Source organism: Epinephelus lanceolatus, chromosome 21 (assembly GCF_041903045.1).
Source record: "Epinephelus lanceolatus isolate andai-2023 chromosome 21, ASM4190304v1, whole genome shotgun sequence".
NCBI classification, from domain to species: domain Eukaryota; kingdom Metazoa; phylum Chordata; class Actinopteri; order Perciformes; family Serranidae; genus Epinephelus; species Epinephelus lanceolatus.
The window spans coordinates 27,820,544-27,950,548 of record NC_135754.1 but is presented as its reverse complement, the minus strand read 5'-3'; the positions used below and the strand labels follow the sequence as shown (position 1 = coordinate 27,950,548).

Below are 130,005 nucleotides of genomic sequence, written 5' to 3'. Positions count from 1 at the left end.
AAGAGGGTCTTAGTCCGGTTGTTTTGGTGCACACCTGAGTGTGATTGCTGTGTTCACACCTGCCCAAACGAACCGCACTTATGGGGCAAACGAACTATGAAAGGTTGTCTGTCTCTTTTAGGCTGATTGTGTGGCGACCTGTCCAGGGTGTACCCTGCCTCTCGCCCAATGTCAACTGGGATAGGCTCCAGCCCCCCCGTGACCCTCAAGAGGATAAGCGGTTAGAAAATGGATGGATGGATCGATTACTCTGACCAGTCTCTTATAATGAGGGGCCTGGGAACATAGGGATGACGAATGACCCCAAAGAAATCAACTGAACTTAAAACCTAAAATTTCACACCATGTAGCCTCATGAATGTTCTGAAAAAAGTCCAGACAATAAGAAAAAAGGGACTTTCAGTCTTTTTGGACTAGTCTCGACTGGAATTGCAATTAGAGGTAATAACCGTCTGCAAGCAGTGGTGAAGGAAAAGATAAAGGCAATATGAGGCCTGAAAGCTTGTGTTGAAATGAAGTGGGTCAACAGAAGAAACGCACATCAAACTATAACAACACAGATGATTCTCTGTCTGTAAACAAGGATGCCTTTCAAGGCCTAAGGTTGCCTGGAGGGAAAACAAACTGGAGGAAACTGCAGTGCCAAGAGTTAACACTGACAAACTGACAAGATTGGAGTTGTTATGGAGAAAGATGAGCCCTTGTATGTAAAAAGGAAAGCCAAAAGGAAGTCTCAGAATTTGTTTTGAGCCACAAAAGCTAAATTAAGCAATAAAACGAGAACAGGAAATCAGATTTTATTAGCACATGATAATTATCTGTCAGTGATAAAAGCTCTCAACTGTGCACAGTCAACGCCCCATTTGGACACTGCTGGTTTTCAAGGCTTCTAAATGGGATAGAGGCTTGGATGGCATACACTGATGATGTCTTGGAAAATGTTTATAAAACTGGAGGAAATTTGTCAAAAGAAAAACCAGAGAGGTACTTTATGATTGAAACTTTATTCCCATCCTATCTGAACACACAGCACGGCGCCAAGAGCTCAGGAAGGTGTGATGTGGCGCTGTGAGAATGAGCGTGAGATGAAAACTGTTAGTCACTGTAACACCTGTCGTGAAATACGATGACGTCGACCTACCTGTGAAATTGTCAGTGGATGCTTCAAAGGGTGGATTAGGAGCAGTATGCCAACAGGAAGGAGAATATCAGAGCAGTGGGTAAAGCAGCAAAACGAAGATTTAAGCACTTTTTCATTGGAGAAGATTTTGAATCAGGTCATTGACTATTGATTAGGACTATGTGGTATAACGACTACATACTTATATCAGTGTATTTTCAAGCAAGATATGAAGACAACACAGTTTATATCGATATAGTGTCAAGTTGTGTTACATGACTCATACCAGTGTGCACCTCTCCTTTTTCACACTCTCCACACAGCTCCGCCCCATTCACTCACTCACACATTCTCCAGCAACACTCTTTAGAGCCGTAGCCTGACATGCACCTCCCCAGACATGTAACTGAACGTTGCAACACAGACCTCCTGTCTATTGTTGTAAGCTGAAACTATTTCCCTCAGTGGAAACAAAGCTTTTATTTACTTTAACTTCACGGATAAGAAACAATAAATTGTGAAGACAATAAAGCCTCCACAAAAATAGCATTTTAAGTCCTGTGTGTGATTTATCCTGGCTTCATATGAGCAGAGGAAATCTTCGCTCGTCGCTAGGCTAATTTATACAATGTAAAATTCCATAGGCTTGTGCTAATAACGTTAGCATGTTATGTTTGTTTGGAAAATGTGTTCACTATAAGACAGGTGTCCATATCACCCAGCCCTACTATTGATTATATTCTGAAAAAGACACTGACTAAAATTCACTACTAAGCAATTTTAGGATGTCTCAGTCTTGGTCAAGCCTCCATGAACGTTGGGCTTTGGAACAATCTTAGATAGTGGCCAAAGGTTGAATTACAACATACAAGTCCATAACTTGATGCTGTTGTGCTTAAAAATACTTGTTCCCATAAACTTATATCGTGAAATAGACGTCTGTAAATCACTGGATACATTTTGAGCACCGTGCTAAATGACTCGCTTCCCTATCAGGATTTGATTCATTTGGTCCAATAACATTTCTAAAGTCTATAAAAGCCGCACAACAAAATCATTTTATGCCCATTCAAGTTAGCGGAGCACTAAACAGGACGGAAGGAAGATGTTTTTTGTTGTTATGTTTATTATTGTTGTTATTTGTTCCCCTTTTGGGCCAGGAAAACAAAGAAACAGTTTACTGTGTCCTTTCGTCCCGACAGCGTCCCAGGACAGATCTCAAACACATTTTCTGTTGTTCCTAGGATGATGGTATGCTGTTAGTGTGGAGCTCTGCTTTTTAGCCTGCACAAAATTCATGGAACACAGCAGATAAACATCGGCCACTGCCTCGATGAACGGCATCTTATATGCCGATGGGCCGATGACAGTCAACAAGGTAAATATCGGCTGATACCGATTAATCAACAGATGTGATGTGGTTGGCGCCTGCTGGATTAGGGGGTAGAGCAGGCGTCCACACGCATTGTTCTGGCCGCAGCGGCCACAGGCTCAATTTTCACCCCATCACATCCTTGTACTAACCTTCCCATGTAATCAATCTAACATTTTTTCCCCCACAGTAATCAGTATGTAGCTCCTGACATGTTGAGGCAGAGGGTACTTGCTGTAGCTCTGGTTGAGGGTGAGAGGCTGTCAGTAAATAGTTTGTTGGGCACAGGGAAACAGAGATCTGTGTGGGTACATGAGACCCTAAAAAAGAGGGTGGATCATGGGGAATACCACCAGTTGGTCCAGGAGCTTCTCCTCCATGATGGATGTTTCCAGGCATATTTTAGGATGACTCAGGGGCAGTTTGACAACCTGCTGTGTATCATCAGGGCGTATAGCTCTGGGTATCCAGCAGCTGCTACCACCAGTTTCTCCTCCATTGTTTACCAACTGTAAACTTGACAATAAAAGAGATGGCGTGGGATGCTTTTCAACTGGAGGAGTTCAGGGCGCTCCTCCAAAAACACCAGGCGCTTAGAACACAGAAACACAAGATGCGTAGCAACGCAAAAATTGTGAGCAAAAAGCTCCATTTTCATTAAAAACAATAACAAATAGGCGCCTCCAGCTGTTAAAACACTTTCTGTGTGATCAGGGCCTTTGACTGTCCTATTTAGTAAAGGCAAAAAGCCAAAAAAAAAAACAAAAAACAGATCAATCTTCTCATGTAACTACACCAAAAAAAACAAACAAATATTTCTACTGCTTGGTAAAGGTTAGGGGACAGTTGTGGTCTTGGTTGAAAGTAGGGCCTTGAAAGTCAGAGAGGAGAACGTTCTGGTCCCCAGATTTTGCTGCGGAGCGAGCGCTCTTTACTTTGCTGTCACTTTTTGGTACAGACAGCTGTAAACATGACGCAGCGGCACAGAGGAGGAGAAACTTTCCACCATTAGGCTCCGAAATAACATAATCTTCTCTCTTCTGCATGAAGGTGGTGATTTACAGCTCACAGCATTGGTTTTCTCCTGGTACTCCAGCTTCCTCCCACAGTCCAAAGACATGCAGGTTAATTGGTGACTCTAAATTGTCTGTAGGTGTGAATGTGAGTGTGAATGGTTGTCTGTCTCTATGTGTCAGCCCTGTGATAGTCTGGTGACCTGTCCAGGGTGAGCCCTGCCTCTCGCCCAGTGTCAGCTGGGATAGGCTCCAGCACTAAAGCACTCTGCATTCTTAAGCATAGAGTGACAAGCTGTGTCTTCAGTATGCTAAAACGTCCACTTTACAAGAGACTCTGGAATACCAACCTAGTAAGAAGTGAATATTATTCTTGGTTTAGCGAGAGCATAAAAACCAGGCAGACACAGAATCTAAAGGCACGTAGTGTACTCATAATACAAGAATAAAAATACCTGCATAAAGAAACACCTCATACAATTAAGACAGATGGTGCAGAGAAGAGCAGCCAGGCTCCTATAGGAACACTCAGGACTGGATTTATAAAGAAGAAATTATGAGCTGTGATGGGTTTCTCTTCAAAGGAGACACAATCATTGCACCACCATCATTGAGACAGGAAGTGCTTGACTGCATTCACTGCTGTCAGCTTGGGACTTACAACTGTGGAAGAAGACAGCTTCTTTTAGGTGATGTTCCTGAGGAATAAGACCAAGAGTGAGCAGAAAGGGACAGTTCACAAAGACTTCAAAGCTCATGTGATATGTAGTAGTGAAGTCTAAGCTTTCTTTTAGTTTAGATTTTTACCCGTGCAGTAAATGACCCCTGCAGGGTCTAATGAAGCATCTACGTTAATTAGACCCTTCAGAATTCCCTTGTCTGATGTTCTAGTGATGCACAAAGAGAGAAGTGTGTTTGTTGCTGATGAATAATGTCACTATTCTACATGTGTCTCTTGATCTCTAAGCACCAGGTGACGCTCACTTGTTTGTTGTTCCAGTAGTGCAACAGACTGCGGTTTCAATTTCTGCCCCTCTAAATTTCAAGTTATCACAAAGAGCTTAAAAGTGAATAACAACTCTTTGTATTAAAAAGTCTCTGGAAGAGGGATTTCTGAGAAATGACGCTGATAGCTCAACAGTGATTATACATCTGAAATCATGATTTGCTAGACGTGGCGAAAAAGATTAGAGGATCGCAGGCAGTGCCCCTCACTTCAGCTTCAATACAGGTTCAAGCAAGGCAAAGAGTCTGCGGCCATGTGAGGCTGTACTTATGCATAGCGATGCTTTGAGTTGGCAGTTATAATGATGACCATGTTCATCTTAGTTTAAAGGGACAGTTCAGCCCCAAATCAAAAATACCTGTTTTTCTCTTACCTTTAGTGCTGTTTATCAGTCTAGATTGTTTTGTTGTAAGTTGCTGAGGGTTGGCGATATCGGCCGTAGAGATGTCTGGCTTATCTCCAATATAATGGAACTAGATGGCACTCGACTTGTGGTGCTCAAAGTGCCAAAAATACATATGAAACTCAACAGCAATGTCTCCTCCCAGTAATCATGAACAGGTAACTCAGATAGGCCCTGATCACACTGAAAGCGTTTTAGCAGCTGGAGGCACCTTTTTGTAATTATATTTAATGAGAACGAAGCTTTTTGCCGGCCGTTTTTGCCTCATGATTGCTGGAGACTGGACATCAGACATCAGGCTGGGCTTTTTTTGGAGGGGCTTTAAAGAGACAAATGCTAAAATGGAGCATTTCAGACATGAATACAAGTGTTCAAGCAAGGAAAGTTAAGTGTTTTTTTCTAACCATTATAGCATTTAAACATGTTCTAGTAGAAACCTATGAACCTCAAAATGGGCACAATAGGTCCCCTAAGCATACAGGTAGCAAGTCAGTAGGGCTGTAGTCAACCAAAGAAAATCTTGGTCGACTTAAGTTGTACATAATCTTCAACTAATTGATTAGTCGTGGATGAAAAAATCTGCACGTTATTTTCACTTCTGCGGTGGTGTGTCTGTGTCACTCTGCAGTCACACCTCCAAAACACTAGTCGGCGGTGGAGGACTGTGTGAAGTGCTGTAATGTTTACTTGATTCAAAACACACATTAAACACACATTAAACATGGCTTAATAGAGACAATTTCAAACACAAGTACACAAATCAGCTTCACTATAACTTGCAGCATTCACAGACAAACACTTGTCTTTATCTGGACACATTTTCCCCACAAATACAACATGCTAACGTTATTAGCACAAGCCTATGGCATTTTACATTGTAGGAATTAGCCTAGCAGCTAGCAATCTTTCACTCTTCTCATATAAAACCAGGGACAACAGCAACATTTAACAAAGGTAATGGCACATTATTTGGTTTTCCAACCAAATATAACATGCTAACGTTATTAGCACAAGCCTATGGCATTTTACATTGTATAAATTAGCCTAGCGACAAGCAGAGATTTCCTCTGCTCATATGAGGCCAGGATAAATCCCGAAGTATAAATCCCTAAAGGATAAATCACACACAAGACTTAAAATGCTGGAGGCTTTATTGTCTTCACAATTTATTGTTTCTTATCTGTGAAATACAAGTAAATACAAGCTTCGTTTCCACTGAGGGAAATGATGTCAGAAACAGGTCCATGTCATTGGTCCGACATCCCATTAGTCCGACGGTCCGCGGTGCTGAATGGCTCCCGGCGGGCGTATTTCTGCCTTGATGGTGCGCCACGACCGGCTCTGGGTCAGCTGGGAAAGGCCTGAGGTGAAGCAGGCTCACGGCTTATGTGTTTGTCACTTTCTTTTTCATTTTAACCCACACCATGATCTTTTCCTAACCCTAACCAATGGTTTTTGTGCCTAAACCTAACCAGAACCTAACCACAGGGCATCATGATGATTTCGGAACAGACTTCGGAACAATGGGTTTAATATGGTCGGACCAATGGGCAGTTCCCTCAGAAACAGACAGGAGGTCTGCGTCACCGCGATGCTGAGTGTTAAGGTGGTCAAGCGCAACGTTGTGTAAACAAAGGGGATGTTTTGAAAACATTTTCACAGGTAACTTAGCCTGTCCCCCGCCGCAGGAAATAATTGATTAATCCTGTAAAGCTATTGATGTAGCACTTTTCTCCTTATGAAAGTAACACGGCGATTATTCGACCAATGAGATTTTGGTCGGACGAGAGAATATCGACCAAATAATCGACCAGGAGACTACAGCCCTACAAGTCAGATTACACTCATTATGCGTTGACTTGCTATTGTGTACTCACACACTCACAGAGCATCTCCAGGAGTGCTTATGCCGAGGAGAAAGGAGACTTCAGCCAACCATTTGTTTCAGAACAGCTTTGCAGATTGTGTCCTGGTCACAGGACAGCAGAACAGCTTTTTATTTTATCTTCTCACAGATGGCTCCAGAGGAAGTCAGATTGCCTCAAGCTGTTGTGGTGAAATTGCTTCACGTGAAGAAACATAGGTATATTTGGCTTTTATTCACATAAAAACCAACTAAACCTGGTCGCAATTACTTTCTTTTATTTTATTACATTGAGACTGATTTTATTAAACTGAGAACAGGATAAGCAGGCTGTGATCACACAGAAAGCATTTTAGAAGCTAGGGGCGGCTTTTTGTAATTGTTTTTAATGAGAATTTTATGAGAAGTTTTTGTGTTGCAATGCACCTCACGTTTCTGCGCTCTAAGCGCCTGGCGTTTTTACGGGAGCGTTCTGAACTCCTTGAGTTGAAAAACCTTCAACTCAGAGCAGAAAAACACCCCACGTCATCTTTTGTTCATCATTTTTTTCCCATTGTCCAATTGGATGATTTGAGAGGCAGGCCCAGAGCTATACGCCCTGATGGTAGACAGCAGGTTGTCAAACTGCCCCTGAGTCATCCTAAAATATGCCTGGAAACAGCCAGGCAGGTTTACATACATCAGTCAACTATAACCTTAAAATGAAAGGAAATTTTGCTGCCTTTTCATCTTTCCGGTTTAACAGTTAGCTATATAACTATACAGACTGACAAAAACAATTAAATTCACTGTGCTAACTGTCAGCAGCATCTTTTAAGGTGGAATGTTTTCTTGACTGTTACATGGAATAAGTTGACGTCTTGAATCCATCAACACAACTTAAATGTCAATATGACAGCTTTGACAATGCCAGTTGTTGGTTTTTTTGGTCTCTTTTGCATGACGTGCTATAGTGATGAGTGGATCTTAAAGCACTTAACACTTTACCCGCCAGAGTATTATTTTTTATTTGCTGCCATCGCCAGCATTTTTGATCATATTCACTCATCTTTCAAGACCCACAGAATAAAGAAAGAATGGGATCATGGATACAAGCAGCTGAAATGAGTTTCCTCCGTGGGGTGTCTGGGCTCAGCCTTGGAGATAGGGTAAGGAGCTCTGACATCTGGAGGGAGCTCGGAGTAGAGCCGCTGCTCCTTCATGGTGAATGGGGTCCGTTGAGGTGGTTCGGGCATCTGATCAGGATGCCTCCTGGGCGCCTCCTGTTAGAGGTGTTTCAGGCATGTCCCACTGGTAGGAGGCCCTAGCAGACCCAGGACACACTGGAGGGATTACATATCTCATTTGGCCTGGGAACGCCTTGGGGTCCCCCAGGAGGAGCTGGAAAGCGTTGCTTTGGGGTGAGCTTTGACCTTTAACATTTGTTAATTAGCACTAACATTCAGCTGAGGCTGATGGGAATGTCATTAGTTTTGCAGGAATTTGGTCACAAATCAAAGTATTGGGCAAAATGAAACTTTGACCTCATGGTGCTAGAACAGGAGTCAGGGTATTACTAGCATTACATCGTGAGTGTTTGTACATCCTGCTGGTGGAACTAGAGGAAAAGTCAAAGAATCACCAAAGTCATTGTCATTCATCCTCTAGAGACGATCCATGTCTGCGCAAAATTGCTTGGCAGTCCACCCAAAGTTTTTGAGATATTTCAATCTGGACCAAATTAGTGGACTCACATTAAGCAACACTTCCTGCAGTCAAACCAAATATAAGATGTCTCATTCATGCTCAAGAAAACACGTGCAGATGGTAATGACCCTCCTACTTCCTTTTTTTTTTTCAACCTGTAAAATAAAAGTCCTTTTTGGGAAGGTGCCTGTGAACAGATTCCACAGATCAAAAGCACATGACACCACATCCAAAAACCAAATCAAATTGTTCATATCTATCTAAATTATTGTCAGTCTACCCACCGTCTTTCTTTTCTCTCTCCTCCCCTCCCTCCTCACTTCCACTGCTGTTGGCACCAGCGGCGGCAGGGCTGGTGTGCGTCGTGTATGACGCCTGAGCTTCCTCTCATGGACAGCAGTGCACGTGCAAAGGACTCACGTGCGGTGTGGTGGCAGACAGTCGCTCACGCTCTCTGTAGGAGAGTCATCGTGGGCTAAAAATAGTGCAGCAGCGGAGGAGGGAGACGAGCTGGAGAAGACAACAGTAGAGGGAAATAGAAACTTCAGGGTTATTTTTACCCCATGTGTCCCTGTGCTGCATCCCAGGCGTGACTTCCTCTCTGTGAAAAACCCTTCTGCCTTTTTTATTTATTGGTTACCTTTGTCTGTGTGTGCCCTCCCTGGCATCTCAACTCTTTGTTCAGTTGAGTATGATGCAGAGTTTATAAAGTAGAAGCTGGCATGCAGCTTCCCCCTTAACACACCCACACACTAACAATTTCACACAGTTGCTGCACAAGTTCAACTTTGTTTTTTTCTTTTTTGGACAAATCAGTGCACTTTACCCAAAAACATGCAGAGCTGGTAGTTAGTTAGTGAACGTTTTGCAAGGAACAAAATATGTAGCAACACTGTGTACATCCCAGACACACTGCACTGTTACCATAGCAACCATGACTTACCCATTAGCGTATAACGGCGCACGTGCATATGACTGGGTCATTCATTCTCGCCACCATTCATCCATTCACTAATCAGTTCATTCATCCGGTCACTCATTGACATATTCAGTGTTCCACTGTGTCTCTCTGCCTCACACACTGGTGGGTGTGGTATACTTGAAAGGACACTGCACTGACAGAAGAACAGAAAGCATTTTGCACCATAATGAAATCAAATCAGTCCTGTTTCTGTTAGTGTTGACTCCACTCTATGGCAATTTTAGCAGTCCAGGTTGTTGATTTTATTTATTTTTATTAACCCTTTATTTAACCAGGAAGTCCAATTGAGGTAGCAGCCAATCAGAACACATTTAAAATGCAACAAATACAATATATAATGCAAAATTCCACAATAAAACAACAACTATTCAAACATAGTGGCCTCTCAAGAAATACAAGCACATGTCTATGTCACCACATTCTTCATGATGCTCTTAAATTCATCGATGGATTTAAGTGTTTCTAATTCTAAATCTAAATCTAAAATCCAGGTTACATTAAAAAGCAACCACCTGCAGGAGTGTAGCTGGTAACTACCAGAACTGACACACAGAAGGGAGCAAAGGTCGGCTGGAAGTTTGACCAATATTGCTTTATAGATGAAAATATACCAGTGCTGTTGTCTGTGAATGGTCAATTACGTCTAACCCACCAAATCATAAAGAATGCAGTGATGAGTAAGTGACTTTTCATTTGTAATAAAACGTAGAGATGCATGGTACACTGAATCAAGGCTACGTAAAATGGAGGAGGTTGCATGCGTATACAAGACTTATTTCTAAAATAAAAGCCAATCTTCACTTTAAGCTTCCTAACTAGAGCAGCAATACATTAAATGAAAAGCTTGTCAACTATCCATGTACCCAAGAACTTGTATGAGGACACTCTTTCAATGGATTTACCGTCAGAAGTGAAGATGCTAAAATCATCACGCAACTGTGAGCAAGCTTTTGAGAAGACCATAAACTTCGTTTTCTGAGCATTTGAAATCAATTTTAAAGTCAGCAGAGTGGTTTGTAATGACTGAAATGCAGTCTGAAGCTTTTCCACCGCCTACATTATGGAGGGTGGATGTGTGTAAATGACACTGCATATAAATGTATTTTTGCTGGAATGTCTTTACCCAAATCATTTATAAGAATAGAAAACAAAATAGGCCCCAAGATGGAACCCTGGGGGACACCTTTAGTTATCTCAAGAAATTCAGATTGATGCATGGGATGACAGTATACCAGTACTGTAAGACGTTACTGCAACGTTTTACTTTAAGTATCTCTATTTAAAGTTCCAGTGGATAATATTTCAGGGGTTATATTGGCGGACATGGAATACATATAAGCAGTGGGGATGTCATTTACGGTTAAGTTTGTTTTTCATAGCCCAACATAAGGGTGGGAGATATGGCACTAAAATAATATCATAATATTTCAGGGTATTTTGGCAATAACAATATTTTGACAATATGACAAATTAGTAAAAATATATATATATATTTCATTATTAATTTAAGAAAATAGAACTGCAACAACATAAGTGGCATAGTTTTACAGTTTGCCTTCGAATATTCAGTAAAAAGTAAACAAAAATTATCTCTCATTTCTTTAGTCTCAGAGTGGAACGTTTTCACAAGAAAGTGAAAGCAGAAACAGCCACAGTGAGATGTTGATGAAGAGCTGCAGACAACAGGCTCTTACTGCATCTCTGCAAACAGCTCACCTCAAACAGGTAAACTTCTTTTACCTGCCCTGCTGTGGAAAAACACATGCAACAAAAATAAAAGGGGACTTTTCAAGAGGGTAGCCCTGTTGTAATGGAAATGCAAATCCCTGCTGTGCTGGGCTGACGACCCAAACCAAACCAAGCCAAGCCAGCACAGGACTGTCGAAAAGGGGTATTTGTTTTGGCACCTGTCTGTTTAAGCCCCCCACCCAAAACGCCCAGTCTGCTCTGACTGGTAAGGGTTTTAGGGTCTAGTGGCAGTAAAGTGGCACTTTCAACTATGAAAAATCACCAATAAAAGCTTCTAAACACAACTGGACATGCTGCAGCAGGAATGCCATCTGAAATTGTGGGGAAATTAACAACATTGGCAATCAAGTTTGAATGTTTCCTTGGCGTTAGCATGTAGCTTCATGTACCTTAGCAGTGAACTCGCAGCTGGGGAATGACTGTTACGGAGAATAGCGACACTTTCTACCAGGAAAAATCACCAAACAACAGCTTCTTAACACAACCAGACATGTTGCAGCAGGAATATGATCCGAAATCAGTGCAAAATTAACATCTGTAACCAAGACGTTTCCCTGGCGTTAGCATGTAGCTACATGTTACAGCATAGGCTATGTTATGTAAACACCTGCAGTGAGGTGCCAGGAGCAGATGATCATGATGTCATACTGTAGCCATATTTTTGGAAACAGAGCGTTTTAGGTCCTATTTATATGGCAACGATTTCAACCGAAAACGGTAAACTTTAGTTCGTTTTGGCTGATTGTTTACATGGCAGCAGCGTTTTGGGTGCCTGAAAACAGCACAGTCTCCGTTGTCATGTAAACTTGCAATGTGCAGTTCCTCTGAAAACTGAGACTTTTCACACATGTGCATTACGGTTCCAGTCACTAGGCATGTGCGAGAAAGTCGACCATCACAACAACAATGGCGGACTCCCAAGCTCTGTTTGTGCTGCTCACCCTATTGAATTTTTCATGCTTCTCCAGTAAAGTGTAGATTTATTGTAGCAACTCCACCTCATCGGCCGTCGTTTGTGCGGTTGCCATTTTGTTTGTTTATACATCACTGCTCTGTAGAAGGAAGCGCATGTGTGCAGGTGTGTGTTGTTTCATTACAAAGTCACACCGCCAACTACTGGCCTGGCATGTATACTGTAGCATTTTTCATTGTTGCGGATCCCTGTGCACGGCGATTGTTATCAAAACGTTGTCGTCTGAGTGTGGAACTTTTTTCAAAACAAAAATGAGAAATGATTATTTTTTCAGCAGATCGTTTTCGTATAAACATGGCCTTCAGTGGTATGACATCTGAGGTGTTTGCTCACAGGGATTACTTCTACGTGCATTTACCTCATAATTTGAAACTTAAGCCATGTTTAATATGAACATCACAAATTGTAACACTGTAATAAGAAAAAGACATTGAAAGCATCACAGGCCACCGTTAAGCAGCGGCCATATTGCCAGTGGTGCAACTGAAACAGGTAAATTCCCTGCATTGAATGCTGTATAGGCACTGCAGAAGTATATGTGTGGAAAACTAATGTGATTTGGATTGTAATGAGGTCATAAGTCCACTTATAAATGATCTTTTTCTCCTGTGATAATCTGTAAAAATATCTTTACAGCAACAACAGTGTTCTGCCAATTCTCACAGTAGGGTTAAACACACACGCCCACAAACCCATCAACCTGCCATTATTTTCTACAGAATAAAAGTCAGAACTCCCTTTCAGGGGTTTTGATGACATTTTCTGCGGCAGTCTGCATCTGTGATTCCAGAGCAAGAGGATGTGTTTTTTTCTTTGTGAAATCTCCTCCCCAGCTGTGCCCGCTGACAGAGGATGAGGAGTTTTATTGCAGGCTACGCAGTTGAGTAGATAAAGAAAAAACAAAACACAGGAGTAATGGCTGGGAGATACGCGAACAAGCAGTAATCACTGCAATTACAGTATTATTATCAGAATCACCGCTTTTGATTTCAGCCCGCGGCAGCACACATTTAGCAGCACATTTCCATCTTTGTGCGTATGTGTGTGTGATGGAAGTATTCCACTCTTCTATTAAAGGCCTTCACTTGGACATTAACCCTTAATCTGTCACAGAAATGCTTGATGCCAGGGCCATCAACTCGCTTCAACCATATGGACCTACTCCTTTGTCTATCTCTATTTTACTTATTTTCCACTCTGCCTCTCTGGTCTTCCTTTCTCTCATCCTCTTTGACTCTGAGGATCTTTTTTTGTGTGCATTTACAATCCTCCCTATTTGTCTTCATGTTCTGTTCTCTTCCAATCACCCTCTCCATCTCTCCCCTCCAAAGTCTCATATCTCCCCACTTCATCCCTCCAGATCAGGTGGCTTAACTGTTCCCTGTTACTCATGTAGCAGCTCCAGCCAGAGGACACATTAATAATAATATACTGAAAACGATCGATTGAAACGTTACCTGAAGGGGGAAAAATTATATTGCGTTTTTAATGTCAGAGAAAATGAGCAAAGTGGTCCAATGAGACCCAGACTGACTTTCCAGATTGATGTTCAGTGCCTGTATTTGTAATTTATTATTCCCGCTATAGCCATACAGTAAATGGCGACTACAGTATAGCTAAAATTAGGCAACATGGTTAATCATTGTTTTTACTGTTGGTCTGAGATGTGACACAGACTCCAGTTTCTTTCACTGGTCTCAGTGTATTTGTGGATTCATTTTCAATTTAAAGGAATATTTCACCCCCCAAATGTCCATTTATACACTCACCCGCCACTTTATTAGGTACACCTTGCTAGTACCAGGTTGGAACCTTTATGCCTTCAGAACTGTCTTAATTCTTGGTGGCACAGATTCAACAAGGTGCTGAAACATTCCTCAGAGATTTTGCTCCATATTGACATGATGACATCACACAGTTGCTGCAGATTTGTCGGCTGCACATCCATGATGTGAATCTCCCGTTCCACCACATCCCAAAGGTGCTCCATTGGACTGAGATCTGGTGACTGTGGAGGCCATTGGAGTACAGTGAAGTCATTGTCATGTTCAAGAAACCAGTTTGAGATGATTTGAGCTTTGTGACATGGTGCGTTATCCTGCTGGAAGTAGCCATCAGAAGATGGGTACACTGTGGTCATAAAGGGATGGACACGGTCAGCAACAATACTCAGGTAGGCTGTGGTGTTTAAACCATGCTCAGTTGGTACTAAGGGGCCCAAAGTGTGCCAAGACCCTACCATCTGAATGTGGCAGCAGAAATCCAGACTCATCAGACCAGGCAACGTTTCTCCAATCTTCTATTGTCCAGTTTTGGTGAGCCTGTGTGAACTGTAGCCTCAGTTTCCTGTTGTTGGCTGACAGGAGTGGCACCTGCTGTGGTCTTCTGCTGCTGTAGCCCATCTGCTTCAAGGTTGGACGTGTTGTTGGTTCAGAGATGGTCTTCTGCAGACCCTGGTTGTAACCAGTGGTTATTTGACTTCCTGTTGCCTTTCTATCATCTTGAATCAGTCTGGCCATTCTCCTCTGACCTCTGGCATCAACAAGGCATTTTCGTCACTGGATATTTTCTCTTTTTGGGACCATCCTCTGTAAACACTGGAGATGGTTGTGTGTGAAAATCCCAGTAAATCAGCAGTTTCTTAGATACTCAGACCAGTCCATCTGGTCACTTAAATCACCTTTCTTCCTCATTCTGATGCTCGGTTTGAACTTCAGCAGGTTGTCTTGACCATGTCTACATGTCTAAATGCATTGAGTTGCTGCCACATGATTGGCTGATCAACTATTTGCGTTAACAAGCAGTTGAACAGGTGTACCCCCGTGTTACGCTGTTTTCGTGAAGAAAACCTTGTTTTTCTCACATGCTACCACTGTGAACAAAGAATCCAAAAATGTAGAAAATTCTTGATGAATTAAAGCAACACAGTTTGATATATAGTTTTGTCAAAAATTTGGTTGTACTTTTCCAATCCGTTGTAAGCGGTTAGCTTGTTAACTATATTACGTGATTGCCACTGTCACACGGATGTGCCCCTAAGTCCCGTTCAAACTTTGAATGGAAAAAAGCCCTTAAACTAATTGATGGAGACAGTGGTAGACCTGCAGCTCCCATGTTCAGCAAGGTAAAATTACTGTTTTTTTGATGGAGTCTGCCTTTGAAGAGAGCATAAATAAGTTTCACTATAGCCCTGTTTCCACCAAACACTTTTAGTATGGTGCATTTGGAACCAACAGTAACCCTTCAGACATGGTATCTAGACCCTAGTGTTTCCATCACAAACAGTACTCTTAAATGTGGGCGGGGTTGTTGTCACTCACTGCTCCGTCCAGCACTCACTGTATTTCCTCATTACCGGTGACACAGATGGAAGTCTGCACCTCGTTTATCGTCCACAGAACGAGGCTGCACGCCGACATTTTCAGAACAAAATAAAACAGGCTGCAGTGAGAGTCTCTCTCCATGGGATATTTAAAAATGGCAGGTTTGTGCATTTAGTCCTTCTCAGGCAAGCTCAGGGGTTTAGTGTTGCTGGAGCCCACAGGAACAACGCTCTACGATGCTTTATTTTTTATCTGAGTGAGGATTAGAATATATGCAGTTCACATAACTCAGCCAAAACTAAAGTGATGGTCATCTAAAAACTAAAGTGATGGTCAAATTTGTCACAGTGAAATTTAAGGTGTGTTGATGGATTCATGTCGTCACCTCATGCATTGAGTAACATTACAAGTTAACGTTCCACCTTAAAAGTCACCAGCAGTCGGCCCAGTGAATTAAGTTATTTTTTTCTCAGACTCCAGCTGCTGTGAGAGGCAGCAAAACATCCTTTCATTTTATAGTTACAGTTTACTAATAAAACTCTCCACAGTATGAACAGTGGTTACATGAGCCTCAAAACCAGACACAACTCAGCCCTTAGCAGAGTGACCGTCCTCTACTGACCAATCAGACTGCAGTGTTCACAGCTCCACCTTTTAGTACCAGATCTGTGTGCTAGGTACCCCAACAGAGGGGGGACCAAAAATGGGGATGGTACAGAACAGTTCCATTGGTACCATCCACAACTTTTCACAGTGGAAACATGTCTGTCTGTTAGGGAAGTAATGAGGATACAACTGGATAAATCGAATTTGGATTATACTGCATGAGTTGTTTGAAAGTTTGTTATCAGTTGATTTGATAAAGGATTTTCTCCATTTTCGGATTCTTTGCTCACCAGAGTCATGCGTGAAAAATAACATTTTCTTCACAAGATCAACGTAAGACACAGTGAGTAATTGATTTACAAATGGTTATTTGGGGGGTGAAATATAAACCATACAAATTGTAGAATTTAGTGCCATGTTTCTTGGGAATGTTTATTTTCTTCTCAGAGCAAATAAAAGGAATATGGCTATTTTGTGTAACTTGTTGCATTTGGTCTGGCTATATCCAAATTACACTAGCACCGAACGTTGGCACAAGTTGTCAGCTGTGTCCAGCGGAATCATTTTCATCATCTGCAGTGCTGCTTCTCTTTTGTCAAGTTGTGTCGCAAGTTTTGGGACTTACATTTTGGTGCTCTGTGACAATACTGCCTACATCTGAGTACCTCCTCATCGCTTGGTTGGCATTTAATATTCCTCAAAGGAGATTTATCACTCCTCCTTAGCGCCTCCATCTGCCATTCATCTTTGCTGACCAGCTGAATCACCCTCATCCCAATCCCCCATGGCACAGTCGTAATTGGTTGAGCAGCAGGACACTATACAGATTGTGTGTGCATGCAGCATGCATGCCACATATCCTGGGCCAATTTAATGTGGATTTAGTTTGCTTAAAGGATGTCTGTTTACATGTACAGCGCAGCCTCCTGTGAACCAGGTTTAACAGGCTCAGTGTGGCATGTTTACAGACCTGATCTCCATACAGATGGGCCACTGTCTCACCAATCTTCCCTTTCTCCCTTTTTGGCCCGTGAGCCAAACCCCATGTTATCTTTGGCCTTTTTAGCTGACTTGTCGATTTAACCGAGTCAATTTAGCTATCTGATTGGCCCACAGGGAGACACTGTGATCCTGCAGCGGCACAGAAGGCTTTGCATGCCACATGCCTCTCAGTGCTAGAGGTAGTGCTGAAACAATTACCGTATTAAATGAATAATTCAACATTTTGGAGAAATACACATCTTTGCTTTCTTGCCTAGAAGACTTTTACCACGACTGGAAACAGATACGTCTAAAGATTGACAAATCTGGCTATCAGCACCTCTAAAGCTCACTAATTAACAGAATATATCTCATTTGTTGAATCTGTACAACAAACAGTGTGTAGAAGCAACAAGTTGCGGTTTTACAGGGGTTAGGCGTTGGACTGTTTTTTCTCCAGGCAATTTAACCCCCCATAATACATTTATCATTGTCATACTGCACATTATACAAACAAAATATGTTGATGTTAGTGAGTTTCAGAGGTGCTTGTAAGTGGGTTTTCTTTGCCTTCGGACAGAGCCAGATGACCTGTTTCCTTCTATTTCTGGTCTTTATGCTAAGCTAAGCTAACCATCTGCTTCTGATATTTAATGGTGGGGTGTCTGGGCTCAGCCTTAGAGATAGGGGAAGGAGCTCGGATATTCGGAGGGAGCTCGGAGTAGAGCCGCTGCTCCTTCCCGCCAAACAGGGTCAGTTGAGGTGGTTCAGGCATCTGATCAGGATGCCTCCTGGGAGCCTCCCGTTAGAGGTGTTTCAGGCCCCGTTTAGACGACAACAATTTCAACTGAAAACGGTAAACTTTAGTTGCGTTTTGGCCGATCGTTTACACGACAGCGGCGTTTTGGGTGCCTGAAAACGCAACGATTTGAAAACAGGTTCCAGAGTGCAACGTTTTGGAAATGGCAGCGTCTCCATTGTCATGTAAACGTGCAATACGCAGTTCCTCTGAAAACGGAGACTTTTCGCACATGCGCATTGCGGTTCCAGTCACTAGGCATGCCGACCGTCACAACAACAATGCTGAGCTCTGTTTGCGCTGCTCACCCTGTTGATTTGAAGTGAAGTGTAGATCTGTTACTGTAGCAACTCCACCTCGTCGTCCATCCAGACAAAGTTATCTGTGCATGCTTTCGCCAGTGTCTTCTTTGTTTTGGTTTTTAATCATGGCGTTGGAGAGGAAGGCGCTTCAGCGCAGGTGCATGCCGTCATGCCGTCATGCTGTGGTGTTGCGTTGCAAATTTACACTGCCACCCATTGACCTGGCGTGCATACTACAGTGTTTCCAGTAGATGCGGCTCCGTGTGAACGGGGATCGTTTCAATAAAGTCATCATATAAACTCAGAAGTTTTTTAAAACGCAAAGGACAGACTTTTCCGTTTTTACTGAAATCGTTGTCGTATAAACGGCCCCTCAGGCACATCCCACTGGTAGGAGGCCCCAGGGCAGACCCAGAACATGCTGGAGGGATTACATATCTCATCTGGCCTGGGAACACCTTGGGGTCCCCCAGGAGGAGCTGGAAAGTGTTGTTGGGAGAAGGATGTCTGGGGTGCTTTGCTCAGCCTGCTGCCTCCCGTGGCCCAGCTTCAGATAAGAGGTTGAAAATGGATGGATGTCAGCTACCGCCACACATAGACTGTAATTCTGTGTGAAAAAACTGATCCAAAACTCACTTCTTCTTTTTTTGCAATTCCAAACGTCTGCTACATCTGCAACAAAATTGAAAACGCCACAGTGAGTTGAAGCATCAGACCAAAAAAGGAAAGGGATGAAGGGAAACTTTTTTTGGGGGGGACTGTGAACTTAATTCAAAATTCAAAACTTTGAGTTAATGCTTGTAATGTGGCCACGGCTGTGTTTTAGGGTTCATTAAGGAGCAAAGAGTCTTATCTGGCACAGCCTCTTTTACCAAAATCTGTGTACCCTTTGACACAACATCATTTTTTCTTTTTAATTTTTAAAGTCACTTCTAACTGCTCTGTTTTATTTTTTATTCCACATTTAAAATCTGCTCCCTCCCACCCCTGCACACATCTCTCTCTCCATCCCTGTATAAACTTTACAAAACCTGATGATTAATATTTTTCCCTCCCTCACCTAATCTCTTCTGTTTATACACTCACATACACGCAGGGAAAGAGCCCAACTGGCTGTTTGTCAGTTTGGACATGCCCTTGCTGATCTCGTCTGCCAGCTGTATGAAATCTCTTGGCCCGCCGTGCCATTTTAATCTCTTGTATGCCATTTTAATCTAATCTGTTTGCCTTTTATGTGAGGAGTGCACGGGGCAGCCAAATGCTTTTTTGTAGTAACTCCATCAAACTTAGACACCACAGCTGTCATGTTGTGATTAAGTGATGTCGTCTGTTTCGTTCTCTGCCGTCCTCCAAGCCAGTATGCCTCGCACCACTGGTGTGTCGGCATGAACACAAACACACGAATGACATAATGCTGTGCGATCTTCCACGCTCTCTGTCAGTGTAAAAAATGACTTGATGAGCATCCAGATATTCTCTGCTCTGCCCATCGAGTTGTGTTTATTAAGTTTTTCCCTGCTGAATCCAAAGTCAAAGGGGTCCATCTCTTCTTGTTAGGGTCTGCTCTCCGGTTGCAGCGTGACATCACTCCTCCCCTCTCATGTGAATGAATGTTTCCAATGGAGCAAATCAATCATCTACCAAACTCCAATTTGCTCTGCAGCAATAATTTATTTGTTCAAACGCAGCTTTGACAGAGCTTATTTTGTCTTCAATCACATTGCTAAGATTTATTCAAGAATAATATATTAGACTTCCACAAACCTCAAGCAAACAAACCGACCTCACCACGACAGTATTTCGCTGCTGTCAAATGAAAACTCTGAACCTTACAATCGTTGATATTTGTTGGTCTTTTCCTAAATCTAATCAAGTCATCTAAGCAGGCAGCACAATAGCTGACCAGCTGGTAAACATAGTAGAGCAACTAACAAGACAGATATTTTCCTCAGGGGTTGATGGAGACAAAATCAAAGCTTTGCTCAGGCCCAAAAAATCAGGCCTGACTGAGGGCTGGGCGACATCACCTCAAATCAATATCACAATTAAAGCTACTCTTACCTTTCTTGCATTTCACACAGCACTTAGAAAAAATTTGAACATCCACAACTCCTGCCTCCCTCCAAAGTCCCATCCCCCTCCTCCTGCAACTCCACCTCCCTCTAAAGGCCTACTCGTCCCTCCTCCATTACGTCCTCATTACATCTATGATAGATGTAGGCGGTAGCAAGGTAACATTAGATACACAGAAGAGGAGAGCGAGTGTAACGTTACAACCAAGACAGTTAAACGCAACCCCGGAGTTTTAAAACTCAACCGGAGTCAATGATGACTAATAACTTTTAGAATATGGTTACAGTGCTAATGTTAGATAGTAGTGTTAACGTTACTAGTAAGTGGAAACGCACAAGGAAGATAACGTTAATGTTTCAGAGGCTACGCTACAGTAGGCTAACATTAGCCATTAGCAGCTGGATGCTGTGTTGTCATATATAACATTATATGTTATATTAGAAGCAAACTAAACATAACGTTACCTGTCCTGCACAGTCAAACGCAACCCCTGAGTTTTAAAGCTCAACCGGAGTCAGTGATGACTGATGAGTTTTTGAATAAGGTTACAGTGCTAACGTTAGATAGTAGCGTTAACGTTAGTAGTAAGTGGAAATGCACAAGGAAGATAACGTCAATGTTTCAGAGGCTACAGTACAGTAGGCTAACATTAGCCATTAGCAACTGGATTATTATCATTACATCTATGATAGACGTAGGCGTTAGCAAGGTAACGTTAGATACACAGGAGAGTAGAGCGAGTGTAATGTTACAACCAAGACAGTCAAACTAACATTAGCCATTAGCAACTGGATGCTGTGTTGTCATATAGCGTTATATGTTATATTAGAAGCAAACTAAACATAACGTTACCTGTCCTGCACAGTCAAACGCAACCCTGGACTATCCGAGGTCAGTGATGACGGATGAGTTTTATAATATAACATAAACGCTAACGTTAGATAGTACTGGTGACTGGCAACAAACAAGACCGCAGGCTAACCATTAGCAACTGGATGCTGTGTTGTCATACTGTATTTAACATTATAGTCTATGTTTATTTATTTATTGAATATTTTGAGATTGAAATCAAAGCACACATCGCTGGAAATGAACGTCTTACGTAAAGGTCCGATTAGTGGACGACCCGCTCTACCTCTGAGCCGCCGTGATGTCCCTCCCCCGCTTCTCTACTACATTGCTCCATTGTTCTGTCACTTGCCCTGTGTCTCCCCGTCTCCTTGCCCTCTCTTTCCCTTCTCATTCACCCCAAAGCAACTCTTGCCATTACGCACAGGAACCTCCGGTTTCATTAAAAAAAAAAAAGCAGGAAATTGGCTAGAACACAACCTGACTTAAGTCCAGGAGAAAAACTGGGAAGTTACGGCCTGGCCCGACCTGAACCAGACAGGTCATATGGCCAAAAAAGTAATTTAATGCGGGTTTGTATTCAGCCAACCATGCTTCAAGGTGGACCTATTATGTTTTTCATAATTTTCTGGGGTCCAAACCCTTCTAGGGGGGTCCGGGGGCATTGTCCCCCGGGAAAAATTTTTGTATTTGATTTAAAGGCATCAATCTGGTGAATTCTGAGAGCCAAGCTATGATGGCAACATATGCCTAGATTTCAATATCTTTGTGCTTTTTATGTGTGAAAATTGTCCAGCCAAGCCAAAGAATTCTCAGTAGGTGAAAATATGACATATACGACATCCCTCTGTCCTTTGGACCCTCACAGCGGATAAGGAAAAACTCCCCAAAAAAAAACCCTTTAACGGGGGAAAAAAAACAGTAGAAACCTCAGGAAGAGCAACTGAGGAGGGATCCCTCTTCCAGGACGGACAGACGTGCAATAGATGTCGTACAGAACAGATCAACATAATAAATTAACAGTAATCTGTATGACACAATGAGAAAGAGAGAGAGAGAGAGAGATGCAGGACAGACGGTAATGACAGTAGCTTACAACAACATTAATGAAAGTAATAATATTATAATTATAGTTCTGGTTACTGTGGTACAATATGTTGAACGTATATATTAATATCTGATAGTTTATGTGACAATAATCATATGTGTATAATAACAGTAGAAGTATGACTAATGACTAATGATAACAGCAGCAGCAGGAGGCATCTGGCAGGACCACGGCAGCAGCACAACCACACACGTCACGCTGTCCAGGCACCACTGCGATATGAGTTAACCTGAGAGACAGTGGAGCACAAAGGCTCCGGAGAAGAAGCTGAGTTAGTGACATCCAGAATGGCCGAGTTAGCAAGATGCAGAGAGAGAGAGAGAGAGAGAGAGAGAGAGAGAGAGAGAGAGATGTGTGCCCGGTGTATTATTACAAATTTATAATATAAGACTTTATCTGGACACATTTTCCCCACAAATACAACATGCTAACGTTATTAGCACAAGCCTATGGCATTTTACATTGTATAAATTAGTCTAGCAGCTAGCGTGTTTTTATTTTATTTTATATACTTTATTAATCCGTTGTCATTAACACACAGGTCCGAAAGACACACACATGCACAAACAGGACCTATACATGCACAAAGTGGAGAGATGTCAGAGTGAGGGGGCTACCTCTCCAGCCACCAGTCCACGCTCCATATTTGGTCCGGACGGGGACTCAAACAGGCAACCCTCCGGTTCCCAACCCAAGTCCCTATGGACTGAGCTACTGCCGTTTTCCTGTACTCATATATAACCAGGCACAACAGCAACATTTAACAAAGGTAATGTTACACATTTTGCTCCATTACAACTCACAAGGTTCACTGACAAAACAACTGTCTTATACTAAACACGTTTTAGCACAAGCCTATGGCATTTTACATTGTATAAATTAGCCTGTGGAGACTTTATTGTCTTCACAATTTATTGTTTCTTATCTGTGCTGAAGTATCTGAAGCTTTGTTTCCACTGAGGGAAATGGTTTCAGCTTACAAAAACAGACAGTTTCTGGGGAGGTGAACGTCAGGATACGGCTCTAAAAAGTGTTGCTGGAGAACTTGTGAGTGAGTGAGTGAGCGGAGCTGTGCGGAGAGTGTGAGAGAGGAGATATGCACACTGGTATATGTCATGTAACGCAACTTGACCCTATATTAATATAAACAGTGTTGTCTAAATTCATATCTTGCTTGGAATTATATTGATATATCTTACATGGTCGTTTTATCGCCCAGCCCTTTTTACTACTGCAGGTGTTTATATTATACACTGCTACATTTAGCTACATGCTAACATCAGGGAAACCTGTAATCTTGGTTGCAGAAGTTGTTATTCTTTCCCAGATTTCAGATCATATTGCTGATGGAACATGTCCGATTGTGTTTAGAAGCTTATTTTTGTTAGAGAGGCTAAACTGATTTTTGAGTTAAACACAAACCTTTTTCCATTTTTTCCAGTTTTTCCTCTGGCTGAAAGAATGGGGTTACACCAGAGTGGGCAGGGTCGACGGGAGAGCCCTTCAATGCTAAGTCTTCTGTGCAGCTGCTTTACAACAGAGCATGAACAACTAATGATAACATTATCTTGTAGCAGTGGTGGTTTTTGAGAGTACCACAATGACACCAAGGATACGTTCTTATTACAGATATAATACTTCTCTCCAACCAGCTGCCCACTGCAGCTTCAGATTTATAGGCCCAAGTCAATGGATATTTTGCATTGTATGAACGATAATGCTGACATATATCTGGTATCCTGAAATATAGTAGAAACCTTAGATACAAGTATGAATCTGACAATGGGCACAATAGGTCCACTAAGTGTGAGCATACTGGCAGCAAGTCAGATTACACTCATTATGCGTTGACTTGCTATTGTGTACTCACACACTCACAGAGCATCTCCAGCAGTGCTTATGCCGAGGAGAAAGGAGACTTCAGCCAACCATTTGTTTCAGAACAGCTTTGCAGATTGTGTCCTGGTCACAGGACAGCAGAAGAGCTTTTTATTTTATCTTCTCACAGATGGCTCCAGAGGAAGTCAGATTGCCTCAAGCTGTTGTGGTGAAATTAATTCACGTGAAGAAACGTAGGTATATTTGGCTTTTATTCACATAAAAAACAAAATTACCTGGTTGCAATTACTTTCTTTTTTAGTTTAGTATGTATAAGAAGCTGAAGGGACAGTGCAAGTTAATAAATACACATGGTATATAATTACCTTGAGACTGATCTTATCTTACTATATACTGACGAAAACTCTGTGTGTCTGTTCCACGTTTTTCTCGTCACTGACTTGGTCAATCCATGTGAAATTTGGCACAGTGGTAGAGGGTCATGGGAGGATGCGAATGAAGCAATATTACATCAATTGGCCAAAGGGGGGCGCTATAGCAACAGATTGAAATTGCAGACTTTGAATGGGCATATCTCATGCCCCGTATGTCGTAGAGACATGAAACTTTGCACAGAGATGCCTCTCCTCATGAGGAACAAATTTGCCTCAAGAACCCATAACTTCCGGTTATATAGATTTTCCGCCATTTTGAATTTTTTGAAAAACACTAGGAAGTTTGACCGATCTGCATGAAACTCGGAGAACATAATCTAGGGACCAATATCCAAAGTTCCCTCTTGGCAAAAGTTGGAAAACTTACTAAACCTGAGCTTCTATAAGGCAATGAATATTGCGGAGGGCGTGGCTCATCACATAAAGGTGTATAACATCTCAAGGGTTTCACCCATCACCACGCAACTTTGTAGGCATATGACCACACATAATCTGAGGGGACCCCTCCATTATTGACCCCATCAAACAAAATGGGGGCGCTAGAGAACTAATTTCTTACCTAGGCCAAACCGCCATATTGATTTTTACTAAACTTGGTAGATATGTAGAACAGGACGCCTCAAGGTGACTGGAGAAATGTAACTCTAATTGGCATCTGGGTGGTGCTATAACAACAGAAAAATGCTTAAAAATGGCTAAAATGCGATCGATCGCTGTGGCTCCCCCTGTGGACCAATGTTTGGGTTTTTTTTCTAATTTTTGGTGTGACTAAGTCATGGTATGGTATGCTGTACTCAATGGGTATGGACTAGTTTTGTTTATCAGAGAACAGGATAATCAGGCCCTGATCACACAGAGTGTTTTAGCAGCTGGAGGTGCCTTTTTATGATTGTTTTGAATGAGAATGAAGCTTTTTGCTCGCATGCTCTGTGCGCTTGGCATTATTGCTGGAGCGCTCTGAACTCCTCAAGTTGAAAAATCTTCAACTCAGAGCAGAACAGTGCCTCTTTTCTCATCATGTTCATCTTTCGTCATTGTCCAATGGGATGATATGAGAGGCGGGCCTTCTGTGGTGGTCACGACAACAAGTTTACAGTTGGTAAACAATGGAGGAGAAACTGGTGGTAGCGGTTGCTGGATACCCAGAGCTATACTCCCTGATGATAGACAGCAGGTTGTCAAACTACCCCTGAGTCATCCTAAAATATGCCTGGAAACATCCATCATGGAGGAGAAGCTCCTGGACCAACTGGTGGTACTCCCCATGATCCACCCTCTTTTTTAGGGTCTCATGTACCCACACAGATCTCTGTTTCCCTGTGCCCAACAAACTATTTACTGACAGCCTCTCACCCTCAACCTGAGCTACAGCAAGTACCCTCTGCCTCAGCATGTCAGGAACTAGATACAGTACAAGATATAAAGATAACTAGTTAAATGAATAATAGATTAAGATATTATCAAGAAAAAAACACTTTGTTATCCTGAGATATCGAGATGATAACTTGTGGCAGGACTAAAGAAAATAATTGGAACAACAGCTGCTCTCATCTTCTGTAACAACTCTGTTTTTATGTTGTTTTTTTTAACACCATTTTGTAATTTACAGCCCCTGTTGAACTGAATCTCTCCTTGACCTTCCTTTCCTAAAGAAAGCTTGTCTCCGGGTCATTGCTGTTGTGGACCTGTAAATCCCTTTGAGACATTATCTACGGTATCTGGGCTTTAATGATAAACCTGACTCAACTCGACCTGTGGTCACAAGCTTTGGGTAGTGACCAGAAGGAAGGAAGACAGACGGACTCTCCAGGAAGAGGAAACACTGCTCTCTGTCTTTTTATTATCTGACTGAGCACAAAGGGGACTCTTCTTTCTCTCTGTCCGCCTTTCCATCATCTCCTCACCTGCACACACGCTCTGTCTCGTGGGAAAACACAAACATGTCAGTTTGTTTCTTGTTGCATTCAGAACACGAGGAAATTAAGTGAGATAGTAGAGAAAAACATGGATTATGGAGACATATAAATGTATGCACACCTCTACAACAACTCAATCATTTAGGATTTTGCTAAAAGAAGGAAATCACCTGTTGATTTATATATATAGATCCTAGGGGACATTTTTTGTATTTAGGAGCTGTTAAATGTATTAATATTGTATACAGAAGCTGAATCTTGCTCTGAGTTACTGTTGTTGTTCACAACTAAAGAAATGAGAGATCATTTATGTTAAGTTTTCACCGAATATTTGAAGGAAAACTGTAAAACACTTATTTTGTTGCAATTCTGTTATCTTAAATTCATTTTTTTTTTACTAATTTGTTATATCGTCAAGAATATCGTTATCACAAAAATACCCTTAAATATTGTGATATTATTTTAGGGCCATATCGCCCACCCCTAGGCTACGTGTACTGTAATCCAAGCTTCTCTGTGGTTTGTCGTGGTAAACTGGTCTGGCTGCGTGTGTATTTTATTACATGTGTGTATCCCACTGGCGAGCTCATCACCGACACTTTGCACTGTGCTTATATAGCGGTTAACACTGGTATCAGGACGGCATTGTCGCCAAAGCGTTGTGCCCACCCTCCAGTTCCCCCCTGGTTAACACCATTAGCTCTGTCACTACTGTTGCCACTGTTGGCCACGGTTCATAGAGTTAGCACTTTTAGCTGCTAGCTGCCAGCTCAACCACCTCCATGTTGGCCGTGTGCGGACAACACATAAGCCCCTTTTACACTGCCAGATTTTCCATGAATGTTGGGCTGTTTTGCCGGAGTTTAGACGCACAGAGCCGGACTGGCGAGTTGATCCATAGGGTAGACTTACTGGCGAAACCCTTTTAGTTTAAAAAGAACGAGGCAGCCTGCCGCCAAGGGTGGGGAGGCCTGTTGATGACTTGTGGGAGGAGCTGTTGATGATGCCACACGTGCGACCCACTGCTGGTGGATAAACAGGAAACAGCTGATAGCAGGAATTAGCGAGCAGCTAGTAGCAAGAGGGAAACGCAAACCTGACAGACACTGTAAAGATGAGCAACTGAGGAGACAAGGAATTGCGTATCGTCCTTGTCCTCGCAAACGAAGAGGCCATTAACCGTCAGATGACTTTTTTTTTTGTATGCACTTCTTTTCTTTGTTTTAAATGTAAAGCGTCTTTGAGAGCTGTAAAAGCCCTGTATAAATAAAATGTATTATTATTATTATTATTATTGTTAACTTACGAGAGAATCGCTGAAGGACTGACCAGCTGTGGCTTCCCTCCCACGTCACTGTTTACGTCACGTGCTGAGCTACACATTTTGTTACTTGCCCCCCATTGCCCCGAAAAAGGTGCATTCTATATAAACAAAAGTACGTAGGTGGCATTTTGCTGCACTCCCAGATTTTGTTTTTTTACTGCCAATGCTGAAAAAAGACTTATTGGGCTTTCCTGCAAATTTGCACAACTCCTGTTTAAAAAGGGCCATAGAGTGTTTCTCAAAGTCAAGGAAGGATCCTCAAATGGCTAATTTTGAAGGATGCTACGTCATCGACCCCCGCCGAAGGACTGTTTCAATGTCAAGGATCCTTCCTGATTTTACAGGACTGAGTCCTTCTTTCAGAGAAATTCCAAGGATGCATATGTGTATCCTCCACGGAAGAAAGAAATCCCCACAATGCGTTGCACACGATTTGCTGGAAGTGAAGGCGGGGCCTCTTCAATGAAACCTGCGGCAGCGGAGCTCGGCAGGATTTAGATAAATATGTCATTTAGTTGGATGAATGTCTCCACGAAGTTTTGCCTTAAAAGCGTGATTTTTTTTTTTTTTTTTTTTTACAGAAACCTCATAATTTACACTTTCCAATGCGTCCGCTGCCAAATAATGAGATTTTTTTTAAATAACATGATTTAGATAAAACATAAAAGTTTATAAATGAATCATTTACAGCAGAGATGGAGCGCTAAGTGTCCTCCTCCCATCCTCCCCCCATGGTTCACATGATAACGACATGATAACTGCTCTAATTCTGTCCGTTTCAATAGGTGTATTTATGCACCAAGTTTTGCCTTTTCTGCATCAATATATGGTGTAAAGTGTCTTTAATTTGTCTCATAACAGACATATTGAGGGGAACATGTCCCCTGCATACTCCCTAAAATCTAAACCTGCATTCGATGGTGTTTTTGCAGTCCATGTGTTTTTTTTGTCCGGTGTGGCTATGAGCTTGTAGAGGGTGACGTGTTCCCTAGCATTATGTTTATATACCACTAATTAAATAAAGTCCCAAAATGTTTCTAATAATCATATCTGCAAAATGTCCACTATCTATCTCATCTGTTTTCCCTGCAATACCTGTACAATATCCACTTGAGGCAACTAACACATGATTTCACTTCTTCACGGTTGTGTTCAGGCGCTCACAGCACTTTGTTATGGTTTGGGAGATTTTGTGGTTTAACATTGAGAAAGTCAACAGTGACTTTTACAAGACTGCACCAGACCACAGAGTCGTGTTTACTTCATTAACATTCAACAGAAACCACAATCTTTTCCTAGTTATAACATTAATATGGCTATTGAGGATAACCCAGCAATTATGCTTTCCATAAAAACAAACTAGTGTTACATATACATCATATAGAGACGGGTTGCTGTGTGTTGAACTGATGTATGAATCATAGGTGGAATTCCACTCATCTCTGCTATTTGGCTTTTCTGTTTTCCTTATTTTCATCTCACCTTTGTACCATCATGAAGTGTCAAGTTGAAATTTTCAGCTCTCATAGATGCCTCAGAAAAAAGTGAGCTATAGCGTGTGTAGGGAAAAGTAATTAAAAAGTTTCTGTCAGTAAGAGGAGTCAAGGGCCACAGCAAACAAAGAAAAGCCTTCTTCAGCCTCATCTTGGCAAATTTGCTGGAACGCGTAGGTGCTGTGCAATATTAAAGACTTTTTATTAGGTGCTGTAGAACTCACTTTTCTCACACAGTTGTGACGTTCTGCAAACATTTGGTCTAAGGAACAAAAGCACATCTAAAGCTGTATGTAGACCTGTGTCCTTCTCTTTTTCTTTTTTACCTTTACCTTCATCTTTTATCCTTCCACCTCCTCTTTCTTTCTCTTTTTTGAAACCCACCTGTTGGTGTTTTGTGTGAGGAATGCGTAAAGGCTCTGTATGTAACTTTCTGAAAATCCTTGTTGTTAGTGAGACCTCTCTCTGAGGCCATTTAAGCCCCGTTTCCATCGAGCAGTATGATTCGGTTCAGTTCAGTACGCTTTTTTTCTGTTTCCACTGTGAAAAGTTGTGGATGGTACCAATAGAACCGTTCTGTACCGTCCCCATGTTTGGTCCCCCCTCTGTTGGGGTACCTAGCACACAGATCTGGTACTAAAAGGTGGAGCTGTGAACACTGCAGTCTGTTGATTGGTCAGTAGAGGACGGTCACTCTGCTCAGGGCTGAGTTGTGGCTGGTTTTGAGGCTCATGTAACCACTGTTCATACTGTGGAGAGTTTTATTAGTAAACTGTAGCTATAAAATGAAAGGATGTTTTGCTGCCTCTCACAGCAGCTGGAGTCTGAGAAAAAATAACTTAATTCACTGGGTCGACTGCTGGTGACTTTTAAGGTGGAACGATAACTTGTAATGTCACTCAGTGCATGAGGTGACGACGTGAATCCATCAACACACCTTAAATTTCACTGTGACAACTCTGACCATCACTCTAGTTTTTATATGACATACACTTTGAGTAATAAGTGGATCTACAAGTGTTTAAAAATATACATAATTTTGACCTGGTTATGCGAACTGCATATATTCTAATCCTCTCTTAAAAAAACAAAAAAAAACAAAAAAAAAACGTTGCAGAGCGTTGTTCCTGTGGGCTCCAGCAACACTAAACCCCTGAGCTTGCCTGAGAAGGACTAAATGCACAAACCTGCTATTTTTAAATATCCCATGGAGAGAGACTCTCACTGCAGCCTGTTTTATTTTGTTCTGAAAATGTCGGCGTGCAGCCTCGTTCTGTGGACGATAAACGAGGTGCAGACTTCCATCTGTGTCACCGGTAATGAGGAAATACAATGAATGCTGGACGGAGCAGTGAGTGACAACAACCCCGCCCACATAGAAGAGTGCTGTTTGCAGTGGAAACACTAGGGTCTAGGTACCATGTCTGAAGGGTTACTGTTGGTTCCAAAGGTACCATACTGAAAGTGTTTGGTGGAAATGGGGCTTAAGTGAACTGCTGTCAGCATCCTCCATAGCTGCAAGCGACCACCTGCGGAGCCACAACAAGAGACTGACAAGCATCTGTTGCTACAACACTGGAAAATAAGTTACAGTCATATTTAGAATAATGTTTCTACCTGTATGTTCCCACATTTCATTTAGACCATTGGCTCCATAATGCTTAGTAGCTCGCCAAAAAAATAGCAAAAACAAATGTGTTGTGGTTGAATTTTTGTTCAGTATATTCTACATGTCAGTGTTTCTTCTGGGATTTTTTTCAGCACCCGGGGGCCATAGGTTTATGATATGGGGCACTGGATTTGATTAATTTGCTATTTATCGGACCACAAATGAGACAAGAATGAACTAGCACACTAAATCTGAAGCATGCATCTTAGTTAGTGGTTTCAAATGGATGTCACTGACACTGAATCACTGCTGGGAGTGTGTGTGTGTGTGTGTCTGTGTGTGTTATTATATGGATATCTGTCTCCGTGTATCTACAGAGATTTACAGGGTTTAACTCTGGATTAATGTTCATTGTGATAAAACAGAGATCTCGTCTTGCCGTTATGCTGGTAATCCGCGGTCCCCCTGATCCCCTCTGACGGTCCTGCTGATGAGCCCAGGGGCCTCAGCAGGATTGAAGAACACATTCCCACTCTTCATCTGATGCTCCTTCACACATTGCTGCCATATCTGACCTTTCTGTCTACGGTATCTCATCCTTGTTACCCCTCTCCCTCTTTTCATGTCTAATGTCCACTACACAGAATTGTTTGATCTTCTGCTTTTCATGATATTGTCCTAACAGTTTTAATTTACCAAAGTGGTTGTATGGGGGGTTGTTAGCATGCAGTGGCTGGGAAAGGAAGTAATCTATCACACGAACACCTCCTGCAGCGATAGGGTGATAGCGATAGGGTGGGACAGACCCAGTCCTAAGTTCAAAATAGCTGCCAAAAATGGCAGCAGCACTGTTGTTAAATCTGTGTGACAATAACATTTAAGACTGGAGAACATGAACACTGTAATATAATGATCAGTCTCACTCCAGGCCACTTCAGCACGTGATCGAGCTAATCGGATCCCAATGCCAGCGAGATCTGACAAAGATCAAGAACCATAGCCTTAGATACAGGTATGACTGGACGAGGGCTGATTAAAAAATCTAATTTGCAGTCATAGTTAGTTAAGATAGGAGGTCCGAGATGGGATAGGACACAGCCATGAGTTCAGAAAATGTTTCTGTAATAGAAAAATTGGATTTTTCCTTCTCTGAAATTTAAGACAGGACGAGCAGTAAGGATATTTTTCTGTATGAGGCCCCAAAAGTGTTGTTCTTGGACATTTGAGCCTCGTCTCCACCAAACACTTTCAGTATGGTACCTTTGGAACCAACAGTAACCCTTCAGACATGGTACCTAGACCCTAGTGTTTCCACTGCAAACAGTCCTCTTAAATGTGGGCGGGGTTGTTGTCACTCACTGCTCCGTCCAGCACTCACTGTATTTCCTCATTACCGGTGACACAGATGGAAGTCTGCACCTTGTTTATCGTCCACAGAACGAGGCTGCACGCCGACATTTTCAGAACATAGAATAGAATAGAATAGGCTGCAGTGAGAGTCTCTCTTCATGGGTTATTTAAAAATAGCAGGTTTGTACATTTAGTCCTTCTCAGGCAAGCTCAGGGGTTTAGTGTTACTGGAGCCCACAGGAACAATGCTCTGTGATGCTTTTTTTTTCTGAGTGAGGGTTAGAATATATGCAGTTCACATAACCCAACCGAAACTAATATATATAAACACTTGAAGATCCACTCATTACTAAAAGTGTATGTCATATAAAAACTAAAGTGATGGTCAAAGTTGTCACAGTGAAATTTAAGGTGTGCTGATGGAGTCACGTCGTCACCTCATGCACTGAGTAACATTACAAGTTAACGTTCCACCTTAAAAGTCACCAGCAGTCGACCCAGTGAATTATTTTTTCTCAGACTCCAGCTGCTGTGAGAGTCAGCAAAACATCCTTTCATTTTATAGTTACAGTTTACTAATAAAACTCTCCACAGTATGAACAGTGGTTACATGAGCCTCAAAACCAGCCACAACTCAGCCCTGAGCAGAGTGACCGTCCTCTATTGACCAATCAGCAGACTGCAGTGTTCACAGCTCCACCTTTTAGTACCAGATCTGTGTGCTAGGTACCCCAACAGAGGGGGTGCCAAAAATCGGGACGGTACAGAACGGTTCCTTTGGTACCATCCACAACTTTTCACAGTGGAAACAGAAAAAAGCGCACTGAACCGAACCGTACTGCTGTGTGGAAACGGGGCTTTAGGGTTTAGGTTCGCACCTAACCTGCTTGGTTTGCTTTAAACAATTCATTTGGTTTGTTTGTTCTGGTTAAAATGTCGTTACTCAGAGGGTGGACGGGAATGTGTTGGTGGTGTGAAAGCAAAACAAACCAACCACAGGATCTTATGATAGTGGGTCTGTTATTTAGCAGCTGTTAAACTCATCCTCTGGCTGTCAGCTGTCAAAGAAAAAATCTTGCAATCAGTAACTTATAAAGGTTGCATTCATGGAAATGATTTGGTAACCATGGCAATATTCATGTTCGAAACCTTGTGAGTGCGGGGATTTTTTCTGATCAATCAGAAGGGTGTGTTGTGTTTGAGTCCTGAAAATTAAACAAAGTAAATATGCCACTGTAATATACGGCAAAAGATCCCACTTTTTGTTCCTATTTCTTCCTGGTCGTTATAACTAATAAAATGAGGTTTGTGACATCAGAGAAGAGTCATAAAGACATAAAAAGACCTGCTGTCATCCTCAAGAGCCTAGCCCTGATGATGCAGGATGACAGTCACCGATGGTCCATGTGACTTCACCTTACAGCTAACCTTACCAGACCAGAACTGCATAGCAACAACATATAATTTTTTTCCTTGGTTTGGACCACGTTCACAATCAGAGAATGGCTTTTATATTAATAGTCGAGTACCTGCCACAGCATGCAGTCAGATGCCTACCAGCCACTTGATGGCCTGCCTGCTGAGCTGCTGACAGATTTTGCACTCAGCTTCATTCACAGTGATTGTAAAATGCTCTAAAATGGACTCTGCAATGCTGCAGTTCTATCCTGAAAAGTAATTTAAAAAAAACCCAAAATAAACACCGCACCTGAAAGCTTGATCCAGTGTTAATACTCTAATAACAACATTTCAAGGTTGGGCTTTATTATTTAGCGGTGACATTTACGTGGTAGCTTTAATAGAGACCGGAGGGACAACTTTTTTTCAGCACAACATGGCACTACCACACTAAAACTCACGGGTTCCTGTAGGTGTATTTCTTGGGGAAATGGAGCACATCTCACTTCCCAGCATTCAGCCTACCCCTCAGATCATACACTGCCTTCGACATCTCAACAGGCAACCTTACAGCAAAGATTAAAAAGATAATATGCAAATAGTTGGTTTAAAAAAAGCTCAAAAAATGATGAGAATGAGCAAACAGCTCCTGCACAAACCAGTTAGTCATGTTCCGTTTATCTAAACCTCAGAGCTTTGCAGTATTTTGAATTAGTTTGATGTCCATGACTGAGAGAATTTTATTTCTTGAAACTTTCCAAGACTGAGTGAAGAGAGTGTTTTTTAATCTTCTTATCATCTTTGAAGCTTTTCCTCAGTGCCTGCACTGCACTGTCTCGGTAACCATTCAGCAAAATGCTGCCTTTACACTGTCATAAAATGAACAAGAGATACAACGCTTGAACTTCTTTATTGTCATTGTTACTCGCTCATTCAGAGCCCCATTATGTTCCAAAACAAACCAAGTGAAATACTTTATTCTGTGTCTGTTATTTATTTCTGTTCATACCATTCTACCATATTTTGGTGAGCCTGTGTGAACTGTAGCCTCAGTTTCCTGTTGTTAGCTGACAGGAGTGCCACCTGCTGTGGTCTTCTGCTGCTGTAGCCCATCTGCTTCAAGGTTGGACGTGTTGTTGGTTCAGAGATGGTCTTCTGCAGACCTTGGTTGTAACCAGTGGTTATTTGACTTCCTGTTGCCTTTCTATCATCTTGAACCAGTCTGGCCATTCTCCTCTGACCTCTGGCATCAACAAGGGATTTTCAGGTGTGCTCTCTCTGCCAAAGCTTTTTTTGTGTAGGCGCGTGGAAGGGCAGAGAGGCCTTAAGGCAGGGAAAGCCCTGCCCCTCCAGTTCTTACTGTTGTTTACATCCACGGTGCAACCAAAATGGCACGTGGGGGCATGTCAGCTAGTGCAGACACATGACTTACAAAGGCAGACTATCAAACATACACAGCTGACCTGTCAGGATGTTTTGCAGCTTCTGCCTTTGTTGTTGTGACTGCAGATGCAGCTCTTCAGCTTTTTCATCCTCTCCCTTCCTCCCTGACTTGACACTTTGTGTCAGCGTGCCGTCTGCTTCGTAACATTTTTTCTGCCAACATGGTGTAATTTTTAGTCTTATTGTCTGCATGATATCTGTTACCAAAGGCCTTTAGATGCGACTGGAGTGGCACTCCGTCCCTCCCAGTGTAATCCTCAGTGCTTCTGTGACCTAACTGGCCCCTGTGGCTGAAGACCACGATCGTGTGATCCCAAACCTTGACACCAAATAAGTGCTGCAAGTGCTCCTTTGTTGCCTCCTTGCACTTGGTTTCAAATGGTAGTTCAGCTTCAGTCACCAGGATAAAACCGTGCAGCAGCGTAGGTGGACACAGAGTGACGCTGAGAATCGCTTCTGTCTTGAAAAGTTCGGATGTGTTACAGAGGGTATATCCTCGCAGCCACCGGGGGGTTTTGACCAACGTGACTGCTCGCCCGCATACTCTCTCCCCTCTCTCCTCTCTCAACAGGATGTGAATCTCTTGGATCAAACGCCTGTCTTCACAGGGTGATGTTTCCAGCGAGAGCTTTTTGATCCCACAAGCTCTGCATTCAGCTCTGACAGAAAGACAGACAGAAACATGAAAAATACTGTTGATACATCTTTCATTCACAGTATCAGAGTTCACGTTCTGACCTTTGGCAGATTCCTTCATGTTTTCTGAACATGCATGAAAAGCTTCTAATGGGTTTCATTTCCTTTATGTCTTGTTGCTGACTGTGTAAATCACTGAATGTAGCTCACACTGATGTTGTTTTTTTTGAAGCAGCAACAAGCTATTTCATCATCTGCCAGCAAGACCAACAGCATATTTTGATGTAGAAAAGATAAGATGAGTGGAACGACCTGTTCTGAGCCACATTTAGATTTCTGGACTCCCCCCCTGCCAGTAAATTACACCTGTTGGCTTTTTTCACAGAGGCTTTGTGTTGCTTGTTTGATCCCTCCGTTTGCCTTTCTTTTCTGTCAAATTTTGATATTATAAATTATTTATATCTACTTTGGCGATATGTGGCTCGTATCAGGGGTACGGAGCACCATACTGAACTTCTTAGATGTCACAAATGTATCATAAAAACAATATATAATTGGACAAATGCCTGAATACTTAGAGTTAGCCTGCTTAACAAGCAGCATTTTATTTTGTGAAAATCTGATGATTGAAAAAGACCTCAATGAGACACTTTGTGTTGTTGTTTTTTCCCTTTAATTTATCACCCACATCATCACCATCTCATCACCCACTCCTCATTTACAAGACACTTCAGCTCGCTCTCCAGAAACAAAGGAAACAGCCTCTCTGGTCCTTCACTGATATGGGGTCTTATTTTTTCACTGTTGTCGTTTGTATGCTGTTACTGCTTTTACTGTTTGTTTTCAATGACATGGAAAGTGCCTTTGAGTACTTTTTAAAATGCTATGTAAATAAAATGTGCTATTACTATTATTATGTTCAATAAGGAAAAAAAGACTTGTCAGTCATTGAGGCAACTGCACGAACTCTAACTTTATCCTGTATGCTGACATTGTTCGATTTCTAATATTACAAATCATGAGACAATCGACAGTTGGTAAGAGACTGTGGCGCGCTCAGTTTTTTAAGTTGGCAAAAAGGTAGTTGTATCTTGTAGCGATGTGTGGGTCAGGGTTTCTTTAAAACCCCGCACTACTACTCCATTTCCATTGGCCGCACCGAGTAAAGTCATGCTGCGCCGATTTTTGATGCCATTGTCAGTTTAGATGCACCGTGCTACGCTAAGCTGCACCAGAGATGGACCCTCTAAGCAAGTAGGTCCAAAAGCCGAGCCACCCCCCTCAAGCGAGTAGCAGTGACGCCTCACCGACTACAGCAAACCCCCAGACAACCCCCTTTCTGCCCCCCGAACAAGCCGTGTGTGTTGCGAGACTAGAGAGAAAGTGTGTTTTTTTCTGTGTTCAGCTCTCAGTACTTTTGTAGCTTCTAGATTTCAGTTTCTCTCCTGTGTCCTGTTTTTACTTTAGATATTTGCTTTATTTTACTGTTTCATGTTCGCTGTCAGCCGTATTAGAAGTTGTGTGAAGTTGCTGCTCGAAAACTAAAATTTCCTTATTTTGCCACTTCACAATAAAGGTTATAAACAAAATAACAGGGGACTTTTTTGTGAAGAATCTACAGGAAATTAAATGTGTTTATCTCTGAATTAGCAGAACTTTGTCAGCGGCTTTTCCTTAAAAAAGGCAAGTCTAATGCTGCAGCAGTGCGGAAAGTGAAATCAGAAGCAGCCACAGTGAGGTGTTAATGAAGAGCTGCAGACAACAGGCTCTTACTGCACCTCTGCAAACAGCTCACCTCCAACAGGTAAACTTCTTTTACCTGCCCTGCTGTGTGATGGAAAAACACACAGCAGCAAAAATAACAGGAGACTTGAGCCATGGATCAGCACTCTGCTTTTAAACATCATCACTCAAGCCATCGACAGTTAAAAGCCTAGTTCACATTACACGATTTTTACCACGATTTTGACGTCGCAGAGGCTCTTGAGAGCCACCTTGGGTCGGAGGTGAGTCGGCAGATAGTCTGCCACGACAAGTCTTCGTGTGAACAAGCCTTTGGCATGCTAGAAAACTGGAGAAGGCTGACACGACTGACAAAGAGCATCAGCCAATGAGAGGCGGGATACGTCCCATGTCAGTACGCAGGAGGACGGAAGAAATATGAGGAGGACAAGCCGCAGGGTTGCCAGGTCTGCTTATTAGCTGCGACTTTGGGCTTGTTTCTGTAGTGGAGTTGCTTATTTGGGCTTGCTCTCTAAACGTCACCTTCCTCTCTCTATAGATTTAAATATGTTGCACTTCAACAGATTTTTCTGGTCATTAACCAGTTAAAGGAATCCCGGAGTGCAGCAGCGCTGATGGTAAAGCTGCTGTGTGTGTTTGAGAGAGAGAGAGTGTGAGACATCAAGAAGGTGGAAGGTGGACTATCGCACAATGTTTCTTTAAGAAGATAACTTAAATCAGCATGCTTCTTTGTCAATTAATGACCCGCACGCAGTATTTTTCAACAAGCTTAACTGATCTGCCCGACTGACAACAATATCTTCAGACACTAGACGGTCTAAGGCCCTGATCACACAGAAAGCCTTTGAGCAGCTGGAGGCGGCTTTTTGTAATTGTTTTTAATGAGAATGAAGCTTTTTCTTGCAGTTTTTGCGTTGTGACACACCTTGTGTTTCTGCCCTCTAGGAGCATTCCGAACTCTTCAAGTCGAAAAAACAGTGCCCCGTGTCATCTCTTTTTCATCATGTTGGTATTTTGTCATTATCCAATCGTATGATTTTAGAGGTAGGCCTTCTGTGGTGGTCACGACAACAAGTTTACAGTTAGTAAACAATGGAGGAGAAACTGGTGGTAGCGGTTGCTGGATACCCAGAGCTATACGGCCTGACGATAGACAGCAGGTTGTCAAACTGCCCCTGAGTCATCCTAAAATATGCCTGGAAACAGCCATCATGGAGGAGAAGCTCCTGGACCAACTGGTGGTACTCCCCATGATCCACCTTCTTTTTTAGGGTCTCATGTACCCACACAGATCTCTGTTTCCCTGTGCCCAACAAACTATTTACTGACAGCCTCTCACCCTCAACCAGAGCTACAGCAAGTACTCTCTGCCTCAACATTTTAGGAACTACATACTGATTACTGTCAAATAAAAAATGTAATAAATTCACTGTAGATTGATTGATTTTTTTTGTAAACTAGCTGCATTCAATTTAAAAAAAACAAACAAAAAAAGGCAGAGCAATGGGCCTCACACTTGTGTGCCTCTGTGATCAAGGCCTAAAGCATCCATGGGTACCAACAATGTTGGCATAGCGTGTTGATAAGGAGAGTAATATTGGACAAAATTTTGGTGAGGGAACAACTGGCATGACCATTTTCAAAGGGGTCCTTTGAACTCTAGCCTCAAGATACCTGAAGGAAAATGGGTTCTATTGGTACCCACGAGTCTCCTTGACAAATTAAAGCTGTATATTTGTAATTTAAAGGAAAAGGACAACCAGCATATTTTGAGAACAATGAATCACCTAACATGTACATGTCCATACAGGAATGGTAACTGCACTGGTTTAGGCCTATGCACATCTGATCATTTGTAAAATTAACTCTCAAATAAAAAACCAAAATGCATCAGTATGTGATCTCTTAACTCTCCGTATTGGCATAGTTTTCAAGCAGCCTACATACTTTAACATCATAATACATGTCCTGAAGTTAAGTTATAGTTTTGGTTTTGATGTGCCACCTCAAGATTTTCAGTGGCCCTGTCTGGCCACCTCTGTGAAAAATTTCTTGGGACCCAACTGAATATCAGGATGCTTTGAGAAAGAAAAAAAATCGGTCTGCCATCTGTAGAGAAAGTTAAATATAATATTTACAGATGACTTAAATAAAAGGAAAAGTTTCAGACTCCATGAGGACAATCTGGCTCAAGGGGTTGGCTGGTGCAGTAAACATGGCCGCCCAGAGCACAGAATGTTCAGTTTGCAAACGTTGCCAATTAGGGCAGTGTCAGAAATTAGCAAGGGCCACGGGCCATTTGGCCCGTAATTTATCCAAGAATGCCCCCAAAAACCATGTTCCGGGGGACAAAATTGCCCCCAAGTTTTCGAAACAACTATATGTATTTATATTTTTAACAGTATTACAATCTGACATTAAAGTATAATTTTATTTTCATTAAATTAATTTACCGTCACGTCTACAACTCATTTTCCAGACATAATCAACGAGATTGCACTGATTTCTTGGGTGATCTGTGTCTACACAATGACAAATTAATGAAGAATTAAGGTAGAATGAATGCTAAATTTTAAATTAACTTACTTCCAGGATTGCATCTAAGGAATTTATAGTAATTTGGCCTTTTTAACAGTAAAAGTAACTGTAATGTGGTGAAACATTAGTACTGCTATCAGAAGATTAATGGTTAAATCATCACGTTTAAACTGGTTGAATTATAGGAAATCTGAGTGATATTTTGCAACCATAACTTTATGTAACCCATTATTTATTTCATGTAGTGGTTTCTACTGAAGAGCGAAGACACTATCTTAGTTGGTTTTGCTTTTCATGTGCTTATTGTCAGAACATAATTACAATTTTTTGATGGCCCCCAAACATTTTGAAAATGCCCCCATTTTTTAGACCGTGGGGACCAAAATTGCCCCCAAAATATTTTGTTAATTTCATACCCTGAATTAGGGCACATAGAGGAAGAGCATCAGTGTTTACATGCCTGCTCAAATTATCAGTTTTGGATAAATATTTTCAGATTTTGGCTTTTATTTAAATCCTGAAGGACACGAATCTGGGTCAATTGATATATGAATATGTAAATTGTCATACATATATTCATTTGTGCACGAACTGTATGTTATATTTTCCATTCGGTATCCTACTTGTTATTCTTGTATCACCACCTTTGTGTCATTAGATTATTCAGTGTTATGTTTTTGTTTACCTTTTCATGCACATTCCTCTTGCAACAACGGTTTATTTCCATGAATGCTTCATGTTCGACATCGGGATCAAGAGATCATGTGGACAGATAGTGATTCTGTCGTTGTCAGCTGTCGCATCCCAGAAACTCTGACAAGTGCTGGTGTGTTGTTGAACTGGTTTTTCTGGAGTGATTCCAGGTCCTAGGGCAACTTACCAGTGTCAGCTTCTACATGTGGCCTCTGCCACCCTCCTTACATAATCAAATTAAGGGACACACTCATACAGATGCTGGTTAAAGAATTATTAATATGAGTTGGTTACTGCTTAATTTGACTCAGTCAGCAGTGTGTGGATAGGATACACAGTTTTTTTAATAGGTGGTACATCTAATAGCAGTATGTCGGGCACAGAGAGCTTGCCAGCAGGACCAGTAAGGCCCTAGTAATACCATTTCATCTGTCCTAATAATTATTCATGTTAATCCAGCTTCCTGGAGTCAAACTGTGCCATGCTTACTTTGGACACAATGGTTGCTTTATAAAAATCCTCTCTAATGCTGTGTTGCAAATGCGCACAATTAGCATAATTTGTACAATACTTTAATCTGATCGCTCTAGTTATAACTTAAAGGACGGACAGCTCAGGGAATTAAATGTTGACAAATACAGCACAGTACACGCAATCAGGGGGCATTACGTTTCATTTTATGCATTCTTATCTGCAATATTTTTCAGGAAATGGGTAATATATAGATAGACATGCACTTTATTGATCCCAAGGGAAATTTAGGAATCCAGCAGCTGCAGACACATTAAAAAACACCAATGCACATAGTACTAAATAGTAGAAACATGGGAATAAAAAGCACAGCAGTGAAATTATAGTCTAGGACAACTACTGATGGTAAGACATGAGTCCAAGTCTCAAGTCCAAAGTCAAGACAGGCAAGTCCCAAGTTGAATGCCAAGTCCTAAACTTTGAGTTTCAAGTCCTAAACAAGTCATAATGCACTCTATGCACCATATGTAACGCCATTTTAACATCAAAATAATACGTTAGATTTACAGAAATCATTAATGTACTTTGAAATTTGGATTTATTTGTTAAAACAAAGTGTTAAAACCTTTTAAAAAGTTTCTTAGCTATTGAGGTAACCATGTTAATGTCAGTATTACACAGTTTTTTGTGAAACTTCAAATGTCTAATGACATCTAAAGTCACTGCGTCTCCTTCAGTAATTCTCGACCTGCACGTTTTGCATACTGCAGTTTGTTTTTTTATGGGCCACTGCATAGTTTTTGTTAAGGCCCTGACACACCAAGCCGACGGCCGGCCATCGACCAAAGGGGAACTGCCCATTGGTCCGACCATATTAAACCCATTGTTCCGAAGTATGACCGGAGGGAAGCACAGCCAGTTAGCCTCGGCTAGCTTCCCAGCTAGCCCCGGCTCTCCATTTGGATTCAAACGGAAAGCCGGGGCTAGCTGGGAGCGGCTAGCGGAGCGTTAGCCGCAGCATGACTGGAGGGAAGCACAGCCAGTTAGCCTCCTCTAGCCTCTCAGCTAGCCCTGGCTCTCTATTTGGATCCAACCGGAGCACCGAGCCCTGGTTTGTTATTCAGGTTAAAGTGGGAAGAAGCAGCAGGTTTATCGGGCAGCTGAGTGAAGTGGAGCCTGCGGAGGAAACACCGGGACCATCTGGATGTAATAGTCCGTGGAAGTGCTGCGGTGCTCGGCTGCACAGATAGGAAACCCCTCGACTGACAGGATGTACCACTCTCTCACTCCACTCTCTCTCACGCAGGCGCAGAACATACGTGCCACTTGGCCATCGTATGTCGTCCGTGTAGTGTGTTCAAATGCAACTGACACAGGGCGACGTGAGGCGACGTGAGGCGACGTAGATGACGCAACAGTTGGCTTTTGTCGCCGCTAGTTCTTTGATGTCGGTTTGGTGTGTCCGCACTTTTAAAAAGCCCACCCTGGATCCAGAGGTGTTAGCCAACTATAGACCAATATCTAATCTTCCCTTTATGTCAAAGATCCTTGAGAAAGTAGTCGCAGGCCAGCTGTGTGATTTTCTCCAGGATAATAATTTATTTGAGGAATTTCAGTCAGGATTTAGAGTGCATCATAGCACTGAGACAGCACTAGTTAAAATTACAAATGACCTTCTGATTGCTTCAGACAAAGGACTCGTCTCTGTTCTTGTTTTATTAGATCTTAGTGCGGCGTTTGACACAATTGACCATCAAATTCTACTGCAGAGACTGGATCACTTAATTGGCCTAAAAGGTTCAGCACTAAGCTGGTTTAAATCTTATTTATCTGATCGTTTTCAATTTGTTGACGTTCGTAATGAATCATCCTTACGTACCAAAGTTTGTTTTGGAGTTCCGCAAGGTTCTGTGCTCGGACCAATCCTATTTACTCTATATATGCTTCCTTTAGGTAACATCATTAGAAATCACTCTATAAATTTCCATTGTTATGCAGATGATACACAGTTGTATTTATCGATGAAGCCAGAAGAAAGTAATCAATTAACTAAACTCCATAACTGCCTTAAAGACATAAAAAATTGGATGAGCACCAATTTCCTGATGTTAAATTTAGACAAAACTGAAGTTATTGTTCTTGGCCCCAAACAACTCAGAGACTCTTTATCTGATGACATAGTTTCTCTAGATGGCATTGCTCTGGCCTCTAGCACTACCGTAAGAAACCTCGGAGTAATATTTGATCAAGATTTGTCTTTTAATTCTCATTTAAAGCAAACCTCACGGACTGCATTTTTTCATCTGCGTAATATTGCGAAAATTAGGCCTATCCTGACCCGAAAAGATGCAGAAAAATTGGTCCACGCTTTTGTTACCTCAAGGCTGGATTACTGTAACTCTCTATTATCAGGTAGCTCTAGTAAGTCCTTAAAAACTCTCCAGCTAATTCAGAATGCAGCAGCACGTGTACTAACAGGAACTAAGAAACGAGATCATATTTCTCCTGTTTTAGCTTCTCTGCACTGGCTCCCTGTAAAATCCAGAATTGAATTTAAAATCCTACTGTTAACTTATAAAGCTCTAAATGGTCAAGCTCCGTCATATCTTAGAGAGCTCATAGTGCCATATTATCCCACCAGAACACTGCGCTCTGAGAACGCAGGGTTACTCGTGGTCCCTAAAGTCTCCAAAAGCAGATCAGGAGCCAGAGCCTTCAGCTATCAGGCTCCTCTCCTGTGGAATCATCTTCCTGTTACGGTCCGGGAGGCAGACACCGTCTCCACATTTAAGACTAGACTTAAGACTTTCCTCTTTGATAAAGCTTATAGTTAGGGCTGGCTCAGGCTTGCCCTGTACCAGCCCCTAGTTAGGCTGACTTAGGCCTAGTCTGCCGGAGGACCCCCTATAATACACCGGGTTCCCTCTCCCTCTCTCTCTCTCTCTCTCTCTCTCTCTCTCTCTCTCTCTCTCTCTCTCTCTCTCTCTCTCTCTCATCCTATTACTGCATCTTGCTAACTCGGCCATTCTGGATGTCACTAACTCGGCTTCTTCTCCGGAGCCTTTGTGCTCCACTGTCTCTCAGAATAACTCATACCGCAGCGGTGCCTGGACAGCGTGACGTGTGTGGTTGTGCTGCTGCCGTGGTCCTGCCAGATGCCTCCTGCTGCTGCTGCCATCATTAGTCATTAGTCATACTTCTACTGTTATTATACACATATGACTATTGTCACACAAGTATACTGTCAGATATTAATACATACTTTCAACATATTGTACCACAGTAGCCAGAACTATAATTATAGTATTATTACTTTCATTAATGTTGTTGTAAGCTACTGTCATTACCTGCATCTCTCTCTCTCTCTCTCTCTCTCTCTCTCTCTCTCTCTCTCTCTCTCTCTCTCTCTCTGTCTCATTGTGTCACATGGATTACTGTTAATTTATTATGCTGATCTGTTCTGTACGACATCTATTGCACGTCTGTCCGTCCTGGAAGAGGGATCCCTCCTCAGTTGCTCTTCCTGAGGTTTCTACCGTTTTTTTTCCCCGTTAAAGGGGTTTTTTTTTGGGGAGTTTTTCCTTATCCGCTGTGAGGGTCTTAAGGACAGAGGGATGTCGTATGCTGTAAAGCCCTGTGAGGCAAATTGTGATTTGTGATATTGGGCTTTATAAATAAAATTGATTGATTGATTGATTGATTAACAAACTAACAAACTTATCTTTGGCCGCATTTTTATCAACTGGCGCCTTGTAACATTAACATTAGTTCTTCATGGTTCTCTGCTGTAACTTAATTGGATGCCATCTGATTGGTTCAACAAAGTAGATCTGGGGAATTAAGTGTCGATGTGGCGCAAGTGAAAACTGATGATTCAGAAAATGAATCTTTGGGCTTGGGAGAAAGTATCTTGTAGTTTCAAGTCAAAAGGCTCAAGTCGGAGTGATGTGACAAGTCACTGGTGTTAAAGTCGAGAGTAAGTTGAGATGTAAGTCTTTGTGCGAGTCTGAATTCATCAAATTGGTGACTCAAGTCTGACTGGAGTCCCAAGTCATGTGGCTTGAGTCCACACCTCTGCAGATGTCACAGTGGGCACTTTTCATTCTCCATACATGCCATCTCCTTTGTCCATTCAGTAATTTTTCATTCATTCCACCTACCACACCTACCTGCCAGCCTATCGCCTAATTTCCTGCTACTGCCAGTCCTCTACACCGGCCTCATCAGGCTAACGCTGCTCATCTATGGATCATTACCACCTGTCACTACAAAGATCCCGCTTCACAGACACTCCTTGCCAGATTGTTCTTCACCTCATGCAAGACTTTCCAGCGTTTGTTTCCAGCCTGCTTCCTTGGTATTGACCCTGCCCCTCCCTGACTCACCTGCTTCGTCTGCTCCCCAGTAAACCACTCTGCCTTCCGTCTTCGACCACGAGCTGTGTTTCCGGCCCTCCTGGTTCCCATTCACCTGTTTCCTGCGGCTTTCTGGAAAGAACGCCACCCAGCTGTCCAAAGTGAGTTCACCAGTCTAGTCACCTGTGATCTTCTGAGCTGTGGATTGCTTCGTTGTGCGGCAGTACGTCTCACCTTTTAGTGCGCGCTTTTAGTGTCAAGCTCTCCTCTGTCCACAAATGGCTTTGCACTGGAGAGACTGCTTTCTCATCGAGTACTCCTGGTGTTGGAATCAACTTTTCTGACATCGCTCTCTGCCTGCCCCCTCTCGTTACCATGGCACACCACTGAACTGTCACCTGTGTGCTCCTACAGCGCTCCACGTGGAGAGTTGCGGATTGGGGACTCCGAAACTGATCATTGACTCTCTTTGTTGCCTCACCCGTCTGCATTCCATTCCCTGTATTTATTGAAGTGATGCATTAGAGTTCAGTATAGACTGTTTGGCCTGTCCTTGGTGTTACTTTGGATCCAAACTCCACCTTTTACAGCAGAGCGCTATCACGAAATAGGAGGTAGCGCAAATGCGAGGTGGTTAAAAGTATTTAAAATTGCAAGAATAATGATTACCATGGATAGTGTAAAATACAAATTAAAGAAAGATAAATGAACAAAAACAACAGAAGGTTAACACAGCCTGATTAAAAAGTATAAACAATGCAAAGTAATGATTACTGAGGAACATACAAATAGAAGCTAAAATATAAACAAATATAAATGAAAAACTGTGCAAAAAAAGGTTAAAGGAGGAGTCACTTTAAACCTGTTGTTGCTCCTTCTGGGGTTGCTAATGCAGCTTTTAAACAATTACATTGGTATAACTGAAAATCCATTAAATTACTTTATTATTAAATCTTTATTCTCCAGCTCAGCCTCTTTGTCTGACTGCTGCAAATTTTAAAACGAGCAGTCGGGTGCAATTGATGTGATAACAGTGTGTAGCTGATGAATTGACACAGTTTCAAAATGGGTAATAATGGGGTATTGCACTTAACCTATGTTGGCTAATGAGTGACTGACACCGTGAAATGTATTTTGCCCTGTGAGGAGGAGAATGAAAGGTCCACAGCTGAGAACAAATTGCATTTTGCATCGTAAACTCAACAGTATATCTCCTGAGGGAAATTCCTTTGTACTCTCTGAACATTAAGGGGAAGTTGGTATTGTTTCCCTTCTGAAACAGAAGTTATTCTGCTGGAAATATTATACATGTAAACTGCATGTGTGTGTGCCTTTTTATGTTACATCATTTGCGCATATGTGTGTGTGTTTGTCAGCTCTGTTTATCCCTATATTGTCTGACACCTGCACAGCCTCCCCCAGCCCTCTCACAGGTGTATTATGACCCTAGGTGGAGGAGAGGTGGTGACACACACTGAGAAAACAAGGGAGGTGAAGTAAAAACAACGATGATCCAAACACTAACTGGCATGACACCTTTAGTATCTGCTGCACCCGATGTCCTTAAGTGTCTTTGGCTGTATGCCTGCGACTGGGTTAGTGTGTACACTAGTACTGTCACTGCATATGTGAATTCCTGCAGCTGCCTTACAGCATATTTTGGGGTTCAGGGGTTTGACACAGTACCTGGTGGTCTTACTGGAGATCCTTAGCTCTTAAAGGTATCCTATGCAGGATTGTTGGTTGCCGTTTGTGTACATGCTCGCCAGCGAAAGTGAAAGTAAAAACCAACCCTAGATTCCCTCTTGTCAGCGTTTACGCCTCGTTATATTTACATTTTTCTGTGCTGACCTTTGTACTCTCTGAGTAGGGCTGCCCCCTTATAGCTGACCAAATGTTAGTAGACTAGAACGGTCAGTAGTCGGCAAGATTTCATTGGTCGCTAAGTCACAGAAAATCTAAACAAAACATGAAACTCTATTAGGAGCTTTCCAGGCGGTTAAAGACGCAGCATGTGTACGGCCCCTAATTTCCAGGGCTGGTACCTGCGGTTATTCCACAGGCTAGTTAATAACATGTTGGGCAGGAAATCCAAAGTGTGGGATCATTTTGAGAAGCTGAAGGACCAACCCAAGGTGATATGTAAACTCATCTTCATTGGTCGACTACAAACATGACGTATCATCTGAAACATAGAAGTAGCTACATGCCCATTAGCCCACAGCGTCATTAACAGGCGGCTCGCTCAGTGTGTGATGTCAAGATGACTTTAGAACACAAGCATGTATGTTAGCATGCTGATGTATAGCATTTTTTAAAACACTGCTATGGCCAAGTAGCCTGAGAGCTGCTAATGTTTCTATAGACTTCTATTCAATAATGTAAGCTTTTTTGTTTAAATGGAGGCTAAATATCAAAAACTAATGTATTTTCAAAACTATATTATCTTTCACTGAACTGAACTGCCCTGCGTTTTTCAATGTAGCTTTTTGTCTTGAGACTAACGTCAGCGGTCACATAAGAAACTCTGCCGTCCATCATTTTTGTTGGTTGTCTTCTTCTGACTTTAAAAACAAGATCAAACAAGCTGCCTCCAGCTCACCAATCCACGACCCCTAAGAGTGTATAAAAACATCCTGTCCTCCTCAATGTAGGACTGAATCTGTTGCTCAGGGAAACAATTTAATAGCTTCTATGGAGAAAAGGGAGAAATGACTCTATTCTTGTTATTTCCTGGAAAATAAAGACATAAAATCAGACATGAGTCATGTCTTGGGCACACATTCGCTCATGCATTGCCTGTATGCTCCTGTGGATACACACTGAAAAAGTGTGTGCAGCCGAGCAACTGGTTTACCATGACACTTGTAGCATCTCCTAGCAGCAAGAATGTGTTGGTGAGGACACACGGTTGGTGGAATTTTAATTTGACCTGCAAAAGGGGGGAGTGTGGTCTGCTTGTAGATGTAGAAAGCTTTTGAATTTAGGCCTCAGAGACACAACATTTTCCCAAAAGATGTCCTCATACCCAGCATTAAGACACCAGTTCCAGCAACATGTCAACAAGCAGACCACCACGAGACATAATCACTTATGTCAGGCAGAGGTGCATCATTGCCCCCCGTGGTCTTCCCTCCTCCCACATGTCATTGCCAGAAAAGCTTTTTAATTGACCTATCTGATGTCCCTTCTTTTCATCTGCCAACAACCCAGTCGCCGGAACAAATGTTGGCATTGTACATATCTGCAAACTTTAGATATGTAACATGTTTACGTTGTCATGTAGCAGATGTGTTGAAACTTTACATTTGTACAGTGCTGTAGTTACATTTAGGCACAGAATGGCTAGGAGTTTGGTGGCACTATCGTTATTTGAAATGCTGCCATATCTCCTTAAAAACAATCAGTTTTGGAGGCACTATCACAGCTGGAATCGACCTTTCACTAAGCCCCGCCCCTTTGTGATGGTCCAACAAGCTGTCAGAGTAAGCATGGAGCCCACACTGTAACTAACTGCACTCCCTGAAGAAATATTATCATATTTTTGGAGAAATTAAACAGTGATTCCAGAGAGAAGCAGACAGAGGGGTCTACAGTCTGTGTTTGAAGGATATATCCAGGATGTCAAACTGACTCAGCAGCAACAACAGGTTAAAAAGACAAAGATAGTTAGAAGCTAAAGCCGAACTATAGGCTACAGTTCACAGTGTAAAAGTGAACCACCACATCACTGCTGATCGCCACACAAGACAATGAATATAAAGGGAAACTTTGCTGATATTGAACCAGCTGTGTGGCATCACAGTGTGTGCAGATGAACGGTGTTTGGTTTCACCTCCGTGCTGCTGCCAGCATCTGGACCTCCACCAGGGGGAGGGCTCACCGGGGGAAGTCAAACAATGTTCATGTGATGACACAGAGCTGGTTGAATATCAGCAAAGTTTCCCTGCTTCCCTTCACTGGTTCCTGTACAGCAGGGTCGGCCTTTGTTTCACTGTTATAATCATTAAAAAGCAAAAGCAGCATGTGTATACATTCAGTAGGCTATATCTTCAGTAGCTAGCTAGCTAACCCTACACTTTTCAGGGTTTGATTTTGGTTTTGGAACAGGGAAGAAACTTATATCTTTTTCCAACCTCTCCAGGTAACGAGTATCATTAATACACGACATGTCCCAGGCACAACATTTAGCTCCAAAACCAACCTGAAAATGAAGGAAATCTGAAACAACTGCATTAGAGTCAATGGAGCACAGCTTTGTTGTTGTCGGACCCTGGTCTTAGCCAGTCTGATGCTCAATATGATTTGTCAGTGGCACAATTACGTCTGGTAATGGTGCCAATGTCCTGCTAAAAATGCTGGTTTTGATGCCACAATCGCCACTGGAAATGCCGCCAATGACTTGCTAAAACATACCCAGTTTTGGTGGCACAATCATAGCTCAAAATGCAGTCAGTGTCTCGCTAAGAAAGAGTCAGTTTTGGTGGCACAGCCGTGACTGGTAACAGTGCTGATGTCTCGCCAAGAAAGCCGGTGCTGATGCCACAAAATGTCATCAACGTCTCATTAAATAACAGCCGGTGTTGGTCAATTACCACTGAAAATGTTGTGGGTGTCTTGCTAAAGACAAGACATTTTTGTTGATGGTTAGTCTCAAACAGTGGTCTGCAGCTTGGCAACCGTCTTGCCTAGATGTTGCAGAAGGTTGCTCTTAATACGTAGGCAGGCAGAAGTTTGTAAGAGACCAGCCCTCTCATTTCATCTTTAATTTTTAATTCCAGGTGGCTGAAAGTCACATAAATCACAGCCAATCATATCTCCGTACTATGTCAATTATTTGTTGTTGTTGGGTTGTTGTTGGTTCCGTCTTCCAGGACAGAAAGATGTGCAATAGATGTCGTACAGAACAGATCAACATGATGAATTAGCATTAATCCATACGACAAAATGAGACATAACGAGAGACAGGGAGAGATGCAGGACAGACAGTAATGATAAAAGCTACAGTAACATAAATTTTAGTAATAATATTCTAATAATAATAACAGTAATTGTGATAGCATATTGTAAGTATATATTGATATATGACAGTATATGTACGTGACAACAATAATCATATATGTATAATAACAGTAAAAATATGACTAATAATAACAGCAGCAGTAGGAGGCATCAGGCAGGACCACGAAAACAGCAAGATCCAGGTGTAGCTGTGAGACAGTGGAGCACAAAGGCTCTGGAGAGGAAGCTGAGTTAGCGATATGCAGTAATAGGACATGAATGTTAGCAAGTGAAGAAGAACCAACTTTTCAGAAACTGAGGAGAGACAGAGAGGGAGAGGAGGAGAGAAGGTGCTCGGGGAATTATAGGAAGTCTCCCAGCAGACTAGGCCTATGTCAGCCTAACTAGGGGCTGGTCCAAGACAAGTCTGAGCCAGCCCTAACTATAAGAGCCAGCCCTAACTACAAGATCCAGCCCTAACTATAAGCTTTATCAAAGAGTAAAGTCTTAAGTCTAGTCTTAAATGTGGAGACGGTGTCTGCCTCCCGAACCGAAACAGGAAGATGATTCCACAGGAGAGGAGCCTGATAGCTGAAGGCTCTGGCTCCTGATCTACTTTTGGAGACTTTAGGGACCACGAGTAACCCTGCGTTCTCAGAGCGCAGTGTACTGGTGGGATAATATGGCACTATGAGCTCTCTAAGATTGATGGAGCTTGACCATTTAGAGCTTTATAAGTTAGGAGTAGGATTTCGAATTCAATTCTGGATTTTACAGGGAGCCAGTGCAGAGAAGCTTAAACAGGAGAAATATGATCTCGTTTCTTAGTTCCTGCAGTAATTGCAGTAATCCAGCCTAGAGGTATCAAAAGCGTCGACCAATTTTTCTGCATCTTTTTGAGACAGCATAAGCCTAACTTTGCAATAACTCCGCAAATCCCACCGCTTTGTCAGTTGATGTACACATCAAAATACCATGCGCTAAGTGAGGCTTTATTGTCTTCACAATTTTTGTTTCTTATTTGTGAAATTAAAGTAAATAAAACCTTAATCATTATTATTATTTCCAACAACAAATAAGCATGTCTGCAATATCCTGAGCACATCAACTCACCTCACCTAAAATTGGGTCATTGGATTTGAAGCTAAGGCTCATTAAATGACCTGATGTAACCTGAACAGGAGTAAGAAAGATGGAGGGAGGAAGGACGAGGGGGATCACGCACTTTTTCGGCCTTTGGTATAAGTCGCTTTGTTTGCATAATGCTACTGTTGTGTAAGTCCAGACCCAGATTCTGATCCTCTTAATATCAGCCCGAACTCCTCGTCATGGGACCAGTTACTTTGTGGGTCTTGCTGCTGCTAGAAGGCAAATACACACACATGGAGACACGCTGTACACATTAAATCAAAATACACAACATTCATGCAGGAAGGATGTGTTTGTTTGTTAGAGAGTTCAGTGAAAAGGGAAGAAAATAGAAGTTAAATGTTTAAACATGTTGCAGCTCTGGACTCACATAAACCGTGTGTGTGTGTGTGTGTGTGTGTGTGTGTGTGTGTGTGTGGGGGGGGGATATTTGGTGGTGGACATATTGTTTTAAGTAGGAGATTTAGTGCTGTTAGAGAGGCAACAGTGCAAAGAGCATGGTGGCCTCCACTGCATAGGGGTCACGCCTGGAAATGGCAGTAGAAGCTTTCACTCACCTTTCCTGTAACAAATTAAATCTTTCTACAGCCCAAAAACAAAATTCCCAATGAGTTCAATTTGATCTCCCAGAATTTCCTCACATTCCAGAGGCAGGTTAACTTGATCAAGTTTAAGACAGTTGTGCTGTATTATGAAACATTAAACAGCTTTAGGGAGCATTAGCAACATATTATTGTTGTGAGCAGAAGACGACGGAGTAGGGCGTTATATAAACGGTGAATTGGGTTAAGGGGGCAGGGGTTAGTGTGCCTTAGTGTGCAAAAACCAAGTGCAAGCCCAAAGGCAAACAGACTAAGGAGAACGAAAGGAGGTTAGGGAAACAAGGATGTTGTTATATCATAAAAGCAAGGCATCACAAGACCTCGCATTTCCCTTTAGAATGAACAAAAACTGGAAGACAGTCACGCCTAAATTCCTCGACATCTCAACATAATCCTAGTCTATCATTTCAGCCTCTCTGCCGTGCTCGCTATCTGAGAGCGCTCTCATTAAATGTCATCTTGTACAGAGGTGAAAGGCATGCTTTATTTTTCACCCAGGAGCAGTTAGTCACAAGAAAACATGTTCCTGGCACAGGTCTCCCTCTCTTTCTTTGAAGCAGCTCAGCTATCCATTTGCACCCACCCAGTGATCATGAGACAGAAAAATTAGAGCAGTTACACATACACAAGTAAATGTCTGATCTCTATCAAGCTATTCTGTGACAGTGCCGACGAAACATAAGCATGAGGCTTGTGTACATTCAGTTGCACTAATGTGATTTTCTTACAGCTCATTGTGCAGAGAAAAATGTTTTTGATTTTAAATTCATGCTTCTAGATTCAATGCTGCTGTAATCAATTTATGTTATATATTTATTGATTATATAGATATCAATATTTAAAAAAAAAATCTATTGCATGACTTCTTGTATGTGAAAGGGGTCACTTGTAGGGACAAACTTACATAGACTCCCAACTCTGCACCTCCCCTCAGCTCTATGAGGCTTATAGCGTCTTTCAGCATTGTTTTGGTTTTCTGGACTCAAACTTTACTGTTTTGTTTTCACTGTCGCTGCTCTTAAGCAGGATTTATACTCGTATATCAGCTCTATGCAGAGCCTACGCACGTTGCCTACGCTGTTGCTAGTATTTATACTTGTGTGGTGGGGTTTTTGTGACACTCTGCAGTTACACCTCCAAAACACTAGTTGGCAGTAGAGATTTCTGTGGAGTGCTGTAAAGTTTAGTTGATTCAAAACACACAAACACATTTTAACTTAAAGCTCCAGTAGGCAACATTGTTTTGGTATAATTGAGTAAAAATTTTATAATATCCTATAAGCATAATGTAAATCAAGTGGTCTGAGACAAACAATAGGTTTCTGCACCTCACCATGGCTCTGTGTTCAGCCTCTAAAGAATCAGTATCGTGCCGATGTGCATCAACCAATCAAAGGTCATCTCAGACCACTGCGTTCCTATTGGCTGTGCTACTGGATATGCGCATTCCTGTGCCGCCGGCAGAAGGGGAGAGCAAGCGGCAATGGCGAACAGTGCACCAGGTAAAATAGCTATTCCAGCATTTAGCAACACGGCTAAACAACCCAAAAAAAGGAAGACAGAAATCGGTTCCCCGGAGCCCCGGAGGGAGGGGAAGGGCGAGGTAGGGCCGGGCCCCGCCGGAGGGCGCGAGGGTCGGCCGTGGGAGTGGAGCCGAGGGCTCTCCGCGGAGAGGGAGAGCCGAGCCTCGGGGGTATATGTGTGGGGCCGTGAGGGAGGGATGGGGAGGGCTGCTGCGTGGTGAGGGAGAGCTGAGGCTCTCAGAGAGGGAGAAATAAAACCAAGTAGGATAAAATACTCGCGTGCTCGTCTGGTAGGAGGGGCTCAGGGTGGAGACGAACGAAACCTAACTCAGATGAGACTCAAAAATCAGCCGTTTTCAGGCTTTCTACCTACTGCAGCTTTAATAGAGACAATGTCAAACACAAATCAGCTTCACTATAACTCGCAGCATTCACAGACAAACACTTGTCTTTATCTGGACATATTTTCCCCTCAAATACAACATAATAAATTAGCCTAGCGACGAGCGGACTTTTCCTCTTCTCATATGAAGCCAGGGACAACAGCAACATTTAACAAAGGTAACGTTACATAATTCAGCTCCATTACAACTCACAAGGTTCACTGACAAAACAACTGTCTTATACTAAACATGTTTTCCAAACAAATACAACATGCTAACGTTATTAGCACAAGCCTATGGTATTTTACATTGTATAAATTAGCCTAGCAGCTAGCGAACAATCCCTCTGCTCATATGAAGCCAGGATAAATCACACACAAGACTTAAAATGCTATTTTTGTGGAGGTTTTATTGTCTTCACAATTTATTGTTTCTTATCTGTGAAATTAAAGTAAATAAAAGCTTTGTTTCCACTGAGGGAAATGGTTTCAGCTTACAGAAATAGACAGGAGGTCTGCGTCGCCGCGATGTGTTACATTTCTGGGGAGGTGCACGTCAGGCTACAGCGTAGGGTACAGCGTAGGGTCTACATTGACGCAAAGCCTATGGCATAGGTACGGCGTCAATTCGACGCAGAAGTATAAAACCTGCATTATAGTGCAGACTCTGGCCCGCAGCAGGCAGCTGTTTTCATGGTAAAAACTGTTGAAAAAAACAATTGTACTCTACCTGCTCAGCACCAAACAGCAGATAAACAAAATAAGCAACATACTGGTTAACAAAGTGGAGCATTTAGCAGCTGAATAGCCACATATTTCCCTCAGGAGTTGGTAGAGACTAAAAACAGAGAGAAAATATTGTACTTACATTCATCAGGTGGCCACGACTCCAAATTACTTTCAGCTGTTAGATGTACAAATAAGAAACTGCCAACATATTTGCCATCTCAGGGTGATTATATGTCAGCGTGGTGTTCACAGCTTGCTTACACTGCCCCCAAGTGGCCAATAAAATCAGTTACTGCAGGTTTAAATCAATTCAAGAACATTCTAGTATTTTTAACCAGGGTCGTTCAGTCTGAGCTGACAAGCTCCTACTAACGTTGTGCCTTCCACATCCTTTGAGGAGATTTGGAAAAACAACATATATCAGGGCAAGCAGCGCCAGCCTCCTGAAGTTTTACTTATTAACTTGAAAGTTCAGTCCCCCCTCCCTGTGGGGGAGGGCTGTCTGGGGGCAAGGCAAGCTGGTGAAAATGTTCTAAATATAGCGTACATTTAAACTAATATTCATTGTGATTAGGTGGCTGAAGTACAATCTGCTGCTGCCCCAGGTTGCTGCCCTGGTGGTACTCCTGCCTGCTTCTCCAAACTGGGGACGCGCTGACCGCCATCTACTGCAGGTAACACACTGACTATGGGTAACTACCTCATACAACCACACTTGAAAAAATCTGAGTTATCGCTTTAAGTTTTACATGCATGTTTTCAAATGTGTTTCTGAGTCGAGAAGAAAGTAAACAAACTCCTCTCATTCTTCAGTTTAATACCAGTTAATCTGCAGTAAAAATAAACCACCAACCACAAAGTTACCATGACCAATCATAAGATGATGACTAATATGAGGATAGGTTGTAAACAGCACAATTTCCCTTAAGTCTTCATGTTTCTGTTGATACAGGGATACTCAGCTTGGTTTGCCCTGGGGCCACCTTTGCAAAATGACAGGAGGTCAGGGGCCAGTCAGCCACCCTAAACATGTATGCCATAGCGTTTCTAGGATTTGAGGATATATGGGGCTGAACTCGGACCTCTGTCTGGGGTTCCAGGGGATCCGTTCCTGCCACTTTCTTTTGATAAACAAGCTCTATTTTGATGCTTTGTTATGCACTCTAGCACCTTGAGCTGCTTTCAAACCACCGTGTGGCAACTCGCTACCTGCTATCTTTTCAGTGGGGGCGGGAGGCAGCAGAGGGAAAGAGGTTTTGAACATGGCGGTAGGGGTTTGAAGCAGTTGCTGCCCACTTGGGGGCGTACAGATTTTGCTCTGCTGCACACACTTCATTATGTTGAAACTTCTAGCATTAGCCGACCAAATAGAAGGGGGTGGGCATCGTGAAGCAATAAGACGAAAAGATGGAGCTGGTAATATTGGTGTCTGAATTCCTGGAGTTGTACAACTTAGCGGTAGCGAAGGCTAGGTTAACATTTCCACTGAACTGCAGATGACTGGTGAATTGTCCAAATATGTTAAAAAAAAAAAAAAAATCGCAATTAGAGTGATTTCTGCAGTATGCTGTTATTTACACAGCATGCACATGTCCGTCATCACAGCCCTGGACCATAGCGACAGCAGCCACTTTTAAAAACACTTTTCTTTTCTGGGGAACGCACTTGCAGGAAGGCAGTTGTCAGGGCGGTTGCCACACGAAGATATGACAGCAGCTTAATCCTAATCACACAGGATGCGTTTTAGCAGCTCGAGGCGCCTTATTGTAATTGATATTAATGAGAATAAAGCTTTTTGCTCACTGCTTTTGCGTTGTGACACGCCTTATGTTTCTGTGCTCTAAGTGCCTGTTTTTCTTCTGCCAAAGTGCTCTGAACTCTTTGGGTTTAAAAAACTTAAACTCCGAGCAGAAAAACGCCCCACATCATCCCCGCCTTTTCACCATTGTCCAATCGGATGATTTTAGAGGCAGGCCTTCTGTGGTGGTCACGACACCAAGTATACAGTTGGTAAACAATGGAGGAGAAACTGGTGGTAGCAGTTGCTGGATACCCAGAGCTATACGGCCTGATGATAGACAGCAGGTTGTCAAACTGCCCCTGAGTCATCCTAAAATATGCCTGGAAACATCCATCATGGAGGAGAAGCTCCTGGACCAACTGGTGGTATTCCCCATGATCCACCCTCTTTTTTAGGGTCTCATGTACCCACACAGATCTCTGTTTCCCTGTGCCCAACAAACTATTTGCTGACAGCCTCTCACCCTCAACCAGAGCTACAGCAAGTACCCTCTGCCTCAACATGTCAGGAGCTACATACTAATTACTGTCAAATAAATGGATAAATTAACAGTACATTGATTACATGGAAAAAGGCACAGCCGGTGTGTTTTTTTACTGGTGGCATTCGGCTTTGTTAAAAAAAAAGGCAGTGCGGTGCGCCTCTGTGTGATCAGGGCCTAATGTTTATTAAAAGTATTAAAAAAAATCCCAATGTGAATTAATTTATTTTCACTGTGAATTAGAAAATGGTTAAGGGGTTTACCCGGCACCCTATTGGGGGCCAGATTTGGTTGAGTTGAGTTGAGTTGAGTTGAGTTGAGTATCACTGTGTAAATCCCTCCCTAATTTGTTTGCCCACATTCTTACTTCCTCACTCTGCCCTTCTTTCCTTTACTTTAGGATTAAAACATCACACACACACACACGCACACACGCACACATGCACAGATGCACACACACCACAGAATATCTGGCCAAATCAACCCCAAAAGCAAATACCTTTTAATCCTTCCATTATCTATTCATTTCTCCTATCCGTCTTTAGTCTTTGCAGCACGTCTGCAACCTTGACCTTTCGCCACAGATGCACTAAAAATCCAAAGCCTCTCCTCCACCCTAATGAAACACGGTCCAGTTGTCTGAGTCATGTCGCTGCAATACAATAAATATAGACTTTATCTGTTATTACGTAAATGCAGAAGCAGTGCCACTAAAAACATCTTGGCATGGCACACCAAAACCAAAAGCCCTAAGCAACTCTAATATGCTGTTGAAGTATGTAGGCTCGTTGAAAGCTATGTCAATATGGAGAGTTAGGAAATAGCTTACTGATATAATATGCCTCTTATTTTACCGTTAATATTTCTAATTATCTGATGTGCACCGACTAATACTGGTACAGTTACCATTTTGAGCTCCACAAGAATTAACATTTTCACAAGAATATTTTCACTGCTTTACCCTAATGCTGGCCATCATTTTTGAGGGCTGCCCCCTAATAGTCGAACAAAGGTTAGTAAACCAGAACAGTCATTAGTTGCTAAGATTTCATTGGTCGCTTAGTTGCAGAAAAAAAAACAAACAAACATGAAACTCTATGAGGAGCTGCGCCTTGTCAAAATAAATCAAAACCTAAATGACTGGACCATGTGGGAATTTAATTTGAAGGGACAGACACAGGAAGAGGCCACGCTCAGCAGTCAGACAGGAGTCACGTTACAAACCAATCACAGCCGACAGATATCTTTCCCTTCTTCTGTAAATATTCAGTCTGATAAATACGGAAAAGTTGATCATGTTAGTGCAGGGCTACCCAGAGCTTTGCATCTGTCCCACGGACGACAGGCCTACACACTTATAAACAGCTCCTGGAAGAAGATCAGCTCTGCAACAGGCCACAGTGCTCTTGAAAGCTGGCACAGAAAAGGCACAAGAGTAGTGTCCAGTTCTGTACCTTAAGTTTTCCAGGCATTTAAAGACACAGCATGTGTGCGGCCCCTAATTTCCAGGGCTGGTACCTACGGTTATTCCACAGGCTAGTTAATAACATGTCGGGCAGGAAATCCAAAGTGTGGGATCATTTTGAGAAGGTGAAGGACGAACCCAAGGTGATATGTAAACTCATCTTCATTGGTCAACTACAAACATGACGTATCATCTGAAACATGGAAGTAGCTACATGCCCATTAGCCCACAGCGTCATTAACAGGCGGCTCGCTCAGTGTGTGACGTGCACTTGTAGATAAAATATAGGCCTATATTAATGAAGGTTCATTAGTACGGTTTTGTATTTCTCTGTAATGTAGCACAGTGTTAACAATGTTACTGATACTATTCTTTCTCACATCTTCAACTCAAACCATTGTGTAATATATCATTTAATAATTTAATTAATGTAGTAAACAACAACTCCAGCCTGCTTCTCCAAACTGGGGGCATGCTCACTGACATCTAGTGCAGTGGTTGTCATATGGTGTGCCGCGGTGCCAATCCAGGAGGGACACATTATTATGGCAATATTCAACAAGGCTTATAAAAAGTTATGAATGAACTTTTAATCGACTGTGTCAGACTGGCTAAATAATGTAATGTAATTTAATTTAAATCAAAAAAATAAATTAATTAAATCTAAATGAAATCTACCTATTTTTTGCGTTTGCATGTGAGAAGTATAAGGGCATGACACATCAATAGCCCTGATTGGCAGCCCGTGTGAGGGATGATAACATTAAAAAGGACAGAGCCATGAGTGGGACAATGGATCGCTTTATGTCATGTTAAGAGTGATAACACACGCAGTAGAAGCTATAGATGCTATTTTGGCTTGCCCTTTGGTGTGCCTTGGGCACTAAAGTTTGAAAACCACTGATCTAGTGTATGTGATACACTGACTATGGAGAAGCGCTCCATAAAACACCACTTGAAAAAGTCTCAACTATCCCTGTAATTTCAAGGAGTACATGGATTGTAAGGAGCAAAACATTTACTTGGAACAAACATTCTCAAGTTTAGGGGAGACTCGTGGGTACCCTTTTAAAATTGGCCATGACAGTTTGTTCCCTTGCCAGAATTTAACCTAAATTTGGAACATTATTTAGCCCCCTTCCCAACAAGCTATGCTGACATGGTTGGTACCAGTGGATGCCTTTGGTTGTTTAGTTTCACAACAGACTACCCTCACACTAGCCTAAAAAATGAGCACACCACATACTCTTATGGTTCTTCCAGACCTAGAGTTGTGTTGCTTTGGTCTGAATCAGGGAATAATTTTGTTACACAGTTGTATAATTGCCTAGAGCTGGTTCGTGTTCTCACGGCAGCATTTACAAGTGGACCAGATCAAATGCCTTGTGTGAGAAAGCTGCTCTTGATTGGTCAGAATCTCCATGTGGGAAAAATCCAGGAAGTAAAGCAAACGTTGAAGAAGAGTACACTTGCAAGATAAATGTGATTTTAGCGCTGCTCATCGTGGACTATATTGCTGTCATTGTTCATTTTAGTCAAACCATACAGTTTGAAATCGAGGCGCGGCTCCAACTAGAAAACAATGTTTTGATGCATTGGATGTGCTGAATGTGCATATTAAGGCAGTACAGGAGGAGGTGCACATTAATAATCCTCCAGGACTGTAACATGCTCATGTTTAACCCAAACAGTGTGTCATGTGACTGCAGTTGGTTCAGATCCAGGTCAGAACACGTTCTCACCACAAACGAACCGCACCAGAGTTTGTAACCGGGCTGAGACCACACTTAGGGCACAAACGAACTTCAGTTCAATTGAAACTAACCAAACAGGGCAGGTGTGAAAGCACCCTTAAAGACAGAGGGGCCATGGTCCCTCTGGGTCCCCCCTTTTGGGGCGCCACTTTGTAGATGTGAGTAAGACCTCTGCCAGCTGGACTTGAACCTGTTCCCTGCTGATGGACAGGAGGGTAAAAAACAAATTTCAGATGGATAACCAGAGCCATGTGAATTCCTGCTTTGATTCCCCTTTGCATTATTGTGTTATTAATTTGTTTACTTGTCTGTTAGAGGAGAGAGCATCTATCTGAAAATGTAAAAGTAAGTATCAGTATGAGAAGGAAAAACTGCTCCATTGATTCCTGGAAGTTCAATAAACAACCACAAAAATGCCCATAGCTATATATCCGCGCACACACGCACAGACCTACTGACACACTCAGAGGCATCCCTGGAGCAGGGATTGGACGAGAGACGGAGCGCACTCCTTTCCCACCCCTCCACAGCTGCTGTACTACCAGTAGCTCTGTCAGAGCAGGGCGGCGATGATGACCGGCCAATTGGACTCATAGACCACCTCATATAGCTAGATTCACACCTCTCCGGTCCACTTCTCGCACACACAACCGCGCTTCATTAACCACCGTGGACCGGGAATGGATTCTAGGGTCCTGATTGAACCGGGGGTTCCCACACCGGACTCCACCGCCCGGGCGCCCTGGAACATCAGCTCCATCAGCCCGCACCGGCTTATGGAGCTTTCCCCTGTCCCTACAGCTGTGAGTAACTGGCTCCCACTTTTTTATGTTTTATTATTATTTGTTTTTAGCTGCTTGAGGGAAACCCCCTCCGTGTGACTGGAGAGCTTCTGTGCGCCGCAGCGATGCGTAACCGCGGCGAGATCTGATCCACAGCAGCCAACTCACCACATCTGGATAAACGAGCCAAAAAACTGTCAGTGTTATGTTTTTTTCTTTTTTTTGTAGTTTTTCATTCATCCACCATATCATTCATAAAATCTAAGCAGCACGGGGAGGTGTGAATGAGCGAGGTGTTAAGTCGCTGTGAATGAATGAATCACGCCATCCTCTCACGCGCGTCTGCGCTCCGCTCATTCACCACAGGAGCTGAATGAAGGCAGGAGTCAAACCCCGTCATCGCTGGTGTTTCACCAGGTTGTACTACTGTTGGAAATAGTTGCACAAAGCTGCTGCGGGTGCACTGTGGGTATTTTTGATCTCTGTAGTGAAAGTGCGCGACAGTTTGTGCCAACATCTGTGCGCGCGTCGATGGCATTCATGAGTTCCTTTTGCAGTGTTGCTCATTATTATCTTAATTTGCGTCGAGTTCATCCGCTGTGAGTGTTCCTGCGATATTTCAGAAGACTTTAATGTTCTCAAAAGTAACTTGTGTGCAGTAAATGGTGTTTACATGGACCCATATAATTCCAATTTGCGCCTTAATAATCCCATTTAAAATACCTATTTTTGCCCTAATCTTAATTTACCATATGCAGGTTAACTTCACTTCAGAACTTTATCATCCCTACAAAGGAAATTGTGTTTGCAGCAAGGCAACATCAAACACAAAACAACTGGTTTGGTTGTAATTATTAGTATTTCTTAAATGTAAAGATGTGCAGTCATGCAGCTTAGACATCATTCACATCCCCTCTGCAGTCCTGGAGAGAGACATGTGCTGAGAATGTTTTCATTTCCATGTCATGGATGAACAAGCCTCCATCTCCCTCTCTGTCTCCCTCTGTGTCGCAGAATGGGATTAGTTCAGCCTCCAGGGAAATCCTCGTACACAGATGTGTAAGCCAATACAGCGGTGTATGCACCTCTGCACTGTACGTGAAATATATAAAGCATGAAATGAAAGTCGAGTGCTTTAACTTTTCCCCAGGAGCCCAGACATCATTGACTCTGATTTGGGAAAGAAACAGCTGTTTGAAAGACGTACTGAGAAACACATGGGTGCACAGCCAGTTCAACAAGTGTGAATGTTTCAGTTTGGACTTTGAAGTTCAGACCTGCGGGCTTCAGTCTCTGTGGCTTTTGTGGTCTGTCCTTCATGGTGGGAGAGCTGGGAAAGCTGATACTGAAGCAGTGCCCGGGGGCAGCTTCTACTGAGGCAGATGGGATCATCTACTCCGCTTTAAGTGTGGTTTTCATTTAGAAACTCTTCTGTATTTCTCTCTAGAGCCCACATTTTCCTTTTACCGCTGTTTGTTTATTTTTCTCTCTTGATCATCCGTCAAATCTACAATCTCTGGATGATTGAAAAAATATGGGTCCAATTTATGAACGCTAATGTTGGTGTGCATATATGTGGATGTGTGTGTGTCTTTAAAAGAGGCAGTGATAGTGTGTGTGTGTGTGTGTGTGTGTGTGTGTGTGTAACCCTTTGTGCTCATGTCCTCTGCAGTAGATTAAAGTGCATTAGCTGGCAAACAAATTAGTTTCCCTCTGAAGGTGTAGATAACCACTTACCTGCCAACAACTGGCTGATTAATGACCGGCGTGTGACGTGCAGGAGAGGCAGAGGGCAGATAATCAGTTGTGCAATTAGTGCAGCATTCATCAATACTGTAAAGTCTCTGGGCTGTTGTAGTACTAGTAGTGGTAGTTTTTGATTGGTCGTTTTCCACATCACCATTCAGCAAAATTAAAATAATTACAATTAAGTCACTCAAATACCGAAACTAATCAGTTTGCCAGAAGATGAGCTGTTAATTGTGCAAACAGACTAAAGTGAGTACATTGTTCTTCATCTACTTCCCCTAACTACTCCTGCTGTTAATTAATTTACCAGCTGCAAATTAAAGATCAGCCCATATTTTAATGAGCAGTTTGTTAAAATGCATCCTCTCCCATCATCTTGTAAAAAGCAGGATTTGCTTTTTATTAGTGTATATTTAAGGGCCGGGCTTTGATACATGCAGGAAATAAATATCATTCCAATGTTGATTTATGTCAGGATATGACAAATGTATGCAGAATTACTCATAACTCATTTTGTTAAGCTGTCTTGGCAACAGTATTTTAGACAGCAGAAATATGTAAAACAATATGTCATTACAAAATGCTTCCACTGAGAGACAGTAAACAATGAATAAAATATAATACCTCATTTACATGAAACGATTGTAATAGCTGGCAAATACAGCAAAGAAACACCCGGAGAGATTTAACAAATCTTTCCAGCTCTGGCGCTGCACAAGCCACAGCCAGCAATATTTACTTTCTGTCTTTTAGCAATTCCCTTCACCTTTAGAAGCTCTATATTTATATTTATATTACAGATGCAGGATATTTGGATATTGGATTTTTATAGATATCCAATATGCTGATATTTTCTAACTCATTTTAGCCAAATGCCAATACTGATATGTGCATATTTTTTCCACTTAATTGCAGAGAAAATTTGCCCTGTAGTGGAATCAATAAATATTACACCCACTGGCATATGCAGAAATAAAACACATTCATTCATTTTCCATGACTGCTGATCCTGTTAGGGGTCACGGGGTGGCTGGAGCCTATCCCAGCTGACATTGGGCGAGACCAGGGTACACCCTGGACAGGTCACCAGACTATCACAGGGCTGACACATAGAGACAGACAACCATTCACACTCACATTCACACCTACGGACAATTTAGAGTCACCAATTAACCTGCATGTCTTTGGACTGTGGGAGGAAGCCGGAGTACCTGGAGAAAACCCACGCTGACACAGGGAGAACATGTCGGAGCACCTGGAAGAAACCCAAGCTGACACAGGGAGAACATGTTGGAGCACCTGGAGGAAACCCACACCTACACGGGGAGAACATGTCGGAGCACCTGGAGGAAACCCATGCTGACACGGGGAGAACATGCCAGAGCACCTGGAGGAAACCCACACCGACATAGGGAGAAAATGTCGGAGCACCTGGAGGAAACCCACACCGACACGAGGAGAAGATGTCAGAGCACCCGGAGGAAACCCACACCGACATGGGCAGAACATATCGGAGCACCTGGAGGAAACCCAAGCTGACACGGAAAGAACATGTTGGAGCACCTGGAGGAAACCCACGCTGACACAGGGAGAACATGTCGGAGCTCCTGGAGGAAACCCACACCGACACGGGGAGAAGATGTCGGAGAACCTGGAGGAAACCCACACCGACACGGGGAGAAGATGTCGGAGCACCTGGAGGAAACCTACACCGACAAGGGGAGAAGATGTCGGAGCACCTGGAGGAAACCCACACCGACACGGGGAGAACATGTCGGAGGAAACCCATGTGTGCACATATGTTTGCATATATTTGTGCTTGTAAGTACATCCGTGTTTGTGTGGTTTTAAATTGAGATTGAATTCCCACAGTGGATGTTGTAATTCTCTGCCTCCTCTCTCCTCCTGTCTCTCGCTCTCTTCTGTCCATAATCTTCGTCTTCTTTCTCTCACTTTATTTGCCTGTTTTAAATCGATGTGCATTTGACAGCACAAGATCATTTCCATCTTTATGACTCATTCTGCACTGACAAAGGAACACCCAGAACCGCTGGCATCTCAGCTTCAGTACATATGGAGACACATTACCATCCGCTATATACCATCTTTACATCCCACACAAAGATGCTGTAGAGGAGACTTCCACTCTGCTCACTGCGTCTCTCCTTCCTCTTCGCCGTGTGATGGACATTAACCTGGAACCTGGAAGGGCAGACATTAACCGAGCCACCACAGCTGGAGAAAATGAGAGAAAGCAAAAGGACGACAAGGAATGGTCAAGAGAGATTCAGGGAACAGAGGAACAGGCGTGAAGGAGGGAATTAACAGGGATTGGGAATTAGCAGTGATAGTGGAGATGAGAAAGAGATCCAGCAGGAAGAGTGGCAGGGATGTGAAGAGAAAGAAACAGGGGAAGAAATGAAGCAGGGAGGGAGGGGAGACCTTGAGCGTGAACCACTACATCACAGATGACGGCGGCATCAGACCAGATCTCCGTGTGTTTATATTCCTCACACACACCACATCTGCATATCACCTTCACTCCCTGCACTTGTCCCCTTTTTTAGTAACACTTTGCCACGACCCTTTCACTCATATCTTACATAAGCACTCCATCACTTGCTACCATACTATTCAAACGCCCTCCTTCATCGTAACAGTAGCTTGTAACTCTGCAGAGAAGTAGGACTGCTGAAAACCTGATGCTGGACAAACAGACAAACACACAAACACACACATGCACTCTTGGACACAGCAGTCAGGATTAATGAAAGGAGGTGTGTGTGTGTGTGTGTGTGTGTGTGTGTGTGTGTGTGTGTTCCAGCGGAGATGCAGCTTAGTGGAAGTAGCCCTGGTGAGTGGGCATGTGTTTCTGTGTTTGTGTGTGGGTGTGCAGCTGCTTGAAAGACACACAGCACACACACAGCCTTATATTGATATAAAGTCAGCCTTTAGAGAATTACAAGAAACATTGCATCAGAGCGCACTATTTAAACTCTGGCCTGCCTCCACCCCAGCTCCTCCTTTTTCTGTTGTGTCTGACTTATCAGTATCATTTCTGTTTGTCATTGATGCTGCTCTGTTCTGTTCCCAGGGGGTCTTTGCTCTGCTCTTCCTGCCTTAGGCTGTCCATGTAGGTGCATGGAAGGGCAGGGAGGTTTTTCTCTCTGCCTCAGGCTTTCCTCATTTGCACATGGAAGGGTAGACAGGTGTGCTCTCTCCACCTCAGGCTTTCCATGTAGGCACGTGGAAGAGGCTTTCTGTGTAGTCCTAGGAAAGGCAGAGAGGCCCCAGAACAGAGCCATACCACCAAATATAATACTGCAAATGGAAATAAAGTTTTCAGTTCAGTTTCTTATGTAGTATAGTGTTATAACAGGGTTGCCAACTTTGGTCAGAGGGCTGGAGTGAGATTTTAGCTTGTGATGTAATATCTGCTTGTGCGTGCATGGTCACGAACATACGTGGACATGGCGGCATGTTTTTTTTTTTTAACCTTAAAAGAGTTAATATGCACATGTGGCAAACAGAAGAAATGAGTGTACGTTTACATATTCATATCTATAGGCCTAAGCCAAACATGCTTCCATAGATGTATATTTGTTTTACGGCGCAGATCAAGGTCGATTTCATCAATCTATGGTAGTATAGTCATCTGCTTAAAAAATCCAGTAGTATGTCCTGTTGCGGCAAACAGAAAGATTTCAAGGGGGGTTCTCCCCCGAGAAAATTTTGAAATTCACATGGTGAAATCCTATTTTCATGCATTTCATACAGAAATAGATACATTCAAGGACTTTCAATGACCTGTGTACAGGGCTGGACTGGGACAAAAAAAATGCCGACATGTATCTTATTTGTACTTGCACACATTTTATTAAAAATTGAAATGATAGATCTTGTAGAGTTCCTTTGGCAAGTGCTTTCACCATAGGTATTGTGTATTCTGAGGCCATCGACTACCACCAGGATGTATATGAGAAGTGAATGAGCACATTCATTTTCTAGCCTTGGTACTCTCTTCCAGGGCACGTAGGTTACTACTGAGATTTAGTTTAATTTTGGTAACAGCATAGTGTGGGCCATTTTTTTGTCCCAGTCCAGCCATGCTTTATACCTCCAGGGTTTCTGCAAATTATCGCGTGACATTATGATCTCGCGATCTGACAATTCCAGCCGATTGCGTGCGCGCCGCTAAAGGGACGGAGCAAATCCGCGCCGCGGCCAAATCCGCGCCGCGGCCAAATCCCACACGCGACGGATCCAGTGGACATCCAGTATGTGGTCTGGGCGCTACTGAAGACATCAAACTACCAGTGAGCTGACTTACCTTTCTTTAAGTTCAGCAAAGCATCTCTCAGTTCACTTGAAAAGTCCTGTCCTCCCTGGCGTGTGAAACGGCCCGTAGTCGGCTGACTGTGAGACTAGAGCTGCCCAATCAAAGCGCAAATATGGATTGCACACCAATCAGAGAGTAGTTTTCCACAGAAACATTTGGCTGCACTCCATTTCACGAAGCTCGTACGCTGGTCAGGCGGAGTCTGCCCCTCCTCTCCCCTCTTTGAAGTCTGGCTGCAAACTTCAACTCCGCCCACCCTGTTTGAAATTTATTTAAAATACTCAGCTGCCAGCTTTTTTTCCAGCGTTTGTCAGCGTGAGAATTGGTTGGGCAGAGTGAGACCGTGAGATGGAAGGTGAATGCATGTGTCACACATCAGATGTGTGAGAGTTGGCAACCCTGGTAAGAATGAAGGGTGTTCATACAAAATGTGGCAAAATTTTCAAATAAGTTTAATTTATGTAAAAGTAAACTCTGTGAAAAAACCTCAGGTTTCTTTTGAACACGTTGCTTACAACAAGACCTCCAGTCCCTCCCCAGCGACAAATAACATTACACTGCTAATATACATGTAGCTATATGCTAACATCAGGGAAACATGTAATCTTGGTTATCGTTGGTATTCATTTCTCCCCTATTTTAAATCATATTCCTGCTAGAACATGTAATCTTACATGGTGATGCTGAGCATTTCTCCCTCATATTCCTGCTTCAAAGATGTACCGTTGTGCTGAAAAGCTTTTATTGGTGACATTTAACTAAAGAAATACAACTATTCTCTGTTACAGTCCTTACCCGTTGACAAGTAACATTACACTGCTACCATACATGTAGATACATGCTAACGTCAGGGAAGCATGTAATCTTGTGCTGTTGGTGTTCATTCTCCTGATTTTGGATCATATTCCTGCTAGAACATGTATGGTTGTGTTTAGAAGCTTTTATTGGTGATATTTAACAAAAAAAAAAAAAAATGCTAGTCTCTAGCTATGTTTCCATCCAAAAGTGATTTGAATCATTGGGAAACGCGCATGAAAATAAATACGAATCCTGTGTGTTTCCATTAAATGTACAGACTTTGGTGAAGACTATGAGCTCGCACGAGTTTTCCGCAGAACCAGAAACAAAACAAGTCTCACATTCTTCTTCTTCTTCTTCTACGTTTTCTGGTGGTTGGCAACCAGCTTGTAAATGCATTACCGCCTTCCCAACCCGGAGTGTGGATATCACCATGGAGAGAGGTGCGCTACGTCAGACTTAATTCGAACATAACTGTTTCCATCCCCCGTTTTGCGAATCAGTATTTTTTCGAATCAACCAAAACCCGGCTAAAGCAAGCGTATTTTAGTTTGTGCAAATCAGGGGATTTTAATTTGAATTTTGGCGTTTCCAATCATCATTTCTGATGCAATATTTCTAGATGCGCATCTAAACAGGCTGATGGAAACATGGCTTCTGTTACAGTCCTTCCCCAGCAACAACTCACGTTACACTGCTAACATACATGTAGCTTCATGCTAACGTCAGTGAACACGTTGGTGTTCATTTCTCCCCAATTTTGGATCATATTCCTGCTATAACATGTCCGGTTGTGTTTAGAAGCTTTTATTGGTGATTTTTCATGGTAAAAAGTGCTGCTGTACACTGTTATAGTCATTCCCCATATGCAATGACAATGCAGAGGTGCAGAGATATAGAAGACCCAGAAATACTGACCAATCAAAGCAGACTGAACTTTTTCGGAGAGTGGGCTCAAACAGACAGGCCATAAAATGGAACCTCTCAGACAGAGGATGAATACAGGTGTTACAACACAGAATGAGGAAACTAAATGTTTGTTTTTTTTTAACATTAAGGCATGTAAACATGCTCCAGTAGTAACCTTAAATACAAGAATGAACCTGAAAATGAGCATAATAGGCCTCCTTTAACTTAATATATCAAATTTCCTTCAAGGCGATGATCCCAAGACCTGCAGTGAAATCAGGGGTATTTTTGCGATGATATTGCTATCTTATCATCACTTAATATCATGAGTCTAATAACATAAATTAACCCTTTCCTCCCTGTTTCCTGTTGTTAGGGTTCACTGGTTCCAAGCCACCCATTTCCAACGGTAGACGTCCCTGACCACGCTCACTACACCATCGGTGTTGTCATCTTGGTTGTGGGCATCACAGGCATGCTGGGAAACTTCCTGGTCATATATGCTTTCTGCAGGTACTCAGGGTTTTTTTTTGCAGTGCGTGCTTTCTTCAATAAACTTGTTCAGCACCACGTTTTTGTACAGTATGTATCTGTGATGATAACACGTGATCATGAGATGCCTGATTTATTCATGATCCAGTATTAATCACAATATTTAAACAGCTGCATGTGTGTGTGTGTGTGTGTGTGTGTGTGTGTGTGTGTGTGTGTTCAGGAGCCGGAGCTTGAGGACACCATCCAACATTTTTATCATTAACTTGGCAGTCACAGACTTCCTCATGTGTCTCACTCAGACACCCATCTTCTTCGTCACCAGCATGCACAAGCGATGGATCTTTGGAAAGAAAGGTAACACATGCGTTTATTACCTAACATTTTATGCTTACGTGAAAAAAAAAAAAAAAAAGCTGCACAAAGGAGTCCAGTATGATAACAACCTAAACACTAATGATGTCATCCATGCTCCGTTACGTGTGCATGCACATCATTAACATTTACGGACACGCTCTCTGAATTCCCCCAGGACCTGTATTGGTTTCCTACCCTTTTGAGCGTGACCTACACTTTAGTTAACATTCTGCACACACACTCACACACACAAACACAAAAAGCTGCCATCCTCTATCACCCTTGTGCCACAGTGTAAGAAGGAGCATCCAGCATCCAAATTCCATCAATCAAAAGGAGCAAACAGCGTGTTGTGTTATACATGAGCGATTAGGAGGGGGTCCCACCGCAGTGTACATTATACATCAGCATGCAGTCTGATGGGAACAGAAATAAAGAGGTGGTAAAAGAGGCTCCACACTCTACTGATCAAACACTGATAGTCAGAGTGCTGTGTTTTCCTTCAGGAGTTCTTCTGACCTTGATGAAGACAGCCCATCACTTTCAGATCTTGAGCTCAGCTCTCAATGATGGTTACTGCAAGAAGACTTTTTTTCCCTAATCACCTCCAACTCCCCAACCACCTAGAAAACCTTTTCTTTCTGCCTATCCTTTTCAGAGGACACAAAGATGGTAATCACAAAGCAAAAGCCAACTGTTCCTTGCATTTTATATGTGTTTATCCTTCCTGTTTTACAAGAATTCATAGTAAACTTCCCGTGCACTCCTCAGTGATGAAGCTCTCTAGCAGCAGTGTGGCTCTAGTGATGGCAGTGTTTTTAAATGAAGGAGTTAATCAGTCAGTTCGACTGACAAAACCTCGACAATTAAACTTGCTATTTTTTAATCTAGACTGTTTTGGTGTGAGCTGCAGAGTTCTGAAGATGTTTGTCATTTTCTCAAATATTATTAAATTAGTTGGCCCTCGGGTTGTGGCACTCAAAGTGCCAACAAAAAAAAAAAAAAAAAAAAGACTCAACAGCAATGTCTCTTTCCAGAAATAAATACCTGGTTACTCAAGATAATCCACAGACCTTGCTGTGAGCAGTTTCATGTAGGAACTATTTTCTTACCACCAACCATATCACTGCGCAGAAGGACATGTGCATCTACTCATGGATGAGAGGCTTGTGCTTGTGACAGCACAAAATGTTAATATCAATGGCATCCTCCTCACCTGAGCTGTAACGTTAGCTATCTTAGTGGTGCTCGATGAAAATGGATGGATGGATGCTTCCTTCTGCACAGTGGTACGGTAGGTGGGTGTAGTTCGGCAAAAATAAAATGGTTCCTACATGAAACGATTTATGGATTATCTTCAGTAACCAGGTTGTGATATCTGGAAAGAGACATTGCTGTTGAGTTCTTCAAATGTATTTTGTTTCGTTTTTTTGGCGCTTTGAGCACCACAAGCCGAGTGCCATCTAGTTCCAGTATAGTTGAGAAAGGCAGACATTTCTACGGCAGACATCTCCAACACTCAGTAACTTACACCAAAAAAATAGAGATTGATAAATAGGAAAAAAACTGTATTTTGATTTGGAGGGTGAACTGTCCCTTTACAATAAAAATCAAAAGTTTCCCAATTTTATCCACATTTTCAGAAAATCTCAAACACTAGAAAATTATGAGGGAAGCATTGTATAAAAATTACAATTACGTTTGCATTGATCCAAGGAACAATCTCCCCAGCACTCCACACAGATCTGATGTTTTCATCTCTTCAGTGACATTTAATTGACATGCTTTATGATTAATGCACTGAGTCTTTTTCCATAGCACTTTGCTTCAATGTTTCAATTTGTTTCTAAATCAAATTGCTGTGCTTTTTTATGTGCAAATTAAAACTGCTCATAAAACAGGTGGATTGAAATACACTTATTGATCAATGCATACTGAAAAGATTTGCTCCTAAGAGCTCATTGCGGGACATAATTAAATGACCTTTCTCTTTTGGACATGTACTTGTTATTATTGACCTGACCTCCATGCAGTGAACTTTGCTGTTCGACAAAACGCCCCAGGACTTTATAATATTGTTCTTCTCTGGAGAGCGTTCCTCCGGAGCCAATCTGGACTTCATTAGCTTTGGTAACTCAGCAGGGGCTGTCAAACACACACAGAGTCGGGACGACGGCCATACAGGCGCTGTGATCTATATTCAGCTGCCTGAGCAGTATTTGTTTGACTTCCTTCACACAGGCGGCACACTTCAAATTCTGTCTTGTGCTTGGATGTGATGATTTGGCGCTGTGATTAGATGATGTGTGACAGGTCGGTGGTAATGACACGCTGAGGGCCTGAAGGGATAGCAGCTGATAAAGTGATGATTGAGTGTTTATATTTTGTCAGTGTGTGTGTGTGTGTGTGTGTAGGCTTGCACATATATTTGCAAGTGTGAATGAATGTGTGCGTCATATTTTTTTCAAACAGTATGAATATATTTAGTAGAATGATAGACTATAGATACCAGCACATTACATGATGGAACAGAAAGAGACATGTTGTAGTCATCGCTGTGTCGCATGTAACTACCTGCCATTACAGTCTTTCCAAAGGGAACAATGAAGCATGTGTGTTAAAGGTATTATTAGATGAGATTATTTGCTAACGTGATATTGGCAAAGAATACAAAGGATCTGAAATGGCAGTGAGACGGACACTTGACTAAACAGCACAGAAATAACCCATATGTGTCCAAAACCATTTAGAAACACAACTAGCTACAGTATTTGCAGCTGTTGTTCAAGAGCTGCAGAAAAATACATTTATTTTGATAGCTACCTTCAGGAGCAATCATATTTGTCCTTCGTCTCTACGCACTTCTTTTGCCTCTCCTCCTCCAGGTTGTGAGTTGTATGCCTTCTGCGGAGCACTGTTTGGTATCTGCAGTATGATGACACTGATGGTGATTGCGGTGGACCGGTATGTGGTGATCACCAGGCCTCTGGCCTCCCTGGGGGTGATGTCTCGCAGGAAAGCCCTGAGCATCCTGGCTGCTGCCTGGGTCTACTCCGTAGGCTGGAGCCTGCCCCCCTTCTTCGGCTGGAGTGAGTATCAGTACATTTAGGGGCCTGGTTGTGGAGTCATTGTTGATCAGAGTGATTCCTCTGAGGGGTTTAGTTTTTTCAGGCTCTGTCTAAGTCCTTCTCTCACAAAGTTTTTATTTGTGTCAGCGTTTCAAATTCCTGCTGAAAGTTGTACTACTATGTGAAACAGATCTGACTTTGCCTTCTGTCAACATGCCAAATACATTTAATATTATTCAGATATCAGAGGGCAGATCGCCTCATGTTTACCTGTAGCTGACATTACAGCAGCCTAACAATGATGATGAGGTCATGGACTCGCCATCCTACTGGTTTCTCTTTTTTTCTCTGTTGTATGTGCTCCCAAAAAAGATGTATGCATGTTGGTGGTAACAAGTCAGCATCTAGCAAAACTTTGTTCTACATCTTCAAAACTGTCTCTGAGCTGTCATGGTCACAGGTTGTCACGTTTCATTTTTATCTGCAGTCAGAGAGGTGGTAATGAAATTCCCTAGACTAAACAACCAATCATTTTACTTGCAAGCCTGTGCCTGGACACTGCGTACTGAACTGTGGAAACAAAAAAAAAAACAGGAAACAGCTCTTCCTTCTCAAAACTCAGACCATTTTACTTCAAGGTGTTTGTCCAAACAGGACATGAATTATGAGCAGACCAATGGGGACAACAAAACACAGAGTGGGTATTTGGAACTGTAATTTCAAGGCCGCCAAGATGTTGCTGGAGACTGTGACTATCAAGGGAAAGTTAAACTGAGTGTCAGCTGCGTTAAAAATTCATCAGTGTTATGTCTGTGTTTAATTTAACTGAGAAACAGCATGTAGACGGAGAACAGTAAAGGACCTAGTATCGAGCCCTGAGGAACTCCACATATCAAAGAAATCTGACACAATGAAAGTCTTATTTTGAAGAATTGTGAATCAAACCAGCTTTAAACTGACCTTGAGATACCAAATCTGTTTTCTATAAATGGACTCTACTATCTCAGTAGACTCCACTGCATGTAATATAATGTATTACAGTGGAAACCGTTTATAGTGATAAAGGTTATAGTGATTAACTGTCTATATGGAATCTTTCCTATACAAATGCTGTTTAAATAATTTGCTTGTAGTTATCAAATAGTCTGTTCTCTGTGTTCATTTGGAGTCTTTTCATGCATGACTTTTTTTTTTTTTTTTTTTTTTTTAACAATTTTTTCATTTACAGATTTTTTGGGGATTTTCTTTCTTTCTTTCTTTCTTTTTTTTTTCTTTTTACCTTACTCCCACCATGATACTTTGCCTCGCTATAACCTGTCTGCCTCCAGCTGGCTACCTGAGGCTGGTGCATTCACATTAAAATCATGACGGGAAAAAAGGAAGTAATTTTCTCTCAACAAAAAGAGTAATCTCCTTGACGCTTATGGCTGTTAGTGTTGGAGACAGAAAAGTATGTGTACAGGGAGAGCACCTGTGGTTGAAGTTGCCATCGTCAAGTGGATTGAAAATGCCTGGTCATGTCATGCCCCCATAATCAAACAGCTGTACAGTCAATAAAATTTAGTTAACAGAACTGTCTGTTCATTACTTTATGTTAATGTAATAAATATACAAATGCCAATTAGATGGTGATCTGCTTGGGAAATAAAGAAAAATTGGTTATGATAATAATTCACCTAGAGAGATAAATTTGACACGGACATGATCACTGTAAGTGATTTCTACTGTATATTGTATAACAAGACAAGGTTAATTGATATTTTTTTTAAACAGTAATGCGACCAGACTGTTTGCAAATGTGGTCATTGCCGGCTGTGAGGCTGCTTGGATGTACTGCCAAATTCAGGGAAACAACACTGGAGACGTCTTATGGTCATGAAATGAACATTCAGTTCATAGGCAACAGCTCTGGTGGACATTCCTGCAGTCAGCATGCCAATGGAACGCTCCCACAAAAATTACAACGTCTGTGGCATTGTGTTGTGATCAAACTGCGCATTATAGAGTGGCCTTTTATTGTGACCATCCCAAAATTATCTTGGAAAAGGAGAAGTGCTCACTAACACGATTATGACAAATTTGTGAGCAAAATTTATGAGAACTACATCTATTGAGTGCCTGAAATAAAGCCTTGGATCTCTAAATCAAAGCTGTGAAAAATAGTAGCATTTAAATTTAAATTTCTGTTCAGTGTACATGGAGGAGGGCTGAATATAAAGACTGGACCACGAGTTTAGAAGGTCAGACGTATTTTAAATTGATTCAGACGGAAACTTGACGTCCGTTGGAACCATACACAGGTAGCCCTTGTGTATGTTCTGCCACCCTGAATCAACTGTGTTGCAGTGGCTGTTTTTTCTTCTAAAAATTCTCTTAGGGTTTGGAGCCCAAACTGCCACAACAACTTAACACAACATGCAATAAAAGTGACTTATGGCTTCCTTCCGTGTCTGGAGAAAAGGAAGGAAAGTCTGCTGCTATGCGATATTTAGAAATTGTTGTGAGTGCATGTGTATGTTTAGTTGTGCTCTTATGTGGAAGTGAATACAAAGTAGTGTCTTTTATGTGTGTATGTTTGCGTGTGTGTGTATTATCCTCCTGAGCTCTGTGTGAAATAATGGATGCAGTCCCATATAAGAGAAGCCTGTGGTGTGAATGCCAAATGCTACAAGTGTAAGTTTCCTAAGCAGAAACAACTAGAGAGAACTCCAACTGCTTTCTGCGATGGATTTTGCATGTGGGCCACTCAGGTCCCTCAGTCATTTATTACAGCCTGAGCTTGACAAGTGGTGTCACATATATGAGGATACATTTGCGCTATACAGATTTAGTCAAACGATCAGCTGCTGGTGTGTATTAGCAATGCTAACAGCATCGCTCTGGGACTGCAATGTCAGTTGGTCAGTCAGCCAACACTTTGGTTCAGAGTGACATCAACAGCTACTGGATACATGTCCATAACATTTGGTTGAGACAGTCATGGTCCCTGGGGGATGAATCCTAACGATTTTGGTGTTTCCCTGAATTTCTATGTAGCGCCACCAGCTGAGCAACATTTTAATTTGTCCAGCACTTCAGTTTATGACAGAGTATTAATGAAATAATTCCTTAATTCGTTCCTTCGTTCCCATCATTGTGATCTAACAATATGATATAGCTTGACAAGTGGACTGTCAAAGGAGGTACAATGGAAAGTAGTTCAAGGTCTTTCAGACGAGGAAGAAGCAGGAAGTTATACATTACAGGAAGTGACAGAAAGACTCGTCTGACTTCATGGCATGGGAAGGAATTGCTAAAGTGTGTATGCTCTCCCACAGGTGCATATGTCCCAGAGGGTCTGATGACGTCTTGTTCCTGGGACTACATGACGTTTACCCCGTCTGTCCGCTCCTACACCATGCTGCTCTTTACCTTCGTCTTCTTCATCCCTCTCTTCATCATCATCTTCAGCTACTGCTGCATCTTCAGAGCTATCAGACACACGACGCGGTTGGTACATGCACACACACACACACACACACTGTTTACATTCAGTCATGCTCCCATCTTGGTTACGCTTAAAACACACACATGTATTGATGAAGACGTGGGTGTTGTGTGTCTGTTGTTGGTGATGTTGATTAACAATGTGTCAGGGTTTCTCTATTGATTTCCACTAATGCTTTGTTCAGTCCGAACAGTAATACCGCCTTCCTGTGTGTGCGCACAAGTACAATACATGATGTCTATGTCATTTAACTTAGCCTTCAAAATGAATTAACCGAAAAGAAAAACACAATAAAAGCTTGAAATGCCAAACTTGATCTAAAATTACAAATTATATTGAAACTAAAAGAAGAAAAAAAAAGGTTTCATAACTATGTTGAGTGTGTCTGTGTTTGACAGAGCGATAGCAAAGATCAACAGTCAGGGAACCAGAGACTCTGCAAAGAGGTTCCATAAGATGAAGAGTGAATGGAAGATGGCCAAGATCGCACTCATTGTCATCCTGCTATTTGTCATCTCCTGGGCCCCTTATTCCTGCACGGCCCTCACCGCATTCGCTGGGTAGGTGAATATGTGTATGTGTGTGTGCTTTGTCAGTGGCCGCTAAAAAGACATTTTTTACTGTCTAGTAATGTCAAAACATCTCAGTAAAAAATGAAAACCGGCGAGGTGATATGTTTAGGGGAGATATGGTTCACATAATAAAGCAGTACTGATAGTTTAGGGTTAAATATGGTATTAAAACTGTTTTACTTTAAGCAGGCAGAGGTTGTGATGGTGGTAGGTTCAACAATGCAAGACAAAAGCAAGACAAAAATATACTTTGTGTTCAGTTTAAACATAATGTTTGCATTGAAGGAATTATCTGCAGTTATCTCAAGCAAGCTTCAAGGCTCTGTGAGTGAACTGAAACCACATGCTGCCTGAAAGGTGGGACATTAGTTTTGGTTTAGACAAATTTAGAAGAAATGTTTTATACAGTTATGTCAGGAAAACAAGTCAGCTCATTAGGAAGGGCAAAGCATCCAAGCAGCAGTGACGATTCTGGAGACATACACATGAACATGGGTCTCAGTTAAAGACCTGTTAAGCTTATTTTCAGGTTCATAATTGTATTTCTGGTTTCAACTAGAATGTGTTTATGTGCTTGAATATTCAAAAAACACTTTATTTTCCTCATGCTGTCTGTGCTGGAACACCTGTATTCACACTTTTCCGAGGTGCTCTGTTTAAGCGCCTGTCCCTCTAACCCTCCTCCAAAGAAAGCCAAGTCCTCAGTTAACACTCAGTTTCCAAACCAAAATCTTCACAACTAGACAGAAATAAGGGAGAAATTGACAACATCTGCACACAAGATTGATCGTTATCACTTCTATGAATTCTTTTAGCCAGTGATCTAAACAAAAACAGTTTGGTTTCCTTATTTTCCAATTCATCAAAATAGTCCTTTTCACACAAAGGAAAGCCAGTGTTACTAGATGATGTGTTACTGCGGATTTCATTCCTTCAATTTTTACACCCAGCAAGCACACATCTGGACATATACATACATCCTCATTAAATATTGTACATAAAACATTTTTTACTCCTACCCAAAACTGATTTATCTCTGGACATTGCCATAATGTCCATTAAAGACTCTCTCTCTCCACAACTATGCCAGCATAGGTCAGATATATCTGGGTTCATTTTATGCAGTTTCTGTAGTGTTGTATATATTCGGTGTAATATCTTCAGTGTGAAGAAATTAACAACACTGACACTAAAAATTGCACGTTTTCCCTAATGATAGCATGTAGCTACATGTAGCAGTGTACATGGAGTCGGGGAATGACTGTAACAAAGACTACAGGCACTTTCTTTATGTTCCAGCAGGAGTATCATTCAAAATCAGGAAGAAAATAACATCACTGGCAAACAAGACTACATATTTCCCTGATGTTGAAGCTACATGTAGCAGTGTACGTGCTGCTGGGAAATGACTGTAACTAAGAATAGTGGCACTTTCTACTGTGAAAAATCACCAATAAAAGCTTCTTCTTGACAACTGGATGTGTGACAGCAGGAATATCCAGAATCGGGGAGAAATTAACAACATCGCTAAACAAGATTAGGTTCTGTGTTTTCCTGATGTTAGCATGTAGTGACATGTAGCAGTGTACTTGCAGCCGGGGAATTACTATAATGGAGAATAGTGTCACCAATGAAAGCTTCTAAACTAAAATCTTCACAACTGGACATGCTCCAGCAGGATCAAATCCGAAGGCATGAATAAATTAACAACTCTGATACTCAAAATTGCATATAGCTACATGTAGCAGTGTAAATGCAGCCGGGGAATGACTGTAACAAAGACTACAGGCGCTTTCTTTATGTTCCAGCAGGAATATCATTCAAAATCGGGAAGAAATTAACAACATTGGCAAACAAGATTACATATTTCCCTGATGTTGAAGCTACATGTAGCAGTGTACGTGCTGCTGGGAAATGACTGTAACTAAGAATAGTGGCACTTTCTACTGTGAAAAATCACCAATAAAAGCTTCTAAACCAAAATCTTCACAACTTGACGTGTGACAGCAGAAATATCCAAAATCAGGGAGAAATTAACAACATCGTTAAACAAGATTAGGTTACATGTTTTCCTGATGTTAGCATGTAGCTACATGTAGCAGTGTACTTGCAGCTGGGGAATGATTGTAACAAAGAATAGTGTCACCAATAAAAGCTTCTAATTTAAAATCTTTACAACTGGACATGTTCCAGCAGGAACAAATCTAAAGGCATGAATAAATTAACAACTCTGATACTCAAAATTACATGTTTTCCCTAATGATAGCATGTAGCTACATGTAGCAGTGTACATGGAGTCGGGGAATGACTGTAACAAAGCCTACAGGCACTTTCTTTATATTCCAGCAGGAATATCATTCAAAATCTGGAAGAAATTAACAACATCAGCAAACAAGATTACATATTTCCCTGATGTTGAAGCTACATGTAACAGTGTACGTGCTGCTGGGGAATGACTGTAACAAAGAAAAGTGGCACTTTCTACTGTGAAAAATTACCAATAAAAGCTTCTAAACCAAAATCTTCACAACTGGACGTGTCAGGAGGAATATCCAAAATCATGGAGGAATTAAAAACATCGGAAAACAAGATTAAGCTACGTGTTTCCCTGATGTTAGCATGTAGCAATATGTAGCAGTGTACCTGCAGCTGGGGAATGACTGTAACAAAGAATAGTGTCACCAATAAAAGCTTCTGAACTAAAATCTTTACAACTGGACATGTTCCAGCAGGATCAAATCCAAAGGCGGGAAAGAATGAACAATATTGGCACCCTAGATAAAATGTATCTTTACTGTTAGCATGTAGCTACATGTAGCAGTGTATGTAATGTAAACACTTGCAGTAGTGTGCCTGGAGCAGATGACCACATAAAGAGATCCGTTGTCAGCCTGTCTTCAAGTGTAATTAGAAAAACATTGGAAACAGAGTATTCAGAACGGTCTGAAGCCTTAGTTCCCAGGGATTACTTTTACACACTTCTATCTCATCTCATTATCTGAAACTTTGGCCACATATAATATGAACATCTGATAGAAATATGAGGACAAGCATAGAAGGTTCCCTTTAAAGCAGCTAAAATCAAGATTTTATAGTCAAGGTAGTTTTATTTGATAGGATAAGCTAAAAGGCAGGATTGTTTAAAAATGTGTCATGAAATTATTAGTTGGATCTTACACCTGCAACTACATCATAAAGTCAGTAAAATCAAAAGAGTCAGTAAAATCTTTATACAATAAAATGAGTGTGGGTGTGACTGTACGCTCCACTCCTGTGTCTCTACATTCATCTTGTAGTTGTGAACACACCCACTGCTGCCCTTGTCACATGAATGTGTCTCATTTCCTTGTCTCATTTGTCCTCCTCTTACCAATATCTCTCCTTTCTCTCTCAGGTACGCAGACTTGTTGACTCCGTATATGAACTCTGTTCCTGCTGTGATCGCCAAAGCATCTGCGATCCACAACCCCATCATATATGCCATAACACACCCCAAATACAGGTAGGATGCACGCTCATGTATTGTGTCATAGACAGCAGAATAAATGAATGCTGTGGAAATAGCATTATGCTGAATTTGCTGTTTCCCAACTTTCTTACTTCTGTCAAATTCAAGTTTACTTTATTTGTGTTGCTATAATTAAGTACAGTATTGTCAAAACGGGTAGAATGGGCTTTACAATGAGGTTTAAGTCATTTGTAGACTATGCAACTACAATATTATTATTAAGTATAGACACGATGACTCCTGACAACCATTGGAAACTCTAGGAAGAACCACAACATTCATTCATTCATTTTCCGTAGCCACTTATCCTGTTGGGTCACAGGGGTGGCTGGAGCCTATCCCAGGCAGGGTACACCCTGGACAGGTCACCAGACTATCACAGGGCTGACACATAGAGACAGACAACCATTCACACTCACATTCACACCTACAGACAGTTTAGAGTCACCAGTTAACCTGCATGTCTTTGGACTGTGGGAGGAAGCTGGAGTACCTAGAGAAAACCCACGCTGACACGGGGAGAACATGCAAACTCTGCACAAAAGAATTATAGATTTGTAATATTTCTTTGTTTCTGTCCCTCAGGTCAGCACTCAGCAGGTATATTCCCTACCTCGGGGTATTGCTGTGTGTTACTGGCCGAGACCGTTTCAGCAGCAGCAGTTTCCAGTCCACCCGCCGATCAACCCTCACCAGCCAATCAGAGTCCAAAGGCCCCAGCAAGCCCCGCAACTCCTCCCTGTCTGATAGCGAATCAGTGAGTGTACCTCATATCTAATCTGGTATGTCTCTGTCTTACACTTCCAATGACAAATGCTCTGATTTACGAGTTGCTGATTTTAGTCTCGTGTGTGTGCGCGGGTGATTTTATCTGTGTGTTGTCTCAGGCCCACTTCTCAGACACGGAGGAGGACTGCTCGTCTCGGGCACCCGTCATTCGTCAGTTGTCTGGTGATGTGAAACAGGTGCGCCATGCCAGCCAGAGGTCAAAGGTGAGAGGTCACAACACGGGAGAGTTTGAGAGAACCGCTGCACACAACCCCACTGACCCGGCCATATGTCACCTCTCACAGATCACAGTGAGTACTGGGGCCTGCTTAATGTCAACATACTGTTACTTACATACTTTAATGTGCATTGGTACGTATTAAACTGAGGCTTTATGCAATCTGAAAGTCATGCATTTCTAACTTTATTACTCTGAGTCTCAGATAGGTGTCATCAGACAGAGACAGAGTGTCTTTTTAGGGCTCAGTTTAACTTTTCTCACGTTAGTTTTGTTTCTGTTTTGTCATTACGTCAAGACCGATCTTAACCCTCTTCTCCTAAATTTGAGACGTGAGGTCATGTTGTTTTGGAGTCCTGTTAAAGTCAATAGACGTCATGTTTATGTTCAGCATTACATGGCAGGTAACTCAATGAGGTCATGTTGACTGGCGCCCTCTTAAAATCCAGACTCCTCACAGTTATGAACGGGATTCCTCAGCATGTTATCTGATGCGGTCATGTTGCTTTGGTCTTGTGACTGTACGGTTTGATTTTGTGATCCCAGTGTTTCAGTGTCACATGGAGTCTGGTTCACACTCTGAACTGTCATTAAGTCACAGATGTTAAGGTTCCAGGGAGAAAACAGAAGCTCCTAGCCTTGCAGGACTTTCACATTATTTTCTTAACACCACTACCAAGACCCCTCAGCTGAAAGAGAGACACAGCAGGGACCTCCCTACTCATGGATGGATTACTGAATGAGCCTACAGGGCACAGGCCCAGGGGCCAAAAGTGTCAGGGCCTCAATCCCTAGCCTTCGCCTGCACTCAAATTAACACATACTGATCAGGAAGAGACTCAAAATGGCATTAAAGAGACACAGTCACCAATTAACCTGCATGTCTTTGGATTGTGGGGGGAAAACCTAATGGGTAACTTGATATCAGTGTTTCATTTTTAAATATCACGGTTATTGTCAGTTCCTTCAAAGCACTTTAAAACATCGACAGTGAAGATTCTCAGTCATCAGTAAGACATGTTGTCCTACCGCTCTGTCAGCATTAGTTGGGGGGTGGAATAGCTTTAGAGACCCCCCACTCTAAAACCTCTGAAGCTGGAAAAGACATTAACACCCACCTCACGCCGTCATTTGTCAGCTGTGTGGAGGTGAGGAAGTACGCTGGGTTTGAACTTCTCTCTTGAACTCTCTTTTTCATACTTTACACAACTTCACTCACTTTACATGTAAACAACCAAGTGCAACTCTTTGAATGTCTTTCAGGAGAGACTGTCTGAAAATTTGGGCTAGTATCCCCGTATGTAAACAATATCGGATTTCCCCCTTCTGTATGACGGCCGACTTTTCACCTCGCTTTGGAATGTAGCAGCTTGGATCAGGTGGCCACAACATGTGACTCTGATGAGCCACTTGCACTTTTTACACTGCCTGTTCAAGGTGGGAATATCACACCGTTATGCCGCCTTGCCGTTCTGTATAAAAGGTGCTATGGAGGAATGGGGGGGGCAGAGTTGTCTCACCTCTGAGCCGGGAATGGAGGTAGTAACTGTGCTGATATCTGTGTAAATGGGACAGCCGGCAGGACGGGACCATGGGCGACAGGGGTGTGACGTTTTGCAACCCCCTGGATATTTAAAAGGAAGCTGGTAGCAGCTGGCGGCTAACTCGAAGTACAGTGGCTGAAAATGTCCACAAATTAGAAAAATAATGACACATGGGAGCTCTTTACCCTCCAAGCAAAGAACGGGATCAGCTGCCAAATAACAGCAATGGTAGATCATTGTTATTGCCATGTTATGCCACTGTTATTGTTTATAAAGCGCTGCGGACGCATGCGTTATTTGCTACACTAGAGGCTGATGCTATTGTATTACATGCCACGCCTCTTTTGAATCCGAGATGCCCGCACGCTGTCTAAAATCACACACGGGAGCAGCACGAGGGCGGCATAAAGAAGGGACCTCGCCCTATAATGCGATCTTTTAAAAGGGCTTCACATGATAGCCAGGTGGACCAACAACCCACATGTGACCTCAGCACCTCTCAAGGTGTAAGCAACCTTGCAGAGGTTTGAGGGACAGTTCACACCAAAATCAAAACTAAATCTAAATCAAAACTGAACTACATTCGCCAACCGTATTACCGCTCAGAAGAAATGGTGCATCTACTGTTAGCTCACCTAGCACCACTGGACGTCGCCACATTAATGTTTGGATCTCACACTATGATGAGTAGATGCACACTTCCTTTTGTGTGATGATAGATTTCGAGAGTGTTCAGTAGAAAGAAAATAGTCCCTACATGAAACTGCTCACAACAAGGTCTGGATTATCTTGTGTAACCGGGTCATGGTTTATAGAAAGAGACATCGTTGGAGAGTTTTTCAAACATTTTTTTTTTCTTTGAGCACCACAAGCCAAGTGCCATCTACTTCCATTGACTCAGCAGTTGTTGAGTGTCTAAGAGTATTAGAGCGTTAATTTAGGCCGAGCATTGAAGTCTTGCTTTCATCAGCTAACAGGCAGCAGCTGTTTTATTTATGCATCACGATCGATGGCTCATTTACCAGCTGGGTGACTTGAATAATCACCTTTTGTTTTTACCTCCTTACTGGTGGTTTAATATGATATATTATGAATATCTTTAAAACATGATTGATCACTTGTTTGTTGGCCAGTTTGCTCCTCGTTTTTAAGTTGTACCAAGTGGAGTTTCAGCCAATAGGAAATACTGTTTGACTGTAAAAAAAGGAAAACATCCTCTTGTATAGTGAGCTGTATTAAAGCGATGTGCATTATGTGAGGTTAAGGATGCGAGTGTAAAGGATGGAGACACACACACATTAATATTGGGACTTGTGACAGGTCATCCTATGTGGGGCATGTGGAGCATTTCCGCCTCCCTATAATCATCTTACTTCACAGAAAAAACACAAGTATGCTTATATGCAAACACACGCATACTGTGCAGCCTTACTGCTGTGCAGGACTCCATTACTGAGGCTCTAAAGACTAATCCAATAATCTGGGAGTTTCAGACTTAATCCAGAGTTTGCATGATACGACTCTGTGTTTCAATGTACTGCACTTGTTGCAGATGCAGACGGCTGGTTGTCGAGGAGTCTTTGACCTCCATCTGCTATTGTCTCTGCACAGAGCAGAGGATATACGCCTTTACTTTTGTCTGTAATTTATTTTTACCTATTTGTACTCTTAAGCCTCGTCTCCACCAAACACTTTCAGTATGGTACCTTTGGAACCAACAGTAACCCTTCAGACATGGTACCTAGACCCTAGTGTTTCCACTGCAAACAGTACTCTTAAATGTGGGCGGGGTTGTTGTCATTATTTTTCTCAGACTCCAGCTGCTGCAAGAGGCAGCAAAACATCCTTTCATTTTATAGTTACAGTCAGGGCTGGAGTGGGACTCATTTTTCAGCCCTAGAGTTTCATGCCTCAGACTGGCCCACTTTAGATCACGACCTATTATAACCTTATATGTTAAGTCTACAATAGCGCACTGCTCTCTGAAGCCTTGTAATTCAGTGTATTTTTCTAAAATAATTCCAATTCAGTGCAAGTAAGGGTTGCTTCACAATGTAGATTTATTTCAACACGAGTGCACATCTCCGACATTATATCCAACGTCCTTTTCAACAATTTCAGAATCTATATTCTGTTCAAAAAAGCATTCACAGATATCCAAACCTTAAAAATGAAATAAAAGAATAAATAAAAATATTAAATGTTAAATTTGAAAAAATAAAAAGTGTTGCACTCTCTAATAACATTATCTCTCAGGGTTTTCTCTGGGTTTTTTCGAGAGCAAGGTGGCAAAGGCCTGTGGCGGGGGGCATCTTGACAGCTGAACTTTTAGATACGGTCCCCCCCTCTATTAAATATGAAAGGAGGCCCCCACATGCTTGAGCTTTACACTGCTGACTTGTATAATCAGAACAGACATGTCCTGTGATTTTCAGCCTTCTATGATTATATTTACCCTTTACAGCAGGCACATCCTGACAGCTGAGAATATTACTGTCAGGTATTGTGCCGCCTCTATTAAATATGAAAGGAGGCTGCCAGTAGAGGCGGCCCAGGGACAGTGGTAGCAGCATATGTGATACCCAGTGCCATGACTGAACACCGGCCCTTGCGGCCCAAATGTCAGACCCGCCTATCAGGAATTGTCCCAGTCCTCCCGATTAGCCTCTCCGGGCCTGGTTACAGTTTACTAATAAAACTCTCCACAGTATGAACAGTGGTTACATGAGCCTCAAAACCAGACACAACTCAGCCCTGAGCAGAGTGACTGTCCTCTACTGACCAATCAACAGACTGCAGTGTTCACAGCTCCACCTTTTAGTACCTGATCTGTGTGCTAGGTACCCCAACAGAGGGGGGACCAAACATGGGGACGGTACAGAACAGTTCCTTTGGTACAATGGGGGGGTTAGGGGTTCCTCCATCAGGACACTTTGAGCATCAAACACTTTATTTCCTGCCTTCTGGTGAATTTTCCTGCTGTAATTAATGGTTGGAAATGTCTTGAATTTTGTCAGAACAACAGTCCTGTGCTACTTTCATGTTTTTTTGGGCGGGGACAACGTGACATACTTTTAGGATAAATGCTTTTTTATTTAAAAGGTCCATGTTCAAATCCCGATTTGGACTCGCTCTGTTTTTCGTAAGAATGTGACCCAAGTGGCTAAAATAGCACAAACTATCTTTTGATCATAACTAACACTAAATGGCTGTGTTTGTGTGCGCACTGTTCAGACTGTGACAGAGCCTGAAGACATCTCCATGTCGGACATCAGTCTGCAGCCAACCAGTCATCTGCCAGCTACTGTAAGAGTCCGTCGATTCATCCACCTCTTGCTCTGTGCAGTAGATGTGGCATCTGTTTTTGTTTTTTTGTGTGTGTCAAGAAAATCAACAAATCCCATTGAAACAAAAATAGAATTGGCAACAAATTTATCCGACTAACATGTATTCTCCAAGAGCTCCTTAAGTCCAGTCAGTCAGTAAGATAAATTCCTTGTTGTTCTTTTCAAAGGATTTGTTCATGATTTAAAAAAGTAGCACCAGCCTTTTCTATCCATCCCACCCAGGTGTTGTGGTCATTTGTGCTTTAGGGGTATTTAAAGGGGCATGTCACTCATTCTCCAACACTGTTCAGTGATTCTAGCACATTTAATGTTGCTGTCTGTAGCCAAACAAACTGTTTTAAAAGTTTAAGTAACGTGAAATGATTGCCATTTCTTTTCAGTCCTTCTTTATTTGCCCTCTGATCACCCGTGCTTTCCATCCTATCCAGTTTCATTCATTTCCTGCTGCTCTGACATCAATATTAATCAAACCTTTTGGAAAATCAAAAACCCATTCAACCTTTTATCCTCTGCTCGTTCTTTCATGCCCAAACTCATGTTTCTGTTATCAGTTGATTGTGTTAGCTTCTTTGGATGTCCTTCACTGGCTTGACTTGACAGTGTCTTCATTTCAAATGCTGTGAAGATGGATTTGAATAACCCCACAGACAATATTGACTGACTGTTCTACAGAAATGAAAAGAATATTGTACGGCAACAATCACTCAAGTTTGAATGAGCTGCTGTTGTGAAAAGAAAGACTTGAATTTCACAGAGAAATACTTAAGAATTGTAATACAGATAGGTTTCATGCTGCTTCTTTTGGGGAAAAAATCCAGCATTAGGTGGCATAGGCATAGGCGTTATACTTCTTATATGTGCATGTATGAAAGGAAGTCAGCCCTTTAACATCATTCCTGTTGTAATAACACTGTACTTTTCAAAGTAATTGCTGAGATCCGGAAACACAACGAAAACACTGGAGCAAAGTTCAACAAAGCAAAAAACACAAGCGATCAGACAGCAGTTTAGTTTTCTTCTCTAAATACTGTATGTTGTTGGCGTGATCGTCTGACCGCTTGTTTTTTGTGACTTTCCTCGACTTCCACATTTTCCACAGTCCTAGATCTTAGCAGCAACGTTGTTTGACATTTTGGGAAGCAAGCGTATTTTTTTTCGTGCCAAGAGTTAAATGAGAATATTTCAAGCTCGTGTTTGCAGGGGTGGAAGTAACGACACACATTTGCTCTCGTTCATGTTACAACTTGACGCTATATCGATATAAACAGTGTTGTCTACATTATATCTTGCTTGAAAATATATTGATATATTAAACATAGTTATTATATCACCCTGCCCTAGCACAGTACAAGTAAGTCACTAATTTTACTTTTAGTACATTTTTATCACAAGAAGGGGTGGGTATTGTTAAGATTTTAGCGATACTACTACTACTTTTAGTGATACTCCTTATCGATTCTGTACTTAATCAGAACTCTTATTGGTTCTTTTTCATTTCTAAATAATTACCGTCAACTCGAGTAATTTTACAAGTTATCTTCACTTTGTTTCCACCGTGGCCACTCGGCTGTTTACCAACTACCTTTTCGTATAACTGTGTTTGGATGTGTGTGTATGTGGAGGAGGTTGAAGGATGATAATGAATTAAACCGAAATGTGTAAAAGAACTAATACTATCAGAGCTTATTAATACTACGGTCTTTGATAGTTTAGCCCCGGGGCTAATTTAGCACCGGGTTTCGGTACTCATCCCTAATCACAAGTATCATACTTCTCTACGTTTCAAGCGGCATCCGTTATGAGTGACAACATAGGTCACATGAATCAGTCCTGATGAACTGTGTGAAAATGTAGCACTGCATATCATGTGGCGACGAACAACCAGTCACAGCCGACAGATTTCTTTACTTTCTTCTGTAAATATCAGTCTGTGATGAACACAGAAAAGTTGATCATGTTAGTGCAGGGCTACCCAGAGCTTTACATCCGTCCCACAGACGATAGGTCTACACACTTATAAACAGCTCCTGGAAGAAGATCAGCTCTGCGTTTAGGATTTCAGGTAAATAGGCTATACAATGCTTGTTAAGGTTGTTTTGCAACCTCAGACGCAACCTGCTGCCGTGCTCTTGAAAGCTGGCACAAAAATGACACAAAAGTAGCGCAGGCACAGACTATGGTTAGCCTGACTCGGGCTAAAATGCTCATGGTGGATCTGTCAGCGGTGACTTCTGCTTTCACTGAGGAAGTCTGAGGAAGCCTTTATACTGTTTTCAATGATGAGAGTGTATTTAGCTCAGCATGTTGGAAAATTTTGAGGAGTGCAGTGGGACAGAGAAGCTGAGTGGACTGGTGATATTATAATTGTGCATAAAGAATGAACAGCAGAGAAGCTGACCACAGAGCAGATTGAGGAGGACTCTGTGGTGCACAAAGCTCACACAGTAACATTCAGACATGTGGGCACAACAACAGTTTTCCAGATGAGAACACCAACAACCACTGTGCTACAGTGTAAATAAAATCTGTGCAGTCTCTCCTTTTCTGTCAGTGTGTGGCTGCAGCTGTTGTGCAGTTTAAATTGTTCGGACAGCTCCATGTTGTCTGCCTTGGTGAATATCTGTACTGCTGTTGACTCTATAGGAATTGTCAGGCAATTTGTGTAGCCTAATATTGCTTTTTGCACCTGCTCCTGGGGTCTGACTTTTTATTTATTGTTGGTCATTTTTGTCTTTGTGTGTTTTTCTCTCTCCTGGTTAAGTCTAGTGAGGCAAAACTGAGAGATAATCAGTTGTATGTACAGGCTGCAAAGTGCCTTCTATAGAAATTGAATGTACAGCTAGTTTGGACATAAACGGTCATGTTGCTGATGTTGTTCCACTAGTGTGTATTTTGACATTCAATGCAAACACCCAGGTTTAGTGCCTACAAAGCTGCTGGAAACACAACAATCACTCGCTGCTGCTTGTTGGTCTTGTATAGAGGTCTGCAGCTCGGCAGGCGTCTTGCCCAGGGGATACACCATCCACCATCCCCTCCACCTACTGATGATTATGTATGACGTCACTTTCCAAAGTTGATATGATACGAATAGAATGTTCAATTTAACATACTAGTCCATACCCATTGGTAGCTTTGTCACCTTCTACCTATGCCAATCCTCAATGCATATGTGCCGTTTCACATAGATTGACCACGTCAGTGAGTAGAAAAACATGGGACAGACAGAATGACTGACTGACAGTTTCCGTGATTATGTACAGCATACCATACCATGACTTAGTCATACCAAAAATTAGAAGAAGAAAAAACAAACATTGGTCCACAGGGGGAGCCACAGCACTTGGTTGCATTTTAGCCATTTCTAAGCATTTTCCTGTTGTTATAGCGCCACCCAGTTGCCAATTAGAGTTAAATTTCTCCAGTCACCTTGAGGCGTCCTGTTCTACATATCTACCAAGTTTAGTAAAAATCCATATGGCGGTTAGGCCTAGATAAGAAATTAGCTCTCTAGCGCCCCCATTTTGTTTGATGGGGTCAATAATGGAGGGGTCCCCTCAGATTATGTGTGGTCATATGCCTACAAAGTTGCGTGGTGATGGGTGAAACCCTTGAGATGTTATACACCTTTATGTGATGAGCCACGCCCTCCACAATATTCATTGCCTTATAGAAGCTCAGTTTTAGTAAGTTTTCCAACTTTTGCCAAGAGGGAACTTTACATATTGGTCCCTAGATTATGTTCACCGAGTTTCATGCACATCAGTCAAACTTCCTATGAAGAGATCGATTTTAAGTGTTTTTCAAAAAATTCAAAATGGCGGAAAATCTATATAACCAGAAGTTATGGGTTCTTGGGGTAAATTTGTTCCTCATGAGGAGAGGCATCTCTGTGCAAAGTTTCATGTCTCTATGACATACGGGGCATGAGATATGCCCATTCAAAGTTTGCAATTTCAGTCGGTTGCTATAGCGCCCCCCTTTGGCCAGTTGATGTAATATTGCTTCATTCACATCCTCCCATGACCCTCTACCACTGTGCCAAATTTCACATGGATTGACCAAGTCAGTGAGGAGAAAAACATGGAACAGACACAGACAGAGTTTTCATCATTATATAGTAAGATTCATGGTTTGCAGACATACATTGCAACATTTTACTCTGGGGACTGGACTTGACTTATTGTTACTTGTATGTACAGTACAGGCCAAAAGTTTGGACACACCTTCTCATTCAATGCGTTTTCTTTATTTTCATGACTATTTACATTGTAGATTCTCACTGAAGGCATCAAAACTATGAATGAACACGTGGAGTTATGTACTTAACAAAAAAAGGTGAAATAACTGAAAACATGTTTTATATTCTAGTTTCTTCAAAATAGCCACCCTTTGCTCTGATTACTGCTTTGCACACTCTTGGCATTCTCTCGATGAGCTTCAAGAGGTAGTCACCTGAAATGGTTTTCCAACAGTCTTGAAGGAGTTCCCAGAGGTGATTAGCACTTGTTGGCCCCTTTGCCTTCACTCTGCGGTCCAGCTCACCCCAAACCATCTCGATTGGGTTCAGGTCCGGTGACTGTGGAGGCCAGGTCATCTGCCGCAGCGCTCCATCACTCTCCTTCTTGGTCAAATAGCCCTTACACAGCCTGGAGGTGTGTTTGGGGTCATTGTCCTGTTGAAAAACAAATGATCGTCCAACTAAACGCAAACCGGATGGGATGGCATGTCGCTGCAGGATGCTGTGGTAGCCATGCTGGTTCAGTGTGCCTTCAATTTTGAATAAATCCCCAACAGTGTCACCAGCAAAACACCCCCACACCATCACACCTCCTCCTCCATGCTTCACAGTGGGAACCAGGCATGTGGAATCCATCCGTTCACCTTTTCTGCGTCTCACAAAGACACGGCGGTTGGAACCAAAGATCTCAAATTTGGACTCATCAGACCAAAGCACAGATTTCCACTGGTCTAATGTCCATTCCTTGTGTTTCTTGGCCCAAACAAATCTCTTCTGCTTGTTGCCTCTCCTTAGCAGTGGTTTCCTAGCAGCGACCATGAAGGCCTGATGCGCGCAGTCTCCTCTTAACAGTTGTTCTAGAGATGGGTCTGCTGCTAGAACTCTGTGTGGCATTCATCTGGTCTCTGATCTGAGCTGCTGTTAACTTGCCATTTCTGAGGCTGGTGACTTGGATGAACTTATCCTCAGAAGCAGAGGTGACTCTTGGTCTTCCTTTCCTGGGTCGGTCCTCATGTGTGCCAGTTTCGTTGTAGCGCTTGATGGTTTTTGCGACTCCACTTGGGGACACATTCAAAGTTTTTGCAATTTTCCGGACTGACTGACCTTCATTTCTTAAAGTAATGATGGCCACTCGTTTTTCTTTAGTTAGCTGATTGGTTCTTGCCATAATATGAAATTTAACAGTTGTCCAATAGGGCTGTCGGCTGTGTATTAACCTGACTTCTGCACAACACAACTGATGGTCCCAACCCCATTGATAAAGCGAGAAATTCCACTAATTAACCCTGATAAGGCACACCTGTGAAGTGGAAACCATTTCAGGTGACTACCTCTTGAAGCTCATGGAGAGAATGCCAAGAGTGTGCAAAGCAGTAATCAGAGCAAAGGGTGGCTATTTTGAAGAAACTAGAATATAAAACATATTTTCAGTTATTTCACCTTTTTTTGTTAAGTACATAACTCCACATGTGTTCATTCATAGTTTTGATGCCTTCAGTGAGAATCTACAATGTAAATAGTCATGAAAATAAAGAAAACGCATTGAATGAGAAGGTGTGTCCAAACTTTTGGCCTGTACTGTATGTTTGCAAATATTTCCGAAATTGTTGAATTACATCTTTAACATGGTGAATACAATTTTAACTGATAGAAATGTTGGGCAAAATTACAAAACTAAGCCAAACGTGGTGATAAAACAGACTTATCCTTAAAAACATCTACTTTAACATTCTCTGTTAGTGTACTTTGATCCTCTAGTGCAGAGCTATTGATCTCGGGGTCAACCGAGTGATACAGTCCCACTCCATCAGGGGCACTGTGGTAAAGCCATTCATCAACCCAAACGATCAATGCCTTTGATTAGCTGTGACTGCTTCATGTCTTGCTCTCACAGGTCAAGTGGAGGAGCGTTGCATTGATCCAAATCAGAGCAACAGTTGATAAAACTTCATTCTCTCCTCAACCCCCATCTCACTGCTTTTTATTGTTTTCTTTCAAACATCCAGCCACCTACTCACATTCGACATGTGGAGTCTTAGTCACAATACCTCAACATCTCTCTGTCTCTCTCTTCCTCCACCTACACAGCTGGATAACGTGATGGAGGAGTCTGGGCCAAGGACTGCGTGTAAGACATCACCCGTCGTTGTAACCTCCATTTCCAGCCCGTCGATACTGCATAGTCCCCCAGGTTTCCATGGCAGCCTCAAATTGACCAAAACATACAGCCCAGTTGCAAAGGAGTCCCTTGACATAGCCAGACTGGAGACAACAGCATTACCCTAAACAGCTGGACAGAAGTGCAACAGCAGTGTGTAACCGTGTGTCTGTGTTTCAATATTTCCCTCCCTGGGACTTTTCTGTACCAGCATTTTGTTTGCTAGTTATGCTAAGTCAAAACCAGAGCATGCCCTTTATTCATTCGTCTTTGCATACAGAGTGTATGTGAGTGTGAGTGGCTAGTAAATTTAAATACCTGTGTACGTATTTGCACACACACACGTTTTAGTTTTTCTGACATATCATAGTGGTTGAAGATGGTTTACCTCGGAGCCGGAGGCAACAAATCAGCCTTAAAAACATAATGTGAAAGTTGAATCATGAGGGTTGGGTATCGATTAGAGTTTTATTTATTGTTTTTTCAGATTGTCATAATATTTGAGTATGGGACACTAAAATACGTTTTGTCATACATGGCACGTCTGATTCTCTTTGAGTTTAAATATAGGTAAAATTTAAGTCGTCTTTATTTTGCCATACATTCATGGAATCTTTTAAAGGAACAGTGTGTAAGATTTAGGGAGATTTAGCAGCATCTAGTGGTGAGGATTGCAGATGGCAACCAACTGAAACTTCTCCAGGTTAGAATTCCTCAAGTGTTCATTGTTCTGAATTATCCGCAGAGGTCTCCTCCTCTCCAAAACAAACAGACTAAGTGATTTAAACTGGTAAAAACACTGAGTTAAGCAGTTTCATGTTAAAAAATCTGTGTTTTTCTAGTGCTGTTTGGTCAGAGATGGCTTGTTAGCCTATACCTGGTAATCTGTGCTCACCTTTTTCTCTGGTATCTTAAGATCCAAACGTTCAGAAGGTTCTTACCGAGAACCGAATCATCCACAGCAGTCTCTTTCCCTCCAAAACAAACGACGAGCAGAGATTTCCTCTGAGCCACCTGAACAACAGCACACACTGGCAGAAGCGCAGTAGGTCCATACTTTGTCCATTCTCTCTAAAAGCATGTTTTTTTTAATCAATCTCTTTGTCTTGATGTGAAATCAGTACCGACTCAAAAGCAATTCTCGATACCCAATCCAAAGTCTTTCTACTGTTTGATTTTTCTACTTTATTTGAGCGTGTCAGAATAAACTATGAATACTGATATTAAAGATGCATTAAGCAGTATTTTCTATGTTAGGAAAGAATCCATTGACTACTGGGCATTGTTGGGCAGTAACACATTACAGTAATATCATTACTTTTTCCAGTAACAAGTAGTGTAGCTAATTACTGATGAAATATCAGTAATAATATTACAATTACTCCAAAACCAAACAGCACGTTACAACGTTACTTTTGTTATCACATCACTACCGACTTGAAATACAACAGTCACATCGGCAGACTCATTTTCGTAATCATCGTGCTGCACACGCACGTCACAACGCAGCAAGCTGGTTGGAAACACTGACCTTAGCAGCTGGAAATATTCCCATCACTTTGATTTTGTCAGGAGGAAAGATGACAAGAACACTGTTGCTGCAGGAAGTCATACTTAAACTCTTTCCACTGCAAAAAACACGTCCCCAAACCTCTGCTCTGAAACACCGCAGCTACTACGACGGACAACACAACAACGTGAATCTCCAGGAAATACACCCCACCAAAGATGAACCGTCTGCGGCTGCAGAGGTCGTCTGTAGCCCTACACTGGCTAAAGCCCCCAGGTACATAGAAGCTATCTGTCCTTAGTCACACTTACCGGCGATAACCCTGACATTCACACAGAGGCACACATCTCAATTTTGTAATGAGTAATCTGTTACATTTTTAGAGTAACGAGTCTGACACGAGCCCACCCACTTTAAACTTGTTTGGTTCTCAAAACTAAAACTAAAAACATGCTGCTTATTGTAAAACTTTGAGCAGTTCCCAGCACAAGAGTTGATACGAGCTAACAGCACCTACACCTTGTGAAATGTCAGAGAGTCAAAGTAAACGAGTAAGAGGTAAAGAGAGTAACACATGTAGTGACAGAGCTGGTGGACGAAGCCAGAACTTCATTTACTAGATGTGTAAGTAAGCAGTTTGCTCGTACTTGTGTTTCCCACATATCAAATGTATTCAGGCAGCACACGTGTAGATTTTTGAGACTGTACCCCCCCCCCCCAAAACGACCCCATAGGGCGTTTGTACAAGCAGCTTACCGCGACCCATGTTTATTTTTATTGTTATGCGGCGACTTCTAGTGGCCGTAGTAATTATAATAGTAGTAAAGGAGGAAGGCAGGTGACGTAGTATTAAGAGCCACAAAGTCTGTGGATGGATGGGTCAAACAAACACAGGACTTTGACCCAGGAGACCGTGGGTCTCAAATGGTGCCGTGCCATTTTTCTGACAGACCAACAATCCAAGGCCCTGTCCAAAAAAAAATGTCCCACTGGACTAGAAAGCCCATTGTCCCCAAAACAAATGCCAGAAGATACACTCTCCTAGTGGTGTTTGAGCCCCCAATCCTGAGTATTTTTTACGAACGTTTCTCTGCAGCTTTTAGGCCACCAATGCCAGCTGTTTTTACCAACCCTTTGCAGCATTACCCAGCGGTGTTTGAGCCCCCGATCCTGAGTATTTTTCATGTACTCTTCAAAGTGTTTCTCAGCAGCATTTAAGCCACAGATTCCAGCTTTTTTTCCCCAACCCTTTGCAACGTCACCCATCGGTGTTTGAGTCCGTGATCCTGGGTATTTTAACGCACCCTTGATCCACTACAAAATGATGTACAAATGTAACATAACCGTGGTTTACAGACAAGTACAATCCAAACATTTCTGCTGGTGATTGGATTGTCTAACTGCAGTGAGTGTGTATTTTCAGAGAAATGATGCTCTGGAGTGATGGTTGTTTGTTTTTGGGGAAAACAGGCTGTTGGAGAAATGGGGTTTCATTCCAGTGGGATATTTTTTGGACTAATTGTTCTTCAGAATTTTGGGCCGGTGCAACACACAGCCAATACACCGCATGTTAGCCAGGAGAAATGACGGCCCATTCCACTCACTTTGTCCTCTAGTGGTAAAAAAACACTTAATGCAGATAGAGATGAGATATGAGATATTTTACTTTTAATCTGGGTACTGAGACACACATGGGACAGGACAGGAGAGGACACAGTCAGATTGTTGCCCCTCTGGCTCTTCGTCAATGATTTTTCCATTCCCGATGACATGAAGTACCATAGATCAGCCCACAAATGTGTCACAACACTATTGTATGTCACCCAATACTGTATGAGTATATGTGTGTGTGTATGTGTGTGTGTGTGTGTGTGTGTGTGTCCGCACTGAAGAACTGGACCCTTTACTGTACTCTTGATGCCATACATTGCTGTAATATCTACTTTCAGATATACAGATGACAGTTTACTAAATGACTTCACTGTTACTAGAGAGTGGTTTCAGGGTTGTTATTATAGATCTCATCATAGACAGATGTACATAACACCAACTATGTTTTTCACATTCTTCTCATTTCCAAAGCTCTGTTTCTCCCCTTCTCCTGTACGCCGCAGTTCCCTTTGACATTTCTACGATTGCTGCATCATTGACTATGATTGTAATAACTGTTCTTTTAAATGATAAACAGTCACATTAAAGGTGAAAATCTAAGATAAGGAGGCAACAATTGCTCATTTGCCCTGCCGCACCCATCAATGAATGTACAAAATTACATGTTTTATGACCAAACAAATACACAATATTATATATATATATATATATATATGAATTTAAATTTTGCTTTAATGAAGTGATGGTTTCATGTTGTTTTTTTTCTTTGTACAGAATGTTTTGTGTTGTTATTATTTATTTTTCTAAATAAAAATGTTGCAAAATTTCACAGACCTGGTGGCCATCTTTCCGTGTCTTGTACTAGCCATGCATTAAACTGTGGCAGCGACTAATGACAGCTTTCACTATTCATTAATCTGCATTAATAATAATTATATTCTCAATTAATCGTTTGGTGCAATATCCATTAATGTACCAACCTAGTCTCACTCCGAAATCATCGAAATCTGGCACTTGGGCAGTGACTTGCGGCATCAAACACTGACCAAAAAAGGCGTCCTTTATCGCAGCTGTTGGCATGAGACGCAGCCGGTCACCGTTCTAGTTTAATGGCGCTCGGTGGTCTCAGGGGAAAACGCAAAGGGACTAGGACGAGAGTTAAGGTGGCGAAAATCCACCTAGGGTGGGCAGGGGGGGTGGTGGATGGGTCTAACAAACACTGACATTCACCTGAGAGAGCAGTGTTCATGTACCTTAAGATCCTAAAGACAAACCCAGTTCTTTTTTCCTAAACCCAACGATGTGTGTTTGTTGCTGAAGGAAAAATCATCAATTGGCGGTGTTGTACTGATTATTTTGAAAGATACTGTATGTAAACATTTAATTTCCTGTGAAAACTGAAGTGTATTTTGAAAGAGGACAATGCATGTAACAGGCAGAACTTGACACGGCGTCCTAGAACGTCAACAACCAACACACCCAGGGTACCTTGCACCTCGTATCTGGACGTGGAAAGTCCATGACCAAACGTCAATATGTGACAAGGTCAGAGTGAGAATGTGTCAGCGGTACAGTGGCGCAGACTACCTGATGGGGAGTGATATTAGCTGCGATGTTAGCGCCTCTGTTGTTTGCCTCTTCAGTTGGGCTGGGAGCAGCTCTCTAAGCTGACTGAAGAAAAAGTTGGTCGTTACATGATTATATGGGCTCAAAGCTCTTTCCAGATCCAAGTCAGGTCCAACCCAGACTCACTCCCAGTTGGTGGACACTTGTTCACTGGCCCTCAGCGTCAGACACCAACATACAGATTTACATTCAGCAGCAGTGTGGCAGCATTTTTTGATGTTCTAGGCAGCTACTGTAGTATAAAGAGCCAGGAAGTCCACATTGGTCATGTAGCACAGGAGAGGGATGGGTTGAGCAAACTTCAGACCCAGGAGACTGCTGTTTGTTTTCTGTGGGGAAACCAAAAGGCAATCGAGTTATTTAAACAGAATGTACATGAAACTAAAGACGAGACCTTCTGTATTTAAACGCACTTTAATGTGCATTTTCATTAAAAAACATCATTGTCAAGTATAAAATCAATTTCAAGTTAACATTTTTTTTGTTCTTTTTTCTCATTTCCATTTGTCAGTTTGAATTGTTCGGTTTGAGGTATAGCAGGACAAGTTTGCACGTTCAGTATCGATACCGTTGTCTCTGTGGCCGCCTTGTCCGTGTGTCACTGTCACCGTCATGGAGATCCCGCTTCGTCCCACCAAACTCGTTTGCTTCTTCGTCCAAATCGGATTCAGAATGTCGATCAAAGCAGGAATTGTCGAAGTCTGAGTCCATCATTTTTGTGCAGTTTACAAGCTGCTACATTTCTGTAGACATCTTCTTAGGGTTTCCAGAAGATCTTTTTCTTCGTTTGTTTTTGGACATGGCAGTGCTGTTCTGTTTCACAAGATGTGTAACAGCACCCCCTATTTCATAACATTGAAAACACGGATTGCCGGAATATCTCGTCAATGGTGGGGAAAGTGTTAATAGCAACGTAGGGTGCTAGTATCGGTAGCATACTAAGCTAGTGACGTATGTGAGGTAAAGGTGAAGTTGCATTATGTCACCAACAAGCGTAGTTTTTTTAAGCCAAACCATGTTTTTTTCTGAACCTAACCATCTGTTTTTGTTGCCAAAATCTAATGAAGTAACCCTAAAAATTAGGGTTTTTCCCCCTTAATTTTATTTTGAAATAGACTATGCATTTAATGAGTGAGAACTGTACATTTCCTGTGAAAGGTGGAGTTTATTTTGAAAATACACAATGCATGTAACGGGCATAAATTGACACGCAGTCCCTGAACATCCAAAGCTGATTCTGGAGGGGTACCTTGTGCGTCATATTTTGACGTGCAGGGCCACTGAACAAGTGTTAGTATTTGACGAGTTGGGAGAGAAATTGTGTCAGGAGGTTCTGGCGTTGCAAGGTAAGTCATTGTTTAAATCAGTAAGTTTCTGAGGTCACATGGCTGCCCGCCTTTTGCTTTTTATGCAGCGGTTGCGCACCAAAAAAAATGACTCATACCATTTTCAGAAGAGAGTTCTTTTTCATTATGAGACAGGATACATTTTACTAAAGCAATGATCTGTATTGTACGTTTATTTTCGTTAATGTAATTAGCAACAGTGAATGTTTTGTTCAAAATCAAATGGTTATTATTGCTGGCATCCATGGGCTCCAGAAAACGTTCCCCTTTTTCCCCCCTTATGGGCGGCCCTGGACATGACTACATTTATTTGGCAAAAAAAAGATCGAAACACCATCTTTCTCCACTCATATTCACACACACACATTCATGTGCAGCACCACAATGACTGTGGTCACTGCAGCTCCTAATGCATCATCTGTCCATCAACTGACCGATATTTTCATAAATCATTAGGTCAGTTTCCTGAATGGATGAGATCCATCCAGCCCATTAGATGGAACATCCTGATGTCAGATAACAGAGTGGATCAGCTTAGGTCATATTTAACCAATATGTCAGAGAAATGGACAGATATCCTGCATGCTGTTTGACCTGAATCATCGTCCCTGCAGAACCATGGCACCCCGCAGAGGTAAGAGTCGGTAATTGATTTGTAGGAGTGGAGGGTGTAAGTGGGTGTAGGTGTCTCCATTTGGTTTGCTTTCTTTAAATCAATATAATTCAGTCATTCAGAGTTGTTCCCTCTTTTTTGACGCTGATGAACACGGTGGTGTTGAGACATTACTCCCTTTACACAATTAAAGGCTGCAAATGAATCAGTGTGCTCCAGTCCTCTTTTACACTCTGATTCCATCACTGCAGCTCAAAATAACACAAGACACCTGTGTGGTGAGAGCTAGGATAAAACAGATCATATTTTATTAGTAAAATAATCCACACACTGTTACTTTACTTCAGCAGCAGAAACAGTCTGATGTTACTGTAAAGTGTTTTATGTGACATATTCAGAGGCGTTTCATCATCATCCAACCAAACAGCCAATAATATTCTATACTAATGTCACACAGGCCCATAGCTCAGTGATACCTTGTCCTTTACATCCCACGCCACTGACATTTTACTGTCTTTCGCTACTGTTTCATCACATATCATATGAAGCAGCCTCCTCCATTCATGGTTCTGATGATGTCGCTCATAATTAACACCCCCGCCTCCTTCACATGAACGTGCTCGTGGCTGGATAGGAAAACCTGAACTAGCTGATAACCAGCTTTGTAGTACTGGTTATCCAGGTGGCCAATGTTAGGGTTAGTCAAACCAGATAGTGAGAAGATATCCTGGGCAAGTTGAACTGGCTTCGTAGTACAGACCTGTGGAGCAATGAAATGACTCTACTGACCTCTAACAGCATAGGCTCCTCTTCTTTACCTCAGACGCCAGACTTTTGTTCATAAACACTGTTTTCTTCAGTGATCTGACTGGTCAGAGGTCGGGGTGTTGACAGGCTATGATCAGATACTCTGAAGTTAACCTGTTAGCTGTTCAGCATCAGTTACCACGGTGATTTATTATAAAAAGAGAACCAGCTTCGTAGTACTGAAAACCCAGAGTTAACCCTGAAGTTACCTCGCTAACTCCAAAACTGTTGGTTGTGTTTCCATGTAGTTGCTTTGCTTCCTGCTCCCTTCAGTGCATTTAGAAGTCCCCGTCAAGAGGTCACGTGATCACACCTGAGGCATGGAGGAGAGCACAAGCACCCCCACCTGGAAGGGAAACGCCCACTTCAGGTGCTTTCACTTCACATTAACAAACAGCTGTTCATTCTACCTGCTTCCCTTTGTTGACCCCAGCTATGTTTGCCTGTGTCCTAGCGCACATACAAAGAAAACTGCATTGTGTTCTGAACTTCGACTTTGGTCTGTCGAACACTCATCAGTCTGCCCACCTGCCTTCAGGTTTATAACCTAACAAGTAAGTAAGAGTCTCCACCTCTCAGCTCAGCCTGAGTCTATCCCAGCTGACGTTGGGCGAGAGAGGCAGGGTACACCCTGGACAGGTCACCAGAGACACATAGAGACAGACAACCATTCACACTCACATTCACACCTACAGACAATTTAAGCGGAATTTATACCTCTGTGTTGGATTGACGCCGTACCTATGGCATGGGCTCTGCATCGACGTAGAGCCTACGCCATAGCCTGACGTGCACCTCCCCAGAAATGTAACTACACGTCGCGGCGACGCAGATCTCCTGTCTGTTTCTGTAAGCTAAACCATTTCCCTCAGTGGAAACAAAGCTTTTATTTACTTTAATTTCACAGATAAGAAACAATAAATTGTGAAGACAATAAAACCTCCACAAAAATAGCATTTTAAGTCTTGTGTGTGATTTATCCTGGCTTCATATGAGTATATACATATACAATGTAAAATGCCATAGGCTTGTGCTAATAACGTTAGCATGTTATATTTGTTGTGCAAACGTGTTTAGTATAAGACAGTTGTTTTGTCAGTGAACCTTGTGAGTTGTAATGGAGCCGAATTTTGTAACGTTACCTTTGTTAAATGTTGCTGTTGTCCCTGGTTTTATATGAGAAGAGAGAAGTGAATGCTGCGAGTTATAGTGAAGCTGACTTGCGGCTAGGACTTCTTTCTCTACTCATATAAAACCAGGAACAACAGCAACATTTTACAAAGGTAACGTTACAAAATTCGGCTTCATTACAGCTCACAAGGTTCACTGACAAAACAACTGTCTTTATCTGGACACATTTTCCCCACAAATACGTCATGCTAATGTATTTAGCTCAAGCCTATGGCATTTTACATTGTATAAATTAGCCTAGCAGCTAGCGGACTTCTCTCTTCTCATATGAAGCCAGGGACAACAGCAACATTTAACAAAGGTAACGTTACAAAATTTGGCTCCCTTACAACTCACAAGGTTCACTGACAAAACAACTGTCTTATACTAAACACGTTTTCCAAACAAATATAACATGCTAACGTTATTAGCACAAGCCTATGGAATTTTACATTGTATGAATTAGCCTAGCGACAAGCAGAGATTTCCTCTGCTCATATGAAGCCAGGATAAATCATACACAAGACTTAAAATGCTATTTTTGTGGAGGCTTTATTGTCTTCACAATTTATTGTTTCTTATCTGTGAAATTAAAGTAAATAAAAGCTTTGTTTCCACTGAGGGAAATGGTTTCAGCTTACAGAAATAGACAGGAGGTCTGCGTCGCCGCAACATGTAGCTACATTTCTGGGAGGTGAACATCAGGCTATGGTGTAGGTATTGCGTTGATTGAATGCAGAAGTATAAATTCCGGCTTACTGCTCAAACACCATCTCTTATCTTTTTAGAGGTCCAGGTCTGTGGATAATTCAGCTCCTGGTAAAAAAAAAAACTCCTAAACAAAGAACACTGAAGGAATAGAAATATTCAGCTGGTTGAAATCTGCATTCCACGCCGCTTTACACCGCTAAATTTACCTAAATCCTAGACACTGCTCCTTTAAAATCAGGTGCCTAGCATCACACTGTGCATAAACTTCTCAATTACACAGTGTGTGCTTGTGCCACTATTATACCAGGTCATGATTTCAAAGAAAAGTCTGTCGCCACCTTTGAAACAATGTCGGACTCAGTTTGTGTTCACTTAACCTCAGCAGCTGCGGGTGGCTGCTAATTGAATTGCTCCGAATCTCACACACACACAAACACAGAGCTCAATCAGCCTGGTGTGTGTGTGTGTGGGGGGGGAGGGGTTTCCAGGGAAACAGCAGCAGGTAATGTGTTGTTTCCTTTTCTCGAGCAGAATGAAAGCGCGTGAGACCGACAGGCGAATGACATCAGTGCACAGATTACGGATAACAGGGTGCTAGCAGCATGAACTGATAGCACTGAGAGAGGGAGAAAGAGAGAGGGAGAATGTGTTGCAGTAAGAGGGGTCTATATTGGCGATGTGAATCGGCAGTGAAGCATTCTGGGGCTTCGTGTTACAGGCCTTATAAGGGCCAGGGCCCCTGTGTCTATGCTCACCTCGGCTATTCTTAGGCTGTCTGTCCCTCGCCCTCAGCAACTCTGCAGGCAAGAACCTCTTCTCTCCTAATAATAAGTTTGAAGTTGACTTTTTAGAGTTTGCACTTTTTTAAATTTGAGCATTGTTTGGGGAGTTTTTTGGTTTGCTGTTTTGTGTGGCTCTAGTCAGAAAGAAGTGTAGTGTTCTGCAGTGGCTCTGTCTATCTACACATATCTGTATCTGTGTGCATGCCTGTGTGTGTGTCACAGAGGTCCCACAGCACCTGACTCACCCACCCACCGTCACCGCCACTCGTCCAGGGTGTTTGTCCTGAGAACTGTGAGCTGACAGGGAGAGACGGTAGTGAAGCCAGGGGCTGACGGAGGAGAAGCGACCAACAGAGGCCGGCCAGGACAAAAGGATAGCAGGGGGAGAGGACGGAGAACACGCACACAGCGAGCAGGAGGAGAAGCCACACAGCCAGCGGAGTTGTTAGCAGGAGGAGTGTTGACGTTTAACCGAAGATGAGTACGTACACAGTGACTCTGAATGGCCCCGCTCCATGGGGCTTCAGACTACAGGGAGGGAAGGACTTCAACATGCCACTCACCATCTCCAGGGTAAGGACAGAGACACTCTCACATGCTGTTGTGACAAAAACAGCTGATTTTAAACTGAAACTGAAGGTCTTCAACATGATACACTGATACTAACACAATGCACCATGATGTCAACACAGAGCCCTTTAACTTCAGAGTGAGAATCAATTTGGTGATTTGCAGGTGAAAATATAAGTTGACCAAATTAGTCTGAGTGTTTTTTTAGATGTGTATGTCACAACTACCTTGTGCTTCAACATTTAAACGACTGTAAGTGAAGCAGGTTTATTATAGCACCAGTGACACTGTAAAATAGAGTCCCTCACACAATTAAAGGTAACCTACATGTCCGAAAATGTTTATTTTCCATGCCAGATTTAGCCCAGTTTTTAAGCTTTTTACCTGGAAATCACCTCTGACAATAACGTGTTGCATGTTTAAACTCCATCAGGCTTGTGTCGAGGTATGTGTGTGTGCAGTAGCTGAGCAGCGGTTATGTAATGTTGCTGTATGTGATGATGACAGGGAGGCTCAGATGTAATGTCCAGAGAGATTTCAAGAATAGAGCAGCAGTGGAAAGACTAGAATAGCTTTTTTTTTTTCTGGTGTGGACGTGCTGCTGCAATATCGCTCTTGGGGAAAAAAGAAAATGAGTATAATATTTACTTCATTTACAGAGTCCTCCCTCGAACTTACAGGTCGTAATCAGCAAGATCAATCACGGTTAAAGTGGAGCTACTTTTCAGCTCCATGTATCATCGATTCAAGACAATGGGTTCTGATTCTTTTCAGAATAATTGGCGTATTTTACCGATCAAATCTTTTACATGTCATTCCAAAATAGATTTCCTAACAAAGACATAATCAACTACAACAAAGTTAAAGTCGTCTTTCAGTGCTGCAAATGCCAGCTGACAAAGAGGGTGATTTATTAAAGAAACTGAGTGATAACAAGAACATAAACACTCACGCTCAGACATTCTCAGCATATATAAAGATGCCTTTAATTATTGGGACTGGAGAGAAAGGGGGCAACATGAAGTGTCACTCTAGTTTTAACCTCCGCAGCAGAGAGACTCGGTGTCTCTCTTTCTCTCTGGCAGGACTGCTGGTGTATTTACAGCGTTTCCTTTATATAGCACTGGAGGAGAGGTGGATGGACAGACACAGAAGGGTGGGAAAGGGACAGGACAGAAGCGAGGAAGCTAAAGGCAGCTTGTGTTACCTTTTGGTAAGCTTTTTCCCTCGCTTATAGTTCAGTTTCAGTTTCACCTTTTTGGAGCTGCAGCTATTGAGAGCACAGCGTCATTGTGAAGGAATGGATGGATGGGGGGATTTGAGAGATTCGGGAGATGAGGGACGGTAGAGGAGGTGCGGACGTTAAGTCTCGTCCTTTATTCCAGATTGATGCTCAGCTGGTGATTGTATTGATTCGCAGCTGCAGGCATCTGTTGTCCTCTGATCCCTTAGTCTCAGGCAACCGCGGGGGGGCTTTGACCTGCGTCCGCCATGACATTGTATCATTGGATTTGAGTTCATCCTGTGGTTCTGCTTAGCTTTGACAGGTTAACATAAAACACGACAGCTTGACGTGACAACTCGGGGTGTCATTACAGTTTGACGTAACACCGCAGCGGTTTGGATTTCGGCCTACTTTTGCCAAGAACTAAGAAAGGAAAGAGGAATGAAGGCAGTGGATTCCTGACATCTTGTTAGCCAAGCTGCAGGTCCGCTTATTAAATATGTGACGCACTAAACTGTTTCTCTGCTGTCCAGTTATTTTATATATTAGGCGGTGGGAGGAATCGATACAGCACAGTACCGGGATATATCGCGACGAAGTATCTTTTTTTTTTTTAATCACGTAAATTGCTAAACGAGCAAAATCTCAATTTAACTTTTAGTAGCCCACTAAAATAATCAAATCAATCGCTTTTTTAGTCCACCAGATATATTTTGCTAAATTAAAAAGAAAGGATTGAGATGAACGGACAGAAAACTTTGAACAGATGTTTTCCTTTGGGAACATAACTTGCTGTTGAAAAAGGTAATAAATCACAATAGATTGCAACATATGTTATGCAATACTTGTTAAAATCGCAATAATATTGTATCATGACTTAAGTAGCGTGACAATATGGTATCGTGGGGCCTCTGGTGATCCCAACCCCTGTTTTATATGACTATTGGTGGGGCTGTCGGGAGTCTATGAACGTGCTGTCTTGAGGCAACATTAAGGCATCATCTCCTTGGACACTATCAACAGATGGCAGAAGCATGTACGTGGTCCAAGCATAGACCGTCTCCACGTAATGCCACCCACAAAACAAAGCCAAAATATCCAAGAGCGTTCCCTAGGATAGCGAAGGCATGACCTGACCTACTCTCCTTACTCTGATTGGCTAGCACTCGTTGCCTTTGTCAGTTGGATTGGTTTGGTTTAGGCAATGTAAGTGACAGGGTTTAAGGTCAGGGTAAGAATGTCAGGGCCGCTGCCATCTTGTGCTGGTGACATCATTTGGAGCCAGAGTCTGAGCAGCAGCGATCTCTGCAGTCAGTGGCGGCTCTAGCCTAAATGGCGCCCTGGGCGACACCCTCCCCCCACAACCCCCCCCCACCCCCCAACGGCACCCCCCGTGTCCAGTTCCAGCTCGTTTACCTGTCTGACCAATCGCGAGCACACAGATTGGCTCACAGTCATGACGACAAACCCCATTTATAGCATCACATGACAAATTAAAAACAAACTTTGATCTATTAGTTTCAGTATGCGTCCCATCTGCTAACATGAAGGGGGCGGAGTTTATAACCTACGCTGCAGCCAACCACCGAGAGGTGATCGAGATGTTTTGGCTTCACTTTTGAGGAGCTGGCATGTCGTCCATCTTTATCATACAATCCATGGGTCCAAGTAGGAATATATCCAGTCTCTCTATAGACTGATATAACACATTGTTTGGATATAAAATGCGCAAGAAAAACACTTCCACTTCCTGTTCCTGTTCCTATTCCACTCATCTGTTATAGAAAACATGCATGACAGAGTGGCGGGGCAGTGTTACATGTCTGCTTCACTCACAGTCTAACACTCCCACACACACACACGCACAATGACTGTAATTCAAAGGAAGAAACTGACGTGCAAAAGCAGACATGAAAAGGAGGACAGGAGGAACAAGGGTGGGCGTGACAGTTTAAGAAGCAGAACAGAGGACGTTACGCGATGTGGAGTAAAGTAGTTAAAATGTGGATTGTGGCAAGGAAGACTTAAAGGTCCAGCGTGTAAGATTTAGAGGGATTTTTAGTGGCATCTAGCTGTGAGGGCTGCAGATTGCAACCAGCTGAAAGTTCTCTCGGTAAGAATTCCTTCAGTGTTCATTGAGCTGGATGTTTTTACAGGGAGCTGAATAATCTGTCTTCATCTCTCAAACATAAAAGGGTCACTCTAAGGCGACGAAAACATAACAATTCTTATTTTTAGGTGATTATACACTAAAGAAAACATACTTATAAGATTATATTCCATTACTGCCAGCATGTCTCCTAAATCCTTCACACTGGACCTTTAATTTAAGTAAAAAAAAAAAGATAGATACAAGGAAGTGTTGGATGAATGTCAGTAGCAGGTGTGTGGGAGGGGTGTGGTGTGGTGTATGTGTGTGTTTGGGGGATGGAGGGGGGCTCGGTCGGGTCAATCACAGTGAAGCCTCAGGCATCAACAGCGCTGCTTATTTTTAACTCTTTAACGAGTTGACTGTAAGCTTAGACCTAACACTGTATGTTTGCCCCAGGCCTCCGGACTCACTTAAACCTCCTCTCTGTGTAGTTTAAGCACTGAAATCTGGCTTTGTAGCGGAGCCAGGAGCGCAGTGATTCAGCTGAAGGTCGAGATACGGCTGACAATTGGAAAAAAAGAGTTTTGATGATGCAGAGCTGATGAATAACTCTGGAGCGTTAGCTGCTACATCCCAGTTTACAGTGTCTTTCTTATCCTCCCCCTGGCAGATTTCTCCAGCATTCATAGATATCCCTCTAATGTAATATGTGTATGTTTGTGTAACTGTAAAAAGTTTTAAGTTACGTGTTTGTTTCCGGAGGAATCTGTGTCAGTGCCCCGAGTGTGACCTGCTCTGTTGATCCCTCCATAGATAACTCCGGGCAGCAAGGCAGTGGGCGGCAGCCTGGCCCAGGGCGACATCATCTCAGCCATCGATGGGGTCAGCACCGAGGGGATGACGCACCTGGAAGCCCAAAACAAGATCAAGTTGGCCACCAACAAACTGTCACTCACCATGCAGAAGTAAACACACTCACAGCAAAAACACCCGTCTCCATAAAACTTAAGTGAAAATGAACAATACAGGAAACAGTACGGTGCCCACTTCCTGTTCACAAATTCTCATATTACAGCTAAACTGTGCACTTAAATATGTCTCTGAAGGCATTTTAGATGTGAAATAGGCAATCTTGAGTTATTTTACCAGCACTTCCTTGTTTGTTTTGGTCTGCATTTGAGAACGAAAGACAGGGGCGGGTTTTTCGCTCGATCTGCTTCTATACTCTTTGTGTCTGTTAGCAGGCAAACGAAAACGCAAAAGCACAATCTGTAGTTGGAGCAACAGCCGTAAAGCCAGCAACCATCCGTTGGATTTGAGCTGAGAGAGGGGCAGGGAAATCTGGGGTGTGTTCAGCCCAAAACGGAGCAAACGTTTATTTAAACAGAAACAGTGGTGCGTTGAACATCCTGTTGTGTTACGCAGGCGCAGTGCCTTAATACAATTCAGTTCAAAGGGGCTTTATTGGCATGAGAAATGTACGTTTCCATTGCTGAAGCAGGTGTAAATTATAAACAAAAAAATATACTTAAGTGAACATCTACTTAAAATTTATTTATATACACGTTACTGCTGATTGGGTAACACCTCTGACACACCAAATGAGAGAAAAACGTAGCTCAAAGTCTGTTGCGCACAGTTTCAAAAAAACAAGTTGTCCAGCCTGAAAACCGTAACAAAACTAACACCGTTTTGAGACTGAATGTGCTCCAGGTACTATTCACATTAGCTGTGTCTCAATTCAGGGGCTGCAGCCTTCGAAGGCTGCATCTGAAGACACTGGCGCGACCAAGGCCGTCCCATTTCGAAGGGTCCTTCGAATACAGCTGAGAAAAGCAGCCTTCTGTCCCAGAATTTGGAGGATGCAACGGATGAATCCTTCGTGGCCCAGCCTATCCCAAGATGCATTGCACGCTGGTGACGATTATATATTAAGCTAAGTTAACTAGCTAACGGTTAATTGTTGTTAGCATTACTATTAGCTAAAAGCACACAGCTTAAACAATCTTAATTTAATAAGTTTACCTGAAAACTTTCCATCAGCCTGAAATATATCAAACGGCGGTGAATCATCTCAAGTATTAAATTAAAAGTATATATATAATAACAATCTCTGCGTCCATGATTTAGGGCTAACTAACTTACTAACTTACTCCTTCTTTCGTCAAGCGCAGTTGGTTGCTAGGTGACAATAACACCACTGGTTTGGGGTGAGAAAAACTGGTGATGCAACCAGGAAATCCTCCACAGACCACAGCCTCCCATTTCAGATACCATTTGGTTTGGCTGATGCGGTCTTCAAAGGACATGGCTGCCGTTGACCGCAAAAGGCCGCGTCATTCAGCTATTGTTATAATACAAAACTGTTCCTTCGTGTTTAAAGTAGTCGGGGCTGTGCATTAAAAACAATCATATAAATGTACCTACAGACACACACCCCACTTGGTTCTCATGATTTGTTAATGGCTGGGGTTTTTTTGTGAAATATCTTTAAAATTGCTAATAACAGAGTGGAAAGAAATACATATACAAAGAAATACAAAGAAAGACATAGCGGTGTATTTTAATGAGATGTTTCATTGTTTAACTTTCAGATCAAGACGTACTACAGCATTTCCCACAACAGCTGCAAGAATGGACTCACCCATGCCAGTCATCCCCCACCAGAAGGTACAAACACCCCCATGATACTAATGCACCCATCAACACAAACACCTGCTGTGTATCTGCAAAAGTTTGTCTGTTATACGTGTTTTGCATTCCTGTCCTGTTTGTGAGAATAATCTTCACAATACTTTAATGTTGCCATGAGTCGGTGTCCTGCAGCCCCCTAGTGTCAGATATTCACAGTGTGACTACAGGGAGCCTGTGTTGAGGTCAGAGGTCAGCAAACTCCACAAACCCACAATTGCATGAAAAGGAAATGAAGATAAAACAAGCTGATACCTTACTCTCATCTCACATTGTAGCTTTCTTTTCTGTCCATCTATTTTGATCTTTTCCCATCTTTTTAAAGAGTTAGAAAAAGTGAAATCTGGCATCTGACATTTTCCAGAATAAAAAGGAATCTCTTCCAAGTTTTTAAAAACAAATCCAGAGCTCCTCTCGACCTTGATCAGAGCTCCTGCCTCCTCCACACCATCTGCCATATTTCCACCAAGCCAGCAGGGGCAGTACAATTCCCCAACTGGCCTTAACTCTCCCGAAACTTGGAGATGATGATGATGATGATGATGCAGGGCAAGTTAGGAGAGGTGTCGGCAGCTACCCAGGGAGTTTCATCACGGGGGTAGGTTACCACAGTGACAAATAACCTCCAGTTATGTTATACGAAGAGAAGAGGATTTAACACCTTTGGGGATAAGCCAAAAACCATAGTTGATGTAACAAAACTTAACAAAAGTGCTGCCCTTCACTCTTGAGGAATGAAGCAAACACACACCACACCGTCCCCATTTAACCTCATATTACCGGGACTGTGATAAGAAAATACACTCAACATTTCCATCTCCACCCCAGCAGTCATTCCCCTCACACGTGGCACTATTTCGGGAGCGTACACACAAACATACCTGGCCGGCCTCCAGGTAACAAAATAGCAGGAGATCAAACTACAGGCATGGAACCAGGGAGATGATGTTGCAAAAAATCTTTTTAAAGAACTCCTTTTGCTGTTTCAGCTCCCTGATATCCCTTTCTGAGGCTTTTTATCTTCGAGCGAATGCGTCTCCCTCTGTCCTCCGACGCTGAGTTTTAAATCCGGTTTTGCCTGGAAAACCAGTTGCTGGTTAGGCTTTTTGTTAAATAAGTAACGGGGTTACAGGAAGGTGACAGTTTGTTGCTACAGTCTGCCCTCAGCCACTAGAGCCTTTGTTTTTCTTTGTTGTCATTTATTTATTTAAATATTCGCAAGCTGCAACTAAAAGACCGAATCACAAAGTTTGTTTACGATAATTTCTGGGTAGAAAACCCAATGCATCATGTTAGTTTTTAGCCACCTGAAAAAAATCGATATCAGTTTAGGTGTGCGCAATGTTACGAAGACTTTCGCTGCTTTTTGACGGGGAACTGAAGCCGTTATCTGAAAGCCACCAGACTCCATTGACAAAAACAGTCATTCTAACTCGCAAGAACACAAGAGCTGCTGGTCTTTCGTGTGTAAGGTAAAGCACGGCAGACTTGTTTGGCCGTGCACCCACAACTTCCATTTTTCATTCCTTCATCCGCCCTCTTAAAAAGATCAGTGTTGTGATTTTTTCACATTTAGAAACATGTTGATTCCACATCTTTCATAATGTTTATAAGTCTGTGTGTTTCATTGTCTGACCAGAAATGTTGACTTCTATTTGGGGCGTGCATCTCTACCTCTGGTTTGTCTATGTTGTATCTATGACAACGCTCAGAGCCAACCATAAACAGACAAGACACCGCAGTAAAAAACCGAACTGACATATTCTGTATGCACTCTATACATGTCTAAAGAATGCTATTAAAACCTGAATAATATCACCATATCCCACATGTCTTAATAGGAAAATTCTGCACTCAGAAAAAGGCCTAATACAGAATATCCAAATGGAATATGCTGTTTACACGACCCGGATCAAATTCAGAATATTGTCATATACAGAATAATGTTGGAATATTAGCGTGCGTGTAAACATGGTCGCTATTTCCTTAAACAGCTGGGCACTGTAGCTTTTAGCAAACGTCACTCAAACAGAAATAAACAATGCATTTTTTGGGGGACTATTTTCAGCCGCAGATTAATACACAATTGGTGCTTCAGGGTATTTACAGGGCCAGGACGGTGTTTGTGGGGTCAAATCAAAATAGACTTTAGTGCCTATGTTTATCGTGCTGACGGAACAGTGAGGGGGCTGGTGATTGTATCTGGGTGCCACCCCCCACGACCACCCCTTGGCGACCCCAAGGCATAAGATATATCAGGCTTTTGTTACGCAGGCGATATTTGTTAGTTGGGGGATTTACTGACATAACAATCACACAGAATATCAAAGCTTTAATATCCTGTTTTGTCATTTGTACCTTTTTATATTTACACAGAACAACCATGTCAAAACAGGTGTTACTTGGAGCACACATTACCACTATTGGGTATTTAAGGCTTGTGTCATGCTGGTTTATGTAATCTCTGCCAGGACTGTTAGGCAAAATCAGCAATGCCTGTATCCTGACTATACTGTGTGTTGCACTGAAGAAAGTGTGGTGGGAGTTAAGTTGAGGCCACCGTTGACGGAACTCTCCTCAGTGGGATGACATGAGTTTGGGTGAAGCGTCAGTCATGAAATACTTGATCTTAATTAAGGACGCGATCTGCATTGCCTCTGACATATCCAGATATCAGTCCTCACTAATGTGTTTCCCCTCTGGAGCTGAGCTGCTTTACAGTAAAAGGCCAACGGTAAGTCAGGTGTCAGGGAACGTGCTCCAGGCAGAATGCAGGGATGATGACGGCAGTATCATGCCAGTGACCCCACCTCACCGGGCCCATAGAGACTCCTGATTCCACGTGCACACACACACACACACACACACACACACACCCCTACACAGGAGAGCAGCTGTTGGTCAGGGAATGTTCCGCTCCGGTTACACTCCATCATCCTGAATCCCCTGGATGCCCTCCTGCCAAACCTGAGATAACTCCCTCTCTCTGCGGTTGAGATGACCCACGTGTGAGGTGCTGCTGAGCACGTTCCGCTTTACCTACTGTACCCTAAACACATCCATGTACTGTATGGACGAATACACCAGCTGATTTATGCACAAGAGAGCAGAACTGAGCACATTTACAGTGACAGTGACAGTTAAAGCCCAGATATTTTATGGTTAATCACGGTCGGCATTCGTCCCCTCTGACAGATGAAGGAAGTTTAATACATAGTTGGTGTTAAAGCGCTAGTTTGAAACTGGTTATGACACAGCCTTTGAGAATGAAGCCCAGAGTGAATGAAATGACATTACCGTACCTCCACTGATGTGAAAGTGCTGTGTGTTCGATTAGCTATTTAAATCAGACAGGAATTACTTGCTAACTTATGGTTTAAACCATGACTCCTTAATTTCTTGTGTTGTCATCGGAAGAAATGCATTATTTAATAGGAAACTGGTATTTTTCAACCTATTTTCTCATTCTTTTGTCTCTAATGGGGGTTTCACATCAGAGACCTGGGCCCAGATCTGAGTACACTTGACCTCAAAGTCCACTTTGTTTGATTAGTGTGTTTGAACCAATGTACCAGTGTACAAGGAAGTATGCTTGCCCAAGTCCACTTGAAAAGGTGGTCTTGTGTAAAGTTCATATGTACTCTGGTACAGTGCACATCAAGTATGAACAGCAACTGTTCGATAACACAAAGCTGGACTGCTATTTAATGTGACTACAAGACATTTTTAACTGGTTATGCAAGAGTCTCTATATCAGATGGCAGCGCAGCCCACTGTGGACAGACTTAGATCAGGCTTCGCTGCAATCTCCACCCTGCTGTCAGAGCTTCAGTGGGTGGTAGAGAGCTCCCCCTCTGGCCAGAAGCAGATGATAGTCCCTGAAGCAGCAGTGTACATCTGCGGCGCCCTTTTCTACACTGTAGCAAAAATGTCAGGTAGATGATGATGAAAGTGTACTTAGCTACGGAACAGCATTAAATGTGAAAGCTGAGCAGCAGAGGAGTGGAGGTGGGGGGGCAATCATACTCAGACATGGTACAAATCAGTCATACCTGATATGAAAACGACTTAGGTGACTGAAGGGGAAATCGATTTTTGAATTTGATCTAGTATTGAGTGAGAGCCCTGCAGCCGGCAGCCGCGCAACAGGCTGCAATATAATCCCTGGGGCTATATCGCACCGTCGATGTAGCTGATAGATCACATGATTCCTTTCTATGCAACCAATTGGTGAATCTCATTCAGGGCACCCTATTTAAACTACTTTGGCCTGCCTACTGTTGCTGCTTTCTCTGCAAGCTGCTTTGCAACCCGCCTCCACCCCAGCTCCTCCTTTTTAAGCTGTGTCTGACTTATCAATGTGATTTCTGTTTGTCATTGATGCTGCTCTGTTTTGTTCCCGGGGGGTCTTTGCTGCTGCTCTCACTGCCTTAGGCTTTCCATGTAGGCGCATGGAAGGGCAGGGAGGTTTGCTTTCTCTGCCTCAGGCTTTCCATGTAGGCACATGGAAGGGCAGGGAGGTTTGCTCTCGCTGCCTCAGGCTTTCCATGGAAGAGGCTTTCTGCGTAGGCCTAGGAAAGGCACCAGAGAGGCCCCAGAACAGAGCCATAGTGCCAAATATAATACTGCAAATGGAAACAAAGTTTTCTTTGACTAAAGTGTTCCTGACTGACCTGTCAACTTGTTACACTCTGTTTCCATCTTCAGTCGGACACTGCATCCATCTGATTTGCGTGGCGGAGGGAATTTGATTTTCCCTAACCACTCACTAGACACCAACATATCTGCCTGAATCTAACTTGATGTTAGTTTCACGCTGATGCATAGCCATACCAACATCATAGTGTTGTTAGGGTTTTAAGAGAGTCAAAGTCAATCTATTTTGTCTATAGCCGTCACCATTGTAATTACTTCTGATTGGTTCTGGCGCACCGCTTGACAAAACTTGACAGCAGCGTTAACCCCGCCCTTTCTGCGCTTGGAACATTTTCTATGCAAATGGAGAGACTACCATTTCATGTCACGATGCCAGACGAATCAGTTCGAACTCAGTGGAGCAGTTGGATTCAGAGGTCTGGACCCAGGCAAGAGGATTGTGTAACAGCACAGCCCAGAAAAGATTTCTCATCAGTTTAAACTGAATTAAAATCGATATCATATAACCGGTTCTACACGATCTGCTGGACAGACTTCTTGGCAAAAGCTATTTAAAAAGTAAAATCCTTTACATGCATTACAGTGTTATACACAAGCTTACAACTGAGGTGCCACCGCAGTAATGGCAGCTCGTCTACTCGGATTCGTCTATATGTAACGGCTGCAGTCCTGACACAAGTGGATCAGGTGGAATGTGTTGTGTTTGTGTCGTTGTGTGTATTTGTGGCTGTCCTGTGCTAAATGTGCGTCTGTGTCATGTGATTAGGGCGCCTCTGCTCTTGTCAGTCACTCCTGGTGATGCAGGGGAAGCTGGGAAATATCCCAGTGATGACAAATGGCTGCTATTCTGACCTGTTCATGGGATTACAGCATAGTGCTGTCGTTGGATAGTTTCCTACAAACACACACAGTGCCATTGTTGTCACTAAAATAACCTCTGGTGGTTTCCTTCATTACATGCTTCTCTCTGTCTGTCTGTCCCTCTCTGGTGTGTTTCAGGTTATCGCAAACACAGCTGCAAAGTCAGTACCATCACATTTCTCCATATTTAATGTGCATGAAGTGCCAGTAGAGAATGAGTTTTAACAGATCTGTCACTGGTGATTTTGGCGTGGAATGAAGTTGTGTCAAACATACATTCATGTATGTGAAGGCCCAGATGTAACAGTAACATCATACTCAGTGTGTCGATCATTTGTTTCTTCAGGTAACATGTTATTAACAGCACCTGGTTCACAGAAGTGGAAAGTAAAAAAAAAAGTATACAGTACTTCAGCACAGTTTGAAGGTACTGCTACTTGAGTACATTGTATGACTTTCTATTTTTCCTTCTTCTTCCTGCCTTCATAAAATGATACTTTGCTAACCTAACAAAGATTATATTTTATTTTTATTTGAAATTATTAACGTTATTTTCAAAGGAACAGTTCATTCAAAGATCACAAACACATACTCTTCCTCGCACTTGTAATGTTATTTATCAGATTATTTTGGTGTGCTAAGTGTTGGTGAGAGGGGCTGTCCCGAAAACCATTTAAGGGGCTTCAAAGCGTAAGTGATAATTACTGGCAAATTTTCTAAGCTTTGATGGACCGCGAAGGGACGCGACAGGACCTGAAGGGGTCCGCAGAACGCAGAACTGCCAATGGACCTATGGCTAAGCCACGCCCCCCTCCACTCACTCCACAAACTATCAACATTCAGTGACCGGCGCTATGGCAGGTGTCACAGTACACGACATTTCACAGGAGGCAATTGATGACTTTTGGGGACATAACGATCAGATGTCATTGAGAAGTAACCAAAAGGGCCTAAACTACGCATTGGAGGGATATATTCATCATTTTATTGTTGAGAAGGTCGATGAAAAGCTTAAATTACAAGCCAAAATTTACAGGTCACAGTGTACGCTTGTGAACCGCATCTCATTGCCGTCAAAGACAACAAGTTAAAGTGCCACTGAAGTTAAGGTTTTTGGCTCAGAATATCTTTACCAAGAGTGTCTCTCCGTTAGTTTGGTGCTACAGTATTTACATTGAATCATTCAGCATAACGTTTGCCAACCTTTGTTATCTCTGCGATAATTACATAAATTAATGAAGCTAAGCTCCAGAAGTTAACGTTAGCTTAACTAGAGCCCTTTGGACAACAGCTAACAATGATGTACGATCACCAAAGTACAAAACTAGAATAAAATAGGCTAATGAACTCCCAGCAAACAAGGTGACACGATGAACAACGCAGCTAGGAGCTAACGTTAGGCTAACTTTAGCTAACGTTAGCTAGAGATGTTAAAGATAACTTTATATTTCTTTCCAGCAAAGTCACAATGTGTTGCCTCAAACACAATGTTGACTTACCTTAAAAGAAATGTAGACATCATTGTTAATCTTATTCACGTTGAGTTGATGTTGTGGTCTAACGTTACCGCACAACTTAAAAAAGGAGACACTTTTCTCGGTTGAGATGTGGTTTAAAGTGTAAAAAATACACCTCATCGCCCAGCCTCTCAGGATACCTTGTGTCAGAGTTGCATGTACCCCATGCACACCGTTTGACCATTTTTAAACTTCAAATCTCCGAAAAAGTTCATAAAACCAAACAAAACTGACTTCCTGTAATGCATTTCAATGAACGTCCAGGCAGAGAATGTCCGAGTGTATGGGAATGGCTAGACGCACTGTGATTGGTTCATCGCATTTGAGGGTGGGACTTAGCCATTGGTCAATTTGACGCTTAAAGCCAGGGACCAATACGCCGAGAACACTGGCCTTGTATGTGTAAGACACTTGCCACCTCCCTTCACTTTCCTCCACAAATTTGGTAGTGAAAAAACAGAACAAAATTTGACACATTAAGATACTGATTAGGCGTCAATTACCGTAGTGCGGATCGAAGTTTCAAAGCAATGGGTCAGCCCCAGTTGGAGATATAGGCCAAAGAGATGTCTGCCCTTTCTCCAATATAATGGAACTAGATGGCACTCTGGTTGTGGTGCTCAGAGCGCCAAAAAAATACATTTAACTCATATGTCTCTTCTCAAAAATCCTGACCCGGTTACTAAAGATTATCCACAGACCTTGTTGTGAGCAGTTTCAGGTAGGAACTGTTTTCTTGCACACAGTATCATTGCGCAGAGGGAAGTGTGCATCCACCAATGAGCTAGCCAACGTTACAGCTCAGCCGATGAGGACGCTGTCACCAGCACGGGCCTCTCGTCCATGATTACGCTTTCTTCTGCACGCTGGCGGGTGTAGTTTGGTAGCAAGAAAGTAGTTCCTACATGAAACTGCTCACAACAAGGTCTGTGGATTATCTTGAGTAACTGGTTCATGATTTCTGGAAAGAGACATTGCTGTTGGGTTTTTCATTTGTAGTTTTTTGGCGCTTTGAGCACCACAAGCCGAGTGCCATCTACTTCCATTATATTCAAAAGAAGGCAGACATCTCTACGGCCGATATCTCCAACACTCAGCAACTCAGCACAAAACAATCAAGCCTGATAAATAGCACTACAGGTAAGAGGAAGAGTATGTATTTTTGATTTGAGGGTGAACTGTCCCTTTAAGTAAAGAGTGTAAAATTGAACTCATACGCTGCTATGATATCAACCTGTGTTCTCCACCTCTGCTGGTCCTCTTCAGCTCTCATATTAATTTTGTGAATATAAATGAATTTGCTGTGTATTACTGTGTATAAATGCATGAATTGGTGATTTGTTTGTCCTTCATACATCCATGTTTGACAGTAGTGTAGTGTGTGTATTTCACTGTGTGTCTTTTGAATTGTGCAGATAATCAGCCCTGTGGTCCTGACAGTTTTGCCTGATGGGTGTTGCAATGTGTTAGCATGCTTTGAACTTCTTTGGACTACTGCTGTTGAGTATACATGAGTCATTAGGATCCTTTCTACCATCAGGGTGTGCAAAGTCAGAAGCGCATAGTGACTTTAAAAAGGAGAGAGCAAAGTGTTTCTGTTTCACCAGTCGTAATACATTTTATGAAGAATGTTAATTTTCTGCTGTAACTCATCCGTTCTCTTTATGCATTGCACTCTGAGACAACAGTGTCCATCACCTAATCAAGAATGTAGTTGTGTTCAGACATTGCAGCCCTCTACAAGCTAAGATAGAGTGGTACAATAGCTCCACCTCTCTGTCAGCTGCGGTACTACATGCTGACACGGTTTGGTGTTTTCACTGTTGTTTGTTTCCTCTCAAATTCCTCTCTCCTCCCCCATCTGTTGACCTCACACCTGAAACCTCCCCACCTCCTCGTCACTGACCTCTGACCCCACCCGACTCTGACAGTGTGGAGTACACCCCCAGCTTCAACCCTATTGCTCTGAAAGACTCGGCCCTGTCCACCCACAAGCCCATTGAAGTGAGGGGTCCGGGAGGAAAGGCCACCATTGTTCACGCCCAGTACAACACACCAATCAGCATGTACTCACAGGACGCCATCATGGACGCCATCGCAGGGCAGTCGCAGGCCAAGGGACACGACAGGTGAGGTCACACAACCAAACTGGCACTCTCTCCGCTCACACTTTATATCAAACTGATCAAACCAGCCCACATGATTAGAAATTAAAGGATCAGTTCACTCAAATTACAAAAAACAACCATACTTTTCTCACTTAACACTGGTGGTATCCAGCTATGTAGATAGTTCAGGTTTTATTGCAAATATATTGATACATCCATCTTGAAGATTTCTACTCCACCAAAAATATAATGGCGGTGAAAGGAATTGTGCTTGTGCTACTCACTGTATTAAAGGGATAGTGCACCCAAAAATGAAAATTCACCCATTATCTGGTCACCCTCATGCCGATGGAGGCTCAGGTGAAGTTTTAGAGTCCTCACAACACTTGCAGGGAGAGGGGGGTAGCAACGCAACTCCACCTAATGGAGGATTATGGCGCCCCAGATTCAAACGTCCAAAAACACATAACTGAAACCACAAAATATCTCCATACTGCTCGTCCGTAGTGATCCAAGTGTCCTGAAGCCCCGACATTAAAAGTTGTTTGGAAAAACGTCAAGGAATTCAGCAACTTGTGTTTTCCAAAAACAGCGTCAATCTCTTTACACTCCATGCAGGAACCAACTAAGTCGTGCATGTAGTTTCCAGTGTAAATGTTCTACAAAAATAAAAGACAAGGTGGATATCTGTAGCAGTGAAAAGTGAGAAAATATCTTGTTTTTATTCATTTGGTCAAATCAACTCTCAAAAGATCATTTTCTACAAAGCATAAATCAGCTTTTGAACATTTAAGCCTGCTGCTACAGGGCTTTTCCATGTTGTCTGTGTCTGTGCCATGTACTCCTCCGTGCTTTTCACCCACTTTCCTCTGCTCATTCCATCCACAACCCAAAAAAACAAACAAACAAACAAAAAACAACCACACCTGTGCTGTCATCCACCCATCCATGCCCATCCTGCCTTCCTGGTTGTGACCTCAGTGAGGAGGCGGGCTCCCCCTTGGCGTAAGTACAGCAGCACTCCTTTCCTCTCCCGCCACTCCTCATACGCGTCTCCTTTGTCTGATTTTATAGCAGCTTGTGCGTTGCTCTGTGTGTCTCATATACTAATATTATCCTGAGATATTTAAATATTAATATGATTATAATTAATATAATGATAAAAATGTTTGCAAATTCTACATCCTGTATTTGTCCATTTTAAAGTGTTTTTATGTGTTTAACCATACTGTATAATGGTCAAACTCACTAACCCAGGGGTTGTCTTATGTATCTGGAAGTACCTAGAGGTACTTTGGTCAAAGTGTGACAGTGTGAGTTGTGTTGAGGGGTTTTTTTTCTGTTTGAGTCCTCTAAAAAATAGCCAATATCGTCACAGCCTTGGGAACCTGATGCGATTTCACGGCATGGGAATGTTCTGAGTATCCAATTGCAGGTTTTCAAACGACTACTGCTCGATCAGTCACTTTTCTAACACTTATTAAAAACCTCTATCCAGTCATGTTGCTGTGTAAACTCACTCCAGTATCTACACTACGGTACAGGTAGGCCTACCTTCAGCCTGGAACAACAGGACAGCACAAAGACAGTGCAGTGGTAGTATTTATATAAACAATGAACAGACTGTGTGTGTGTGTAAAGCAACAACAATGCAACTGTTGGTCTTAATGTAATAACTGCCCATAATGAAATTGAATCTGATTCAATAAAATTATGTTCCATTAGGAAAAAGGCAGGGAGAAAATTAACTCACTTAGATATTGCATTTTTTATTAATTTATTTGTTTTATTTGATTTCTAATGCCTGAGTTGACATAGTCTAATTCAACTGTGGAGATAGAAATAATTTGGCACTTTTATTGAGGTAATCTATGAGTGACATCACATCTGCTTCCAGCAAAACAAAGCCAAAACGAGAAAGCCAGCAGAGATACCAGCAATGCAGCATCGTCCGCATATAAAAATAAATCACATGCACATGCCGAGTTCAGATCATTAATGTATGCTAAAAACAACAGTGGACCCAAAACACTCCCTTGTGGGACACCACATGTCATAGCCTTTGGGAATTATTACGACTTCAGTCAAGTGTTTTTATTCCTCTTTAGGCAAGAAAAACAAATTATGAAGTTCATTCTTAACATGTCTTTTTCAGGGAGTTTTTCACATGTCCACTCGGATGGAAATGTTAAACAACTAAAAAATCTAACTAAAAAAATACAAACCAATCAAAAAAGAGTCTATGTTTAGGCTGTAGTGCGTTCACATTAATGCCATGCAAACGCAGTCACTCAGGTGCTCCTGACTCCTCAGCTTCTCCCCTCATTCAACTCTAAACAAAAATATTGTTTGTTACATATACATTACATTCTAATAACTCAAATCAACTGATTTACAGCCAAAAAAGTCACTGCAGATTATCAAGAACAACAAAGCTGCAGTGACATTAGTAACTGTAGTTGAAATACAGCCAGTGATGCCAGATGATTAATTGTAATTTCCTCACAACATTAAATCAATATTCACTCCTTAGATGTTACTTGATGTTACCAGATTTATTTTACCTGCCAGGGTCTCCTGTTACAGAAGGACTAGCAAGACATTCTTGAGCTACACAACATTTCTTGCATTCTGTCGGCCATCTTGGTTTTGAAAGATTTGTGCTGCATTGACAACACCTGGCCAGTGGGTGGCAGTGTATGGCATGACACACTAGGGTCCACTTAAGTGACTTAAATGCCACTAAAGCATCAAAACCCATGCATATACAAGAAAATGGCTTTTACATAGCTGTCCACTGCAGTGACCACTATACAAAAACAATCAGTTTGGGGCTGCAGTGCGTAAAGAGGGCAGAGGAGGAGCGCGAGTCAAGGTAATTCATCTAAATGTGTTTTATTTCTAATCTTTTGTCATGTTTAACTTACATGTTTTTAAAGGTATCTTCGTATTGTAAACATAACAGAGCACAAAACAAATTTAAATTGTCATTTATAATAATAAAATATATAATAATATTTCTGTGCAAACACTACGAGCATACAGAAGCAGGTGTAGATCTTTTTAGTACCTACGAAAAGATCAGAGCTACTAACATATTGATGAATGCCGAATACACCTAAATTTTCTTCTGCTAACAGTTTAAACACAAATTCATTCTGCTCACGTTTCAGACATTACTGGAATAAAATTGTTAAACATAAAACATTAGTTCATTTGCTTTTCTATGCAGAATATGATGCTGCTGAAATAAACATTAGATGTGTAGTGTTTTTGGAAACTGCCTCATGATATGAAGTTTCTAGAAGTGTATGATTCAACTTTTTCCCATGGTCTGGCGTTAAAAAAAGTGAACAAAAATCACAACATTGTAATATCAAAATGCAGTACTTAAAATTTGCAACACAAGGCGAATGGGCACCCTGGTGTTCTGCTAGTATCGGATCAGGAATTAAGCGTATCGTCTCAGCCCTACTGTACATACATCATGGGCATTTAGTACATTACGATCATCTAATACATGTGGGGGCTTTAAATAGAGTACATACCATAGACTCAAACAGTCCTCTCTTCCCTGCAGTGGAGCTCTGCCTGTCAAGGACCCTGTGGTAGACTGTGCGTCTCCGGTTTACCAGGCAGTGATCAGGCCAGGAGAGTCAAACCAGGATATGTCTGATTGGGCTCGTCGTGCTGCCAACCTGCAGTCCAGGAGCTTCAGGATGCTGGCCCACATCACTGGAACTGAATACCGTCAGTACACTGACTCCTGCTTTTCTTCCTTTCCTACCTTCTCTCTTGATATTTTGGATACTCTAGTTTTTTTCCATACTCACCAAATTTTATTTATTTCTCTCCATGCAGTGCAAGACCCAGACGAGGAAGCCCTGCAGAGGTCAAGGTAAGACGTGGAAAAAAAGTGAGAGCACTTTAAAGCTACAGTGGGTCACTTTTTATAAAAAAAAACTTTTTGTCATATTTGCTGAAGCTGTCAGTACACAACACAGATCATGCGTGGAAAAAAAAATCATATTCCTCTGGCCCATTCGTGGTGCTCCAAATGGCAGCTGATACCAATCTACAAAAGACCCGTTTCCACCAAGCAGTACGGTACAGTTCGATACACTTCTTTTCTGTTTCCACTGAGCAGTATGGTTCGGTTCAGTTCAGCTTTCAGGAAAACCGATTTACCTCTCCTTGGGAAAGACATGACAGTGTATGTTGCTCTAGCAGCATAAGCAATCACTAAAGCCCTGTTTCCACCGATTAGTACAGTACGGTACAGTTCAGTTCGGTTCGCTGTTTTTCTGTTTCCACTGTGAAAAGTTGTGGATGGTACCAATGGAACCGTTCTGTACCGTCCCCATGTTTGGTCCCCCCTCTGTTGGGGTACCTAGCACACAGATCAGGTACTAAAAGGTGGAGCTGTGAACTCTGCAGTCTGATTGGTCAATAGAGGACGGTCACTCTGCTCAGGGCTGAGTTGTGGCTGGTTTTGAGGCTCATGTAACCACTGTTCATACTGTGGAGAGTTTTATTAGTAAACTGTAACTATAAAATGAAAGGATGTTTTGCTGCCTCTCACAGCAGCTGGAGTCGGAGAAAAAATAATTTACTGGGCCGACTGCCGGCAACTTTTAAGGTAACGTCACATATTGACATATTTCATGCTATTGCCTGCTACACATATTTGCATACTACGTTGTTATTAAAATAATTCCACTGGCTTTTGGTTTCACATTGAAAATGATCAGCGGGCTCCCGGGTGAAGATCTGATGTTCGTTTGACCCGTCCACCTCCCCTCCCGCCTTCCCTACACGGACTCTCTCGCTCTTTATACTACGATAGTTGACAGCGGCTGGCACATTTCATCATGTCACCAAAGGTGCCTTTGTACATTGACGCCTTCCTTGTTGGCTGCTGTGTCAACAACTAACGCCGCCCCATGCGTATTATACCGCCATAGAAGGTGCCTTTGTGCGTTGGTATCTGACGCTTAAATCACTGACAAAGCGCTGATATTTGACGACTTGGGAATGTGACCAAGCTTTTGTTTTCGTTCACACTCTGTGGATTCTTGCAAATACCATTAGCAGCACAAGGAGACGCCAAAAGGATATGATTTTTCAGATTATCTGTTTCATGTATTACTGACAGGATATAGTCACAGCTTCAGCAAATATGATGAAATTTTTTTGTTTTTTTTTATTAAAGTTCATTAAAAGAGGATGTCAGTTGACTCACTTTTGCAAACAGCATAACTTCAGCCCTGCATTTTGAGAAATATGCTTATTTGCTTTCCTGCTGGTGAACTACTGACGACTTATCTTCCACACCACCAGAGAGAAGTTTGAGTCGGAGGTGAAAGGGCCCCGCTTTGCCAAGCTGAAGAACTGGCACAATGGACTGTCTGCACAGATCCTCAATGTCCAGAATTAAGGAAAGCAGGAAATAATGAGAGATGGGGAGGAGGAGGACATGTGAAGGAAGACATGGACAAAAAGCCTACGAGTTGACAGGAGAAGGGGATAAATTATGGAGGGATTAAAAAAAAAAAAAGAGCAGCAAGAGGAGGAAACTCCTCAGGAATGTGAGATAGTGTTGTAGCTTAGATTAGTAGAATGTGAGATACAAACTGTTAGTGTGAGAATGCTACGTGTTCATAAGCTCAATATTACCTGTTAAATGTATCCGTCTGCTGCTAAGACCTGATCTCGCATTTGGGTTTTTCCACAGGCTGTATATAAAGATGGGCGCGCCGTAACAGCTCCCCAAAAGTGAAGCCGAAACATCTTGATTGCCCCTGGTGGCTGGCTGCAGTATGGATCATAACCCTGCTCCCTCCGTGTTAGCAGATAGGACATTAGCCAAACTAAAAGATCAAAGTACACGTCAAATACATTTTTCGGTACTTCTTATTGCGCTGATATTTGTTAATGTGTTCATTTGAATGCTAAGTTTGGTTTTGATAAGTTATTTAATGCTATAATATGGGGGGGGGGGGGGGGGGGGTCACATCATGATTGACAGCTGTGTGTGCCAATCAGTGTGCTCAGGATCAATGGCACTACTCATGATTGGCTCAGATGGCAGGAACTCGATAATGCAGAGATCGTTACTGCGCAGACGCTGGCTCCAAATTACTTTACAAGCGCAGGATGCACAGCACCCATATCCGAGATATTCTGGCTTCACTTTTGTGCAACGGGAGGAAACGGAGACGCGTTGTCCAGCTTTATATAACGTCGATGGGTTTTTCTCTTTGTTTCCTGTTTGTTTTGGCTCTGTCTCTCCTAAACGAAAGGGAAATTGTACAAAAAAATAGTGAAAATGCAGAACTGATATTTCTTTTAGTACATAAACCGCATTAACAATGAGTTATGGATTTTAACACTAAGCATGCTTGTGAGAAGGCACATAAGGACAAATACACACATAGAGATTTACCTAAATGCACAAATACAGTATGTAAAAAAAATGCACTCAAAAATGTACTTATATCAATGTGAATAAATGTTTTCTTAAAACCATAAGGCTGAGTGAACCGTTGTCAACTCACAAATGACATGAACGTGTCACTGTTTATTTTGAGAATCAAAAACTGGGGGCATGGCGTAGTGTCATGATTGATTCCTCAATCAGTGAGTCCCATTTCCTGTCAGTTTCAGCGCTGTAGGTATGGCAGAGGGGATGTTTTGACTTTGCAGGAAAGAGCATCTAACAGCTTTTGACAGTGGCATCACCTTCAGGACAAATACATCTGCAACAAGAGAGAGGAACAGGGCACACAGTAGTATTCCCTATCTCAGACAGCCTACCCTTAGCAGGTCAGATAGTAATAATCAGGTGGATGATCTTGACGAGGAGGAGGGTGTCATGGAGGATGAAGCTCACAGAGAGGGAGGACAGCTCAGCCCCTTCAGGTAGCCGGGGTGCCAAATGCAAGATGGTAAAATGGACTGCACTTGGCACTGGTGGCCGAGGCTACCATACAGAGTACTCAGGAACCATTCACTCGCACTCACACACCGATGGAACAGCCACCAAGGACAATTTGGGGTTCAGTACCAGACATGGTGTGCAAAGGCCTTCACAAAATAAGGTTTCAAGATTAGCAACACTGTTCATGCCAAAATGACTTTTCACTAAGCTCCGCCCCTTTGTGATGGTCCAACAAGCTGTCGGAGTAAGCATGGAGCATTTTCGGAAACAGTGATTCCAGAGAGAAGCAGACACAGGGGTCTACAGTCTGTGTTTGAAGGATATATCCAGGATGTCAAACTGACTCAGCAGCAACAACAGGTTAAACAGACAAAGACATTTAGAAGCTAAAGCCGAAAGATGTACAGGTTTTTACCTAAAATTACCTAAAATTACTTGAAAAAATGATGCATATACCTGCTATAAATGGGAAATAAATCCCCCCAAGGAAGTATGCCCCTGACCCCCCTAGGTTTGGGCAGAGCCCCGCATGTTTCTCATCTGGTTCCGCCCCTGAACTGAAGCTTAGTACTTCAGGGTTTAACAAAAAAACACCTTTAAGTGGATGGAGTTTGTTTTTGTTGAATGAATACATGACTTGAAATAAAGACCTTTATTAACTGGACACACTACTTGTGAGAGAGATTTGTTGCTGTTCATAAACAACTAGTCCATACCCCTTGAGTGCACAGTTGCCCATGTAGTTTCACATGGTGTGTGTTTGGGATACAGGTCATAGGAAATTGCAGATTAAATAGTCAACTGAACCCATTAAGAAGAGCAATGTATTCAGACAGAGTTTTGTGAAATTGATAGTACGATTGATTTATTGAAAGTACAGTAGTACCATTGCCAATAGTGGGATAGTTAGTGGGCTAAAACTGTACATTAGTAGTTGAGGTAACACGTTGAAAGGCAGATAGTTCAAGTGTTTATATGTTGTATTGACTTAAAAGTGGGGCACACTGGTAGTTCACATGGGAAAGGTGCAGCTAGCCCTTGTTGCAGCAGCACACCATACCATGACTTGACCATGACAAATGAAAAATTAGAAAAAAAAAACAAACAAACATTGGTCCACAGGGGGAGCCACAGTGATCGGTCGCATTTTAGCCATTTTTAAGCATTTTTCTGTTGTTATAGCGCCACTCAGTTGCCAATTAGAGTTAAATTTCTCCAGTCACCTTGAGGCGTCCTGTTCTACATATCTACCAAGTTTAGTAAAAATCAATGTGGCGGTTAGGCCTAGATAAGAAATTAGCTCTCTGGCGCCCATTTTTTTGATGGAGTCAATAATGGAGGGGTCCCCTCAGATTATGTGTGGTCATATGCCTACAAAGTTGCGTGGTGATGGGTGAAACCCTTGAGATGTTATACACCTTTATGTGATGAGCCACGCCTTCCACAATATTCATTGCCTTATAGAAGCTCAGTTTTAGTAAGTTTTCCAACTTTTGCCAAGAGGGAACTTTAGATATTGGTCCCTAGATTATGTTCACCCAGTTTCATGCAGATCGGTCAAACTTCCTAGGAAGAGATCGATTTTAAGTGTTCTTCAAAAAATTCAAAATGGCGGAAAATCTATATAACCGGAAGTATGGGTTCTTGTGGCAAATGTGTTCCTCATGAGGAGCGGCATCTCTGTGCAAAGTTTCATGTCTCTATGACATACGGGGCATGAGATATGCCCATTCAAAATTTGCAATTTCAATCTGTTGCTATAGCGCCCCCCTTTGGCCAATTGATGTAATATTGCTTCATTCACATCCTCCCATGACCCTCTACCACTGCGCCACATTTCACATGGATTGACTAAGTCAGTGAGGAGAAAAACGTGGAACAGACACACAGAGTTTTCGTCATTATATAATAAGATTGTGCTACATTACACTGCATAAACTTGGATTACATTCAGAAATATAAAATATATACTGTGCTGTAATATTACTTCAATATATACATCAATAGACTAAAGATAATATGAATATATGTACTCTACAACAAAATGAAGCTGTAAATTAATGCACCACCCAGCAAGCACTGCCAGTGACTCAAATCAAACGCACCCACGTGTTCCAGGTGCATGGTGGGTGTGGCTAACATGCTGAAACGTCAAAGGTGGATCTGAGGTACTTCTGCTTGAGGAACACGTGGAACTTCAGTGAGGTGTGAGAGACTGTAACCTGTGACTGCAGCGCGTGCGCAGTGGGACACAGAGACGAAGTGGACTGGTTGTACTGGGACAGAAAGGCTGAGCGGACTGGTTTGCTGTAAGAATGAAGGAGCAGATGGAGGAGGACTCAGAGTCACAGGTGGACCAGCTGACAGGTGAGGAAGACGCAAGACAATCTACAACCATGATCCTCAAATATCTCACATGTTTTCACATGGGTGTTGTGTGACGTCATAGCCACAAAAAATACTCTTTTCTGCAAGAGTAACCTGGGAAACCTGTGACATCTCTGTGTGAGGTTAAAGGCCGAGTTTACAGAGGAAGTCATGCGCATTTTGTGGATATGACTTCACACATTTTTTGCTGTCCTGCCAGAGATCATTTTTTCCAGTGACAAGAAAAACAGTTTAAAGTCATTTATAAACCAGTTAAAGGAGGACTTGGCATTTCTCTCCTTACCACAGTGAATATGGTATTTAACCATAGGTGAAATTATAGACACAGATAGATAGAGACACAGCTGTGTGACAAGTCTTATGAATGATCTTAAAATGATTTTCTTTAACAAACCACACAACACAATCTACAAATGTGTACCATGATCCTCAAATATCTCACTATCCACAAACATGTCAGTTTACATCTGTGTTGTGTGAAGTCATATCCACAAAAATACAGCATGGTGAATTTATACTTTGGTGTTGAATCCACACTGTAGCACCTCCCCAGAAATGGAACTGCACTACTACTACTCTTATTTACTTTAATTTCACACATAGGAAACAATAAATTGTGAAGACAATAAAGCCTTCACAAAAATAGCATTTTAAGTCTTGTGTGTGATTTATCCTGGCTTCATATGAGCAGAGGAAATCTCCACTCCTCGCTAGGCTAATTTATACAATGTAAAATGCCATAGGCTTGTGCTAATAACGTTAGCATGTTGTATTTGTTTGGAAAACGTGTTCAGTATAAGACAGTTGTTTTGTCAGTGAACCTTGTGAGTTGTAATGGAGCCGAATTTTGTAAAATTACCTTTGTTAAATGTTGCTGTTGTCCCTGGTTTTATATGAGAAGAGGAAATCACCGCTAGCTGCTAGACTAATTTATACAATGTAAAAAGCCATAGGCTTGTGCTAATGATGTTAGCATGTTGTAGGCCTATTTGTTTGGAAAACGTGTTTAGTATAAGACAGTTGTTTTGTCAGTGAACCTTGTGAGCTGTAATGGAGCGAAATTATGTAACGTTACCTTTGTTAAATGTTGCTGTTGTCTCTGGTTTTATATGAGAAGAGGAAAAGATCTCTAGCTGCTAGGCTAATTTATACAGTGTAAAATGCCATAGGCTTGTGCTAATAACATTAGCATGTTGTATTTGTTTGGAGAACGTGTTTAGTATAAGACAGTTGTTTTGTCAGTGAACCTTGTGAGTTGTAATGGAGCCGAATTTTGTAAAATTACTTTTGTTAAATGTTGCTGTTGTCCCTGGCTTCATATGAGAAGAGGAAATCTCCACTAGCTGCTAGGCTAATTTATACAATGTAAAATGCCATAGGCTTGTGCTAATAACGTTAGCATGTTGTATTTGTGGGGAAAATGTGTCCAGATAAAGACAAGTGTTTGTCTGTGAATGCTGCGAGTTATAGTGAAGACGTAATTTACTCCACTTTTATAGCATAATTTCTCACCGTGGTCAGTTAGCCTGCAACTCGCGAGACTCGAGAACAAGAATGTCTCTAAACGTTCTCGAGTCTAGCATGAGTTGCAGGCTAACTGACCACGGTGAGAAATTATGCTATAAAAGTGGAGTAAATTACGTCTTTTCAAGTCAAGTTTGCATGCCGCAGCTTCAGGGCACTTGGATTACGACAGACGAGCCATTCTGACATTTTTGAAATGCATTAGTGAAGTTTTATTACATTGTCAAAATGTGGGTTCCATGCACTTCAAGTGTAGCTGTTATTCCGGCTAGCTGTATCCTCTGATACCCCAAATGAGTTTTGTGGATTAAAAAACTACACTGGACCTCTTGTCGGCATGAGGGTTAGTAAGTACTGTCTGTATTTTCATTCTAAAGTGGTCATTTCTTTTCATGTGTGTTTTGAATCAAGTAAACTTTACAGCACCTAGCAAGTATAAATGCTCACAATGGCGTAGGTGATGTGTGTAGGCTACAGCGAAGGGTCTGCAGCAGAAGTATAAATCCCACTTTACTCTGTAAACACGTACTTTAATTTCACATAGAAATGCTACAAGTTTTACA

The 130,005-nt window shown here is 42.2% G+C and overlaps 2 protein-coding genes across 4 annotated transcripts; both read left to right on the top strand.

Annotated features, from left to right (window-relative positions):
- The first annotated feature begins 60,798 nt into the window (after positions 1 to 60,798).
- Positions 60,799 to 96,573, top strand: LOC117247385 (melanopsin-A-like). Of its 2 annotated transcripts, XM_033611918.2 has the most exons (11): positions 60,799 to 61,141; positions 69,292 to 69,428; positions 69,631 to 69,764; positions 72,650 to 72,853; positions 76,150 to 76,321; positions 76,718 to 76,879; positions 80,286 to 80,393; positions 80,985 to 81,156; positions 81,287 to 81,478; positions 86,184 to 86,255; positions 92,625 to 96,573. In XM_033611918.2, the coding sequence occupies exons 1-11, from the start codon at positions 61,019 to 61,021 to the stop codon at positions 92,820 to 92,822; spliced, it is 1,674 nt and encodes a 557-aa protein (XP_033467809.2). In that variant the 5' UTR covers positions 60,799 to 61,018; the 3' UTR covers positions 92,823 to 96,573. The 2 variants fall into 2 exon arrangements, with proteins under 2 accessions (XP_033467809.2, XP_033467810.2); XM_033611919.2 differs by lacking the exon at positions 86,184 to 86,255.
- A 6,192-nt stretch (positions 96,574 to 102,765) lies between these two features.
- ldb3b (LIM domain binding 3b) lies at positions 102,766 to 125,121 on the top strand. Of its 2 annotated transcripts, XM_033611292.2 has the most exons (10): positions 102,766 to 102,891; positions 103,093 to 103,443; positions 107,571 to 107,722; positions 109,352 to 109,427; positions 115,104 to 115,126; positions 118,414 to 118,611; positions 119,572 to 119,595; positions 122,171 to 122,340; positions 122,452 to 122,488; positions 123,931 to 125,121. In XM_033611292.2, the coding sequence occupies exons 2-10, from the start codon at positions 103,348 to 103,350 to the stop codon at positions 124,025 to 124,027; spliced, it is 873 nt and encodes a 290-aa protein (XP_033467183.1). In that variant the 5' UTR covers positions 102,766 to 102,891; positions 103,093 to 103,347; the 3' UTR covers positions 124,028 to 125,121. The 2 variants fall into 2 exon arrangements, with proteins under 2 accessions (XP_033467183.1, XP_033467184.1); XM_033611293.2 differs by lacking the exon at positions 119,572 to 119,595.
- The last annotated feature ends 4,884 nt before the right edge of the window (positions 125,122 to 130,005 follow it).

What these genes read in the sequence shown, in the direction of transcription:
- LOC117247385 (XM_033611918.2), top strand. Translation starts at nt 61,019, where the DNA reads ATGGATTCTAGGGTCCTGATTGAACCGGGGGTTCCCACACCGGACTCC. An exon ending in TTTCCCCTGTCCCTACAGCT is followed by an intron (nt 61,142 to 69,291) that starts GTGAGTAACTGG and finishes TCCTGTTGTTAG; the next exon opens with GGTTCACTGGTTCCAAGCCA. An exon ending in CCCTGTCTGATAGCGAATCA is followed by an intron (nt 81,157 to 81,286) that starts GTGAGTGTACCT and finishes GTGTTGTCTCAG; the next exon opens with GCCCACTTCTCAGACACGGA.
- ldb3b (XM_033611292.2), top strand. Translation starts at nt 103,348, where the DNA reads ATGAGTACGTACACAGTGACTCTGAATGGCCCCGCTCCATGGGGCTTC. An exon ending in TGCCACTCACCATCTCCAGG is followed by an intron (nt 103,444 to 107,570) that starts GTAAGGACAGAG and finishes ATCCCTCCATAG; the next exon opens with ATAACTCCGGGCAGCAAGGC. An exon ending in GAAGCCCTGCAGAGGTCAAG is followed by an intron (nt 122,489 to 123,930) that starts GTAAGACGTGGA and finishes CCACACCACCAG; the next exon opens with AGAGAAGTTTGAGTCGGAGG.